The following is a 144,179-nucleotide window of genomic DNA, read 5'->3' on the forward strand; positions in this document are numbered from 1 at the left end:
AAAAGGAAAGTGCCAAAAGAAGAAAAAAAACAACAACCAACCAAACACCCAAACCTGAAAAGATGACTCCCAAAATTCTTTTATTAATCTAATCAATATTTGTTTTAGTATTGAATTATTGAAAAAAGGAATTGAATTACTTTTTCATTGCTATGGAAAGTGGGAGCCGTGTACCGCAGACTTCTGTAGCGCCAGGATCTAACCTTATTTCTGCAAACACTCGAGACATTGATTTGGCACCATTTTTCCCACTCAAAATGCAGAGGCTCTTGGAGCGCGGGCTGGCTGGGTGTGCTCAGCATATTGCAGAATTAGGCGAGCAGGAAGGCCACCCGCTCAAGGACACTCATCTCCGGTTTATCTCCTGAATTACGCTGCAGAAGCTTGAATTGTTTCCATCAGCAAGTGCCTCTCGCCTTTTGGAGAAGCTCTGCGATAAGTGAAGGACGCAAATGAAAGGCGTGGAATATTCTGAGCTTGATATCTTTAATAAAACTTAGTTATTATAGTTAATTTCAGGGGGTATGGGGATAGGGTTGGTAGTGAAGTGTTGCGTTGCTCTACACAAACGCGATATCCTGAAGTCTCAGTGCTGCTCCCACCTGAGCCGGGCAGCAGCCACTTCTCCTTGCCCCTGGGGGACATGTTTGCAGGGGGAAGCAGCGATCGGAGCAGCCTGTGAGTGCGGCATCGGGTCCTTAGTGTCCGCTCGCTTCCAGAGAAGGGAAAGAAAATGAGTGAGCTTACTAAAGGACATCTATAAAATAAAGCTTGTTCTTCAGATATGCCCCTTGCTTGTCAGCAAAGAATTACCATATCATCTTTCAAGATTCAGAGCGTGCCATAGCATCTTTTTATCAAACCAGCTACAGTTAATGTTACCTCCTTTTCCTGCCCTTCCAGTGCGTATGTTGGAAACTGAAAGCGATCCAATGATGCACATGTAGATGAAGGTCATAATTTGATTATTTTGTTACTGTTTTCTTAGCCGTCTTGTAAAATTGAGCTTTTTTGGGTTGGTTTGCTTTTTGTTTTTTTTTTTGTTTGTTTGTTTTTTTAAATAACTGCTTTGTTAGGAGAAAGAAAACCTTGACTCTGTCTTATCCTCTGAATTACCTGTACTGCCTGGAGTGCACAAGCAGGCTGGTCCGTGCACCCCCAAATGAACAAGCCAAGCTTCAGAAGCCAGCCTCTGTTTGGAACAGAGGCTCTCTCTCTTGAATCCAAGAGAGATTGGAGAGTTCGGTCTTTGCCTATCAAAAAGGAGCTGATGTCTGGGGTTTGTAGCTCTGTTGCAATACAAATAGTAAATCAGGTTAGAGAGGAGATGAAGCCCGCAGAAGTGAGTGACTTGCCTAGTGAGGTCTTAGGAAGGAAAGAGCTGAAGCTTTGTGCCCTGGTTCCTAGTTGCCCATGAAATATTGCCTGTCACTGAAAAGTTCCCGGTGGAAACACGTATCGCCGTGCAGCCGTTCACTGAGTTACATCTGCTAAAGTTTTTGCCCCTACGGAGTAAATTATGCTCAGAAAAATTAACTGTGCCTATGACAAGTTAGCAAGCTTCACGGCATCATCCCCTGGCAAGGGGAGAGCTCTGAGCCAGCGTGTGTTCCTGGCCGGAGTGAGCCACATAAATCATCTAAGGAAGCAGCAGTACATACAATACCTTTCAAGGGTGTTGGAGGAATGTCTTTAAATTTCACTTTACAGTCCTGTGCTTCTGGCTGGACCCGCCACCGGCGCTCAGCCAGAGCATCCCTGCATCCCTGCCCTTGCACCCTCGCCTTGTGCTGAGCACCACCAACAGAATGGATGCTGTGGCTGTGCTGCATGGCCTTGGACCTGCACTTTTGGGCAAGGGAAGCCACCTGCACCCCAGTTTGGGGAGAGGGGGGCTTCAGCCAGGTCTTGCCTGGCCACTGCACCTCCTGGCCACCCCATTCATAACATAATTTGTATTGCTTCCGTAATCGTAGGATGGTTAGAGTTGGAAGGGACCTTAAATTTTGTCCAGTTCCACCCCCCCTGCCATGGGCAGGGACACCTCCCACCGGCCCAGGTTGCTCCAAGCCCCATCCAACCTGGCCTTGAACACCTCCAGGGATGGGGCAGCCGCAGCTTCTCTGGGCAACCTGGGCCAGTGCCTCACGGCCCTCGCAGTCAAGAATTTATTCCTAATGTCTCATTTAAATCTCCCATCTTTCGGTTTAAAACTGTTCTCCCTCATCCTATGACTACATGCCCTTGTAAAAGGTCATTCCCCAGCTTTCCTGGAGCCCCTTTAGGCACTGGAAGGGGCTCTAAGTTCTCCCCAGAGTCTTCTCTTCCCCAGGCTGAACAATCCCAACTCTCTCAGCCTGTCCTCCCAGCAGAGGGACTTCAGCCCTCGGAGCATCTTCGCAGCCTCCTCTGGCCCCGCTCCCAGGTCCCATGTCCTCCTTCTTTGCTGATTATTAGTTAGGTGTGGAAAAAAAAAAAAACCAACCGAAAAAAGAGCCTTGCTGAGCTGTGAGTTCCTGGCGGGAGGGTGGCATGTGGCGGGAGGGTGTGAGTGGAGAGGCAGCAGTAAAAGAAAAATCATGTCTGTGGGGGGAAAAGACAGAGGCTTCTACATTGCCGTAGGTTGCAAGTAGGGGCTGCCGGCGGTGTTTTCTGTGAGTTTCTAATAACAAAACTGCTTATCAAGTGCCTGGTCTTCTAATTCCTGGTGAAATCACCTCGTTTTGGTTTTTACATGCGTACACTGAAACCCATTGAAGCATTAGGGGTAATTTGGAAATCTGGGTGAATGAGAGGCTGCTGCTGAAGCTGAACGAATCACTTTGTTTGACTGAGTTGAATTTTGGGATTAAAAGAAACAGCTGGAACCAGACAGGGTGAGGAAGTGTGCTCCATCTGTCAAAGTCCTCACCCATGCAGAGGATAGTCTGTAATCACTCAAAACCTAAAAAGCCTTCCCCGGCTTGGTTTTAGCCTTCAAAATTGAGGTACTGGTGAATCTGTTGTGTGGCATTTGTGAGCATGAGCACGTCTGTGGGTTACCACCTGGGTGAAAACCCTCTCACCATGTGCTCAGTGCAGCCTGCCTGGAGATTGCGTGTTTTTCTTGTATTCGCTTTTACAACACGCATTATTCTCTCCCCTCAGGAATATCCCGTGCTGTAATCTGACTTTGAATGATGCTGGTTTCTGTCTCTGAAGCGAGTGGTTACGTGTGCGGCAAGGGAGGCAGAGGGGTGAGGTGTCGGGGTACAGTGGGTTCAGCCGGCTCAGGGACCTCCCCTCTTCTGCAGATCCCAGAGCAGTCCAGTTGTGGGAAGAGGTTCGCATTGGGGATAGGACTTGGGAAAAATCACAGCGCTCTTTTTGGACCCTGTGGAAATTTCCTGGGACGTTTCACGCCTGTGAGATATACCCATCCTCTGCTGGGGTTGCAGCTAATGCTCCGTGTTCATTTTAAACCCCCCCTCCTTGCTTTTTTTTCATACTACAAATACAAAATAAAAAGGGCGGCTGCTTTTGCACGCTGTAGGTGAGGTAAGATGAATCAGCACAGCCCCCCAGGCTGTTTGGCCGGGGACAGCGAGCTCCGGGCCGTGTCCCAGGCACTTGGCAATCGGCCCCGTCGGCATACCTTGACTCCCCGGGCAGGCATCCAATTCATCATAGTCTAATCACACCGGGACAAGGGTCTCGCTGCTCAAATAACAGTGAGGCAATGCTGTGCCGGTGGTGTAAATTATGCAGTCCAATCTCAGGGAGGCTGCGGGAAAGACAGTCTATCAAAATGCCATTACGCGGCGTGCACGACTTGCTGCTGCTGGTGGCTGGGCAGGCAGGTAGCTGCAGACTCTGTTTAATGGCAAATTTAATGATAGACTCCTGAAGAATTACTGTTGATTACTCTTCTCATATTCGTTTCAACCTTTCTCCCCGCGGACACAGACGGGCACACAGCAACCCTGCTTTAAATCACCCGGCAGCCCTGGATGAAACAACTCTGAGCACCAGCTGGAAATGAAAAAAAAAAAAAAAAAAAAAGAAGAAGAAGAAGAGTAAAAGTATGTATATTAAAGAGCCAGACCGCATCTCACGAGAAGGGGATGCATGGGGGGAGTGATAGGAGGCTAGGGATGCCTGGTGGGTGCAGAGGCAACCATCCCTTTTGGGATGCTCTCCTGATGCTCTCCCGGGATGATGGCCTCAGCACAGGAGAGGGGCATCACGAAAGAGCCAAATAAGTGATTTAAGATCATTCTGCCAGAAAAAATCACCCCTCAACAAAAAGTTGGAGCTTGGACACAAAATGTATCTGCAAATTCATGTGTAGAGTTTCCTATCACTTTATGTCCCAAATTCGCTGCTTCCCAGGCAGTCCCTCAAATGATCTTTGCAAGAACAAAACTCTTGGTTGCCCCATCCCTGCCTAGGACTTCATCCAAGGCCGGGGAAGTGAAGGAGGGTGGGATCACTGGCTCAGGGAACTCTGGGCTGCTTCATGCGGTTTGGGAAATGCAGAACAGAAGAGCACATATACACACGTATGTACGATAATGATGTCCGTAGCATTGTGCCTGTGAGAGAAAGGGGACTTTGAGCCATTGCACTTTAAGTGACAACACAGCTATTAAAAATCAAAGCTTTGTTTAATCCCATAGAATGACAAACATTTTTTCCCTCCTGGGATAATTCTCCTTGCACATCCAAACAAAGTGACTCTCCCAGAATGACAGAATCGCCTAATGGTCAGGGTTGGAAGGGACCTCAGGAGAACATCCAGTCCCACCCCCTGCCCGAGCAGGGTCACCTACAGCAGTTGCAAAGGACGGCGTCCAGGTGGGTTTGGAATGTCTCCGGAGTGGGAGACTCCCCCACCTCTCTGGGCAGCCTGTGCCAGTGCTCTGCCACCCTCAACAGAAAGAAGTTCCTTCTCATGTTTAGATGGAGCTTCCTATGTTCAAGTTTGTGCCCGTCACCTCTTGTCCTATCACTGGGCACCACTGAAAAAAGACTGTTCCCACCCCCCTGGCACCCTCCCTTTAAGGATTTATAAGCACTGATAAGATTCCCCCTCAGTCTTCTTTTCTCCAGACTAAAAACCCCCAAGTCCCTCAGCTTTTCCTCATAAGAAAGATGCTCCAGTCCCCTCATCATCTCTTGTTTGCTTTGAGCTCTGTGCGAGGGACAGCTTTCAGTGGGACATGAACAACAATCCATCTTAAGCTGTAACCTCCCCTACTGCCCTCCAAAAAAGGATGAGAAATGTATATAATTTCATTAAGATGGTTTGATCCCAAGAGGACTCTGGTCTACAGAGCAGCCCACTTGAAATTACATCATGTCCCACCATAGACCCACCTTGAAACTTTATCAGTGCTGTTCAAAGTCTTGCTCTTTCAAAATAATGTCATCATCAGTGCCGCAAGTGTTTGGGTTCTTTGTTTGGTTGGGTTTTTTTTGAGGAACAGGCTTTTGCTGTAATGTTGTTTTATGGAGTTTTTTGCTCACTTTGCCTTTTTTCCTAAATGATTTACAAGCGTCTCTGTCATCATTTCATTCCTTCTGAAAAAGCTTTGTTTTTTTGAAGGAGCTGCAGCATGTCAGATTAAAGTGCAAATACCCACTTCAAGGCTCTAACAAGTTCTGTGCCACTAAGAGCCTTTGATTTCTGCATTTAATTATGTCTCATTGGATTATAATAATCCTATTCCTCCTTGTTTCTCGAACTCAGTTTTCCATACTTGTCTTGCACTTAATTAAAAGTGCCTCCTTCGCTGCTGGGCTGGTAGTGAAATGAAGGCTGACACACGGGGGAACTTTGCATCTGGAGGAATCTTATTTTTAACCTTTAGCACTCAGCACCTACGGGGCTCCTGGCGGGTGAACTTTTATTCTAATATTGTGAAATCTGACACAAAAACAGTCCCATCTGCATCGCCGAAAGGTTGGATGAGGTTCCCCGGAGACCTGTCCCAGATGGTGCCCACCTTCCAAAGTGACTGAAAATCCGCAGCGCCATACATCATTCGACCGGGTTTAGCTCGTTGGGCTCGTAATTGCAGATGCGCCTCATGGCTCAGAAAATAAGGGGGACTTGACACCGACCAGTGAGACCCAGAGGCTGGCAGGGTGCAGGGGTAGCAGAGCCTGGACCTGCTGGGGAAGCTGGTGGTGATATGGCAGTCTTCGCTGGTCATGGTCCCTGTTGCGGGGTGGGTGGCTGACCCCTGGCCAGACTGTGGGACCACAGCCACCTCCACAGGGCTCTGCGCTGGCTGAGGACTCAAGTTTTCCTCTGGCAGATCCTTTTAACATATAGTTTAGTTCCATTGTACTAATCTTAATCAAGTCTTGTTTCCTCATTTTCCTTCTGTAAATGTAAATCCTGTTTATTTCATATTGTGTAGTAAAATTATATCAGCCAGTAACGATATACAATAATACCGATGCAATCAAAACATCTTGAAAGTTGTCTACTCACAACGCATGTCACGAGGCACAGGTGATCTTCAGGGTTTTTTTGTTTGGGTTTCTTTTTTCCCCCCACTCCTCGGTCTGCTGCAGACATGACAATGGTTGAAATTCTCAGATTTGACTAGCAGGTTTTTAGGTACCTCAAGGGAACCCAGCTTTTCGGTAGTTTGGCGTGCCTGCAGCTGCTCACGCACAAGAAGGGCCATCTTGGGTTTTGGCTCCCCAGTTTTGTCTTCTGGGAGCAAAAATACATAGATTCATCCCAGTTTCCATTCTTCCCTTGTGTAAAGAAATATCCCAAGTCTCAAAAAAATGAAAGGCTATTCTGGAAAGCTGCTGTTGAACATTTGCAAGATATTTAGGGGTAAAAATAAAGAAAAAAAGTTGAACGCCTTGCTAAATGGCGAAATTCTATTTAATTTATTGGAAAAGCTTTCCCCACCTCCACTTTTTCTTTTAATACTGCCGTTTTATGATTAGTCGTGAGTTTGGTTTTGAGCTTTTTTTTTTTTTTTTCCACTGTGAGAGCAGCTTTGTTAGTAGCGGTGGAAGAAGCAGCAGCGCTCCCCGTTCTGAGAGCCGGGTGCCCGGGAGAGGGGGGCAGATCTGCTGGACTTTGAGTAAAGCGTAAAAATTGTTGAGGGGATAGGAAAAAAACAACTTCGGACAAGTGAAAGGACTGCTGTGCCCAAACCAGTGTTGTATTATGGAGAGGTCTCTGTGCCGGGGTGGGAGACATAGAAAGCGTTTGGTATTTCTGCTGAATGCGGGATGCTTCAGGGGATGAGAAAATGAGTTTCAGAAACACTGGGCCAAATTTTTGTATTGTGCTGCTTCATTGCAGTCAAATCGGAGTTACAGCAAGGAAAAATTTTTCCTGGTGCCTAAATTCAGTGCTTTATGGAAAATACTGATTGCGACCCGTGGTGCATAATGCCTGCACGCTGCTACGAAATCCATGGCATTAAATGCAGGGGGAGTTGGTAAAGTTATCGGATCTGTGCGTCTCCTAAATGTGTCGTTTACAGTCCAGCCAATATTCAATGTACGTGAGTGCATGGGAAAGACCCCGCAGATTTCAGAGAGAGATTTTATTTAGTTATTTCACAAACTCATACTGAAATGTTTAGAATGTTGTCTTTAGAAAAATAGCCGCTAATGCGGGGTAATAAGTAGTTCAGGTCAAGTACTTCCAAACAATTTTTGTCAGAGCTATATGCTAGATAGTGTTCTGGTACGTTAATTTAATTCTGTGATTAAAACGTGGTTCTTGCATTAACCACCAGCACGAAATGCTGCGAGGAGGCAAAGCAAAGAAAATGTCCTGTTGGCATTATATATAGTTACATTTTGAGTTGGCAGCTGCTTTGAGGCACAATATCTGCCTTTGAGGTCTGTGTTATTCGTATCTAACTTAGCTGGTCACTTTCAGCTGAGGCAGTGGAGAGAACTCTTTAAAATTTTCCAAGTACGTGCAGTTATTTTCAGTTCTAATCACCTTATTTCAGTTTTATTCCGTTCAGCTCTATTCAGCAGAGTGGATTTTCCTATGTGGTCTATGACTCAAGACCCTTGAGTCATCCTGGCTTCTTGGGATCAGCCAAAGGATTTTAGGGCGTTACACTTCTTACTCCTGAAGCGGTGATTTGGGATTTTTGAGATTAATGCGTCTTTTTCCTTTGATCCCTCTTTTCTCCTCCCTGTGGTGCTGGAAGTGCAGATCTGGCCATGGTCCTCCTCTGCCCCAGTTGTACCCACAGCCACAGGGCCAGGTTTTCAGGAGGCTCTTCCAGGTTTTCAGGAGGCTCCTCCAAAGCATTCCCAGCCTGGTCCGCCCACTGCACCGCAGGGATCCGATCGTTGTGCTGGCTGTCATCTTTGCTCTGGTGGGGAAAGCGTTTAAACTCTGCCACCGTAATAGGATTACGCTTTTATACCCTGAATGACTCCAGCTTCAGAGAAGCATTTTTGAAATCAGATTTGGATTCCCACGGGCTTTGATTATTTTGAGAAGCTGGTGAGTGATGGTGCGATTCAGCGAGCTAATTACAGCGAGGCATACATAGCGTGTTTCACACTGGAAGGAGTAGAGCTCGCTGGAGAAAATCAGCTTGGGCTTTACCAGGAAGTCTACAACCAAAAAAAGCTGTCAGATGGGTCAGGACCTCCAGGGTTGTCTCTTGTCCGTGGCTCCACAGGTGACGCACACGGTGGACGCCAGGAGCTCCCACAGCAATGGAAACCCCCGGTGAAAATCTGCCCCGCTGGTTTTGCTTCCAGCAGGCTGGCTCGTGTCGGAAACCAGCTCCCTCCTCCAACGCTGCTAAAGCATTTGATAATATGGAGTATTTAAATGTGGCAGTTGCTCCTCTGATCTAGTCCCCGTAGAAGCACCTCTTAAGGCAGGATAGCTAATTTGTCTGCCACTAAATTCCCTTCGTGCTGCCACCAATTTTCTCCTACTCTCACTTGCTAAAATAATGCGTTGCACTCGCCTCTTAAATTAGACACCAGCCTAACCCTCTAACAAAGTTCAGGAAGCCTGTTTGTGGTGAGCATAGCTTCGAATATGCTTTTTTATTTGGGAAATGCCACGTGTATCAGGTCTGTCAGCCGGCTTCAACGCAGCAATTGCGGGGCTTGCTTTTCCTGAGATGGTTTGCTAGAACTCCAGACTTTTTTCTTTACCGTAGACAAAATTGTCTCTCCAAGAAGCGCTTTCTGTTTCAGGATGTGCTAGTCATTTCCTATTCATTATGGTTTTCAAAAACTTCTTGCTGGCGTTATGGTCTTCTCTTTGTTAACACGTCTCCAACGATGGTGATGATTATTAGCAATGCAGCAAAGGACTAGTCGAAACTGCATCTCCCAGCTTTCCTCCGCAGGGGTGGGAAGATACTCTCCTGCAGTGCTCGGTCTCTGCAGGTAGGACAGCATCGTGGGACAGATTTCTGCAGTCCAGACACATGGAACTGTAGTGTTGTCCTTTGTCCTTTTATTACACAGAAGAAGGATGGGTGTCTGCCCCAGAATTCAACTTGTCTTTTATTGGAAAAACAACAAAGCTATGAAGGAATAAATTATTAAGATAATTAATCAACAGGTGGTAAATGAAAGAGGCAGCCAAAATGGAACGGAACTATCTGTGGACAAACAAGTCATTTTAAATTGGCTCTAAGCTTTGTAATTGAATGTGCAAGAGTGCAATACTTCTCATTGGAAGAAAACCAGAAGATGGATGTGCTTAAGGTTGGGCATTTATGAAGGTAGTTTTAGTGCACATTACCAAATTTTATAATGTCTTCATTGTCTCACTGTTAAGCATCCAGTATTCTTCTTGTTTAATGAGTGAAATAAAAATGTGCTTAATGTGCCAGTATTAAATAGGTCCAAGGGAAAGACAAGTCTGCACAGGATATTTCTACTTTAGTACTCAGTATTTTGTCAAATGATGTCTTATGGAAGACATGGCAATAGAGAGCAGAGAGTGGGCTGCTGGTAAATGCTTCACCTCATTCTCCTCAGAACTTAATTCTCCGGGGTGGTCTTTCTGAAGGAGGACTAAAATTAATTTCTCGTTGACAAAGGAACAGCATAAAATAGCACGGACAGGTCCATGTGCAGGCGTATCAGCGACTGACTGCAGAGGGAAGGGTGATAAATTTCACAGCAGGTAGTTTTCTGACAATTTCTGATCGCTGTAGTTTTCAGACAAGTCAGAGCTATAAAACCAGTGAGGTCTTTGTGTAAATTTTATAAACACAGGTGAAATTTCCAAGAGAACACACAATTACCTGCTTCAAGGATTTCCCTTTAAACTAAAGATATTTTTTTTCTGATTTACAAAATCGACTTCGGAGCATTTTTCTGATTTCTCCTTCTGTTCTAAGCTCGTTTATGGACTCAGCCAGTGATGCTGGAGAAGAGGACCGGCTACAGCTGCTCTGGGCTTGGGGGAATTCCCGAGGGACGAGGGCTGTCCTCTGTGCCAGCCCAGGGTGTGAACGTGTTCATTTTGGGGCTCGAAGAGCGTTCGTGGCTTGCTTTCTTTGCAGCAGGAGGGTGAGTTCAGCCCTGATCCTCTTTTTCCCATGGGATCGCTGGGTGATTTGCATGTGATTATTAGTGCGTGATCCTGTGATTTCTGGACGCTTTCTCTTGTACAATTCACCTCCCTGCCTAATTAGTAGTTGGCTCCGTTACATGGATGTGCTAAGACTTAAGTAAAAATATTTGGGGTTTATGAAATTATAGAGCTATTCTGAAAAAAAATCTGCAGCACTACAGAAACGGTGATTTAGGATCCGCACTAAAACCTTCAGCTGCCGAGCAGGCTCCGGTGGTCATAAAAATTCTCCCTTACACAGATGTTTTCCACGCCAGCGCAAAAGCACTGTTGCAAGATGTCGCTAATATAGAACAGGTCTGTCAAAATTTGGTGTCTCAGCTTGGCCCACGTGGAGGGCAGGGGGAAAATTTGCTTCTCGTGAAATGGCCTTTAGAAAGACCACGACAACATGGTGTGTTGTACAGCACTTGCACTATAGCTTCCTACCGTGATCCAGGCAAGCCTTGAAATAGTTCGTTTTCGGCCAGATCGCCTAACACGGAAGGAAAGAAACGAGGTGCCTTCTTGGCTGTGCATCTGACCTTTGGATAAATGAGGTTTTGTCCATTCTGGTTGTCCCGGCTGCTTTGGATTGCCTCTCTGTATCTTCTTAAGCTGGCGATGTTTTTATCTTGAGGTATTGGATCATATCTTTTAAGAAGATTGAAGGGAATTAAGTCTCCGGGCTCAACTCTCTCCTCTTCCAAGCGGCTGACAAATTTTAGTGTGTTCTGTGTGGCAGTTACTGGAAATAGCTGAAGTCTGCGGAGGATGAACCGGGATCCATAAAAATGTTCTTCCTACTTAAGCTGACAATTCATAATTTAACTGCAGCTCCCAACTTAATGATGGCAGATTTACGCATGGTGCCATCCAACTCTGCCTGGCTTTATAACCGAGTAGCTTCCCTGAATTGGTACTGGGTATCCGAACAACGGAAAAAGTGTGGAAATAATGCAGAAAAGCAAGCAACATCAAAGAAAACCCGAGCATGCTCCAAGTACACATTGCCGTAATTAACTAGGATATTTAGAAGTAATTAAAGCGGTCATGCTTTAGGAAATGAAAGATGATGCTTACTTGGGAGACTTGCGTTTTTTCCTCCGTGAAAACTAGGAGCACAAGAAACTAGTGCAGAAAGAAATACGGTTGGTATTGAAATTGACAGGTAAAATAATAGATCTTGATGGTGAGAAGTAGCCCCAAGGAGGGTGGGTAGATAGGAGGAAACAGAGGAGAAGCGGGCGAGGGTATAGCAAGGAAGGAGGGGTCTTAGGAGGAGAGAGAACAACTCCGACAGAAAACTTTCTCCTTAAATAAAAAATTCATGAGCCCTGTAGAGCTGTATAATGAACAAATATAAGTGAAGACTGTTTCAATATATATTTTTATTTTCCTGTGTGAAAAGCCCTTGCTTCAGTTCATACTGGGTTTTATTGCTAGGTGCAGCGTAGAAATCTTGTGCAGCGGTAGCTGCGATAACTCCCGAGCCTTGGTAGGCTTTCGGTCTCCTTCCCGGCCCTGCAGAGCAGATCGGAGGTCCCCTCGCAGAAGGGGATCCACCTGCAGGCCGTGGATTTAGACGTGGGTGTTAAGCAACCGCTCGGGTGACTTTTACATCTGGTTACTGTATAGGGGGCAGTCGCTCCATGAGGAAGACATAGACTGCTGAATATAGCCGGGGCAGTAAATGTAGGAGCTCTTAAACCCCGAGTTTGTGGTGCGCTGTTTGAGCGGGGCTGCTGGAAGGCGGGGGTGCCCTGCCTCGCCGCGAGCCTGAGCGGTAGCCAGTCTGGCTTTGGGTCTCCAGCTCAACGTCTCTCCAGCCGCGTCGTGCACGGGGCATTTCATCTCGATACAGTCGCTGGGTAACTTCAGTCCCTGGTCAGGATGGGGTAGCCAAAAGGGGACTTTTGCTTTATTTTTTTTTCTTTTCAGCCAGATTGCTTATGAAATTTTAAACGCGTCACGTTGCAGAACAATTTTTCTTTGCTTACTTGGTGTGATTACACAAAGCTCTGCAGGAAGATGCGCTGTAACTACAATGTCATTAAATAACATTTTCTGTCGGTGGGTTTATTCTCTCCTTCCTGAGAATATTTAATTGTCATTGATGCTAATGGGAATTGTGTCTTGTGGAGGGCATGCAGATTAATACTGAGATGATTCCCCAGCCTAGACAAACGCAATGAAACAAAAAACTATTAAAGAAAATTTCTGTAAATAAATAGCTGCCTTACAGTGAGTTCTGTAAAAACTCATCCTCTCGTATATATCCAGCTTTTTCTTGTAGTTCAGATCATACTACGAAGGGAATTAAAATTACCCAACGGGAATGCGTCTTACAGATAAGTTCTGCGAGACAGCAGAGCATACACCAGAGTTAGAAAAGTAGCAAGTACAAAGTCAATTGAATGGCATGCAATTATCTCCCATTTTTCAACCCCCATAGCATTTTATGGAATTGCAAGTTAGATTAAGGAATCCCACTCCACCCACTGCTGACCTTCCCCTGGCTGAAAAGAACCTCGGAAGAAAACCATTCTAACTACCAGCTCATAAAGCCAGTTGACCTTCTGTGATGCAAACAGATTTGTGCATTAACATGTCACATTCCTATTCCCAAAGAAATAGGAGTACTATAAAAGTAGCCCGTGTTTGGCTAGAGTTAGCTGTTTCAGGACAAATGGCTTTGTAAACCCAAAGTGGCAGATACGGGTTTATTTAGATGTTTTAAATGTTTTTTTCCCCATCCAACAGCTGCAGCTGACTGAAATGCAAATAGCAGTCTGGTTTCCCTAGGAAGTCTTTAATTCTTCATGAACGGAAATATGAGTATAAATGACATGTAGAATTCATTTCTGTAGTCTATAAATCAATTTTGAACTGGAATTTGGATCTTCACATGCATGAGAAAGCGGTCTTCCTCTCCTCTCGCAAATCGCACGCAGAAAAAGCCCTTTTCACAAACAGATGAGCTCAGAAGTTTATTTAGTGCTCCCGCGTTTCCAGTGGTCTGGGGGGAAACAGTCCGTTTCCAGAAGCTAGAAGGGAAAACGCAAACCTTCATGAATTGAATAGAAGTGGTAAATTTTCGGAAGAACTCTGCTATCCTTTTACTAAATCAGACTCGGGCAGAAAACTCCACCGAGCCTGGCAAGATTCCTGTTGTAGGTAAAAATCATTCAGGTTCATTCAGCCACGATTTCTCCATGGCTTCTTCTCCCACCCGGGGAATATGAGAAGTGGTCAGAAAAGGACAGAGATCTGTGAGTGGCAGGAAAAAAACTGGCTCCCCCCCCCCCCCCCAGTAATCTCTTCATTTAGATGTATAAAGGCGTTTGGGATCCAAAGCAGCAGACAGGCGAATGTCTGTGAGGGCTTTTCAAAGTGCCGAACTGTCTGACTCCATTGACAACAAATAATTATGACAGAAAGCCAATTGCTTTTTGGTTTCTAAGGGCCTACAAGTCTTTTTTTTTTTTTTTAAACAGACTTGAAATCCTACAATATTTTGAAAATTTTACCTACCCTGTCTCCCTTGTCTGAAAGCATCAAGCAGATCTGGAAAGAAGCCAAAACTGGTATTAAGATGTCCGTAATGTCACTTCTAATTTGCTTAACGATAAAAGCTCTAGCGAGGCGTAATTTGCTATTCTGTAAGGCTTGTACTAAGAATCCTTGACTCTGATATGATTTAACCTCATTCTGACATAGATCTGTAAAACAAATGAATATTTTATAATATAAAGTAGAAGCATTATGATATTTTTGGGGGGGTGTGGGGGGTATATCAGTATCTCATGATTCTGAGTGCACACTTTGAGCCACCTTCAAGGCAATTTGCATGAGGTGAAATCAGGTCCTTTTAAGATTCCTCAAACAGAGCAAAGGAAAAAAGCCTGGTGTGATAATTAGAGAAGGAACTTGCCCAGACAGGGCTGTCCGAATATCCGCACCTCTCACTGAGTGCAGGCGGGTGATACTTTTGAAGGGTTGTGTTGGTGACATAAACACGCGTTATGCGGCGTAACAAACATGTAGCTGTCAGACGTGCCTGAATTAGTGTTCCCTGCATGGGAGGAGGAGGAGGAGGTGGTGGAGGAGGGAAGCAGAGGATGAGGTCGATGGCACTCCCAGCACTGGTGGGGCTGGCGCTGTAAATCCCACAGCATGTCGAGGACGGGTGAAAGCCTCGAGGAGAAGCTGAGTCAGGGCGCCACTTGAAATATATGGCAGAGGTTATTAAAGAGCAGATTTTGGCTCAGAAAATGGGAGGGAGGATTTAAGGAAAAAAGAAGAGGGCTCTCTATAATACACCATCAGAAGTGTTTATTCTGCGGCAGTGAGAAGAACCAATAATAAGGTGTGTGCACATCAATTACTTAAAACAATTCCAGCAAATACAGACTTTGACCTCCCTCACCACCCTCCCCCAAAAAAATACTTTGAGTGATCAAAATTTATTTTGATTCCTTTTTCGTCAACACCAAACGTTTGTTCAACTGGATTTGCTGTCGTCATGTAGGAGGGGAAATAAAAATTAAAAAAAAAAGAGCTTGGGCAAGACAGTGAAGTTTTTCCTCAGCTCTGTCATGAGGTTGTCTTTTGTTTTGAAATACAACAGAAATGATAAGAAGTCATATAAAAGTTATCCAGTCACTGGAGCACCGAACACTTCAGAATCTGTGTCGCTTGCAAATCCTTGTTTATTTTTGGTAGCTTTTCTAGATGGGATAGTGATGGAGGAGTCAAATCCACAGACAGATCCGCACCTTTGCAGTCACGCTAAAAGGATGAACTGGAAGGAGAAGAAAGAAAATAAAGACAATGTAAGAAATGTGTTCTAACGGGGAAATTATATCCCAAGACCATACACTTAAATAAATAAAAAAAAAGTCTCCAAAGCAACAATTTCTGGCAGATTTATGCAGAGATGTATGAATTAATATAATGATGGACCTGATACCGATGAGGACAAATATAGTGAGGTGATCATATGAGATTTCAGCTCTTTGAGAAAGCGAGTGTCTACTGGTAAGAGAGAGATGGCACTGCAATCCGAGAACTAAAATGGCAAAGCTAAACTGCATGCGCAAAGAGAGCTTCTCCTGACACTGGCGGCCAACTTAATCTTACTTAACTACAGTAAAATTAGACACTTAGTCTCTGCTGATTTATATACCTGTGTTGTACCTGTTTTACACAGCTGTCACACGCTCATAAACCTATTATAAACATCAATTTTAAACCCATTATAAACATAATTTGCTACTGATGGAAACTAAATGACTAGTTTGGACTTGATGTCTGACTTTAAGGTGGCCCAGCGTAGGGGAAATGAGCACCCTGCACCCAATTTATTCTTGGCTGATCGTTCTGGAGATGAATAATGTTCCCCTGTCTCACGGGCTCTGCCCATCGTGTGCTTTTCAAACGCACTACGCTGCCTCAAACTTTAACAGGGATGGGAAGGAAAAGGGGGAGGGGGAAGGAAGAGGAGAAAACAGTCAGCTTCTCCTGCATGCAGGGCATATCCCCTCGGCCTTATTATCACATCAGAGAGTCTGGACCCATCAGCGCTTTCATTACGCAACATTTTCCTCCCCCAAGAATTTGTAATTCCACCATGTTAATTTCTTTTGGGGACACTCGGCAGTCTGATTCCTTATCAGAGAGAAAATTTGTGTTATTAGAAAACATCTAGGAGCAGTTAATCTGGCAACTTTATTTTAGACCTTGAGAGGTCAATGCATAATTTAGAAGGTTTTGGATTCCGTTCCGATTGCTTCTCGCTCAAAGACAACCTCGATTATACAAGCTTGCTTTTCCGAGGGGCAAAGTCCTGCTTTAATCATCATCTATGCTGCCATAGACCCTGACGCCTGTGTCTGGCCCATAGGGTTTTCTGTTTCTCGTAGCACAGAGGGACACGTGTGGTACGGGGGAGACCAGAAGCGGTGCAGCCCCATGGAGTGCTGGTGTTGGGGACAGCTTGCAGCTCCAACCATGGCAGAGCACCGACCGAGAGAGGTGGGGGGAAGACATTGCTCCTTGGTAATAGAAATCAAACTAGTGATGGATTTCCAGCAGCGACAGGGCTACGTGATGCTTGAACCACACAGACTGTGCCTTATGAAAGCGGCTCTTGGGGGCCAACCGGGGTCCGCTGGAGTTAATAGGAAGACTGCCACTGGTCTCCACGGGCAGTAGGTCAGGTCCTCAGTGTGGCAAGGCTCCTTCAAACCTCTGCAGGGATCCGTATTTCCCGCGGAATGGGAGCAAACTGCAGCCGCAGCCATCCAATATGTAAAACTCCCATTGATTTACAGCCTGCTCTGCATGGAGGTATTGTGGAGATGAATCCTGTGGCTTATGAATAGGAAAGAAGGGCCAGCATTATCTTTCCCAGCTACAGCCCCCTTGCCATGAATAAATGTTTCCTTTTTATTGCATTTGTTTTGCCGGTCTTTAAGAATCCTAACAATTACATGGTCAGCGATATGAAAGGCGTAAAAGAAATGGAGATCATTTACAGCTAGTGCACAAAGGCTCCTCTATGATGCAGTGGTCCAGAGAAATTCTGTGTTGATGGGTCCTATTACAAGTGGAAGGAATGGAACTTTGAAATACTGTTATTTCATCTTTATATGACACATAATGAAGTCAATTCAAATGTCGCTTTTCAATGGAACATGAGATCTCTTGGAAATGTGATGCCCATTCAAACTTAAAAAATAACAATGAGGTATAAAAATATCCAGTGTGTTTTAAGGACATGATGCTATTACAGTGCTGGGAGTTGGAAAGACTTAATTTTTTTTATTCTAAGTGAAAAGCTAAGAACAAGAAATAATTTTCCGTATTTTAACGTATTTGTCTCATTTGTCTCATCAGACTAGTCATCATTGGCATTATCAGTGCTAAAAGTTAAAGGAATGTGAATTTGCAACAAAGTGTGTAACTGACTTCCCCCCACCCCAGAAAAAGCCAACACCCCCCCCCATTAGGTTCCTTTTATTTGGCGTTTAGCTTGCCCTAGCTCATTTTGAGGAGTCCTCCTGGGCAAAATACAAGAACTAGAGAAATTGCTTCAGGAAAACAAAACAAAATCAAACCCTTCCCTCAGACCCTCCCAGCTCCCTCTCTTCTTTGACAACTACAGCTGTGAGATAAAATACCATCTCCTTTTCAGCTCACCTAATTTTAGACCTATACAGCTGAGCTCTTCCTCTGAACGAGATGTCTATTGTCCTTTTACGATCAATAGAGAGGAAGAGGCAAGATTAATCTCGCTCATTTAAGAAGTCTGCTTGTGATGACATGAATGGTGTCCTAGAAGCGCTATTTCCCTTCATCACCTATAAAATAAAGTGGATGTCTCACTTATGTGAGATGAATCCCATTTCAATATTTAAAAGAAAACACTGGGCAACGTCTGTCTTTTGGGCTTTCCTGTACATTTGTGCACGTGTTTGTGTGTGTAGGTAGTGCGCGTAGCACTGGTGGGGTTTGGCATGTTCGGGGGGGGGGGGGTACAGGAGGGTACCTGTCCTTGTCCTATTCCCACCCCTGCTGTGGGTCCTCCTGCAGGAGTGAGGGCTGAGGTGGAGAGCAGAAGCACAAGGCCCACGCAGGGTCTTGGTGCTGGTTGCACCTCAGCCTCTCCTCTGTGCGACCCCGTGGGCTGTGAGTGTGGGACCAAGGAGGGCAGTGCCGGCTCCTCACATGGATGAGGGACCTGGACAAGGGCAGTGCTGGGACTGAGACAAGGGCTGGAGTGGTGTGGAGGGAAGAAGCAACCAGGCATGCTCAGATGGAGAGTGGTGGAGGGAAGTGGTGGAGGCCAGGTGGTGCCAGAGGATGCTCACCAGCAAGTGCCGCTGCTGCCGAGCTGGGAACAGGATGGGTGGCACCGGGATAGCTCTGGGAAGCTCTGGACTTGTCAATCCAAAATAAGCTAGTGTCATGAGCTTGGTGGCCAGTCTCATGTTTTAGGAGTTTGGAAATGCTAAGATAGATGTCACCATGCATTAAGTGGTTTCAAGCCTAAATTAGGTTGTTTAAGTGCTGTCGAACAGCAGAGCCTACGATGTGCCCTGACGGGTGCTCCCTGAGGCTAGCTCGCACGAGGCTGAATTCATGCTGCAACCCCAACGTCCGGCTCTGTCTCCTGAGCTAGGAGGTAAGGGTCAAATTTACGGGGAGGGGAAAGCACAAAGCCTCTGCAGCACCTGGAATGGCTCGTGCCTAGGAAGTGAGACGGGGAAGTTTGAAAACTAAAACCTGCTCCATTTTGTGCTGCATAAAGAACAGGTAGCAAAGCTTTGTCTTCTTGAGAAAAAGTGTTACAAGGCTAAAATGCCTAAATGGTGTTTGTTCCCTCCGATTAAGTTTCCCAGCGAGTTTCTGCCCAGTCTTGTCAACTTTGCCCACACAAATCGATATTAGGTTACTGTCACTACATTGCTTGCAGGGCCTGCTTAGATTTTAAAAGGTTTTGATGGTGTTTTAATGAGTCTTATGGCGTTATGGCAAAATATTTGATACGATTTCACATCTGGGAGCTCTGTCACAGCTGCTGTAGGAACCCAACAGATGGAAAAAAACCTTCTCAGGGTGGCAGAGTAGCCACGTCCAAAAGACAGGCAATGAGATCTGGGAGGAGGGCCACCTCGCTGCCCTGCATCTCCACAACCCACACGACTCCAGTGAATCAGGATATATCTTGGCATGGAGGGAACAAAAAACCCAACCCACAACAGAAGAAAGAGCCCAGAGTGTCACTGGTTTTTACAGGAATCCCAGGGAAGTGGGGTAGGTGAGAATTTAGCCCACCTCTTTATGTGGAGAAAGCAATGATGGTGCATTAATACGACATCTGTCATAACCATCAGGGATCCCACCTGCAAAGGGCTGAATGATGGCATTGAAGTGACAAGAAAACTTGCAGGGTCCGTGGAAAAAGCAGCAAAAAGAAAGGTGGACAAACCCCAGGGGATGACCAACCTCACAGTCTAGCGAGAGATGTTCCCATCCTTTGCTCGTGTCCTGACAGACTGCAATTTGTCACGTACACCGAAGTCAATCCGTCCTACACACAGTTTCTGGTACTTCCTGGTGAAGAGAGGAACTACGCTATGCACGAATCCCGGTCTGGATAAAGAGTAATGCCACGTAGCTCCGTATTATTTCCTGGAAGCTGACAAAAGGGGTCGATGCTAATAACTGTCAGCGCGTGCATATAAACAGTTGTCGGGTTTGGGTTTTTTTTTTATTCTTTTGTGTGTTTTTTTGTTGCTTTTTTTTTTTTTCTTTTAATAGAAAGAGCGTTATTCATGAGGTCCTCTACTGACGATCACAAGTGAGTCGGAGAAGCAGGGGGGTTGACGGTGAAGGAAATTGTCCTTGGGTGGGTCCCCCGCCCTTGGGTGCTACCTGACCTTCTGCAGCTCCTGTCTCAGCCAGGAGGGCAGGGGCTGCCCCAGCCTGTGCAGCAGCTTGGACAACTCCACGTTGTGGTCTCTGTAGTAGCTCGACAGAAACGCTCGAGACTGAGAAGGGTGAAAAAAAAGAACAACGGTCAAAGAAGGAAACTCACCCAACGGCAGATTTTGGCAGGTGCTCCCGCCCCGGAGCTGCGCACTGCTCCCAGAGAGGGGCTCTTAAGAAGGGGCAATTAATCTCCTGTCATTCAAAGCTCATTAAAAGTTTCTGATTTTTAAAAATATCAAGGCAGTGATAATAATAATAATAATTAAAAAGAATAATCATTTTTGTCTATTTTAGGAGTCAAATGTAGGGACAATATTAAAAAATGTTAACATATCTCTAGAAAGCCCTTACCTCTTGGTCCATTGGTGGGTATTTTCGACCTTTGCTTTTTCCCAGGCACTTTGTTTTCCCTCCTTCCAATAACTGGCACCAAAAGCCTTTCTGAGGGTCAAACCTGGAAAGGATTATATTTTTTGAAACACGTCACTACAGAAGAATCTCCCAGCTACTAAGACATCAGCGTTAGCCAACAATTATTGCTGCACACATCTCTCTAAATCACTGAAATACCAAGGACAGAGTGGGAAAGGGCTTTCCTCTCTTGTGAAACCTGGAAATTTATTTTATCCACAAATTTGCCTTGGGAGTGCTTCTTGCTCAAGGCAAGAAGTTTTCCAGATTGTGTTTTACTTACAGTAGCTAATATTTATTCTACTTGTCCAGCATATAGGGTACAAGTTTTAAGCGTTGATCTATAGGATGCCAGTCAAGGTCCTGAGCCTCAGTCTCAAGGATCTTAACACGACCCCACTCCAGCCTGTGACTCATAGTTTATTGTCTGCTTTTGTCAGAGATTTTTATTCACGTCAAACTGCTCCGTGTATCCCTGCAGGATGCTAATGTTTTGATCAATTGACACTTGAACAAAGAACGTTTTGCTGAAAAAATTACTAATTGGCTCTTTTCCTGGAATTCGATGCGCTGTATTCTCAAGGACGTTATCAGCTGTGCTCAAGGAAAGCTCTCCATATGGCCGGTTGGAGCTGATGCGGTTGTAGGTCAGTGCTGTCAAGGTGAGAGGGATTAAAAAGGGCAAGCGGATCTGTTTGCTGACTCCAATTTATACAGAAAAGTGTGTGATAGTTGCATGACTACGAAACGATGAGAAATATAATACTGAAACGTTTTATGTTATGTTGATTTTTGAGCGAAATAAGCAGCGTTCAGGTCTACTGAAAGAACCGCTGGTTGGTTGTTGATAATTTAAGTGCACCTGAGAGGTTGGTTGCTCCATATCATTGGATCTAAATATCATTTTCATTCCAAAGATGGCATTGTAGCATAAACACTGTGTTAGCAGTCTTATCTGAAATACGCAATTTGATTTTGATGTCTAAAGTTCAAAGATACAGGAATTTTAGATTAAGGCTTTAAAACACGTACTCACTAAGGAATGAACAACAGGCAGCGTTAAGTTTTGAATTTATTGCTATGGGTCTTGCAGCACGCATAAAACATTGAAAAGGTTCGCAGTTCTGCTACTCAGCAGATGTTTGAAAAGGATGAAGTATAATTGGCTGGAACATAGAGTTAATTAGTTACAGACTACCTTTTTGCCCTGGGTCTATCCGTACGACACGGGTGCACCTGCAATTTGCCGCTGTACGTAAGTGAACTAATTTCTGGAGAAGGGTGAACCTTCTTCATGTTTTTTTTTTTTTTTTCTTGCCCAGCCTATTATTGCAGGCCTGACCCTTGTTTCCTAAATTGTCTCGGTAGCTGTATCAATTAAAAGTAAATAAATCATTGATTAAATGGATATATCGATGAGAGATTCATTTCTGCTTTGGCCTTTTCCATCTGCTCATTGCATGGGGAAGTACTTTAGCTGGCTTGCACTAATTTCCCAAGAGAGGCAGCAATATAGTGAGCTGGGTAAAAGGAAAACTGCAAAACTATGCCCCAAACAATATTTCTGCCTCAGAAGGAGCATATTGAACATTATTAAGAGAATCTGCAAATTTGGGTAGGGGAAAAGAGGGCAAGACACCTTGGGCTGAATTCAACCCATTGCGTTCAGGTATTACGAAACTCTTAGGCCTCCTGAAAACCTCATTGGGCACAATGGAAGTATTTATTTAAAAATGTCAATAGTCTTAAGGCTAAAGTTACAAGTGGGCTTTTTAAAGCAGTCAGCAGAAACCTTTCCTCCAGGCCAGGTGATATTCTCTTGCCTCGCAGAGAACGTCTGTGGGAGATGTGGGGTTGAACCTGGACACCCGCATGCCCACCCCACCTCTTGGGAAGTCGGTACCCGATGCCAGAGGCGGGAAGGGTGCCTGCGGGGGCAGGGCTATGCAACGCCACCATGAGGTTGTTTCTTTTAATCTCTGAACAAATGTAGCAGTATTCCAAGAGAAAACATTTAGTTAAGCACGCTCCCCTAATCCTGTCTTTTCTTCTCCCTCTTGTTCACATGAGGAAAAATGAGGGAACTCTCCCCGGTGAGGTTGGAGGTGGAGCTGTGTCTGCGGGCAGAGTGTGGCGTGATGAGCTGGGCTGGAAGAAGAGCATTTTGACTGCCCTTTGCCAAAGCCAGGCTCTGTCCTGCCTCCCACCTTTGCTGCCTGCTGAGAAAAACAGAGGAAGAAGGGAACCACTGGCCCACACCACCCCAGACGGTGAGTCATCTGAGAATGTCGGGCATGAAATAGATCTTCCTAGCAGTCAGTGGAGCTTTGGTAGGGCCATCCTGTGATGAAAAGGAAAGGTCTTTCATAACTTTAGTCCCATGTGTCCTACATTTCTGTACCTAAAAACGTACGCTCTCGGTCACTCCCTGTGAAAACAAGTGGGTAGGGAAGAGGTGGGAAACATCTCTTCAGTGCCGTAGCAGGAACTTCATGAAGACCACTGACTAGTTTCCCTCTCCTAGCACTTTGTGAGGGGATCCCAATGTCTTTCTAATGATGGTATTACATGTAAAAGCCTTGCAACGTTAGTTGATTTGCCCCCTTTGTTTTCGCTACTCTAATAAAAAGTGCAGGTCATAGAATCACGGAATGGTTTGGGTTGGAAGGGACCTTTAAAGGCCATCTAGTCCAACCCTCCTGCTATGGGCAGGGACATCTTCAACTAGATCAGGTTGCTCAGAGCCCCATCTAACCTGACCTTGAATATTTCCAGGGATGGGGCACGAACCACTTCTCTGGGCAACCTGGGCTAGTGTCTCACCACCATCAGTGTAAACATTTTTTTCCTCGTATCTAGGTCCTCTTTAGCGGTGTGTGTCGGAAGAGATGACCTAGTCGCACATCTCAGCTGTGGCTTCTACTAACCTGGCATGACAGGCACTTCTCTCTCAGGACCCAAGCCCTGCCTCTGTCTCCCCTCTGCTCTCTTTCCATGGCTCTGATTACTACCTTCCTTCTGCCCGGGTTGATTTTACTCTCCTATAAGACGTTCACGTAATTACTCAGGGTGATGGACTTGTTGCTGACTGGTGTTTGCAGGACTGGGTCCTTAGGCTGCTTTGTGACAACTTTAAAAATGCGTGGTATACAGTTATTAGGCAGTAATGACTAGGAACGATCCCATGCAATCTTTTATACTTTGACAGTCCTACCATAAAACCACTACATTGTTTAATGCATTTTTCTCTTCCATCCTAAATCCGTACAGAAGTGTGTGCTTCCACAGCACATTTGCATTCTTGATGCCTCCAAACAGTGATTGCATAATTTTATAGATCTGTTTACAATCCGTTTTTTCCTGCCCAAACAAATATGAGAGGCCAAATTTTTTCCTGGTGTGTGACTCCACTGACTTTAATTTAGTTACAGAAAAGAAGATATATGTACGTGGGTGTGTATTTTTAAAAACCTAGCAGAAGGCACTGCAGATGTGCGGCAGCAGTTGTTCAAACATCAGTAGTTCAGCTGTGTATTTGAACTCCCCCTGTATTTTATCTGCTTCAGAAACCAATGACTTAAAAAATTACATTCTGAAACCCCAAATTTTTCCTCTAGAAAAATATTTTGGCAGAGCGACATTCTTAAGACCCAAAGAACAACCAGCACTCAGCTCTCACTTTATACCTATTATATAAATAACCATAGCGGAGAAAACATTAAACAATAATCACAAGCAGAGAGGAGGCAGTGTGGGGTAGGTGGAAAGTCCGTGGTCTCATTTTCCGGTGTATTTCCAGCCTGCAGGGAAGGTGAGGTTCAGGCTTTTCTACTTCCCACCCCACATACAGGCTCGTGCTTGCACCCTGACTTGGAAGAACTTTCTTCTCAGCTCACGGATGTGCCAGGGCTCTCCCAGCCCAGCGCTTCTGGCTGTAATGAGATGATGCTCCTCATATGGAGAGGCTCAGTGCAAAAAAGCTTCTTACAATTTTCTGCCGGACTAAGAGGGGAGAGAGAAGTTCAGCCCACTCCCGCCCCTGCAAAGACTCTGCCGTCCTGCAGGGAGTTGAGAAATGGCTTTCACGGGGAAAGCCTCACCCTCCGGGGAGCGAGGATGAGAAATGTGCTCTGGGCTCATCACAGCTGCATTTGCCAGCTCCCAACCAAAGGCTGTGGGAAGTCAATCAAAGGGCTTTCCCTAAGTTCAGGGGACCTTGATTTGGGCTCCTGCAGAGTGCCAGCAGTTTTGGCACCGACACCTGAGGCCATTGACACTCGCGCTGCTCAGTCTGAGGGTTTTGTGCTTCATAGGCAAATACGAGCTTCTCCCCATGCTCCAGGTGCTGCGCTTCAGCCCGGCACTTCCAGGTTAGGGATCTACTATTAGTAGCTTACAATTTTACCAAACTTTAAGTGTACAGACTAAATTCTTCTGTGCCATATGCTTTCTGTGCTATTACCAGGTAAAAGGGTTGGTAGAATTGGCTCAACCATCTATGAAAATGGGAACAGGGAATGATGTATTTGGTCCATGTTAAAAGCAATCAATCAAAGAAACCATGTGACCAGATGAATCTTATCATACTGAGTGCCTCTAACCCGATCTCTGTCATTAGACTCCTATATGAATGTGATAAAAATGTTTGAGCCAAACTTTTCACAGCCAAGTGGTTTTCAGCTCCTGGAGACTGTCATAAGGCTCAACAGCCTGATGTGCAAATGTGTGCTGAGCTCTGATGTGCGCAACTCACATCAACCGAACATACATTTTTAACAGTGGAGGGATGAAAGCAAAACTGGGTACCCTGAAAAAACACGTCTGGGGCATCTCCGATCTAACACTCAAACTCAGCAGATGTTTTTTGTATAAGATGCAGGCCTTTGTTCTGCATCTTATACAAAACACTGAGCGGTCATTTGTTCTGTATCTTGTGCAAAGTAGAGTTTGCATGTGGAAATGTATGCAATCCTGTAATTAAATTCTGCAATGTATCACATGTATGCAAGTTAAGGGAAAACCGGATGGATGTTAAACATAACTTTAAGAAAACCCCAAGCTTTGCAAAATTATCATTGTTGTAATGTGGTTTTGCTTTGTTTGTAATTAATGATCAACTGATCTTGGTAGGAGGGGATGTACACCGTGATCCCATAGGGCAGATAATAAAGGAACAGACTTACGTTAGAGCTTCAGAGTAATTATAATGAGGAGAGACTCCAAGAAACTTCTGCACTTCATCCATCACAGTAGCCGGGTCACTTCTTAGCTGCTGTCCATCAATAATAAGCAACTGTAGGGGTAAATATGCTAACTTTTTAGAAACAGGACTAAGGTTAATGAACGAATGAGATTATTTCCCTTCTGTGACAACATGCATTTAAATTAGCATGTGACTTTGTACCGTTCTAATAACAATCATATGGATGAACTTCTTTTTATTATTTACATAATAAAGTACTTTTTACTTTATTATGTTGAATTTGTATCGGTGGGCACCTTGTAACTCTGTGTGTGCACATTGTTCAAATGCAAGAGTTAAATCTCTGAGTCTCAGAGAATTCTGAGAAAAAGAGATAAGAAATATAAAAATATTGTTGAGGTTTACAACATGTCTGTAGAAAATCTGGCATGGAGTAAGAAAAATAAGAAAAAGCTGAATATATCTTCGAATTAAGTGTTCGGAAACTATACAGTTACATGTTTAAAGGTGATATTGTGGCAATTTATTTGAAACTTACCACCAGCCTATCAACCATATAGACTTGCAAAATTGTTAGCAAAGGGTTTTTTTTTATTTATTTTGTTTTTAATGAAAGATTGATGTGATGTAAATGTACATTGATCTCCACAAGCAAATGTTAAGACAATGTATCAAAAATCTACTGGAGTATCAAGCAGTATTACTAATAACTATTCTGGGCAGATGTGTTTTATATTTATTGTGAAGGCTTATTATGAATTATTAAGTTTTTGTGTGCACAGGCCGAGTGAATGCACACTACTGAGTGCCCATTAGTAAGCACCGTGAGTGCACTCTCTGCGTGCATCTTATTAAGAATGAGTGCATTTTGTTGTGTATCTTGTAAAATTAATCACTATAACTATGAAACATGAGCGGTTACCGGTTTTACAAGAAATATGTCAATGTGCCCCTGAATGTTTAATAAGAGGGTTGCACTCGCTATTCACTATACCAGGAGAATCATAGAATCATCTGGGTTGGAAGGGACCTTGAAGGTCATTGAGTCCAACCATCAACCTAACACTGCCAAAACCACCGCTAAACCATGTCCCTCAGCACCACATCTACACGTCTTTGAAATACCTCCAGGGATGGTGACTCCACCACTTCTCTGAGCAGCCTGTTCCAATGTTTGACAACCCTTTTGGTGAAGAAATTTTCTCTAATATCCATTCTAAACCTCCCTGGTGCATGAGAGGGGGCCACAGCCCCAGTTGAGTACAGAGGAGGAGCACAGGTAACAGGGCACAGCATGTTGGGCACCCTTTACATGCCCTGAATTTGCTGGGACAGCCTCTTCACTTTCGGAGGAATAAGTTGGGACATGGTAGCTGATGAGGAGACATGCCCTGTTTGCTCCCGGGGCAGTACTGCCTGGGGGTGCCCTTGCTGCAAGCTCAGCTGCTTTAGGCGGTACTCCTTCCCCATTTATGAAAGAGCAGAAAGGCCAGAGATGAAAGGAGAAAGTAAATGACTAACTGAGACTTTCTCCTTTCTCCTGGAAATGGGATTGACCTGCTTCTCCTCTTTGAAGTACAGCTGAGACTGTATAAAAAGAAAAGTCAGGATTGCAAAAAGACAGAGCTTCTATTTCTTTTTGTTTTTCCAGGTCGCTGACTAAATAGGCAACACTCAGTTCTACCTCCTTTCAGCAAAATTCTGTCTCACATAGAGCAATCTCTGGAGATGCTTGTTCATTATGCTTGCTCATTAAATACCCTTTTACAACACTCTCTACAGTAGGTAGACATATGAACTGAGCTATGGACCACGTCGATGGGTAAAGAGCGCCCATGCGTATTTTTTGTAGTACTAAAATGTTTGCTTTAGGTTTATATGTGTAAACCACTTTTTTAGATATGGGAATATTCTTTAGGCCTATGTGTTTATGTAAATTTTTCATGGGAACGACTATAAAAGACAATTCAATAAAACATCTGAAGGAAGATGGGGCAAAAGAAAGAATTTCTGCTCTTAACACTGAGAAAGGCTAATTCCTTATGAGGATCAAACAAATTTTCTATGAAAGGGAGTGAGTGGGAAGTGGAATGACATTTCTTTTTAGAAAAAGCCCTGGCATTTTCTAAATGAATTTGTCAAACCTTCCCACAGTGTCTCATGCTGCAGCTGCTTGTTTCTTGGGATCCAGAAGCCTTGACAACCTTGGCTGATCCTGGAAGGAGCCCCCGAAGTCCCCCATCAAGCCCCCATGTGGCCACAGTTCATAGCATTTCCCTGTTGCATCTTTTCCACCACAAGACAGAAAAATCAATGCACTTCTGCCAAATATCCTGATCTCGTCAAATCTGCATTTCCTAACAGCTAAGAGTTCCAGTGGGAAATACCCCATCACCTCTAATGATGAGGCCAGACTCATTTTGGGACTTGCCGAGAACCGATGAGCTCGGTGAAACAACAGGTTGGAAATTACCTGTGAAGCAGGGTAGTGAGCTAACCATCTTTCGATATGGACAGCATACCAGCCGGGTGTCAGGCATCTCTTCTGGAGAGTCCTTATCTCTGAGGGCGCCCAATGGCTGGACGTAATGACTTCATAAAAATTGAATTTCAGGGCAGCGGGGTCCTCGTGGGATCGCTGATGCTAACGGGAGATATTTAGGCACATATCACAAGGATGCTGAAGATTAAGCCTCCCGAGAGCTGGAGCATGGCCAGCTCGGCTACAGCCACAGCAGCCCCTTGGCTCCCCACCGGTGCCAGGTAGGAGCCACGAGGGGCAAGGAAGCAGGATGGGACTACCATTGAGTCAAGGGCCCTCCTGGGACAGGGGGGAGGTCAGCTGAGAAGCCAAATCCTGCCAAAGTAGGCACAATTTCTCTTTTTTTACTGCTTTTTAAAATTATTATTACTTTGCATCTTGCATCGGCAGTTGTAAAGGTGCAAATGAGATATTAAAAAGGGTACAAACTGCAGCCCTAGGCCATGCTTTGTTCCTTGCAGAACTCATAACAACAGTATCAGAAATGGTGTACTTTATGCTTATTGCAACATTATTAATTTGTGGGTGTTTTAACACTGCTTTTAGTATTTCCTTTATCGGTATGGCTGCACCATATTTTACATGCATGCTTAAACGTCTCTTTAAAAATAGTGTTTTTAAATAGTGCAGACTGTTATGGAAAGGTGTGGGCTCAGTAAAAAGCAAGAAAGAGCATCCTAGAATTTCCTCAGAATAACAACAGGCTTTCTTTTGTTTCCAAGGAGAGAAAAAAAACCCCACAGCTCTCCCGACACAGCTCTTTTTAACTCCTTGGAAACTTCAGAAGACACTGCATACATTTGTGCACCACTGCCTATTGCTCAGCTTCCACGCTGGAGGATGGGATGAGGTACCAGATTCTCAGCATCAAGAGCTCTGATTTTCTAGCTAGGCCATGCTCATTTTCCCCTGTGTATCTCCCTGGGCGAGGAGCACTGCTTTTCCTCTACGCCGTGTCAGCTGTAATTGAGATTAAACTGTTTGTTTACAGCTGGTGGCAGCCCTGTGCTGAGAAGTTTCATCATTTATGACACTGGTGTCACAGGCGCCAACTGCAAAGGCTGGCATCCCGCATCCTTCCGCTTCTACACAGTGCAAATGCTTTTCGGTAAATCCCATTCTTGCTCAAGGACACAAATCCCCACTGATGTTGGCCACCATCCCCTGCCATTGATTTCACTAGCTGTTTCCTGAAGGTGAGGCCCATACCTGGTACCAGGAATACGCCCGATCGGACGGGTCGATGAGGATGGTGATGATCTTGGCCTTGGGGATGAGGGAAGCAGCTCGCTTAGGAGCTTCCTCAGAATGGAAGTAGTTGGCACTTTTCTCAAAGAGGAGGTCGGTGGTGATGTTGGAAGGAGTGGGGAAGAAATCCATGTACCTGGGAGGTGAAGAAACTTGTTAGAATTAGCGGGGTCGCAAAAGCGTGGTATCCCTGTGCTTCCCATTTCATGGCAGGTGAAAAGGTGAATTTTCAACATAATTGGCAAGAAGCAAAATTAAATTTCTCAGCTCACTCCAGAACTGGAATAGAGGGAACGCATCTTGGCTCTTAGATGGTGCTGGTAATAGCTAAAGCCTCCATGAAGTCAGGTAATGAGGTTTTACCTTTGATGGATGGGATTTGTGCTAATAAGTTCAATTTCAAAGGGATATCTTTCACCAGTTTGGAGTGAGTTCAGTTTTAGCTGCAGAAAAAATGGGAAAAGCTTCAAAATGTCAACCATTTAATTTTAACATTGTTGAAATATTTCATTTTGGAACTGACAAATCTTTTCTTTTAGACATTTTCAGAATGCAAGATTCGAATTTTGGCTTTGAACGTTTTTTTCCACTTAAAGTTGATCGGAAGTAAAAGTAAGTAAAACATAAGGTTCAACTGAAAGGGTGAAGAATTCAAATGAAGCAAAAGGTGAAATTGTTTTGGGGTGTTTTTCGGTGAAGAAAAACGCCAAGCCTTTCTTTCCCTTTATTTTTCGTGACACCTTGAACCGAGAAGCTGGTCTCGTAGTTGTGGGGGCAGCCAGCTTTTATCGGGCAGCCTCATTTGCTCCGCACGCTCTCCGTGCCGTATGCGGGCAAGGGAAACCACTCAAGATTAATCTGTTTCTCTGTAGTGTGATGTTTGGCTTATATTTCAGTTTTCACACAAGGATGAGAAGTGCAGTCCCCTGTGGAAATGAAAGCCTTACAAAAACGCTTTTCTTAAGCAAAAATAATAAAAGCAATATTTAAAATTGTGATAGGAATACCAGCTGAAATGCTTTACAGTGAGGTTTTTTTTTTCTCATGAAGAGACAAATCGAATGTTACTTCATGAAAAGCCACTTTGGAAGAAAAAGAATATAATTCAGTATAGATACAGTTATGAAAAGACAGAGGTGCTATTCAGCATGAAGACAGACATGATAAGTGAGCTGGCTATTGTATTCATTTGTGAAAAAAATAAGAAAATTGTTACTGTAATATCTAAACAAAATTAAGGACTTGATTAAATGTCCCATCATTACAAATTAGTTTCTCTTTCTGTCTGATAATGCCAAGCATAACAAATTCATCCAGTAATTATACCGATGACATACATGCTGCTGTAACTGTTCCATTGTGATTTACCATGTATTAATAATGAACACTTATTTTTCGTTATTCTTCCTACCAGTCAATTCCCTTGTGATAGTTGTTTCCGTTGAAGAACTGAACTTCTTCAAAAGTTTTTGGACTAGGGAGATTACTGATAATGGAAGGATGCATCAGAAGAAATAAATAAAGCGCTGTTGTTCCTACGACAACAAAAAGAGATGCCATTAGGAAACAGAAAAAAACCCACGTTCGACTTTATTCATTCAAGAAAGTACTTAAAATCAATGCAGGCTGAGATATACAGGAAAATTAGGTTAGCTTTTATAAGAAAGTTGCCTATTGATGAAGGGCCTGTGTAAGCACAAGGGGCTTTCAGAGGGAGGGGGGAGTACGTGCTGAGTACGTGCTCTGCTCAGCGCACTCTTCCCATTTCCAAACTCTGAATTCTGCCCTCTGACGCAGGCACGATATGGCTTGCTTGCTTGACGGTGTATGTAACCAGTGAGGGAGTTTGTTTTCAAACTATTTATGCTGCCCAAAACTTTTCCAAAGCACTAAGTGGGGGATTAAGCTTTTGTCGCTCCCGGAACCGCACTTCTGCCCCCGGTGTATTTTTCCTGGGGGGTCTGCTATTGAGGAGTAAATTGTAACAAACATTTTGAGGAGGAAATGCTAACAAACCTGTATGTAATAAGTGTGCTTTAAAATCCCAGTAACAGTACTATTTTTGTTATGTGTTTGACAAAAACAACTGGAAATGATATATGATGGTAAACTACATTTTGGAGAATGTCTCTTTAAACTTGCTCTTCAATGATTTCATGCTATGCAAGCGATCATTGGACTATGAATCAAGACCTGCCATCTCTTTTTCACTGTCGCAGAATTTCTATATGATCTTGGATTATTCATTTATTTCCCTGCTTCAGCATCCACTTCCTGTAACATGTCCACAACAGTAAGAGCTGTCTTGGGAGTGGGAGTATGGGGCTTAATTCAAATAATGCCCTGAGACCCTCAGAGGCCTGCAAGGTGGTCAATGCATTTATTGTCAATTAGGGTCTCAAATGATTTTGAAATAATTTGCCAGAGAACTGAAAAACAATCTTAACACAGGGCAGCCTGACAGCATGGGGTTTTTGTTTATGATGAATGAATGCAATTTTACTATATAAACAGTTGTCCCTTTCTGTTGGCAGTGAATTCCGCAGTGATGGGGAGTGCACCACGTCTATAGCAGGGAGTTGGACACAAATACCCAGGTACAAAACTGAGGGGGTAGCTTCGGTTACAAATTCATAACTTCTTACCTGTTTTCTGGGGTCCTATCACAAGAAATTTGGGTAGGTGGTCACAAGTTTTGTCTCTGGACCAAATATCCCTGTGTCGTTTATCATCACATGGATTCTGAAGAAGAAAAGGCAGTAGTGTACATCACGGTGGGGGGTTTCCTAAATGTTTGCACGCACACGCGTCTTTGCAGGATCTAAATGTTATGCACTACCACCAGAGCCTCACACTACGTAGTAAAATCCCACATTTCCTCATAATAGTTTACTCTTGACAGATATTGAGCACTCTGGTACGGATCCACGGAATCATTCAGGTACGCAGGGACCAAGCTCCTGGGTATCCTTCAGGACCGATCCTTGCAGGGGTCCCAGTGAAGTCAGTAACGCTACACAGTTCTACAAATCGTGGAAGGATTGGTTTCAAATCCACACCCTGTAAGACTACTGCATCTTCTTCTCTCTGTTTGTCAGGCTCATTTAATAAACTCAGAGTCCACAGGCACGTAGGTAGGCACCCATGTGGTCCCTCTGACTAAAATTTAATGCGTATATAATGGTTTTGCATGACTGAGGATTAAGTTGAGTCATTAGAAATAATGAAAAGCAAAAGAAGGAAAAAAAAGATTAAAACATTGATTTAATCAAGTTTTCATTTGAGGTTAAAATGGAAACCTCTGTTTGAATAGCTTCAAGGCATTACTTTCTTTGGTGACAAAATGGTTTCAGATGCATAGGACTCAGTGCCAATTTTAATTTACATAAGAACCCAAAAGGAAGGACAAAATAGAAATGTGGGATATTATTCGTCTCCTTATCTGTCTACTACCTATGAATGCAAAATAAAAACGTGTGAATAAAAGACCCCACAGAAAAGGTTAGGATTGACGGCTCTTTAAAGCAGTTATCATATAGATACTGCTTTTGCATAGTATTTGGCTGGTAATAGAAGATACAGTTTGCTAGTGAATAAAGTTAACAAAATATAATGGAGAAAATCATTAACTGATGTGAATCGCTGCAGCTCCACTAAACTCAGTGGAAATGTTATAGATTTATACTTCTTTTGCATCGGGGCCAAAAATAATACGGAAATTTTCTGCTCCTTTTTGCCAGTCTAAGCCCAAAATAACCGCAGTTTTCCGTGGTGTCACTCTGGATTTATGCCTGCATTGCTAAAAGCACAGCGTGGCACATCACATTCTGAATAAGAGAAGAGCCAGATATGTGTAACAATGATTAGGAAATTACAGTGTTGAGATTACAAGCAGCACTATTGTGCAGTTGAAACAGGGATAGAAAATAGTCAATCTGTGCAGAAACCCTTTTCCATTCTTAAAATAGCCGCCCATTCTGTGTTTGCTGCGCTGACCCCTCCTGCCCTCCCTTTTCCTCGCTGTTGCAGTGGTTCAACATTAGTGATCCCTCATTAAGGGGTGCAACAAATCTGCATTGTTTGCCCTGAGATATCAAGAAAAGGTAAATAATCTAAGGCAGCATGCGGGAAGAAATAACATATCTGAATGGGAAGTGGGATTATTTTATTTATTTTTTTTTTCTTTTACAGGAAAAGATTCCTATTTTAACAAGCGGATTGTAAGTGGAGGAGGAAGAGGATGTGACATTACCTGCCAAAGAGGGTCCGTCTGCTCCGGGAAGAGTTCAAAGTACTTCTGAGCCAGCTGAACTGGGGGCAGAGTCTGCAGTTTCAGGTTAGTGGAGCTCTTAACAAAGTTGGCCAGGTTTGCAAAGGTGTACAAGCCCAGGCGGTCGTTTCCATAATTAGACAAATGGGTCATGAAGATGCTGATCTGGGAGGCAAAAGAAACCTTTCAGTGTCAGGACAGCAGGACACGGCAGCATCTGGCTGGAAGGGCAGGCACGGGGGCTTTGCAAACCCCCCCCCTCCCCCCCAATCCAAAAGAAGATGATGAAAATGTTAAACTGGTTGCACTTCCCAGCCTCTCTTGTGAGGGTCAAATCTCCCAACTTGTCACATATGCGCTATTTCTTTAAAATCCCTTTTCTGAAGGGATGTATCACTCACAGGCTCCCCATGGACCGACATTCAGGAGATGCTGTCAAGAGATATTTTATTTTTTATTCTTCTGGTTTTGACTTCTTTTTACAAACAACATAAAAACTGTTTCTTGCGTGCCTCCTGGTTACTTCACTGTTCCTCACCCCGCGCAGGCATCGGGCAGGGGCTGGCGTATGCGAGCCCTGGGTTCGGAGTCCCCACCACCCCGGGACCTCCTGGAGAGCCACCTCTCCGCTCCTCCCATCCCACAGGTAGGCAATCCTATGTTTCAGGGCTGCTATTTATGGAGTTAACCTGAAAATCTGACTAATAACGCTGTCTCCTCTGAATGCGGGGTTGGCGAGTTTGTTTAAAATGGCATGGCTGTAAGTAGGTGAATAAATTCTAAAATGTAAAAATTTCAAGCCTTGGTGAATGATGATTTCTCAGCTAATCATCATTTTCTCCTTAAAGACAATATAACTTCTGCCTTTTCACCAATCTTACTGTGGTTCTCCTTTACATCGCCACTGCTTTGTAGATCTCAATTTCTTTCAGAAGCATAAGGAGAATTTGTAAGACTAATGTGAAGAATATATTTTTCGGTGTTTTCTTTAGATGAGGTGATCAAACTGAGTTTTGCGCTGCAAAGGCCTGGTTTATCTGTAGCTGGTCATTTAATTTTATGAAGATACTATCAAACTGAGTGTTGTTACTTGGCTGTTTTACTCAGTACATTGGCCTAAGATAGGATGCACAATGACAATGGAATTTAATTACACTGTTATCAAGAAATAACATCATAGTGGTAACCGAACAGTGTATATTTTTTCTTCTTTTTCAGCACCATCTCTGAAGCTCACAATGGATAATATGCAGCAGATCGCAAAAAGTGCAAATTAACTAACGTGACCACAGCAATTAAACAGAACTGCATGTCAGGCAGTGCACTTCTCAATAATGATATCACGCTTCGGGGAGTCCTGGACACGAAGGGAAAAATTAGAGGTATAGTGTTGGTTACAGCGAACTCCAGAATATGGTGGTGGGAAGTTTTGCCGTTTGCTGTCCTGCCATAATGCATGAAATTATGAGGGTGGTGAGACACTGTCCCAGGTTGCCCAGAGAAGCTGTGGCTGCCCCATCCCTGGAGGTGTTCAAGGCCAGGTTGGACGGGGCTTGGAGCAACCTGGGCTGGTGGGAGGTGTCCCTGCCCAGGGCAGGGGGGGTGGACCTGGATGAGCTTTAACGTCCCTTCTAACCTAAACCATTCTATGATTCTATGATTAAATTTCTGGAAAAGGAAAATAAAGCATCAGCTTTGTGAAGACCATGAGCAGCAATTCATTCACCTTCAGGTTGGACTGGTTCGGAAAAGCGGTATAGGCTCAGCACTCCAGCTCCAGGCCTTTCTGTGCCTGACTCTGGTTCGGTAGCTGGGCTGTGAAGCCCCGGGAGAGCTGGGTGCCCGCAAACTGGCATGAGCAGTAGCCAGCCTGCTCAGCCACCTGTGTTACCCGCCCTGCCCAGCTTGGGTCAGGTCTGCAGGCAGGGCTGGGGTATAAGCGATGTGTATTTTGGGGTCTGAAGCACCTGACTCTGAAGAGATTTGTCATCAGCAGCGAGGACACCTGATTCATAGGTAAATTGCTTGCTTGGCAAACAGATATCTACATCCAGGTGATCTCTTTTTGGATGATTAGGAATGGGGACTGACAGCACAGCTGGGGGCTGGGTGTGAACTTATAAAGTGATGTACAGGCAGCATAGCCATCTTCTTCCTTTGAGAGCTGCAGGAGGAGATCTGGGTCTGCAGCACTTGGGGTGCATGCTCAGGTCAGTGAGATTTTTTCCCCCCCTTTCTATGTCTTGAGGAAACCTGGATGGAGTTTAGGTGATGCCTTGCACAACCCAGACACAGGGGACAATGTTTAGGCCGTGGTACTTGAAAGCCTGAAGGGTATGTTAGGTACACTAGAGATGTCAAGGTGTAGGAGACTAAGGGGAGAACTTATGGCTCTCTACAACTACCTGAAAAGAGGTTGTAGTGAGGTGGGGGTTGGTCTTTTCTCCCAAGTAACAAGTGTTAGGACAAGAGGAAATGGCCTCAAGCTGTGCCAGGGGAAGCTTAGATTGGATATTAGGAAAAATTTCTTCATGGAAAGGGTTGTCAAAGATTGGAACAGGTGGCCCAGGGAAGTGGTGGAATCACCATCCCTGGAGGTATTTAAAAGATGTGATGCTGAGGGACATAGTGGTTTTGGCAGTGTTGGGTTAATGGTTGGACTCGATGATCTTAAAGGTCTTTTCCAAACTAAATGATTCTATGCTGTCCTTGCTGGGGGTAGGCTATGGCTGAGAAACCTGGTGGGCTGTCCTGGTCCCTGAGTAAGAGCCCTGTGAATGTGTCTCCTGGGTGGGTGGCAACCAGGCTCCTCAGCAGCTAAACTGGTGGGAAGTGACGAGTCTCAAAACTTGGAACCTTCACACCTAAAACAGCCGCAAAATATGCGTGTGAAGATGAAGTTTGCCCTTCAGTACATTGCCGCTTTGAGGTCCCAGGCTTGAGCTCTACTCTGTTGACAGAAATACTGTCTGTAGCACACCATGCTGTCCTGACTTTCAAATAACCACTGAAGAAAAAAGCCACAAGCTTTTCACTTTCACCATCCTTCTCTGCCAACGTGGTGCTTCTTTAAGCATTAGCCCACAATGTTTAAAAACACGTCCATTAGTTTGTTAAATTATGGATAAGGCTTTTAGTACTTCTATAAGGTGAAGATGGATGGAGCTTAGGAGAAAGTGTCCCTCATGGCCCATCTGCAGTGTGTTTGCACACTGCCCACTCTATTTCACAAAAGGTAATTTATTCTTCACTTTTATTCTGTTCTGAGCCTCTGTTGAGCAAAGATTGGCAACTATACAAGATCTTTTTTCTGTTGGCTTGACTTTGTGGATTCCAGTGCCTCTGCCTTTTATGACTGAAAGTGTTTGACATAACTGGAGACAACACTAAAATTGCCCTCATCTTTGGGCATGTCCATATGTAGTATCCCAAAAACTTGTAAGCAAGATAACGAATCATCTTCTTTGGGTTTCCAGTCTACTGACCTTCTCTCCCCCTCCAAAAACCTCAACACAAACTTATGCTTTCGAGTTTAGATCTCAACTCCTCAAAATGTGATAAGTGCTTCCTGCAAACTATTCTAAAATGCCGAAAGGGAAAACACTTATAGGAAACATTGATAGAGAATATCATCTTGTCTCTGAAGTGTTTCTTGATAAGTGCTAAAAGGTCTGTCAATGACATTTAATATTATGGCAGGAATTTAATATTATTGTAGCAAATAACATGTAAGTAAGTGTACTTACTCTTTTTTGCTTTTTTTTTACACTTGAATTTGTAATGTAAAAAGATACTCATAGGAGATGGACATTAGCTTATTTTAAGAGTTTCATTAGGCTGCAGTCCAATCCAAAAGATCTAACTGATCACTCTCTATGGAGTCAAAAGATCTTGGACATCTCTCTTGACTTCTTTTGCTCCATTGATCTTTTTTGAAGTGGAAAAAAATCGCAAGTATGATACATTATATGTGGGATAATACTGTATCTAATGCTTTGCTTTCTGCCTCCAAATCAGTTGAGGCAAAATCAGATTGGTATTAACTGTTCACGTTAACAGCATGGATGGACAGAAAAGTTTTTCACGCTGATGCATCAATCCATAGGAAATGCAATAATGTCAAAATGTGCTGAGCTAGCATGATACTTCTGGTGGCTCTGGGACACACACTGCTGTCGCACTGCTTTGCTGTGCTGTTTCGGTGGACCCTGAAAGCCTTCAGAACCAGCCTTGAGGGCAAGAATGAGGAAACCAGTGAAAACCAAGGACTGTCCTCCTGCAGTGTTCTGAGCAAAATTGGTGAATGAAAGGGAAAACGCCTTATTTTTGTACTTTCTATGGCAGAAAGTAAGCTACAGCACACAGCCTGAACTAACCAGCAGGCAGCACTTCATCAAGGTAGGGATAAGGCAGGATGCTGCTCCGCGCATTGGTGTGGCACAAAGGCAATAAATTGTTTCCAATTCCTGAGGCTGGGGAAAGGGCTGTGGCTGCATTGCATTACTCTTAAGGTTAAACTGGCATGAGCGATGTGTGTTACACAAATGTGCGGAGAGGCCCTGAGTCAAATCCCTTGCTGTCACTATACATTCTATAGCAACCCCTCTGTGGGGAATGGGGTGGGTTCTGTGTTACTTTGGGGCTGGTTGTGTTCCCCCCTTGGTGCCAGAACACAGTCACTGTGCAGGACAGCAGTGTTCAAATGATGCTGTAGTTTGTACTGATGCAGTATCTTATTAGCTTTGCCAATTTATCTCTCCCTCTGTCCCCGTTGCTGTGATCACTCATATTTTGAGAGGTGTGAAGGGGAAAGTATGCTGAAGGTGTAGGTAGGAAAACTTTCTTTGGTGTTTTTTTTTTTTTTTTCCTGCCATCCACCCTCTCATCCAGACCTCAGTTGCTGCCTCCCTCTAATACCCCGTAATACATTTTTCTCAAAATCACTTTCTCTTTTCTGCAGCCAGGGTCCTTTTGTTACAGAAACATTATTTTTAATTATTTTTTAACCCCTCATTTTATTGTAAGAAGCGCCTACAGATTTTTTGCTATGGCTTTCAAAGAGTTGCGCCAAGAAAGAGAAATCTGAGATTTACGTTTTGCTGGTGACAAAAGTGAGGCATAGAGAGGGATGGTGTGATTAGCAAAGAATTAATCTCCTCTCCCTAGGGTGACCCACGCAGCACCTCTAGGAGCATCTTATTTATAACTATATTAAATGGGAATGAGTGGAGAGCTGTGGCCCACAGACTGTGGAAATTCTGATTTTACTATTGTAATGGGCTTTTTTTTTCTCCTGGTTTCTGTTGCATGCTCTGCATTAACATTTCAGAGATGGCCACAATGATCTGCCATTTCTCTGTTCTAAAGAAAGAGGTGGGAGGAGAACAGCGGTCCTAAATTTCTCAGACCACCTGTGCAGTTAATATGCCATTCTGGTTGATAAATCATATTTCCATTAGGCTGGTGGTGGGCAGGGGGAAAGAAAGGCTATTTTACACTTCCTCCACCTGACAGAATCCAACAGAAGCTATGTCCTACGTCTGGCTATTTACCAGCTCCTCTGGTCCTAAACCATAATATTTGGTTAGTGCCTTATCAACAAACCTGAACTGGTCACACTGATGAGACTGTAAACTAATGACAGCACCACTACACCATTATACTGTCTGGTTCTTGTTTCCAGGGCTTTTTAAACTCAGTTATATTCAGAGACTGTGTATGCATGCTTGTGTTATATACATAAAATGAAATCTAGATTACCTAGTAGAGAAAAATAAAGAGCTTGTTTCGAAATTATTGGAATATAAACCGTGCTAGATCTGCCCGAAGTGCCCCGAAACTGCATTCTGTACTCCGAGCTAGTGCACTTTCTCCAGATGCACAGCCCTACGTACCTATTACTGCAGAATATATTTCCTCTTAAGTACAATCTTAACTAAAAGCACTTGGGTTTGGATGAAGGTTCGCTACCTGTCTCTGGAGGGCACTAGGATGCTAGTCTGCTCTAAGACTGGAAATCTTATTTGTCTTTTTTGGGAGGATCATCCCAAAGAACTGCAAACCACTGTAGATCCTGCAGCGTGGACATAGCTTTAAAGAGAAGTTTGCAAAAGAGTGTTGAACTTTGGTGGGATTCTCAGACTGGCTGGGTGACCCACATCCTGCTAGCAGTGGCCAGGTAGCCATGAAGATCCCATTAGCCACTTAGCTATGATTCCAGAGGCTTAAATTCCTTACTACGTGTGACAACCAGGAACACAAATATCCTGAAAGTCAAAGGGTAAAGTGATTGCCAAAACAGGACATATTTGCTTTTGCTTTTAAACCTCTCCCCTTTTTTGTGTGTGCATTTGTTTACTGCAGGCTTTGGTTTTTGCTAGACGTGCAGCTGGGAGTGCAGCGATGTTTGATGTTTCACTTCAAAGCTATGCCTTTGGATGACTGAGGGCAAGTCCTACCCTCAGCTGGTGCCAATCCCTCCAGCCTGAGTGAAATCTGCAGTTGTCTCGATTTGTACTGGAGCTGATATTAAACAAGGCCACTTCCTCTGTGTTCCCCAGGAGCCCACGCTCCATAGCCACCAAAGTCCTTGCTGTCTAGCCTAGTGAATTACAACAGTTATGAAATTAGCACAAAGCTTCTGGTTTCTCCTTGAGACTAACATATGCCTACATGTTAGAACAGAAATTCCTGGAAAAAAGAATTATTAATGCTCCAGCTTCCAGCTGAAGTGTAACCCAACCAATCTCAATGGTGTACCTGACCAGTCTCGAGGACGGCTATCCCATATTGGGAATCAAATATTGCCTGATACCTTTATATTGATATTAGAAACTCTGCCTACCTGTCAATCCAGCACTTGCAATGAAAAAATCAATTACAAAACTTATGCGTAAATGTGCTCCACCTCATCCTCTCAGCCATTCACTAATGAAGTAAGATCAATGTTCCCTTTTAGGTCCTTTCCTCCTGATAGTCCTTTGGCCCTGCCCCATTGCTGGAAAGCTCGGGAACAGAGATAGGTCTTGCGTGTGAATCCTGCTCTTCTAAGAGGAACTTGTTTGCTGTCTTTATGAACTTTTTTCCTTGCTTCTGCACCTCTTAAATAAACTTTGCAAGAAGGGAGGAATTAAGGCATGCAAAATAAACCAGGGGTATAGCTCAACCTCGTGCAAAACAAAGTCGAGTTGGGAAATATATGGTGCAGGCATCCTGGTCTTGTAGAAATGTGCTAGCGTATTTTCTGCTCTTCTCTGCTCTTCTCTTGCATGAATGTTTCCCAGAAAAATGAATTTTGCTATTCTGTCTTTTTCCATTGTGCTCCGAAAATGCTGTACAGTTGCTCCAAGAGCAAACTCTCATAATTGGATCTAGATGGCAGCATGCTGTATTTCTGAATGTGTAAATGGGATGTCATGGCTGAGAAATGCAAAACTGTCAAGTGTCCATTTACTAATACCAAGTAGCTCTATGCTAGGCTGACCACAGAAATACCTCTTTCAGTTTCGAGTGTTTAATATATTTCACATCCTGACAGCCTCCTATTATGGATTACAGACTTTTCTTGTACCTTATGAGCCAGAGCCCCATTCACTGATAATGAATCCCAGAACACTCTGGCCCTTAATGCAGCTGTTTGTGCAGCAGCACAAAAAGGGAGCTGGGAGGGAGATTTTTTGTGTTGACAAAGCACTAATTTTAATAATGACAAATTGTTTCTCCAGAATTCAGCACTATTCATATTCATGACCATTCTGCTACTGAAGCAAAATCATTTATATGCCTGAAAATCGCTTTTTTACTTTTACTCTATTTCCACTCTGCACATCTTTCTATATTTTAGCATTCTTGACAGGATAATCAAATATTTTCCAAACATTGTATCTCTAAAGAAAGCAACAAAGGCAGTGTTTGGAAAGAAACATTTTTGTCTTTGATTGAAGGGGAAACAAAAACGTTGAACGGCGTTTGATTTCCCATGCCCATAGTCATTACAGTGTCTGTATTCCACCCAAAGTGCTCGCGGCGATGGGAGGGGAAGCTGCTGTCCATCAGTGGTGGTACGTGGCCTTGGGACAGCTGTACAAATGCTGTAGTTGTATCTATGTTGTTTTAACATTCCCTATTCGAAGAGCAAAATTGTTTCTCATTTACCCAGGAACGCTTTCTACTTTTGCATTATTTAGTTGCTATGATTAAATGAATTCTTTATTATTGACAGAAAAAATCCTATGCATTTTTCCTTTCCCTATGAGAATAAAGTTGGTATGTTTGTTTTATATTTTTATTTTCCAATATCTATCCCAGTCTCGCTTCCAAAAAAAAAGGCTAAATCATGGCTGCATTCCAGCACAGCATCTGTTTCCTCTGTTATATACATCTTTGATACCCCTGATGTATGGGATCCTAGATGAAGAAAGCTAGTTAGGAGGTTCCACTCCATTAGTTTGTTGATTATTTTTTTTCTTTGAAGCCTGCAATTAAAAAAAAGTGGATTTTTTTCTTACTATTAGGGCATGCTTTCAGAGCCTGTGAAAAAATAACTGCTGCTGTTGATGACTTTATGCAATCAGTGCATAGCTGCATTAGGGTGGAAAAACTAAATGGATTTTTTAATATCTGTTCATTTGTCACACTTTTATAAGTGATCAGCAGTACATCTAATTGTGGCCAAAGTTTAATGAATTCTGCGCAAATGTGGTGCTACCAGTTACATCTGTGGGTCCTGTCAAGGCTTTACAGAAGTCTAGAGCAATTCAATCCTTCTGTTATAAGCAAATATTTTCTTTAAGTCACATTAATGCTATGGGAACTTGTTTTGTTGCCCTCTGTGTTTTTTCATTGAAAAGACTTCCTTAGACTATAAACTTCCTCTAAAAAAAATAATAAATATCTATTCAGTTCAGACTCAAGAATAAACCCAAATTACACAAATGAACCAGATGAAAACAGATTTGGGTACAATTGTTGTAAGTCGGGTTGGTACACCAACCATTTCTGACAGAATAATAAAAGCATCATCAAAGATACAGCTCTAAAGTCTGAGATGGTTTTGGTCTTCAGTTTTGAGAGATGATCACAGCAGTTTGTGTAAGGAGATAGCTATCAATAACCCTTTTCCTTGATGGTATATGTTGCGTGCTCCTTGTTAATTCTTTCAAGCAACTACAAAATACTGGTTGAGGCTGTCGACCTCTTTAGTCATAATCCTCTGTAGATAAAAATCAGTTCATCTTCAATTATTTTGTGCCAATGAATAATGTGAGTATTCTTGGCATCGGTTTGTGATACCAAATTACATCCCACTCTGGCTGCATCTGTAGAAAATGAGGAAGCTTCCTCTATTACTGCACTGAAATAATAATTCTCCCTTACTGTTTCTAATGTCACAACTATTGTCCTGAGAGTACTGCCATTGCAGCAGGAGGGCTGGCCTGAGCTGATGGGTGAATGACCACCACGGGCCAGTGCTAGTCCAAGGTCCTCTGCAGTGCCTTTGAGTGGTGTGCCATAGGCAGTGCTGTGTTATAAGCCTTGTGTTTATCACGGCACAGAAAAATGCAAAAATTATTCTAAGTACTACACTGTGCCTCCCCTGTATACGTGGGCAAAGTAAAACTTGCTTTTGGGTCTGTGGAAGTGAAATAATGACAGCACTGATCATTTGGGCTCCTCGCGACAAGAAAGACATGGAGGTGCTGGAGTGCATCCAGAGAAAGGCAACAAAGCTGGTGAGGGGTCTGGAGAACAAGTCTAATGAGGAGTGGCTGAGGGAACTGGGGCTGTTTAGCCTGGAGAAAAGGAGGCTGAGGGGAGTGAGGCTGAAGGGGAACCTTATTGCTCTCTATAGCTACCTGAGGCAAGGTTGTGGTGAGGGGGAGGTCGGTCTCTTCTCCCAAGTAACAAGGAATAGGACAAGACGAAATGTCTTCAAGTTGCACCAGGGGAGGTTTAGATTGGATATTAGGAAAAATTTCTTCACTGAAAGGGTTGTCAAGTGTTGGAAGAGACTGCCCAGAGAAGTGGTGGAGTTACCATCCCTGGAGGTACTTAAAAGACAGGTAGATGTGGTGCTGAGGGACATGGTTTAATGGTGGACTCGGCAGTGTCAGATTTATGATTGGACTTGATGGTCTTAAGGGTCTTTTCCAACCTAAACGATTCTATGGAATTATGTTACTCTAAAATATAATTGCTAAGCTACAAGAAGCAACAGATACACCAACTGGAAGAGGGTGACACTGGGCACTTACAAGAAATCTTATGGCTGTCTCCTTTTTAGGACCGGTATGTCCTGTGCAGCAGACTGCCTGATCCTTGGTGCTGCATCATTTTGCTGAATCTCAGGTCCAGGTGAATGCTGGATCTAAACCTCTCCATGGGTACTGCAGGGGAATGGTGCTAATTAGTGCTGCCCAGCACCTGTGAGGAGGGGGAAAGAGGGTCAGCCCTTTCTTTGCGCAGGAGAGCGGGCTGGGGCCGGAGGAAAGCCTCATGTTTGAGGGCTGCAATGTTGCAGCTGAAGGAAGCAATGGCCATCACCTAATATACCTTGATTTGCCTTCAGCAGCCCCGGCAGGAGTTGGGGCCAGCCCTACCTAAGCTGGTGGGCAGTCCCTTGCCCTGGGCTACTGCCCATTTGTCTACATGAAGTTGGCTCTGCACTGGGGTGTGTGTGTGGGGGTATCTGACTGCATCTGTGGAGCTCCTGCTTTTATTTCTTAGCTGGCGCTGCCAGGTGAGAGGGACTGTGCCACAAACTCTGCACCACGGAACAGGGCTATAAAGGAGAAGGGACATCCAGGTGAGGGTTGTGAGTAACACTAAAACCCAGCAGTTAAATCAAGTGCTGGAATCCATGTGGATGAGAATATTTTGCTTGGCGTTGCACAGCCCTGTGTATGGGGAGATGACAGATGATAGCTGAGCACTCAGGCTGGAGCCATGACCATCAAGCAGCCTGCAGGCTTTGCTGCTTCTACCCTCAGCAAGTTTTCCCACCGCTTGGCTTTATTTCTAGGGAGGGTCAGCTTTGCTTTCTTACTTGTGCATGCTTGTTTATAAATGCTTAATATCTAATTAAATAATGACATGTTTTAGTAGCATGTAGATATTACAGATAATCCAGGAGGGATCACTTTTTAGCATAGATTAAATATCTCTGCAGCAAAACTAATTACTTTTCCAGAATTTCCAAAATATCTTATGGGGCCTCTTACTTGTGTGAGTGGAAAATAGTCAGAAAATGTCTTCCTGTTTGACTTTTATTTTAATGGAAATAAACAGCGCTCTCGTTACTTTGAAGAAATCTAAATACGATGCTTATGTTTCAAGCAACATTAAACCTTCGTTATGTGGACCGCAGAGGATATGATGAGATATAATTAAGAAAGAGTTTGCTCTGCGCACGTAGTACCTGCCTGGCTGTGATTCCTGGGAAGAGGAGGAGATTCTGCCACTCAGGAATCTGTGTAAGCAGCTAGACAGCATTCAGCCAGGGGAGCCAGCAGTGGCCGGGCTGCCAAACAGCTAATCACAGTGGTAATAAATATTTATGAACGCTGCATTTGAGCCAAGCTGTGTGCTTGACTCGAGTCTCACTGCGGGTCACCAGGGAATGCTCTGTCAAATTTCTCTCCCCTGCAATGACCTGGGGTTAAATTTTGTCATCTCACAGCTTGGAGATGTCCCCTGGCTGCTCTGGCAGGTCCTAGGGAAGGCAACCTTTCTAGGCGGGATGAAACTAGTCCCGAAGTCAATGTGGACTTTAAGGTTGGTGAACCGACCACCTTAAGAAACGAAGCATTTGCTTTAGCACTGTAGGTGCGTGACGCATTGCTGGGGGGCTCGTCGGAGTTAATACCCCGTAGAGGAAGCCCGGTATTTCACAGATGACAGTTCAATGCACCGGGCTAAGGTGCAAGCTGCTCTGGTCCCGTCAACAGGACTTCAGTAAGTTCAACAGTAGCCTGACCTAGTGACAGGTTTTTTTTTTAACTGGATCTTCAATCATTTTCCTCTGTTTACTCTTCTAATCAATGAGTTAAGCCATAATCCTCTGAGCCAACTGACCTTTGGGAGAAATGTGCTCACGTATCTGCTAATGGCAAATAATGGGCAAAATGATTATTAGTTTGCATAAACGTTCAAAAATGACTGTTTCTCTGACATTTCTCTTTATAGATGTGCTTAAATGAGATCTGGTTGTAACTGTGTTTTGAATGATGGAATGAATTATGTCTATTATCATTAACATGGCACTTCATAGCCTCTGGGTAGAGGAAGGTAAAGTCTCTCAGAGCAATACTGACATTCCCCATGGAAACTACTGTCCGGGACCCTGCACAGAACACAGTGTAGAACAACTGTAAATCATCCTGTTTAAGTTGAGCCCTCCTATAAACAATGAATAAGAGTTTTCACAGGGATACTTTCTTTCACACTGCAAAGAAAGAAATGCCAGGCAAGTTGATATAGATTGGAGATGCAGGCAATTTATCATTTGTTTTTATAACCGTTCTACTGTCATGTTGCTATTCTAGCAGTTTTATGAAGAGCTGACTGCTCTATGTTATAGAGTATTCATAAATGATGATTAATTAATCCATTTTGGTGGCCTACTCTGAGCAAACAAACCTCAGAGTTAATTTAATTCTCCACTCTTGGTTTCAGAGGAAAAAAAAACACAGCATTTTCAGTTCACTAGAGGATATAATATTCTCAAATCAGCCACTTTCCAATTAATTTTGAATGGCGAACACAGCAAGGAAATTTTGTTCTTGTCCATTTACTTCTATTAAGGATTCATTTTCAATAATCAGAGAATTCTGAGTCAGCTCATTTTTACCTTAAAGGCCTGCTCCTGACACTTTAATAAATTATTGTATGGTGTGTGCTTGAAGGTAACAGATTCTTTTTCTCTTTACCCAATAACCCTCGTGTTGACACACAGTCATTTATTACGATTTCTGCCATTGCCTAACTTGCTGGGAAGTAATTCTGATGAAGTACCAAAACACATGGTGTTGGAGTATCAGTTTTTATAAAGAAGGAAAATGTCATGACAGAAAGAACGGAGATGTGTTATCATTTAAATATTTTCTTCATGCTTTGAGCTTCAAGCTAATTAGTTTCTAAATATGCTGCTGAAGGCTTGAGTTTCCATGGGATAATATTTTCCCATACCAGCTCTTTGCAGCTGGGGTAGCCATGTGGGATGAAGGAGAAAAGAATGATGTACAAAGGGGGGAAAAAAAGATTCAAAAGCCTGAGCAAGGCTGGAGTGGATTTAATCATACACGTGGAGTTGGAAGATAAAAGTGGCTTCAACTTTTATGTTTGTATTATAATATTTCTATCATGTTATCAGTGCTTACGGGACTTCTGGTTGCAAAAGGAAATATCTTTAGGGGAAGGGGCGATTGTGCTGTCAATACAGGCCCTTTTGTATCGTGCTATCTTTCAAAACAAATGTATATTGGTTGTATTGAACCTTAGTACGTGCTGTGGCAGGAAGAAAACGGAAGTGTTTCTGATGCCCAACGTGTGTGGGGTGTAAGTATATTTCTGAATAAAGAAGAGATACTACCCTCTTCCTCAGGCGAAGGCTAATGACTACGTCCTGCAGTGATACTGTCTTACCGGGCAGCTCTGGCTGGGATGCCCCTGGGATGGCAACCCCGTGCGCCTCTCTACAGGGACGAGTATCTGGCCACTCTGTAATGTTCACTTACACGTGGCAAAATGGTTCTTTACATTCTCCTGGCAGGTTAATGGACCCCTGTACAAAGAAGAGTAAGGCCCAACTCTCTGGTTTTTTTCATTTGATTTGGTACGTTTGTGGCCCTTAAAACAAATTCTGACATAGCTGGTTAATAACAAAGCCCCCTTTTAAGCTGGTAGAATGAACATACCCCTCTTCTCACGTTGGAGAAGTCTGATTTCACTATAGGCAGCAGCCTGCTAATTATGGCTCAACAAGTATTGACATTTTTGTAGCGGGGAGGTTGCTTGCTTTCTTTTTCCTGTTCCTGAAATATGCTGAGATGCTCTATTCACAGGGCCCTTAGTAGAACTGCATTATGAATTACTTTTGGATTGCAGCGTATTTCCTATGATGCCCAAGGTTATTTTTTATTCTTTCTACAGCTATGCTCAGAGAAACAAAGCAAATAAAAAGAAAAATATTATTAATGCTCAAGATGTTTCATAATAACACTCCCAAATCTCTTGTGGAAGGTATAAATTAACCCCTCTCTGCATTTACTTTTCATATTCTGAAGCAATAACGTGGGATTCTCATCTGTTTCTGTGATGAGTGAGAGCAGGAAACAAGAACAAAATGTTCGAAGTATGGCACATGTGGGACATACAGAATCTAGATCTAACAGACTGGAAATGAACAATAACCCTTTAGTCACGGTGAGAGTTTAAAAATGTAAATGCATTTAAGTGGCCTTCAAAATTAAGAGAGTCCCATGACACTTAGGGAGAATTGGCCTCTTTCTACAATGTGTGAGAGCACTTTGTTCGAAGTTAGAATAATAATGTACCTTATTATGGACTATCTGTAGCTTCTCCTGAGTTGAGTTCAAAGTTACCTTTCAATCAGAAGTCTAATTTCACTCTAGACGACCAAATTCCCACAAAAGAAGCTAATCTTCCTGAAATTCATATGCCACATTTCATCTCAGGCTAAAGCTTCTTAGGGATGTTTGATTGAAGTAGGAAGAGGAGTTTAAAGACCTGTTTACCTTTTCCCTTTTTCCGCTACTTTTTTTTTTTTTAAGTTTAAAAATGGCTTGATGTGTCAGTTGCAAATATGTCTTATTTTGTTGGCTTTGAGGACAAAAACTGTTTTGTGCAGGGTATGCATGCGTCTCTAGATACTATGTGGTGATGCAGGTATAAATCTAGAGTGAAGAGTTTTTTTAGGAAGATATAAATAAAATACAGGAATGGCCTGTGCAAGTTCTTTATGGTGGAACTATGACAAGGAGACAGTGGGAGACGAAATTAAAACACCCTGTGAGAAGAAGGGGAAAGGAAGAGTTAGCCCAGCCAAGTTCATGTGTGTAACAAGGAGAAGGAAGGAAGGATAGGTAAAGAGAAACATCTCATGAATTAAGACGCTGGATATAAGTAACAATCTGATCCTTGGTAGAGATCTTCGATTTAACCACCTCTCTAGGGATATCTGACTTTCTTGGTTGAGGCTATGGACAATCTTAATTCACTGTGTTCAGCCGTGACCAGAACAGAGGTGGGAATATCTTGAGGTGGTGGGGGTCTCATATTAGCTTTCATTTTCTGCTGTTTGATTGTGGCCAAAGATTGTGTCATACTTCACAAGAAACTTTGCCCTTGTGTACACAGCAAGGTCTACAACTACTCTGGTTTCAGTATTAACTTGACACGGTCTCTCAGAAGGGGTTGGTGGCTGCAGACCCGAAATGTGGCTAGAGGGGAGCAGGAAAGGGGGTGGAGGTATTAAGGGTTACCCATTAGCTTTTCAAGGTGAGCAGATAATGAGAAAAACATACACCAGACTGGCAAGTAAATCCAATTAATTGACTACTCAACTAAGTAAGTGGGTCTGGCTGGTTCTTCTCCAAGCCTGATACGCTTATTTTTGTTTTAGTGTTTGGCTGAGGTGCCTTTTGTGCTGTCGCTTGCTGGCTTAATAAAAAGCTGTCTGGTTTAAGGAGATTTTTTATTTTAGGAGAAAGTACTCTCTCACTCTTGTTTGTAGGGCTGATAATATTTAGGGCTGTATTTATTAGCTTATCTTGACTGTTAAACGTTTATGACTGTTCTTTATTGTCTGTGAAGCAGGGGAGTAAAGGAGACGAGCTAGAAAACAGATACTGGAAGACCTTGTGGATGCCGAAGATGTGATATATAGAACAATTTGTAAAAGCATGCTTTAAATATGTCTGAGCGTTTCTCAGGAGACTGAATGAAGGGCAACGGTCAGAGAACAGGGACTGAACCCACTTAGTTTTGAGCCTGACATTTGGATGTGGAAAATCCTCCTTAAAATTAAACTCCAATAGAGTTCCCTAACTTTTCTTACGGAAAAACCTGCTTTTTGCTGCTGAAAGTGTTTCAGTTTGGGAACCGTATTTTATGAATGTGTTCATTTTTTTCAATTATAAATTTTCATGGTTTACATTTTGAAGCAAAGCAAGGAATTTACTCTGTTCATCCCATTTGCTCCCTCCGCCTCATGCCCCATGTTTGTTCATGATAGCGGATGATGCGAGTGTGCCATAGAAAACACGTTGCTCTGATTGGCACATCACAGCTTTCATACCAAAGTTCTCTTTCTAAAGAAAGACGGTACCTATTAAGGTTGCTTTTAATGCCAGTTAACTTGTCTTTTTCTACTGAGTATGTTAAAGACAGAAGTGAGTGTAAAGTTGGTCAATGTTTGATGGGAGGGTATTTCAAAAACAACAAAAGAAAGGGGCAAAGAAAAGGAATACGGCACAGTAGCGGTGAAGCAAACAAAGAGGAAGGGGGGTTTTTACTGATACATTCTCGGAATGGATAAAGTTATTCTAAAGGGCAATTAAGCTAAGTCAATAATGAGAAGTAGAATAAAAATGTTGAAAATGACCTAAACATTTAACTCCTTGAAATGCCATAAATATTTTTATAGTTATGTAACCCAGTGAAGCAAACATTAAAAGAAATAATCTTTGAAAGCACCTCAAAGCACTGTATAAAGGTTATAAAGAATTGGCAAGGTCTAGGAAGAGAGGAAAAGGAAATGATGCTGTTCTAAATTGTTTAAAAAGTAAATAAATTTTAAAAAGTCTTAAGTTGACTGTTTTTTCTGTGGAAGCAGTGGAATGCTGTACACCTGCAGAAAACCTAAATATTTTTTCACAAGGGATGGGGTTGCTAGAATGTTGGTCAGAGCCAGAAAATGTTCTATCCCATTTACATAGCTGGGCAGTGTTATATTCAGGTTAAGAACGTAATATTCTTCTGGGCTGATGCTTTTTGGTATTAAATTCCTGGCTTTGAAGATATGTCTTGAGTAGCAACATACTTTCTTGAGTAGTAATGTAATCTCTTGTTTTAAGATCTAACTACAATTAATAGAGAAATATGTGCTGTCACAGCACCGTGGCAAGATTCTTACTCTTGAAAAAAGTTTTATTTTACCATCAAAATTGGATTAGGCACAAAAGCAGTTTCGTAAAGCTCTTTTACATTTTTGATTGAAGTTTTAGATGTCTGTCTGTTTTTGGTTTTTTCCTCTTCCCTTGCTTATTTCTACTGATTGTGGTGGTTTTGTTGCTTTTTCCACCACTGACATGGAAGTTCTGATGCTACAACTTTTAAGAGTTCTGTCCTAATTAGGATTTAGTGAATAACTCATTTTTGATATTGTTTGTCAAACCACAAAGTAAATAACATCCCTGATAATAACACAGCACTGATTGAACAGCTAGCTTTGGTCTAGCAAGGGAGAAAAAAATATTTCAGTTGAATGTTTCATTGCTTTTCTTGTATCAAATAGTAAAGGAAAACTCCAACAGCCACAGTAATGTCTCATTTTCTGTCCCAAACTGTATGTGTATTTCTTATTTGTAAATACATCTGAAGCTCCTTGTTATTGTTCTAAGCCTCCAAATGAATGAAACCCTTCAGAGAGGAGTTGGATCGGTACCTTTTGAAAGAGTTGCACTTATTTAGGTTTATTTCAAACCTATGCTGTTCACTGAGACTTTTTGCACTAACTTTAATGAGCTTTGCTTTGAAGTGTTTATGCAAAGAATAACCCCAAACCCTAGGCTTGAGCAGCCTTCTGCATTAGCTGGATCCTGGCAAGGTCTGGCTGGGATTCTTGTAACCCTCATTAAAACTCAAAGGAAAGTTGGTTTGATTCCTGTCTGTCTTGGTGGAATTTATCCCTTCTCTGCATACTACTAAATCATCTCTGCCAGACATGACTCATCTTTAGGACTCATAAATTAGAAAGTGAAAATATCTCCGAGCCACAAAATTTTCAGTAGAAGCCATTAAAAAAAAAAAAAATCCATTGGAAGATCCCCTCGACAATCTCTCTGCAAACTCTTTATCCTAATGCGATGTCACTCGGGCATTTGCTAATTTAACCATCTATGTGGTATTGCTTCATAGAAATGCAAACACTTTTGGTGTATGAGCTTAATATTTATTTGTAATACATTTGCTGAAGTTGCTAACTCCAACCTGGGTAATGGATAGGGTTTCTGTAAACCGCTTGCTTGTCAAGGCTCAGGAGGGGATAAAAGAGAATTTGCCGGTAGCCTTCACTGGTGGCACGTTCTGAAGTTAGGAAAGCCTAGCAGATACTCAGTTCTTGTCTTTTTCAAGATGTAGTTGCAGGTTCCTTACCTAATTCAAATACTTCATTATCTCCCACCTGCTGCCCGCCAAGGCCCCTTTGGGAATTTCTCACCTGAAGTATGTGGAATATATACTCAGAGAAGAAATTGCGTTGCAGTCAATGTACTGCAATGCCAATGATACTGCTCGCCATTAAGAGAGTTGCAGTCCGACCCTAAATTAGTTGTAAATAAGTTCTTCCTATCTGATACATTATTCCTATTTAGTAAATTTGCTTCCCCACATTTAATTATTCTTGAAATGTGCTTCAGTAATCAAACTAATGGGGAAAAAAATGTTTAATCCAAACTTGATTATTTAAATTGTGTTCCTACTTGCACTTGTTTGGGGAGATGGGATAAAAGATTATAAGTTGATGTTTTAACAGTGTGAGGAAACAGGAGCTGCTCCGTGCTATCTTTTTCAACCCATCTTCACTGCCGAAATCCTTTTAAACACACAACTATAAATCAAGTCACTGCTTTGTGCCTGGAAACCCTGGTCTACATCATCCAGGCCAGGCATTTTCTAAAATTTGAAACAGTCTGAAAAAGACTGTCTTGAAGTCTGCGTGTGGGGGAAACCTGTAATAATTCTATTTACTGGAGCGTAAAGGATGGCTTTTCATTTCTGGAAGCCTTGCCTCAAAGTGACTGTGGACATGAACCGAACTGTTCTCAGCTGTACTCGTTGTCCTCTCTAACTAGTGAATATGTATGGTACTGGCTGGTGTAAAGGGGCAACTGTTGGACTAATAAGATCAGGCAAGGAAGCTGGTGCCGGATGGTGAAAGGGAAAGAGGAGCCAAACTGGGCGGCACTTCTTTGCGCTTGTTTAGCTGATGTTGTTAGTCTACTTCGTAACAAGCAATAGATTCACCTACAGGTCTCTTCAACAAGGCAAACTCAAAGTGAGAGAAGTTTTTTGGGTTTAGTGCTCCAACGGCTTCAGTCATTTCCACGTGGCGGTAGGAGATGCCTTACAGCAGCGATGCTGTGTGGGTGGGGGTATGAGATGTGGAGTATGCTGCTCCTCTGTATCCACTATTGGAGTAAGCAAGTGTTGTTGCCCAGCTATTGTTAAGATCATCTACAGAAACATACCAATGTTAAAAAATGGCAAAAGGACTAAAAAAATCCACAGAAATGAGACCACAAACCCAGAAGTCCTCTTCTAACTTCTAGCCTACTTGATGATCAAGAAGGTACCTCATAAAATAACAAAAAGATCGTCTGCTGTAGTTGTAGAATGGGCTCTGTGAAACCAGTTATTCCTTTTTTGTTTGCTTTTTGTTCTTGCTCCTGTGCTTTTTTGAACCGGGCAGGGGTAGTAAATAACCCCGCGCACCACAAGGCAGATAACTAGCTGTATAAGGAGATTTCTAACTCAATCTTGGACTCTGGAATATGGTCTTTTATGGTAATAAAACACATAATTTATATGTAACTTCAGTTGTCATGGTAGCCTGGCAGCACTGTGAGAGTGCGCATGTGTACTTTCTCTTTCTGCAAGCAGAAATAGTTTTATAGCATCTTCGCCCTCCAGAAGAGGTTCCCCTTTCCTCTTGCTGTATGCACATAATTTACACTAATGCTGGTGCCAAGTGTGCGTACCCACTTGAGACCCCAGCCTGGTGAGCAAAAGACTTGTGCAACCACGTGGAAGTAGAATTAATAGGAACTACTTTGTTTCTGCCAATGTCCTGCGCGCCAGGAAAGGGTCTGACAAGTGTTTTTAAAGAGTAAATGAAAAATATTTTTTTAAAATGTCAATAATGCAAAAATAAACAATGGTACAGGCAATCCCTTTCCTGCAAAACTTGAAGTAGGGTAACTGCAACAATGTGTAAAGCAGCCTACATGCTAGCGGGGATGGTGCATTCTGGTTAGGATTTATTTAGTGGATATGTTTTCTATCCATGGACTACGTTAGGCATCTCATTCGGTATGACTCAACAACAGCAACAAAATTTTAACTTAGGGTTTTGGAAAAGCCTTCACATTCCAGACAGTTGTTCTTGTCCATAATCCAGAGTGCATGTGTTGGTTTACACTGTATTGCTTGTGGTAAAGCCCTGAACTGCATATGTTGATATCCAAATACTAAGGAAGCTTATCAATGAGCAGAGGTGTGCAGAGAGCTTCTAGGATGCAAGATGGGAAGTCTCTCATTGCTATTCGAGTAAGCACTGCTGCCAGATTGGAGAACACATCACATTCAAGGCATATTTTTTTTATTCAACTGAATTTGCAATTGGCCAGTGGAGTAGGCACTCTATTGATCCTTTTCAGAAGATACCATAGATTTTAGATAGTAATCTGTAAAACTGTTCAAATTCACCACCAAAAATTTCTCTTATGCTGAATAAAAGAAAGGTCTTCCCATTTGTTCATTTCTGTGCTGTCCAAGCTTGGTATTTAAAAAAATAAAAATGGTGTATGAATATAGGTGATTTTGTTTCCTACTCACATCAGTTTCCTTCTGAGATAAGGCTAGATTTTTGCTTTTACTGTTGTCAGTCAGTGCATATTTCATAGGGTAGTGTACCAACCTGACTTGAATGATGGCGGGGTTTTGCAGAATATCTTACTTCAGCTCACACATGATTAAATTATATTTCTTCCTGTCTGAATAAGCACTTATATTGGAACAGATTCATACTTAACTCAGAGTTGGGAAAGTGCATGTCAGTATTTCACTTGTGTCGCTTAAGTCAGTAAAATATCAGTTTTGATGAGGTAAAGATAGAAAATCTTAAAAGTGGGAGGGGGGGAATCAAACATTAACAGTATAGAAATGCTGTTCTTTTTAAATACCACCCAATAATATATATTGCACTCTCAAGTTATTGGAACATAGCTTGGACAAAGCAATTAACTTCATGTACTGAAGAAAATCAAAGAAAATCTTTTTTCCCTCTCCCTTTTCTTTGGAAGACCATCTTCTAGCTCTGTCATGAACATCACAGATGCACGATTAGGCCAGGTTGGACGGGGCTTTGAGCAACCTGATCTAGTGGAAGGTGTCCCTGTCAATGACAAGGGGGTTGGAACTGGATGATCTTTAAGGTCCCTTCCAACCTAAACCATTCTATGATTTAATCTAGAGTGTTTTGCATGCCCTTACATATTGCCTTGCTAGGAAAGGTCCTGTCTCTGCTGCATTGCTCCTGAAACATAAAAGGCAGATGGTTGAACTGCTTCTTTCAACATTTTTTCGTGTCACACTCGGCGGGGCACCAAGAGCACCCATCTGTGCTGCAGGACCTATCTAGGGAGTGATTTGTCCCTTTCTGGGGGAAGTGGTTTAACCTGGCTGGGGAAAACCTCCTGCAGGGCTGGCATGAGCAGCTGGGGGTGCTAGGGCTCTCAGAAGGAAAATGCTCCAGCATCTCCGATGTTGGTCCTGCTTGGGAGCTTTCTGGAGAGCCCAGGCTAATGAATTCCGGAGAGTGTAATAAATGGTGGCATAGGCTTACCTGATTTCATTTGGAGTTCAAGAATAGCCTTTAAAATAATTCTTAGATTAACTGAAGAGCTATCCTTCCCCATACCCTCACCCTGTCTTTGGAAAGAACATTTGGACACATTTGTTTAAAAGATCCAAAGGCTGAAATTTCTAATATGCAACTGTGAGCTTGTGCCTTCTTGCTCATTTATTGTCAGTTACAAAGAAAAAACTGAAATTAGAGAAAAGGTGAGTTGCAGGGGAGGAAGTCAGGGTGGCCTGAGCATGCTCACAAGCTTGGTCATGGTGATTGACTGAGCAACGGTCAAGCTCTCTAATTCTAAGCAGCTCTCATGGAGTAAGAACATACTTTGCTACAGACTGCTGCATTACCTAAATCTGAGGAAATCTTCAGATAAGTGAGAGGTGCACAGGTATTGATCAAAGTATGGTAAAGCTAAGGATAAATTCCAGCAGTATCCCAAGCCAGTGATGAGCCAAGTTACACTTAAGGAAACTGTGGGAAGAAAAGCCAGCCTGAGAGAACTGCAGGTAAGGGAGAGATGGGATAAAGAACAGAGATATTTCTTATTCTCAAATTAGGTGTCACGGGTATGGTACAGAAAAATTCTTAGTGGAAATGTCCCATTTCTTTAAGCCCACTGAATCTTTGACTCAGATGCCAACTTAGCTCCCCAGCCAAAATTTTCACCTAATTTATATAAAACAAAATCTATATTTAGGTGTCTAAAGTGACCTGCATTTGAGAGTTAGCTCCACCTGAAGTTTCTGTAACTCTGCAGGGAAGCCAATGAGTACTGTAAACCACTGAAAATTAGGCCACCTGGCAAGACACAAGACATTTATCTTACAAGTAGTATAGCCTGCTTGGGTGGAACAGGAAGCAGGGAGGACAATGGCACAAAAAATAATTGACATATGATTTTGTTTTTGTTCTTGTCCTTCCTCCTTCCACCTCTAGGCTGCTGTCTTAAATGGCATCAGACTTGTTCTGTGACTTCAAAATACAGCATTTGCAGTCAGGTAGCTTTGCTCCTTCATCCTTGTTAACCCAGATCTCGCCTATGTACTCACCTACATTGTGTTGTCATAGGGGTGTGTGTGTATATTAGCGCAGCGCAGCTCAGACCGCTTTATTAGATAAGAGGCAAAATTGTGTGGTAGCTCTAAAAATCATCCTTAAAGTCTGTGGCACTTCTGATTAAACCATATATATGTGTGTGTTTATACATATATAGGTTGTTTATATGTGCGCACACACATATATAGTTTATGGTTCGTGTATTGTTGACAGAAAAGGAAATGCAGCACTGAGCAAAGCAGAAATGTTCATTAGAAGGCTGTGTACTGCTTGGGGTATTTTTTAGCTGCACAAAACCTAGTTTTAAGAGCCAGTGGTGGGGGAATGATATCAGGCCTGAGCCCTGGGGTTTCGACCGAGCGATATCAGGAGTGCCCGAGGAGCCAAGCTTATGGAAAAAAGGAAATCAGGATAAGATCAGTTTTCTCTACCCTCACTGGTTTCTTTCAGTCTCAGTTAGACCAGTCAGCGCACTACTGTCTCACAGGGACCCTGCGTCAGGTTGGGAAACGGTATGAAGCTGAAATTAATGCGTTTTCCAGTAACTTGTTGCACAGAGTTGTAGTTAGAAATTAGCAGAAAACATTTTGCTCCTTTCCTCTAAAATCGCTTCTTATCTCTGAGCAAGTGGTCTTGAATTTTATTTCCCAAACAAGAGAACTGATCTCCATCCCTTCCTCCCTTCCTCCTCCCCATTAATCAGCGTGTCCAAAAAATAGCAAAAGGAGGTACCTACGGGATTCAGGAGAATAGTGAGGAAGAGTTCACCTCCTCGGATACTTTTGTCCAGCTCCTGAGGACCCCCAGGGTATTCCTTGTAAAAAATAGTATGAGTGAAAAGGCCACAGGTCTGTCGAGGGAGCACCTGAGAACAAAACAACAGTGCTGTTGTGACATTAACTTCTTTCTGGAAACTTACCCTGGCACAGCCACCCAAATCCCTCCAGCAACTCAAAGAAACAAACCAGCAACCCTTTCTGCCTCTCTGCTCTGGCATGTTTGTTTATGGGCTCCTTTCTGCCTTTTGTACTCTGGTGGTAAGAAAGGGCGGTCCAGCAGATGTGGGAGACTTCCAGATGCCAGCTCTGAAAAGCTGACACACACACGGGCTGAGCTTTCCTGCAGACTGCTTTATTCAGCTCAGACACTCATAATAAGTGTTTGTTTCCTGCCGTTTGGAAGAAAACAAAAAGCCAAACCTCTCCTCCCTTAGCAAGGTTAGTTTATTAGCAGATATATGCTGCTTCCTGGCCATCTTTATCTCAGGCAATTAATCCTGCTGTTCTTGAAACACTGAATTTGTATTCAAGGCTGAGGACCACAAAAGACCTCTTGTTTTATACTTTCCCCAGTCCTGAAAAACCACGTTGAGCCCCTCATTCCTGTTTGCGAAATGTGTCCAGGACAAGTGGGATGCTCGCGTGAGACCAGCCTGAGGTCAGCTCCCTGTCCCTTTGCAAATCAAGAGGCTGTGTGTCCAAAACCAGCCAGCTCGCAGGAGTGGGAAAACAAGCTCATCTTGGAGAACTAGATATTTCAGTTACGTTTTTAGCTAGGTAGTCTGGTAGAGACAACTCTCAGAGCATATGGGTATTGCCTAATCCACGCAGAGACATAATCCACCTGAGGAAGGCCTTTTATTTCCCTCCAGTCAGTGATTTTGCTTTTCTACTTGGTTAGAACAACAAATAAAACCTACCTGCAGCAGAGCATTTTAATACATGTGTAAATGCGCTGCTGAAATTGAGTCTATTCCAACAGTAATTTGACTCTCTGCAGTAACTTCTTGGTTTTGATTAAGATGTTGTTTGTTTAGGGAGTTTTGACTTTACATGTGTAGGCAATATTCAAGTCAGCTGGGACTTTAAAGCATCCCAGGACCTGCCCTTGAAATATGTCTGAACTCCACTTACGCATATTCAGTTCTTGTGTTTCACCTATCTATAGGGTTGCAGCTGGCTGGTAAGATGGGCCAAATAATTTTATACGTTTTCCTGCCCTTCATGCAGTTGAAGTGTGTATGTGAGGAACCTTCTCTCTCCTCACACAAATGCCTGGTCCGGAGGAGTCGGGCATGTGTTGGGTCCCTGGCTCTGGGAGTTTCAGAAGCAAAGCTTGGAAGGAAACCTCAGCCTCAGAGCAGTGTCATACTTGCTGGAGGAAATTACTTCCACCTGCTCAGCTTCCCAGGTGGTGGATTTCTAATCCTTTCATGCATAAAGATGAACCAGACCTTGAAACATAGGTCTTAGGCAATTTAATGAATTTTGAAGTATGCATTTATAACTCTGATAGTTGATGGGACTACAAGTACATTTAGTTTCTGAGGATTACAATTGCAGTTGCCTGAGTTCATGTGACTTTTTAAAAAAAAAACCAAAATCTGGCTGCATAACAAATGCACTGTTTTGGCATCCTTGCAAATCCTCGATCACAGAGAATTTTAATGCTTGCTGTAAAACTTGAAGTATTTGGTAAAAATAGCATACTTTTGAATAGCTTAAAACTATTGCTATGAAGCATGGAAATGCAGTGTACCATGATGCCATTGTGGATGAAGCCCCGTCTGTACCGTGCAGGCTTCAGGTGTGGGTATTCTTCTGTGCTGGTCACTCGGATGTGCCAGACCTTCTTCCAGGCCTCGTACAGCTGGATGTGAACTGGGTAGACCCCAGAGTGGTGCGGAGCCACCGCGTACCCCATATCAGTTGGTATGCTGTGCTCCTGCGACACAACAGAGGGAGGAATACATTTAGGAACAGAAAAAGAACATGGAATTATTCAAAGCTTATTTCTCCTGCAGACAGTGGCATCAGGGAAGCTGCTGTCCTTGGACAGACTTGTATCTGTTTGTATTTAGCACAAGCTAAAAATGGAGGGGAGATGAGGGGAACTAGAATTAGAGTTTGATAACTGCAGAGTGATAAATGATCCTCTTGGATTACGTTGCGTATACTGTTACATGGAATAGATTTGCCTGCCTGTTCATTACACATTGTGTGTATCTTAAGATGCATCCTACCTGTTTGGTTCTTTTTAAAGGTAATCTGGTAAGCTGATGCTGCTTATTTACTAAGCTATCAAACAGCATTAGAGCAGTAAACAGATAAAGGAAAAAAAGTTGCAGTGACATATGTGTGATTTTTTTGTTTCCTATTTCTGAAATAAGAGCAAGATTCCTTCCTGATTAAAAAAAAAAAAAAAAATCCTCTATAGGTTCTGAATCAGCTTATATTTTTTTTTCCATGGTACAAGGTGGTAGCACAAAAAGCTGGACTTAGACATATTTTTCATATCGTAAATATTTATTCAGCTCGGTTTCTATGAGGAAACTTGCATTTTCATGAATATAATCTATAGGTTATCTTGAAAAATCTTCCAATGGCACAATGAGATAGTTAACGTGCAGGCGGAAGGAATTAAGGAAGAAGCTTAACTGCGAGCGTGCTGGGCATGTTCCCTTCTCTCCTGACGCTCTCCTGCCTTTGTTCTGCTCCTCATCCCTCCCGTTCCCGACTTAGCGTGGGCTGTCTGAAAACCCCATCTGATGACGAGGCCTGATAACCACATCTATAGCTGGGGATATATTTAAAAGAGAGCAAATTATTTGAAGCGTAAGCTATACATGTGAAAATGAAGCAATTAGTTTCATTGGTCTGAGTGACTGACTATTCAGAAATGCATCCGGCGTTTATCAGCTCCCGGCAGAAAAAAAGGCTGTGCTCTGCCTCTTCTGTCCAGGCTCAGTTCCAGCAGGTCCCAGTAAAAGCCCTTTTAAACTCTCCCACAGCATCTCCAGGTTGCAGGGCATCCTGCTGCTGTGGCTCTCCCTGCATTCCTTCCTGCGCTTCAAGTGTTTACTGAATTAATTTTACTCCCAGTACTACAGGATACATCAGCTGTTTTCTGTTCAAATAAAATTGATGTTCAGAGGGCAGTGGCTAAAACATGAGATGATGGCTTTTTTTTTTTTTTTTTTTTTTTTTGTCCTTCCTCTTGCCCACATTACCCAAGAATTGTTGATTCCTTTAATTCCAGGAACAGCAGGATCTGCTGGGCATCTTCAAGTACTTTGCAAGGAAAGGCTTTTTTGGTTCATTGACAAAAATTAAGTTAAATCTGTAGGGAACACTTGTTCATACATCACATAATGCAACCACTTAAAATTATTCATTCCTTATTAGTAAACATCTTAGGTTACTGGCTGATCTTGGGGAAAAAAAAGGAAACCCAAACTCACTATTTTGTAACTTACTGAGAGCAAAATGTAATTTCTGCTTATTAATGTTACATACCTGAAAGGCATGAGTCAGTTTAAGGGTGAAATGAGGAACAGATCTATAAGAAGTGTTGAATCACTCTTTCTCTTTTTTTTTTTTTTTTTTTTTTTTGCCATGAACATATATAAAGGAAAAAGCTATATCTAAAGGTTTCTGAAAAAAAAAAATGGCCATTTATTACTCTGAGTAGTTTATGATGCTCACGCTGTCAAATACACTGTATTAACTTAAATATACTGGATTAACTTGAATCTAAAACCTTCACCAAACCTGTGTTAGGGAGTATACAGACAAATGTGTCCTGAGCTAGATAATGAACACTGCTCTGAATGTCCAAAAGTAGGTATCTGGATGAATACATGTAAAATCCTGTTTACCTACTTACTATTTGCTGCTGGTATTGCCATAGCAACAGAATGGTAAAATGGTAATCTGCCATTCACAAATAAAATAAGGCAGCTTTTCATAAATTCTCAATATAAAAAGCTAATTAGCCTCTGAATAAAACCTGCACACTACGTAGTTCATCACACAAATACATGACAGTCACTCAGGTACCCAATATGATTTTAAGAAGAAACAACTAACAAATCAGATTTTCTTTGGTCAGTTTACTTGAGTAAATTAAATATGTCTTCTTTTAGTGATTTCTGTTGCTCTCTTTCCTTTTTCCCCTCTCAATTTGTTATTAAATTTAGTTTGGGATTGAGAACTAATGTGTTAAAAGGAAGAGCATACATTTGAATCTAAGCTGTTGGGCAAAATGGGAGATGCCTTTAGTGAGTATATTTTCTCATATATTCTAAGAAACAATTTCCTACAAGATTTTATTAGGTTATTTATACATTCAGGATTTCCACTGATTATTTTTTTCCCCCCCTTTGAAAATTTGTTCAAAAACTTTCTGTGTGTGTTTGTCTAGTTTGGAAAACTTCTGGCCCTTTCCGGCACTAAGAACGGCAGCATTATATTTCTTTGCATGGTTAAGCTGGGACCCAAGAGCCACTAATTTTGGACAGGTTAAATTTGTTTCTATTTCACTTGTGCGCTAAGAGACTTTCAATTCTAATTTAAATGACAGTGTAAGCTGAGGCAGCAGCAGTGGATGAGTTCAATACTAAGAGAGAATTTGTGTTATAACCTGTGAGATATGGGGAAGACTATTAAAACAGTTGTTCCATTTTTGGCAGAAAATTCCCTGAGCATGCATTGGTTCGCATCACGGAGTGGTCGGGGAGTGGTGGGACTGCTTAAGGGCTAGACCAGACTAGAGGATGCTCTCCAGGAGCACGCCTTGTGTCCTCCAGGCACCAGTGAGCACGGGGTATGCGGCTCAGACTGCTACCACCTCAAAACAACCCTCCCTCCGATGCCTGCATGTGGCCAGTACATCTGGCCAGCGGCAGCCAGATGTCTCAAACCAGGACACCTTCCAAAGTTTACCTTGCCCACAGCCCACGGGACAAGTACTTCTACAGGTGAGCTGAAAAGCTGAAGCAATCTGCCAAGGCTGCTTATCTCTCTCAATTATCAGCTTCGTTCAAGCAAGGGAAGATGTGCTTGCAACTCCTAACCTCTTTTAACCTTCCTATTTGTGCAGAAATGAGCTGTGTTTGCCATGAGTCAGCATTGCGCTCTCTGTTATTAAAAAAAAAAAAAAAAAAAAAAACCACAAAGAAAAAAAACAAACAAACAACAACAAAACCCAAACCAAACCTCCTTGGCTAAAGAAAAGGCAGGTAATGCGGAATGAACACTGCTCTCCAGAAGGAGGTATATTCTCAACAAGTACAGCTGCATTCCTATAACAGTTTTCACACGAACAGATGTTAGAAATTCAAATTAAAAAAACATTGTATGGAAGATGGACTGTTTACATTAGCAGGATCTTGTCCGACAGTAAACCCCAGTTTTTGATTGCACCAAATATTACAAGTTCTTGTTAAAATACAGTAAGAAATAAAATGAAACAAACCCTGAAACTCTTATAACACAACTGTCATTCTGCTGATTAAAGATTGCTGGTGATGTGTTTTACAGAAACACCTAGTATTGGCCAGTCAGAGAAAGAATAAAAAAGCAACCTTTTAATTTGTGAAATCTTATGTCTACTGTAGATCTTTTCACACGGTCCGTTGAACTGCAGCATTCCCTTTGGTGTAAAGGCTTTTATTAGATCATGTAACAATACAACCTCAAAAAAGTTTGCTAAGCCTTTTGACTTTGACCAACAGTAGGTGATAAATGTAGTACTTTAAGATGTTACTTTCCAGTGTTAAAAGATTCACATCAGCTTTGCATATTTTTAGTACTGAGATATATTTTGAATATTGCTGCACATGGGTGAGATTTCCTATAAGAGATTATATGTTACTATGTCAGTTTAAAATACTTAGTAAGGTTCCTCTTATTTGGCAAATGAATTTGCTACTTCCTTGCTTGTCAGCACTCACAAAAATGTTGTGTTTTTTTTTAATCCTTTATGGACACATGATTTCTGTTCTCAAGGCTTATGTTACTGGATAACTTTATTGAATAAATATTTCAGCTTTCAATTACTTTCAGTTCAATTCTAAATTTTAAAAACCTGCTTCAAAGCTCTCTAGCTAGACAAGACAGTTCAGCAAACAAGAGGTGACAGTTATTGAAATACAGGGGCTCTGTGTGGTGGTATTTGCTTTCACCTTTGTTTTTTCATCTCCGTGGTGTGCTTCCTTGCCACGTGGCTGTACAGTGCACCAAGCAGAGAGTACAAGGGGTCTTAACGAAGAGGATTTTCTGGTGTCTGTGTCAGATCCAGGATTGACAGGGACACACTTTTGAAAAGCCAGCTTTTCTCCAGTCTTACATAGGAGTCTCCCAAATATCTCCACGACTCCTGTTCTAGGCATCATTTGCACCATAGCAGGTTATCAAGAGGCAAAGAAGATGTGGGATTTAAGATCTTAGGTTTCCAAGGATGTGAAATGAAGAAAGGCAGTCCAGCACTGAGGAAGCTACACATGACTAGGAAACACGTAAACTCTGCCTGTGTGTGGTACCAAATGCAGTTGAGAAAGTAGAGGCAGCCTTGGAGATGTGCTGCAAAAGCACACTCCTGGTATGGACAAAAGCACTAAGGAAGATGGGCTATTTTGGAAAGACATTAAGATTAGGCAGAATAAATCCCATCCTGTCTGCACAGGACAATGTTATCCTCTATATGCAGATCATTTACAGAACATTTTTAGAGGCAATCTCTAGAGGGCATCTCTCCTTCCCAACATTAACTACAGATATTAATAATGGGAAAAATTAGACTCTCTTTTCATCACGTGTACATACTTTACGTTTGATATGTGGTCACTGGTCTTCATATTCTTGGTATTTAATTGGTATATTAAAAGCTCATGGTGTCCTTGTGGTTTGGGCAGCTCAAAAGTTTTAGGCAGAGGAAGTGCTGATGTGCATCTGTAGTTGGTTTATAAACCGGAGACTGAAGCCAAGGAGTGTTACTAGACAGGCTCTGAATTGATTTCTTTGTTTTGTATACGTGTATCTCTGAATTGATTTGTTTCGTATATGTCTCTCTCTCACTTCTTCATATCAGATCACAACTACCTTTTTACAGTTGATGATAGTTTTTGCCCTATCTCTACTGTGCTTTGGGTATGTGTGCTCACAGATGAGCACAGAAGAGCAGGAGATAATCACTGAGCAAACAAATCGAGGGACAAAATAAAGAGCTACAGGCTTTGGATTAGATACTTTGTACTTGGTTTTGTCAGATAAGGATATACAAAAGGGGGGAGGAAGGATACTTTGAGATTAAAGGATGGCAGTGAAAACCTGGTTCGTTTTGTTTTTGGAATATGTACTATCGGAGACATCTGCTTGCAAAATTTGTTCACCTCTTTGTATATCAATAGCATTGCCTATACACAACGAGAATAACACTTGAGATAATATCAGTTTGCAAGATTTAATCCAAGGCGTAATCCATTGGTGTCTTTAAAGGATTTTGGGATCCTCTGATAGAGAAGAACCCCACAAAACATGATCGAGTCAAACCAAACTGATAATCAAAAGAAATGTTATTTGTAATTTCCTTTGCCAGGCTCTGAAGCCTACCATCTGTATTTATGTAAATAAGGCGACATTGGGATAGCAAAGTTCTGGGTAGCCTGCAACTTAGTTTGCCACAGTTAAAATCGCTGGCTCTTGTTCCTCTGAGGCTATTGTGAGCGCTTGAGAAGAGGTTTGGCAGCAAGGGCTGTGGGAGTGGGGCTATGGATGGGGGTGGCTGTGGGGCCCATCGTTCAGGCACGCGTGGACAAGGATTTTGCCAGGCAAAACTTCCCACGCTGCCTGCCGGATCCAGAGCAGCAGGGCAATAACACTTAAAGACATGAGAAAGTCTCTTCCTGTCATCAACTAGGCACGAAATGGTAGAAATTATAAATATTTCAGTGACGCATAAAATACAATAATTTGGAGGGCTCTTGTTAAAGGCAGTCTTCTGGTTCACAAGCAATTCACGTGTAAGGGAATCCTTTAAAGACTGTTGATTTTACTAAGCCCCAGATACACAGAGGTATCTGCACTGAAATCAAGGCAATTAGATCCCTAATTAGCAATTAGCTGTATGTATACAAAACTGTTTAGGTATCTGATTTCTAAATGTATTTTGTGGTACAGCTGTTTGAGGCAGGATGTGATTGTAAGCCCCCATTTTATAGAGCATCATTGAGGTATGGATATATCTGTGTAAAACAGAAGAAGATCTTTTATCTAGTTGCCAGCTGTAACACCTGTATTTCTTGCTCATGTTCAGCAGACTGTACGTGTACTTGAGCTTCTGCAAACCAGAGATTATGCATACAGGGTAAACACAGATAATGCTTATGTACGTTTATAGCTCTGTGTGGCAATATCCATGAAATACTGTCTCAGGTGCACTGGCTTGTGTTCATTAAGCTCAATTTTAATCCAGAATACCCAAGAGAAGGACATTTCTTTCATGAAACCTTTTCTCCCAGTGAACGAGAATCCTAAGCCTGATGCTCTCTTGCATGGAGAAACTGCTGACTCTGATGGGATTTGGGTGCAGGTTTCCAGACTGTGATCTGTTTTGGCTGTCTTCTAAAATGATAAAGCTGAGAAGACCCAACAGGTCTTAATGAACAGAATTTTTGTTGTGGTATTTGGGATCTTAAAGCAACCTTGACTGTTCTTCTTGGGTATAATCATGAGCTTTCCTATCCTGAAGACCCATGTTACCTTCTTACCCGTGTTTAAAAAAAAAAAAAAAAAAAAAAAAAAAAAACAAAACAATGAAGAAATACCACATTAGGTGAAGAATGAGTGTAACTATACTTCCAAATAATTATTGTGTCTTTCCTTGCAGAAACTGACACAAAGTGTCATCTTTACCCATAGCTAAAACAAGAGGTGGGGAGATGAGGTCAATAAATGGGAAATGCAGAAGAAAATGGCATCAGCATTAAGCTGTGTTTCCCTAAGTATAATACTAAATAAAGATATTAGAGTACAAATAAAACATGTCATCAAGCAGATTTTCTATGTATTGTTCTAGATCTCCAATTTAAATTTGGATCCACACTGTGAAGTCAAAGAATAATGAAAAAGGGTTTCCTTTAACTTTGGAGGACTGACAGAAGTGCAGCTGTAGAACAGGGAGTTCTGTTCCCAAGTAAGATATGATTCTGAGGATGAGAAAGCAGGGGAGGATACAAAACTACTCTGAAGTCATGGCTGGGACCTCTCCGATAGCTATCGGGAAGGTTGTCATACCGGGAAGATAAATTTCACCCACAGAGGAGATTTCACAGGAAGCCTTTTGAACAGAAATGTTCTCATAAGTAAATTGTACAGCCCATATAGATTCAAGGTTAAGAGGTTGGTACAACCCCTGTCCAAATGTTAGCAGGAAATAAAACCGTAATAACAGCAGCCTTTCACTGACATCATCTTATTTAGAGACTCCTTAGGGTGCCTATACCCTTCAGTGATGATAGGGACATAGTCTTTATCTTTATGTAGTTGAAGTTGCAAACATTCTATTACAAGCCCTGTTTTGGGGTTATGCTATAGATTTTACTACTAAAGGTGGTTTGACCCAGATTACTTAATGTTTCCTGAGAAAAACAGGAGAATTTCTCTGTATGTTTAAAGATGAACACACCATGTATTTTTGAGATATGGATTATTTTAAAAAATTACTCTTGCATTTAAATCTCAATTATATTTGGGTGTCTGGGCCAGGCCACACAAAAGGCATGAACCGGCCATGCCAGGAACAAAGGCTGATAGTAAAGCAGAACACCAGAAAGGAAAAGAAGTCATCCAAAATGCCTCTGTCTTAAAACCCTGCCAAGCAGGAGACAGGAAGGGGGGAAGTCTGGCAACAAGAGTAAACTGTTAAGCCATTTTTAATGAATTTTCTTTAAAGGTTGTTAGGAAAATATTTTTGTAAACAAGGGAATAATTTGCTTTCAACTGCTTGTTCGGGCATCTGCCTCTGCTAGTTTCCTGATGCTCCTTGGCTCATGTATGGGATGGGAGGAAGGGGCAGCTGCTGGCTGGCCTTTCTGAGCTGTGGAAGGCTGAGACTTTGGTTCCCTGGGCAGCAGAGAAAGCCCCACCATGTCACTCTGCTCTTTTGAGTAGCTTGGCATTTCTATGCCTTGCCAAAGACCACACAGTGTCTTTTCCAAATCGAGCACTTTATGGATTTCAGGTTTTCTTTTTCATGCTGGATAAGTAAGTAGCATTACCCTGAAGGACTCTAAATGGCTTCCACCTGACCTTGGAGTACAAGTACTCAGGGCAATGCTAGGAGGACAGCTCTTGTAAGTTAACAACACAAATCAGCAAAACTGAAACATCATTATCTACAAATATTAGCAACAGGTTAGCTGTGTAAAAAGAGTATTTTTCAAGCAGGTTATCTAAAAAAAGCACAGTGAAATCCAGCAGCTTCACTTATTCGCTTCATTGGCTTCAAGATTTCTCGCAAATCACATACAACACTTAAGGTTCACTCCAACTTTCTCCCTTCCCTATTGAAGATGTTTGTACCAGGCTTCCAGAAGCTGATAAACCCTGTGTATAAACACCTTCCTAAAGTTTAAAAGGCCAGCTGATACCTGCTCAGATTTTACTGCTGCTCATCCCTGTGGTCTCACAAAGTTGCCTGGGTGAAGGGCTGCTGCCTCCCCAGGAAGCCTGTGTTGGTGAAAAACGCTAAGATAAAATTCAGCCCAACTTTGAGGCACAGAAAGGCTTTTTCTGGGGGGGCTGAGTTTCCAATCTTGCTGCCTTGTTTTACATATCTATGTAAATATATATATGTATAATATCGATAAACATAAAAAACAGCTTGAAAAGCATAGCTATAATACGCAAAGGTATTCTAGTTGAACCTTTTGGTAGCTTTTACTCACTATTGCAAATTCTTTGTTGAGGATCATCTGCTCCACCAGTGATGACTCATTGTGGAAAAGGTGAGGCTGCATGTGACTCCACATATGGGGAAACCACCAAAACTCATCCACAGATCTCAAGAGCAGGTCATCGCCTTCATCTTCCTCTTCAGTCCCTGCAAAAGAAAGAAAGAAAAAAAGAAGGTTATAGAAAAGCAACAACAGGAGATGCCCATAATTGTTTTTTAAACACAGAAGAGGCTGCCATAAAACCTAATGTCCCTGGCCTGGATGTCTCCCTGTGCTGCAGACAGGCTCTACCACACCACAAAAGGAATGAGGTGGATTACTGTGGACGGTAGCTCTCCCTTTCTATTCCTGGCATGGTGTTAACTGACAGTGATTCTAATATGAACTCATTTTCAAGGGCTGATTGTCGCGCTATGTAATGTACTTAGCATTTAGAAGTTCAGGTTTCCCATGAAGGTGGAGACGGGGTGGACTCGTACCCACCTGCTTAGGTCCTGCGCAGTTGTAGCTGGCCAAGATGGCATCACAGCTGTATGCCAGAGTCTGTGTGCCAACCCCCCTGACTTGTAGCTACCTCATTATTAGCCTCGGTAAATTGAAATCTGGTAATATCTGATAAAGTATGAAACAAGTTTGCAATAGTTTCAAAATATAATTAGGTGGAAAACATGAAGCTTTGAAGGCAAGGGTGTTCTGAATGTTGTTTCCTATGGTTTGCTATTCAGTTTTTGCCAAGATTAATCTTGAAGTAAAAACAATAGAACTTCTGTGTTTGTGAAGAGTATCTGCTTCAGGCAGAAGCAAGCATGTGTGGCTGTAACAATGAAAACCTTCCATTTGAGAAGTGATACGATGCTGCTTCCACCCTCTGTAGACATATCTGCAGTGCCTTTTCTAATTGGAAAGGCAAAGTTACGTTTCAGTAACTTCACCCTCAAATTACTCAATGCTACTCAGTTTATTAGTAGCCTTCCTTCTTGTTCCTTTATCATTCAAATGCTTTTATTTAGCTTCAGTAAAAGAATTAATTGTCAAAATCGGTGTAGTGATGCAAACATAGATATCTTTTCTTCTTACAACCCTTTCAATGCTTTGCAAAATTCATTGGAAGGAAGTGCTCTGTGGATGTCACTGTTTACTTTTGTGGCATGAGGCAGGAACATACAGAGATGGCTGTTGGGTGCATGCACTTCAGCTCTTTGTTTTTATTTTTCACTCCTGCAGTGTTTTTTGAAGAATGCCACTACACAAGGAGAGCATTACTTTGAAACTTTCTCCCGGTGTCACTGAATCACTTTCCTCCCCTCTTTGCAGCACTCTGCAAGCTCTGAGAAAGTTGCTCCCGCTGATGGGAGTGCTGCTGGAAAAAGAAAACAACCTTGTTTTCTAGGTAATTCCTTATTGAAAAGAAAGGGCCGATGGCTGCTCATTCTATGAATGTCTGCTCCTTCGTGCAAAACTTCTGTACGTGGAATCTGTTGAATGACTGCTGTCTTGGTTTTTGGGGTATGTGGTTCTCTTGCAGTCACCCAGGCACGCTTGAGGGAAATGTGATTGGGGGAAGAAACTTAACAAAGGCTTTCGAAATAGGACAGGAGAGAAAGGAGTAGGAGTTTGTGATGCCATTGAAGATGTCTTTGGTAACCCAAAGGTAGAAAACTGAAGGTAGGGATGCAGAGGAAAAAAGTGGATATTTGAAATATTTAAAGAACAACAATCACTTGACATAATTTTTAGGTCAAATTATAATCTAGTGTCATATTAATATTTGAAGTACAGTATTGTTCTTGAAATAAGTTCATTATTAAACCCAGTATTTTAAAATCAATTTTTCCTACTAATTTCTTTGTAAATTTGGATACAACTAATCAAACTGTGCACTTTACCATAACAAAAATCAAACAAGACAAAGCGTGACACTTTCCAGTTTAAAAAAACCCAACAACCCATCCTGTAATGGCAGACCTGAAACAGAAACATTGGAAGTTTAACAGTTGTTGGTGGTGTTGCTTTTGAGGATAATTTTCTTTACAAGCCTTTAAAAAAAGTGTTGTTTGATTTTATAAGTTTTTAAGTAGCATTATTTCCAAAAAATCTCATGCAAAGAGATGCAAAAAATGGAGCATTTGATAAATGCTTGTGTTGTTGAAATATCTTCGCCTAATCCCTTATTTCAGAGTATTGGAGATTTTGAGGTTTTAATTTCTTTGTACAATCAATATTCTTTATGTAACTTTCTATCTTCATTTTAATGCGGAATCTGAAAAATGCCATAGACCTACAACCAAGCAGGTGAACATATACCTGCTTTGAGATGCAGAATGTGCTTTACACAGGTAGGTAGTAATTCAAAGTTTGTTGTTTTCCATAATAAATAATCCCATATTTTAAAAATTTAACCATAACTTAGAGGTCTCTTTTGAGCTCAAAACTGAAACTAAATTTGAAATTGCTGTCGATAACCTTATAAATCTAAATGCAAAACCAGAGAACATCTTAATTTCTGTCGCCACAGTATGAACAAGTAGAAAGCGTTTGCTACATCTGCATAACTAATAGGGTCTACTCAGTTTTTTGCTAATAGAGTTAAGTCTACAGTGTATAGTTTACCAGTGCCACAGAAGGGAGTGGTGGTAGTGAGATGATGAGCAGTGAGGCTGATGTGTCAGCTATTGTACTTGCATGCAGGCATACCAACTAAAATTGGTATTTGGAGTACAGATGTCAGCAACATCTTTTGATGCAAATGTGTAACTGTTCAATCTACCAACACATTCCCACGCTCATCTCCCTCCTGTAGTTTTAAAATGATCCAAGTTTTGGAAAGGAGAGCAAAATCACAAATTAAGGAAGTCAATAAGGCACAGCAGTTGCACTGTGCTAATAAAAAGATGTTGAATATCTGATACTAAAAGCCTCTATGGGTAAGCAAGCCACATTCACAGTAATTAAAGAACACCTTTCTATAAAAGTATATATTGCACGGAGAATACTTTGAAACCTTCCCACTAAGCTGATATGACAAAATGCTACCAACAACCTGTAAGTGAAGTGTTAGCTTAAAAAATCAGATGCATCAGTGAGTACAGGCATGTTGTGGTTTAAGTCCCTTAATGGAGGCAATGACATGCTTCAACTCATTCAGTAGTTCTGTGCGACTTGTGTAAGCCTTGAGAGCCTTAGAAGGACAGGCACGCATGCATATTCTCCTATTTTCTCCCTCTACAGCAGGAGCGAACCTGAAATTGATCAGCATTATATCAGCTGGGCAAGAAAACCTATGACAACAATGTGGAGGCTGTTGGGATGAATGAAGAAAAAAATGTACTGGCAGGTCAGGGGGTTGATTTTGTAGAAAGGCTGCATGTTTTGTGCCAGACCTGTTCAGCGTGTCACAATATTTATAATAAATTATCTTTCTCCACCTCCTCCCCTCCTTGAATTACCTTTCTCTACAGTGGACACTGCAATGACTGACACCAGCTTTACTCTGTAGATGGCCACAACCGAGCAGAATCCTACTTTAGAGCATCTCAGAGCCTTGGGCTACTTTTGTTTATTTTGCTGTATTATGTGTGTGTCCAATTAATCTCCAGAAGGAATAACCGCACAGGCAGGTCAAGATGAAGTGAGGAGAATACTGAAGTTCTGTCTCCAAAGTTGCTCTCTAATCACAGGTCTGCCACTGGCTTGTTATATGACTCCAGGCAAGTAATTCCATCTCTCTACCTCTCATTTTTCTCAAGCTCTCCAGCCTGTATCTTTAGTCTGTAAGGTTTCCTGGGCAGCAGTTGCCTAGCGTTATGTGCTTACACAAGAGGAAAACAGCCTGGACTTTGAAAGTGACAGTGATACAAATACGTAATTTTGGTTTCCTTTTCTCATCCCTCAAATGCTTTCTCCTCTCCCTTTCTCCCAGGAACCTCTGTACTCTCCTAAGGGGTGGTGAAATGGAGACACAAGAGATGGGTAAGCTCATCTGTTTGGTGTTCACATACTGGTGATGAAAAGGGGAGTACTGCTACACCTACACTGAAAGGGGTGAGCTGCCTTATTCCACAGCTACCTTGTGGCCCATGATGGCTGGGACTGCATCGTTCCCAGCGTTTAAACTTACCCTCCCATCCTTTTGCTGCTGTAATGCCTCTGCTCCAGATAAGCTTCTTGGCTTCCCAAGCATAGAATCATAGAAGGGTTTAGGTTGGAAAGGACCTTGAAGATCGAGTTCCAACCCCCCTGCCATCGGCAGGGACACCTCCCATTAGACCAGGTTGCCCAAGAGCATCACTCAGTGTCACTAAATGTGGCTGAACAGGTTGACAGCTGAGCATTTTGGAGATGCTCTTCAAAGGTGGGAAGGGTATGGGGTTTGGTAAAAAAGAAGGACAGGAGGTGACTCCTTTGAAGTGAGTTGCTCAATGTCTTTTTTTTGCTGTAGCAGCACTAGGGAGCAGCATGACTCAGAGGCAGAAGAGGGAAGCCTGAGTGGAGGTGCAGTGAACTGTTAAGGAGAAGGCAGAGGAGAAGGGGGGGAAAAAAAAAGGGAGGGGCATTGTGCTGTGGAGAAATGGAGCAAAAGAAAGGAAGGAGTTGTGAGGAGGAGGAGATGTAAAAGACCTTCCACAGAAACACGGTGCAAGTGTGCAACTTATTACTACATAGTGTGAAAGAAGCAGGGTTTCAATACACATTTCTTTTCATCTAGTTTTCCTTTTATCATCCCTCCTGATTTGCAGACCGCTGAGATAGATTACCTTTACAGTCGTAACAAAATCTTGTGCATCCCATTCAAATACTTCTGCCTCTTCAGAGGTTTTGAGATATGAGTTTTCCAGTCTTTTCTGTTTCATCATACCTATCATACTGGAAAAACCTTAGTATGTCTTCTGTGCTGTCCTCTCTTTTGTGGAATTAAAAAGGTCTTAGCAGCTACTTTGCCTTCTTTATAACCCTGAGATTTACTACCACACATCTTTCCAAAAAGCACCAACAGCATCTACGGGTTCCTGAGAAGCTCATCTGTAGTGTACCTTTGCCCCTTTGGACAGTGAATTAGACACTGGATGCTGAAATGGTGGAGCATGTATTTCCCACTGCTCCACTGAGTCAATGTGTTATTTAAAAAGGGCATGTTTGAAGCTAGGTTTAAAATCCTGTCACCTATTTAACTGCAGCTACCTGAGAGCATGAAGTTCCTTCTTACCTGTGTGGTAAAATTTTCCTGAAAATCCAAGGTTGAAGGTAAAATTTGCAACCTGAGTGCGCAGTAAATTTTGAGTCTCTAGTAAAGCCTGAAATAAATAAGAAATTAACATGCATTTAGAAAAGTGAATATTAATTTTTGGAATGCCCCATTTTAAAAGTTGTGTCCAACTGAGGAGATACAAAAAAGAAGATCCTGTTAAATGTTTCACATTTTATTTTGGGCTCATTCTTTTTTTTTTTAAATAAGACTATTACAGTGAGCTTAATTTGTTCCTGCAGAGCCTGATGGTCTAGCAATGCTAGTTAATAGTACGTAAGGACCAAAGTAGTGATGGTTCTGTAACTTGGACCGAGATACTATATACATTGTTTGCAGTGATCTATGGCAGGACTTGAACTCAGCCATTCAGAGGCAGCAATATACTAAATCACTGAGTCACCCATGCTTTGGGTTTTTAATGAAGCTTGATAAAAATGTGCTTAAAACCCAAAGTAAAATTGGGAAGACTAGTTGCCGTCCAGACATGGAGGCGTTGGGATTTACTTACCTGTGGAAACATTTTTTGATTGTGTGTGAATACCAAATTCAGGCTTCAGTGTGAATGACCAAAACTCCAGTTTTGACCTACGATAGATATAGTGTCCGTGTCAGAAATTAAATCCCTGTTTATTTTTATTCTCTCCTCCAAGCAAAAGATAAGACCAATTTAAATGAAATGGAGGAAAAGGGTATTGCTTATAGAAGAAATGGGTGTAGTCTTGGTCACCTATCCTTTTTTTTCTTGGCGGTATTTCCAACCACTAGAGAAAGAGAAAAGATGGTTCAGCCTGTGTGAGCTACCTACACTTACTGTTAGTTGTCAACTCTGCATTGCTGCTAAAGATAGTCTTTGCTGCACAGATATCTCTCTGCTTTCAATCACCAGCCCACATAATTTGGATGCGCTTCATATGCGAGATGGATAGTGCATGTATCTCCCTACTGGTCTTGCCAATGTTGAATGGGTTATAAGCTCTATTTTCATCAATTTTCCACGTCTCCATTATGTGGCTCTTGAGAACTTTTCCCGTTATCTATTAATAACATTTTTATTGATCGAATGTTCATGCTCTTGCACAGTTCAAAGACAAAATGAATACAGTGGTTTACACACAATTTACCCACAGTCCAAGTCCAGCTAATGTTTCCTTTCATTTGAAAAAAAAAAAATGGTTTTTGTATGGTCATTAGTAATTTCACTTAACGCTACAGGAAAATAGTTTTACCTTTTTGCTCAACCCACCAGTCTAATTTAAAAAACAACAACAAACTCTAATTGTGACCATAAGTATTGCCAGTCCAGCGCAAATGATGAAACCAGGGTTTAAGCAGCTGAGATGCAGCCTGATAGTCTAGTCCAGAGCAGAACTAAGCAAGTCAGGTTTCTGTGCTCTCATGATTTATCATATTACCTTTGCACTGCAATGGGTTGGGAGGTGCTGTCAGCTAATGTCAGCATTTGCTGTAGGACATTAACTTCTTAAAATTGCTGACTCCCTCCTAATTATGCAGATATTTGGGCACTGTTTGTGTTGGAGCACAAGCCTCTTCCGAAGCATCATTTGCTACCAGCTGCCTTCCAAAGAAGCATCATTCGGGTGCCAGGCAGCTTGGGAGTATAACATCAAAGATTGTCAGACAGTGTGCATCTGCCTTCATTTTTTAAATAGAAACACTTATTGGGTGTTAAGGAAGATGTAGAACAAAGATTGTGGTTATTGGCTACAACAGTCATCAAGCAAATTCCTTCCCTTGCTAAAGGAAATAATGTAATCTAATGACAGTAAATCTTGTGCTTTAGCATTAAATATTAAGATAGCAGTATGGTTTCCAGCCTATCTTGCCAGACATTAAATAATTTGTTTATTTCAATTCTGTGACAATTTCACAGGTGGGACTATATTTACATAATATATAACAACTAAACAGTCACTAAAATGTAAAACCTTAGAGTTCAACAGCACTGTTAGCTAAGACATTGAGGAAATTCCCAGCTGGTGAAAACACACACCTAAATCGACACCATTAAAGCCAACAAGTGTAGAATCTGAATCATTATATTTTAGAACATAATTTTCCAAGGTATCTAGAGCATTTTATATATGTTGAGAAAGAGTAAGGGGCTGCACAGAATCAATTCAATTTTCCTTTGAGGAAAGAACATCCTGAGAAATTACCATCACTTAAGATACAGTATAAGAAGGTACACGAAACAAACATCATTATATCACTTTGTTTTTTCTCTCTGACTTCCCTCACACTCACATCTCAAAAAAATGACAGAACTGTGGGATAGGCAGAAATGTTCCAGCCCAGTGAGGTCTCATTAAAACACAGAGAGAGGATTAAGATGTAAATCCTGTAACTTGCAGCGTGTCAAGCATTTTTCTCTGTCGAAAGGGCAAATCTGTCATTCAAACTGGATTTGGTAGGTCCCAAAGACTTTTTTTTTTTATTGCCACTTCCATATATGCATATTAATTTATATACTATGCAGCTAAATTGCATTTTCATGACCTCACTGATTTTTAATACTAAAGATATCGTTGGCTAAGTCAGTCCAAACTTATTTTGTCACTACTTCTCTGTTTGTAGAGGGGCCGATTAATGTCTTCCACATCCTTAATATAATGGAAAAAAACTCTGTTTAGGTGATTAAGGTCTGCCTTCCCTATTGTCAATAAATAGACATTCAAACAAAATTGCTAATGATGCATACTGCCTTCACTGGTAACCCTGCAAAGTAAATGAGAACTTTTGTCTCCTGTAGGTGCAGACCTTAACAATGTGCAGCACAGAAAAGTGCCATGGCAGGAGAAGAGCACATGACTTTCTTCTGTCACCCTTCTCACCCTCTCCCAGATGGGTGAACCCCTGTTTCTTTGCTTGTTTGTGAGGATAGCTGTGAACACCGCTGCTCAGGCAGTCATAGAATCATAGAAAGGTAAGAGTTGGAAGGGACCTTAAAGACCGTCTAGTCCCACCCCCCTGCCCTGGTTAGGGACACCTTTCACTAGACCAGGTTACTCAAAGCCCCATCCAACATGGCGTTGAACACCTCCAGGTATGAGGCATCTACAGCTTCCCTGGGCAACCTGGGCCAGTGCCTCACCACTCTGAGTGAAACATTTCTTGCTGATATTTAATCTAAATTGCCCCTCTTCCAGTTTGAAGCCATCTTCCCTCATCCTATCACTACATGCCCTTGTAAAAAGTTCCCCCCCACACACATTTCCTGTAGCCCCTTTAGGGACTGAAAGGGCTCTAAGGTCTCCCTGGAGCCTTCTCTTCTCCAGGCTGAACAATCCCAATTCTCTCAGCCTGTCCTCACAGCAGAGGTGCTCCAGCCCTCGGAGCATCTTTGTGGCCTCCTCTGGACCTGCTCCAACAGGTCTATGTCTTTCTTGTGCTGAGGACTCCAGGTCTGGACACAGTACTGCAGGTGGGGTCTCACCAGAGCAGAGGGGTAGAATCACCTCCCTCAACCAGGGCTCCTGCTCCTGGATGGTCCAGGGAGGAGCTGTGCATCCCTGGCATCTGCTGCCAGAAACCTTTTCAGGGCTTACGCAGCCTCCATGTGAGGCGGAAGGTATTTATTTTATTTTGAAGAGTTTTGCAGGATGGAGAAGGGCTATTGAATTTTAACAGCTGGAAATCCTACCCAACACCAGATGCGATCGCAGTGATTCACACTCTGCCTGGTCCTCCTGTGCTGTCCCCAGCAGTCCTCCTTCCCTGGGGATTCACCTGTCCCTGTCCCATCCCTGTTGCACGCTGACCTCAGGACTTGGCTGCTTTCACTGAGAGAGAAATGGTAGGTGCTGCCTACAACTTCGGCAGAAGGGAAATGCGTATAGAGGAATGTGGATTATTAAAAAACAAAACAAAACAAAAAAACAAAAACACAACCAAAAACAACCAACCAAACAAAAAAACGTATGACAAATCTTATTTTGTAGAGAAGATTTTTCTCCTGGTTATTTCACCTGACTACAGTATTTAAGTTCTATCTGCCAGTGTGTGGCTTTTCCTCAGACTCAGTGGGATTTTTCTTTTTTTCTTCTCTGAGTACTGGGGCTTAAAAGAGCTGTGTAGTGGAGGAAAGTTACTTGCATGTGAAAATACAATTAGCATTCCCCACTGAACTCATAGGGGTGTGTTGAAGCAACAGCTGGAACACTGTTTTATTTTTGACAGTTAAACAGATCATGTTAGATAATTATCATTCTCCAAGGCAAGAACCAGGGAGCACACCTGTACACGGACAAACAGGCGTGTCTCAATGCCAGGCTAAGCAAAGTGCATTGGTGATGTTTTTGTTTTTTTTTTTTAAGGAAATCCAAGCTTTTCTTTCAAATACAAAATCTTAATTGCCTGGAATCTCTCAAAACTCACACATTTTATCTTATTGATTGTTTGCTTTTTAAATGAGGCTTCTGTGACATCCACAAGATACGGTTTCTTCTGTATATCGCGTTTACATTCAGCAGTCTTTTACATTAATCCATATAATTACCTTTTGTAGATTTGAAGTTGCTGTGTCTTTATTCTTCATAATTGGTGCATCTATTAAGAAGTGATATTTTCCTGCTATGTCCTTGTTAATTATAACTCTATCCTTCATTTACATAATAAACTTTTTGGGGCAATTTCTGCAGTAACATTTCATGCCTAATAGGAAGCAATTTGCTTTCCTTTATTAAGTACATTAAAACTTCATGCCCCAGACATCATTGACTGTAAACATTTGATTCTGCTCAAATTTAATGCACCAAGGCATTTTGCTCTGCCATATTAGGTTTATTTATGTGCTATGTTCTGGATTGTTAGCTGCTAATGAGACTTCGGCTCTTATTGCTCTAAGGCCTGAACACTAACCTCATTTTAATGAGTTCATTATTTGCTGCCTTCTGAATGGAAGACAACAAATTTTCCTTTTAATTAAAGGTCAAAACACCTCTGGCTAAGGAAAGTGTAGAGGTTATCAAATCCTTAGAGAAGGTAAAAGAATGACTTTTTCTGATTTTGATGCCAAGCATGGGCAGGCCACGCTGAGGTAGGAGGTGTTTCTCTGGGGACCAAAACTCCAAATCTCAGCTAAGTGATAACAATGCTAAAATGTGGTACTAGTCTTCCCAAGATGTTGTTTAAAAAAATAAATAAATCAAAAAACCAAAAATCCCCCCCAACTGAAAGTCAGCCAAAGTAATTAAAGAGGCTTTACTCCTAACCCAAAGGTGTGTGTGGATCAATGCCACTGCTAAAGCGTGATCCCTTCTTTGCATGTGCAATGATTTATAGGGTACAGAGGACAGATGCCAGATTAATTGAGCCAACAAAAACTAATCTCGCATTTCTTATCAGGGAAAGTGAGGCAAATGTGTTCAATATTGGAGGCAGTTTGTAGTGAGACAGAGGTATATGTAGTTGTGTGTTTCTGCGTGTACAAATGCATGTAAAAGGGATTGGTGGTCATTTTCTTTGAAAATAGAGTGGAAACTTTAGTCAAACCAAAAAAAGATTAATTACAGGAATTAATTGTCTTTTGTCTAGTATTTTATATCTGGTTGCCATCTTAAAGGCAAGCTAACATACATCAGTGCACGTGCCTCTCATTCGAGAAGCTGCTCACATTGCAGGTAAGAGTGTTAGAGACAGGAAAGGTATTTGGGAAAGAAGGGACCAGTGCCTGTGAGAACAGCTGGTGAAAACCTGAACTCTGGTTTTGGAGGAAAATCCTAACAGTTTGTAAAACATAGATATTGTTCAGCGTGAAAACTGAAATTGTCAAAATGTCCTTCCAACAGCTTTAAACATTATTTCTGCAAAACTGAACCAAACTCCTGATGCCTGCAGGTGTTCTGGGGACCTTCCCAGAAGTTGCTGAACATGTCCGAGAGCATCAGGAGAAGCCTAGGAGGGACCCAAGATTTGCAGGACTCAACATTACCCCAACGTGGAGCAGAAAGCCCAAATGTTTTATTCAGGCTCCTGGTAATACATGTGGCCTTCCAGAGGCGATATTGTGAATGTGAATTTTGGGAACCAGCAAAAAACTCAAGATCTTGCAGGTTTCCATCTCTGTGGCAGGGATGTCTGCGGTCAGGGTGCCCAGGGTCTCCCCAGCCTATGGGGCACTCAGCTAGGTACAGCTGCCCAAGAAAACGTGATCCCAAGTTAGTACATAGCCTGTCTGTGAGGGCTACGCAATGTGGAGGGCAAGATGAGCAAGGATCTAGTTCTTCATGCAGTTTGGATGGATATCAAGGGAAGGAAGGGAAGCTAGGTATTTTTGCTTTTCAGTTTATCTATAATTTGCTGTCATCATGAATTATTTTATTTCCATAGACTCATTCTAGGAAGTCCTTCTGGCGCGGGAGGATGTGCCAGGGCTACATGGCCAAAGTTATGTTGCCCCATCACCGTCCAAGGGATATGACGGAGAATCCTGTCAAAAATGGGCTAACTTGCCATTACTCAAAGTCATCATTCATTTGGGAATGGATCCTAGTGCTGGGTCATGATTCCACTGCTGCAGGTTTTTTCTTTCATGTATGTGCATAAAATATATGTATGCTCACTATATACACACTACTATTTATTTATATGCTTCATAAATAGAAAATATGTGCAAATACATAAATGTCTAGAGGAGAGCCACGAGCATGATCTGGGGGCTGGAGCACCTCTCCTATGAGGAGAGGATGAAAGAGTTGGGGCTGTTCAGCCTGGAGAAGAGAAGCCTCCGGGGAGATCTTATTGTGGCCTTCCAGTACCTAAAGGGGGCCTACAGGAGAGCTGGGGAAGGACTTCTTACTCGGGCACGTAGCGATAGGACGAGGGGGAATGGCTTTAAGCTGGAAGAGGGCAGGTTCAGATTAAACATTAGGAAGAAGTTTTTCACTGTGAGGGTGGTAAGGCACTGGCACAGGTTGCCCAGAGAGGTTGTTGAGGCCCCATCCCTGGAGGTGTTCAAGGCCAGGCTGGACGTGGCCTTGGGCAACCTGGTCTAGTGGGAAGTGTCCCTGCCTATGGCAGGGGGGTTGGAACTCGATGATCTTCAAGGTCCTTTCCAACCTAAACCATTCTATGTTTCTATGATATTCTTTACAGTAAATCTTTTTGTAGGTGATGTTTATATACGCTGCTTAGTAAACAAGATTTTTGCTCTGGGACAAGTTGTCCAGAAAGGCTGGGGAATCTCTGTCCTTTGAGATATGATCTGATCTAACTTTGAAGTTACCTCTGCTTTGAGCCAGGGGCTTAGGCTAGATCACCTCCAGAAATCCCTTCCAACCAAAATTATTTTAAGATTTGATGAAAACTTTCCCTGTATTTTTCACTTCAAGACAGTTTTCTCATGCTTTGATGGTACATACTTGTTATTAATACCAAGAAGTCTTTTAACGCATTTATTCATTTTTGTTCCTAACGTGTCCTTAATGCTTTTGCAGTTATATAGCCCCGAGGTTCATTCCCAAGCAGTTCCATGCAGCAATTTGCTGGTGGTCTGTGGAAAGTTGGAGGACTACAAAGTAGTAGTTTTGCTCTTGATTTCCAGCTGAAAATTTGTAGAGGAAAAAAAGCAAAGAATACTTTCAGCAATGTTTCTTTCCACTGCAAGCAGCTGCTGTTGGGATGTGATTTCTGATTGCCTCTTCCTGCTCCTATTCCCTCCCTGAAATCTATGCTAGGAAAAAAAAAAATTGACAATGCCTGATGTGGTCTTGGCAATCTTCAAAGCCAATGCAATCTTCATATGACTACCATGAAATAGTAATAATCACAGTAACTATCATAAGGATGGTTAGAAATAGCTAGCTACTGTTTTTGTGATAGGAAAACTGAATTAAAAAAAAAAAAATTATGTCTAGCTTGACATCACTGACAGGGACACTGCAAGACCAGGACTCCAGGTTCCTTGGTTTCACCTTTTGATTTGGAGCACAAACTTCCACTGTAAGGGGGACAATCAAATCAGCTGTATCTGCACTTCTTAAAACACAACTCGGTGCCGAATTTATAAACTCAGCAAAGCTGAATCATCGATTTCTGTGTGGTGAGGATTTCAGCCCACTTCACATGCTTATAACAGAATTTCAGTAGAAAATTCTTTAATATTATAGTGTAGGAATTATAAAGAATTCACAGTATTGACTTACTGGCTAGATTTTCGAAGGAGTTTAGGGGTTAAAGTCAGATCCTTAATGGGATTTTGAAATCTCTTGTACTATTTACCCTACTCCAAAACTGATTTGAATAGCTGTTAATCAGGCACCAGATCAATGGGCAACTGTCAACCCTCACAGATTTACGTTCCCTCTTAAGACACTTTTTTCCCAGTGCATTATACAGACGGTGTAATTCCCGGTGCTGGCTGCAGAGCCCTCGCCACTCCCAGTGAGGCAAGCACGGCTTCGGCTGTTGTCCTGCCTTCCCGAGATACGGGACCTCACTTCTTTTGGTATTTATTTCTGTGAAGTACTATACTGATCTACAATGCCACATAAATAATTAATAGAAAGGTCTCTGATGGTGTTCAACACAGCCAGCGCTGTCTGTAGATCTATTTTTTTTTATTACAGAGCTATTACTTGAGTCTGTTCAGTGTTTCCCTTGTGTAACTGTCTTAGTGGGAGGTCTGAGAGGATACGTGGGTTTATTTGAAGCAAGAAAAAAGGTCATGTTTTGCGTTCATATGTAATATGTTTATCACAAGCAGAAGAATTTATTTTTCTTTTATGAGTGGAATGCCCAATTTATCCAATCTACTTCTACTGCTATTTTGTAACTCAGTCCTAAAGTCAGAAAATTGTCAGGATTCTAACTGCATTTAATTCAACACAGAGGAATGCATCTGGTTCCAGTTAAAGGTTCAGCTAGTTTCAGCTGAATGGGATGAAGGGGGAGATACTGCACCAAATTTACTAGCTACTCATGACTAACTGGCTAATCACATCACTTGAGAACTCAGAAGGTGGCTCTTTTAATCTGTTCAGCTGCGATGGTTTGGTTGCCTCTAAGCAGAGTCAGTAAAGGCAGCCCTTCGTTAAGAGATGCTTATCTGAAAAACAGATCGAGTCTGCAACTTTCTCTGCTGGTTCATGCTCCCCTTGCACATAAGGGTCTATTTGTCTCGTGTCTGGATCTACTCCTGAGCTGGGGTCCCATACGCTACCACCTCAGGCTTTGAGTTCACGGCAGATCTCTGCGGCGGGATGCTGCCCTATTGCCAAGCTGGTTTCTTCTGCCCATAGCCTACACCCAACATAGGCTTGGAATGACAGCTTGGAGAAGGAGAGGGTCCATGCATCCCCCAGCATGGAGGCAGCCAGCCCTGCCGCGTGGTGTGCCATGAGAGCTTTTCCCCTGCCAAGAGGAATGTCCCAACCCTCCATGGAGATGAAGGCTGTTTCTCTTTGCAGTTGTTTCCCAGTTGTGTGGTCTCTACAGAGCAAAAAGCCCCAGCTCCCATGCTCCCTACAGCTGCAGTTCTGCTTGGCCAGTACAAAAGCTGCACAGAGGAAAGAAGAGATGCTGCTTCTTGCATCTTGCCCCATATCCACGTCTGCATGAGGCAGGCAGGGTTTGTCTATCTAATTCTGTTGGAGTGCTAGCATGAGAGGCCAGAAAGGCAGAGGCATCATCTAGTTCTGATCAATCACCAGCACTCCCCCCCCCAAATAAGTATTGAGCAAGAAAACCATCTTGAGGCTTTAAAGGGACAACATCAAGATTTAAAATAGTATGTTAATAAAAAATTCATGTTCAGCGATTGTGATCCTGTTGCAGCAAACCGCATTGGTGTCAGTCATTGTGCTGCATGTCCCTAACAGTGAAACACAGGGATTGATATTTACAATTACTCTCAAGTAATGTTTGGGCCGTGACAAAAAAAGATCAGAGTCTCCCCATCTTTAGTACAATACAAATACATAGTAAAGGATGAGTAACATTAACAACTACATTTTCTTTTAGTTGTATACGTTATCTTTCTTTCTTTTGTCTCTTGGTTGTTCAGAATTGCTTCTTTAAGCAAAAAAAACCAAACAACCCAACAACAAAAAAAACCCCAACCTGTTATAGGTGGGCACTCAGTTGTTATAAATTATTTAAGGGCTGGACTAATGGAGGCTACCTTATTTATATCCTTTAATTTATGGATTTGGATGTACTAAGGTTTAATCAGAGTAGGTTTTCTGTTCCTTTACTGCCCTTGGAAATAATTTACTTTGGTAACTTGCCATAAAAATAAAAATTCCTTATAATTCTCATCATGGACATTTATCTCAAAATTCTGAACTCCTATCAGCAATCTCAAATTTCTACTTTAAATTTACTGCTTAAAAACTAACTGATGTACATGCTTTGTGGTAGTATTAAGTATTTTAAAAAAAAAAAAAAACAACCAACCAAACAAACACACATTCAATCATAAAAGAGAGATTGGAACAGAGGTGATATATTAAAAATTCAGGTCTGTCCTTCAGTTTTCAGAATAGGCGTGTTTGTGTGATGATGGATATAACTAGTGGCTTTAAGAGAGTACCTCCATATGTTTAAATGAAGGCCTTCTACAACTTTCAGAGGGGGAGGGGGAACAAGGAAACCACAGCAGTTGCTATTTCTCTGTTCCAGCCATAAGTGCTAAAAAATGGGAATGTCCAAAATATCCAAATGCAGGAGGACAGAGCAGAAACATGTCTCTCCTCAGCACTTTTTTATTTGTGAACTGTTATTTTTAAACTCATATGCTCAGTGTACAAACTTTTCCAATTTTGTCGTTATTGTTAATTGCTATTTTTCCTTATAACCCCTTCTAAATATGTAATGGGAATCTCAAATCATTCACTCAAATTGTTTCCATGTACCTTTCACATCACTTCTAGCATCTGTACACCAGCTGTATCTGTGGTCTGTTATTTTTCCCCCCTTTGCAAGTCTGTCCATTGCCCACCTTCTCCCTAAAAATCAGAAACCAGGGAGTCTAAGTTAATGGGATACCGAGGAGTACCATAGAATCCTAGAATTATTTAGGTTGGAAAAGACCCTTAAGACCAGAGAGTCCAACCATTAACCCAACACTGCCAAGTCCACCACTAAACCACGTCCCTCAGCACCATGTCTACCCGTCTTTTAAATACCTCCCAGGGGTGGTGACTCCACCACTTCCCTGGGCAGTGCAGAGCGGCTGCCGGGCAGGCACAGCACTTCTGCCTTCTGCCAGCAGCTACAAAAACCCAAGTCCCTGCAGACTCCATAAACACCGATGGTTGTGCTGAGGTGTTCCCAGGAGCTTTGGAGACAGGTGGGAGCAAGACAGGCATATGTCCATTCCCAGCCTAGCCTTGCCCATCTATTTCACTGTGCTGTACATGGGGGAGAGGAAGGTAGATCCCGAACAGGTAGAAAAAGTCACACTTAGTTGCACTGCAAGTGAGAGCAGACCTTGAAGCAAAGTCATAAAACCATTTTCTGCTCTTCTTTTGGGGCAAAGTAAAATATTCCTTAAGAGTGGGAAAGGGCCGTCTTTTAAATTCTTGAGGAATATTTCTCGACTGTGCTGCAAGTAACGTACCTGTATCACAGTCTCCTTCTTTGCATTTATTTCCAATGATCTAGGAATGCTTCTGCTTTACAGAAAGCCCAAATTGTATTTCATCAACCTGTTAGTTTTATAGGTCCCTTTTATCCTCAGTGGGTTGAAATTAGACATCTGGCTGCTGCCTGTAAAAAGTGTAACTGGAGCCCCTAAAATTGAGTAGGCTCACAGAAATCTGTGCCAGTGCAACGTTTTTCTTTCTTCTCGAACAAAAGGATGGCTCGCTAGGAAGCTCATCACTCAGTTTTCCCTGGCGGTGCTGTGGAGACTTCCATCTTTTTGTCAGTTATTCTGAAAACTGGAGTTTGCAAAATCTTGACAGGCGAGGATGCACTTTAATAATCACTAGGATTAACTCTGCTTTTTAATATTTTTGAGATGTTTGATATTTGTCTAGCAGAGCTTAACTTTTTTGACCCTTCTTTCTTCGTGACGTTGTCTTGCGTTATCTAGGGAGCTCACTTCAGTGTTTTGATTGTGCTTGTTAACTGGCACTGGAATTTTCTGTAAAATGAAAAGGGAATTGCAAGGCAAATATTCTTGCTTTATGCCGTGCTCATTTCTTTTACCAGAGGTCAGACTGCTTCTGCCACCCCCACATCCTTCAAGTTTACAGTAGAGGGAGATAAAGCCTGTTTTGTCCTCGAGGACGGGTTCAAAATCCCTCGGTCCCAGAAAATCCTCCTGTTTACCACTGCTTTATTATCCTTGCCAGGTTGAAGACAGCATAGTAAGTTTTCCAGAGAAGGAAGCTGGAAGATCCAAAGCAAAATCGCAAAACCCATGGTAAGTTTCTACTCACCAAACGAGACTGACAAAATTGAAATTAGCCATTTCAGAGGATCCAGTTTTTTTCATAAAGCTAAGTAATTTAAAGTAAAATTGAGAACAAATCTGTGTAAGAGCCAGAAGAAATGTTCAGGTCGTAGATATATGGTTAAAAAGTATACCACGCCTTTCCAAAAAGTGGGAAAATTATACTCAGAGCAAAACTGAAGTATTGTCCTTTTTCAGATCACTCTGGATTAAAGACTTGAAAAAAACACAAACTGCACCCTTGAGAAATTCAAGTGGTACGATGGGATTGTTGAAAAGTATGAAGAAGTCTTTCAGCTCTTCCAGTGACTTCCTAGGAAGGACACATAACAGGGAGCCCTTCTACTTGGCACCACAACCCAAGGCAGATCCGGAGGCAGCAGATAAGTCCAGGCTTCTGCTGGTTGTGGCAGATGAAGCTGGATGCCCAGATCACTGGATGAGTTTCTATGCTCTGTGTTATTTAGGATGTCACACCAAATTATCCCAATGGTCCCCTCTGGCTTTCCCAGCATAACTTTGTGTAGGTGCTCATGGCAAGCCAGCATGTCCCAAGCCCCCCCTGAGTGGGGAAGAGGACTGGCTGGCTTGCTGGGCTCTGGAGAAGACCCTGAGCAAGGACAGTAGCTGCTCCCTCGCCCCATCAGTGGGAGGTCTGGCAGGGAATTTCAGCCACCAGAGAGAAAAAGAGGTTTTGGGTGAATTTCCTGCCGTTTGATGGAGCTCATCCCTTTCTAGATACTGCTAAATCATTCTTGACAGGGATGACTTATCCCCAGGGCTTCTAAAACTGCTTCTGACATACAACCTTTTTTGGTATTGGAATGCATTGAATTTCCCCAAGCATCATGCGTCTGTGAAGTATTTCCTGTTAGAAAGGTATGTTTGCGCTGTCTTCAAGCTCTTCGTCCTTGATTTTCTAAATTACACATGATGAATGCTGTGCTATGCCTTAAGTACACAAAGTGATTTATTTGGAAGGAAGACTAAACATTTCTAGCAAGCATTTTTAATCAGAGAGTGTTTACCGATGTCTTTTATGACATATTTTCTTGGCTGCTTGGAAGAGAATGGGAATGTAATTTTGGAATTTCTTATTCTCTTCCCCAACTTAACATTTGTATGAGAACACATTCCCATGGTATATAGAGCCTTCCACAGAGAATAGTTTTTGGTGAAAGATTCAGCCTGCACCCTAGAAGAAGAGTATGTCTTCCAAGTGTAATAATGTCTGATGGCAATAATAATACAGAGAAAATCATGTTTCTAATGTTTGTGATCCTTTGATAAGTCTCACAATAGTTGAAATGTTTGTTTTTTCCCTGTTCTCACATACATGAGAACACCAGCTGTCAATCTTTATGGAGAATAAGTTTCTAGCACTTAGAAACAATGAAGAAAGCTAAGCTCACCAGCACATGAAATGCTTGCACAGTATTATCTCAGAAAACAAAAGATGCACAGAAAGGTCGGGGAAGACCTTTGTTTTGGTTTTTGTTTCAAAAATATTCCTATTTCAAAGCCATTCACGTGCATTTTGGTGGCAGGCAGGAAGTGGCATTACTGAGCCAGTTAACTTTTAAATCTAGTTGCTTTTGATCTTAGTCATTAATAGGCAGTACTTTGCTCTCTAAATATTCCCATTGAAAACGGGGTAGCGACTTGCAGTTTAAAGTATGACTCCGTGTAACTTAGGATCATTAAACTGAGAAAAATGTTCAGCAAAGTATCAACCTTTTAATTATAGGTGTTACACTAAATTTCCACTCATTTTTGAAGTGAGAGGTTCTATTACTCTCCTAGCTGTGGGGGAGTGCCGTAATGTTATTTTATATGGGAATAGCTGTTTAAAATCATAAATACTGTTCTGATAGGTTTTATTTGGCTAATGCTCTGCTGCCCAAATGGGATTATTTGACAAGGTGTACATTCAAATCCTGATAAGAATTTGCAACTGCAAGGTGAGAATTAGCTAAAAGATAGGTGATATTTTTCCATTGTGGAAAATCTTCATCATTCCTCAAGCTCTTCTACGGGCTCTAAATTCCCCCTTCTTTGCCCCTTCTGTCCTCTGCTGGGTGTAGCACACCTCAAACCTTTGCCTCCGAAGGCTATAGCACCAGCAACCAGCCACTGAAATTGCTAAACCCAGAATATTTATATATGATGAACAGCAGCTGGGTTTGAATATTAGAAGACTGGTTTTAACGGTCCTACAGTGAGCTCTTCCCAGCCTTTTGCGTACGTGTAGACCTACTGGCACATAACTGTGTCTCTCTCTCTCTCTATATATATATATATTGCAATGAACTGTGGCTTTTCACATTTACAAGCTCATCCTCTTATTCTGGCATAGCACAGAATATTGTCCAATATAGCAACAGAGGAAAGAGAGGACAAGTACTTATGAAAGTACACGATTCAGCCGAACATTTTCTGCCAACACACTTAGTCAGTTTAAATGGTTTCAAGCAATTTTATTCTAGCCTGGCAAACACTCAAAGGGTGTTCAACCAGCACCGTGCTGCCCTGTTGTACCCTCCTGTCCATGGATGGACTTTGTATTGCCTTCGGAGAAAGCGCAGTGCAATACACAGGGGCTTGCTGGCCATGCCCCCAACGTAAACTGTAACAATAATGGTAAAAGAGTAATAAACTCCCTTTTCTAAAGACACTTTCTTTTCCCCTATGGCTTAGTCCACTGTAGTATCAGCTATCAACAGATGAGGGAAGAAAAGGGAATTTCCTCTCACCCTCCAGGAGAGACAGAGAGTAAGTTGAATGTAGGTACTTTTACATTCAACTCTCACACAGGATCCTGATCTCTGGAAATTTCTAAGCCTCCCTTCGGCATCATCCTAAACTCCTGAAATTCATGTGTGTATCATCAACTCAAAATGTTTCCCTTACATTAAGCAAACAAATGCCAAGGTGTCACTAGTCTGAGGCTTTGCCTCTTGCTGCTGAGCTTTGAAACGTACCTGCTGCCCGAAGGGTGAGAGTAAAATCCCTCTGGTCTTTACCATCGAGCTGCTCTGTAACACCCACCTTGCGATATTTACAGCAGTGATGGGTAGCTTTTATTTCCTGATAATGTACTGCCAGCATGTTCCCAGTTACAAGAGAAATAATAGTGAAAGCATATGGGAAACCTTATTCCCTTTCCTAATAACAAATACAGTGGAATTACACTTTATAATACCACAGACATATTTGTTTATGATGCACATAAATCTTGGGATATGTTACTAGGAAGACACATGCAGAGCTTTTTTATTAAAGAATTCATATTCTGCAGCTGAAGCTATTTTTTTTTAAAGAAATGCGTTATTATTAACCACACAGAGCGTAGCCTCACAGTTCATACTTATGCCTGGAGCTCCATTAAAGATTCCCTAAATTAATAAGATTAGAGAGTATTTAGTCTCTATTAATTATAGATACATATAGATTAATGCTTATTTATCCATGTATATTCAATTAATTTCCAAACATTTGAGCTAATTTATTGAAAAACCTGCAGTAAATATTATTACAAAGGAGGTCTTCAGTTTGTATGGCCCTTAGGGATTAAATATTACTGGAAAATGGAGAGAGCACAGCCCCGATCCAGGGTCCGCTTTGATCCTCATCCCTTAGACCTCTCTCCCGTGTTGTTCTGTTCTTCACCACGCTGCTTTTCCCCCTGTACAACCTGCTGCACATGGCATCTCACGGCCCTTTTCCCATCTAGGATTCCTGCCTTTCTTTTTCTCCTCGCATGTTCCCAGCAATAAACCAGGCAAAGCTAACAGGTCTGGCCTGTCTTCTTTGCTTATACCTGTTTTATCTGTGCCTATGGCTATGGGGTGGGGGGCAGCACACAGGCACCCCAGAGGTGGCCTCCCCCCTCTTGAAAGCCCTGAGATCACAGTTGGAGCTGCTCCTGCAGAGGATATTTTTGACGCCAAACCCCCTCAATATTGCAATCAATATCAAAACTACTATTAACTAAAACGATCCTGATGTTGGCATTGTACCTACACTATTAATGAGCAGGCTAATGTACAGACCGAGAGACTTCTGAGGAGTTTAAAAACCCAGGGAATGGAAAATTATACCGAGATTTACCCTGTTAAAACAATTGGATCTCAACCAAAAAAGCACTTGTGCTTTCAAGAATCACTGACAGTTTTAAGAGCCAATATTTCATGAGTTTCGGGGAAGGCAAGCAAATGCGGTATGTTGTCAAAAATGTGAATTCAAACATTCTTTATACAGCCTTCACTTGAAGGTCTGATGTTTTGGGGTGAAAAACAGGTCCTTGAAGCCCATGACTTTGATTCGTTCTGATTCAGTCAAGGCAGTTCAAGTATAATATTCAGACAACTTTTAGAAATTGTTTAAACGTTGATATTTTAGATTTAACATGTAATGTAAAAGTTACATTAATAATTCCAACTTCTACATAAAATGAAGAAGCGGTAAAAACCTGAAATATCCATTTCCTGGGATATTCTCATATTAAAAAAGTCTCTCAGCAGAGTGTGAATTATTTGCATTTTTTCACCAATTCCAAAGCTACATTTAATTATGATCTTTTGGAAATTTTTTTTTTAATATTCTTCAAACTGTCCACTTTTCCTTGAGCCTGCCAGAGCAGATGAGCTGGCAGAATTTAATTTTGTTTAAATCACATTCCGGTGGAACATTCTGCATTTAATAAATCAACATTTTGCCATGGGAAACTGTTTTACTGGAGCAGCCCAAGTTGATCTTGTAATAAGAATGTAAACTTCATTTTCCCCTGCCTTGCCACTTTGCCATTTTGGAAGGATTTTTTATCCATTTAGTCCAAGGATACATGGCTAAACAAGCTGGAAGGAAGGAAGGAAGGAAGGAAGGAAAACTAAAATCCTAATCTCTAATTCTTTAATTTCACCATACCTTGCTCAGAAAGTATTGGGAAGTAGGTGCTAGTTTTAATATATCAAATTTGTGATTTTTTTTTAAAACAATAGATGCAAAAATGCCAATTAAATAACTAAATCAATTAAAAAATTTAAACTCTCTCAGATAACTCATTCAGCCTTCTCCAATCAGAAGTGTTAAAAATAGCATGGATGTCATGTGCTAGAGAAGCTGAGTGTGTATCCTGCCATAGATCCCACTTCTGTTTGGGTGCTGTCTGGATGAAAACATGAACAACAGATTAAGAGAGTGATGGCAATGTGAAAAAAAAAAAAGAACAACAATGTAGAAAAAAGTAAGGTCTACAGATAGCTGGAGAAACTGTCATGGCTTGGTAAATGGTATTTATAATTTGTGCTCCTGAAGGGAGGGGACAAATAATAATCTGTGGCTTTATTTCCTCAAGAAAGCATCAAAGACTATCACTGAGGTTATGTTTTGCTAAAAGAGTATGTTTGGGGCTGGGAGGCTTTAGTTTCTTTCAGGTGAACGTTACAACAGCCGGGCACTGCTTCTGCTTTTCTAAAATGAGCCAGAGGTGGGATAATGGCTTTACCGCTCAAATTTAATGGCCTCAGAAAGGAACAGGCTATTCTAACCTTTTCTAGCTTGTCATAAATCTTACTGATTATTAAACAAAAAAATGAGATTTTTTTTTTAAAGGAATCCAGGATTTAGGAGACCCTGTCTCACAAAAACCAAATTAGGAAAAAAATGAGAGTTCCACTCAACTTCAAGAACTTTAACTTGCTGAAACTACTTTTCCTCCCAAACTGCATCCACGTATACTTTTAACGTATCCACAGAACAAGGCTTGTGAGCTCCGTGGCCTTGGACAACAGACCTGGGTAAGACAAACTCTGGACTCTAAACAGGCAAAGACCCTCTTACAGAAACTCTCAGATCTGAAGGACACCACGTTGCCTTAGTAGTCTTTCTGTGCCAACCTTAACTGGAAATACAAGAGCTTTTTATCGTATGCTATACTAATCAATGATAAATGCTGGAGTTTTAAATCAAAAATCTTTAATATATGCAATGCATTGCAATAAATCAAATCCTAATGAACAAAAACACTGTTCAGAAAGCTCCAGTGTTTTTACTAATATACTGATTTGCAGGAAATTATGAATAACTTATACTTCCATTTTCTTGTTAATTTTGAAAATGAAATTCTATTAATGTTAAAGTTTTATTTTGTTTTCATCCTAACATTTCTTGAGAGAAATTCTTAACTTTTATATAATATTCTGTATAAAATATTCTAGCTATTGAAATTAGACTAGATGATCTCTGAAGGTCCCTTCCAACCCCTGCCATTCTGTGATTCTCATTTATCATATTTAATATTTCCATAACAAATTTAGAAATTTTGTCCTCATGAAATGACATGTTTAAATCACCAAGTGGTCTTATAGTAATATAATTGCCCATGAGACCGAAAAATTATTTTGTGCTTTTTTTTGAGAAACGTATTAATAGCAGTAAAAAATCATTTTTATGTAACTATTGTAGAACTAGTGAGGTTTTTTTTTTACAATGTCATATTCAATAGTAAAATCAAGAATGTGAAAGACATATAACTTTAATAAGTGAAAAGACACATATACTGTGAAGTCCTATGCAGATGAATCTCATAAAGGGTTAGAAACCTTGATTTTAGGACCACTGCGTATTCTGGCACAGATAGAAGACTAATTGTAAGGAGAAGTATTATGTTATGAGGACAATGTTTCTAGAATAAAAATGAACCGTGTGGCTTCCTCTCTGTGGGTGGTGATGCTGTATGGGCAGTAGTCCTCAAATTACTTTTGCTTCCTATCCCTAAGAAAATCTCTGTAGAAACATTACCTTGTGCATTTGGCCCATAAGGAACAAAGTTTTATTTCTCTCACCTCCTGTATTGATATAGTAATTGTGTTTGCTGCCTGCAGAAAATGATTACAGTTGGATACAAAGCTGTGCTACATCTGTATACATCACTTGGAAAGGGTACCACTGTGCATTCAGAACGGGCGCCGTAAAAGGGATGCGTAGATAGCAGTGCTAATAAGTGTATGGATAAGACATTGAAGGCCACAAAATGAAAATGAAGGGTAAGCTAAAACTGATGTCGGCATCCTGCTACCAGGCTGAGAATAGACTGGTAATGAAGAAGTGGTGGGATTTACTGGAGAACCTTGTTGCTGCTAGCATGTGTGTGGCAATAAATAAGCAGGAACTCTCCTGACCAGGTGAATGAGTGATCTGTACTGGCAGCAAAAACCATGAAAGAAGGGAGAGTCTTGCTGTGAGGGGGTTCAAAGGAACGGGGCAGCAAACAGCGATCTCTGCCAACGGAGGTGGGGTGCCCTGTATAGCAAAGCAAGGGGTTGCATTTGGGAAATGCGCCCTCAGCGGGTGCTTCCAGGCATGCATGCAGCACACAGCAAAAAACATAAAGTGGTCTCATAAAATTACTAAGCAAGGGGGCTCTGGGAGTCTAGGGAAGAGGAAGATTTTTCAGGAACTTCCCGGCAATATGGTGTCTACATTTTCACATTTTGTAAGTTCAGATGAGCATGGATGATGTTTCAGGGGTGCTGCAAACTGCTAACCCCAACTAACATCAGCACTGTTGTGTGTCTTGGTACAATATTCCCAGACGATCCTAATACAGAGATGTGGGAAACCTCGGCTGGTCCGAGGGATCAGAATGCAAGTTTAACATTGACCTTGAGCAGATATCCATGTACGCTTGAAGAGACTGGGGAGTCCTGAGAAGAGCTAAGTAAAAAGATAAGGGCTGGCAAACATCCTGGCTTTGACCAGAGCATGAACAGTGAGTGATGTGAGAGCGTATCGGGCAAAAGTAGAATGCTAGAATATATGCATAGATAAGCACCTGGGTAAAAGAATATAAAAAAGCACTGCTTGTTAAATAGAGAAGGTGGATTGCTGCAACTTGATGTCCAGTGTCGTGTCCGTCCCAACAACGACATAGAGACAACTGAGGCAATTGAAAAAGAGCTTTATACTGATGGCTGCGAGCACTGCCCTGCTCTCTGAGCACAGAGAACGGGCTGCCTCTCCTCCAGGGACACTGGCAGTGCCATGCACCTGTCATGGTAATGGAGAACAAGGCGATCTCCCACGTGTGTCTGGTTCAGCCTGCTATATAGCTTGGCAATGACAAAAAAAACCCTCTACAATCAGCTGAAGCTGTAACGTGTACTAGAACTTGACAATATAGATGAATTCAGCATTCAGTACTGCTGGTGCAGTGCTAAGCTGGCATGTGCAGATGTTAGCCTTATTCTGGAGACTGGCATCTGGAGAGTCAACCATCTGCAGTTTCTTACCATCATGCTTTGAAAGTTCTAGCAATACTGCATTGCCACAGGGTCTGGTATAAAGTGAGAGACTGATAGACACTATTTGGTGCCCAAGACTCCCAGATATGTACCTGTTCACAGGAGCTGGCATTACGGCTATGACAGGTGTACCTACCAGACCTTCCCCAGAGATCCATTAAACACTAGCAAATAATGAAGGGTTTACCCATCACTTGCCATTGGTGCTCTTGGTTTTAAGCTGGAGAGCCTTGATTTGTGTCTCCACAAGGGGCTGGAGAGTTGCCATGCCAATGGTCCTAGGTCAAAAACTGACCATCAGGTCTAACTAGTCGGCATCTGATGGAAAACCACAATGCATCATATAGTGTTCTATTACAGCCTGTGCTTTCACAGCAAACCCTGAATGCTTTGCACGATTTTATCTTCTTTTGCTTGGCCTGTCACCAGAATATTATCTGGTGACATAAACATAAAACGCAGGATGATTTTCTCATCAAATTTGATTCTTTGTGTGTGTGCTTATGATCATTGCAAAAAACCTCAATAAACTCTCTGATGCACAGACATCCCCTTCAGTGGTGAAATAACTATATCAAACTGTCACAATTTCAAATGTTCAATGAAATCATTCTGTTTGTTTATTTATTAAAGTAGCTACACACAGACCATATGAAATTTCCTAAATAAAATAGTTTCTTGCGAAGAGAATTTCTCCAGATGAATCAATGTGTTTGTATGCAAAGCACTATTCTCCAACAAACTCTGCTGAATGCAATATATGACTCATTCTAACTATTCCAAGCTACACATGACTCATGTTGAACGATGGAGTCAGAAGGTCATTTGTTCTTATGTCTTTGTAAAAGTATTTGGACTCCGTATATATATACGTCCAGAGGAAAAGGAAACCCCGATGAAAATTGTCCAGCCCTTTGGGAAAAGCATAAATCTTCCTGTAGATGAATGCACAGCTCACTAGAAGCAATGGTCACATCCTAGATTTTGACCGAAGGCGGCGTAATCTGCTCATGATTCACTGGTTTTGAAGTTCCACATGCTGGCATGTGATGTTTACCTTCAGGAATGATAATTAATAGACAGTGTCCATCTACTAGAAAGAAATTCTGCACTTTAGAGGGACACCAAGTCCAGTGTTTGAGGTGCAGCTCTTACTAGACTCTGCCCTCTGTGTAAACTGGAATTTAGTAACTTTTACCTAAAAGACCTTACATTACTCTGCCTGTATGGAAAGAAGACAGGTGGAGATGTATAACATTAGAATTAAGAGTATTAATTGAAAGGGTCTATGGCCATATTCATACAAGAGACAAAGAAGATAAGATTTAATTTGTGTGAGTGTATGCATATATATGTATATATAGAGAGATACATAGATATCTGTAATCTGTCTAAGAATTTGAAACCAGGCACAGACAAAGAGTTGTTTTCATACTACATTATGATAGAGGTGGTCAGAAAAGGCCTTGATAATGATTGCTTAATATTTTAAATTTCAAATTTCTTTTTTTTTTGAGATTTTCTCTATTATCTCATCTGTCCATCCTTCCATCTATTCACCCTTTTCCTGAGCATTGCCATTTTCAAATCATTTGAATAATGCTAATGATACTAAATTGAGCTTTTGCTCTAAGTGTTGATTCTTCTGCTCACACTTGGATGACAAAGGCATATTTAAAGTTACTTAAGTAAAACCGCTACAAAAGTAACTGCATTATATATGACAGTGGTGGTAATGTGTTTATTGCTGCATCAAATGCTTTTAAGGCAATAATTATGACTGCTTTTTACGTCTGCATTGGCTAGTCTTTCTAGAAAGGTATTTGATCATTTCATAGAGTGTGATTTTGCTATACAGGAAGCAACTGTTATTGCTCCTTTTTCACTAATATGCATTGTTTTAAAACTCAGGTTAATGTAGGCCTCTGGAGAGGCTGATATAAAGCAGCCATGGTTTTTGGCTTCTACAGATTCCCTAAATGTTGTGAAAATGATTTAAATTAAATTAAGTGAAGCTAAATTAAATAGAGTAACACATACATCCTGGAAATATACTCCAGTATGCTACAACTTATGACTTCAGAATTATTTTGGAGAAAGGATTTGAGAAATCAGTACAAATCCAGGAAATTAGTGGAGGCAGAAACAAAGGGATGTGTCACGAGCCAGTGATGCTGAGCACAGGTTGTGAGTACTAGATATTTCTGAATTAGACCAATAAATAAAAAACCCTGCCCTTCTATAATTTAAAAGGTATTGTGCTGTTTTTTTAAATTTCAAAACTGTTAATCTTTTTCAACATTAAGTTCTATTGAGTTCTTACAGCTAGTTAAAAAGCTGAAAGAACGAAAGATGATTTTTCTTTTTTTTTTTTTTTTTTTTTTTTTTTAATTCATTTGCTTGGTTTGTGAAAGCTCAAACATTTTTCCTTGGGAAAAAACCCGTCCAGATTTGTGATAATTCTGTGTTGCTTGTACAAACAATATCAAATTGCACTGCTTGGAGTCTTGTAAACCTGCACACAAAAAAACAGTGTGCCCTCTGGGACAGAAGAACACTGAGTGAGTTTTCAAACATTCAGGAGAATCTTGCTTAGACCATGCGATAGAGTTATTCTTCTAATTTGTGGGACACATGGAAGGAACATAATTGTCTAAATTAATGAAAAGAAAGAGCTAGAAAATTAGAGCTGCCAGAAATTTTTGCTGGCAAGATTGTATAAAACACTGTCAAGACCCACCATATCTTCAGTGGGAAACCTGGCAGATGAGAGAACCCCAAATCTATTATAATTCATGCAGGGTACTTGGATAGACAGTCAATCCGCCAAGCTGCCAAGAAGAAAAATAAATTTTTTGCTGATGGCAAAGGAATTGTGGTTTTTAACTACATCAGTACTGAAATTCTAAATGAAATATCAGGCTTTATTGAAACAAAAAAAAGTATGGAACATTTTGTGTGATGTAGCTTGACAAGGCACTTGAGTGGTATTCAACACTCAAATTATTGCAGAAAGAATTGGGTGATTCAGGAGACCTGAACAAGGAAAATATTGAATGAACTGTCATCTCTGTTGAAGCAGAATGGAGTAGACACTCCCATTTTTAAAAAGCTTGTCTGATTATTAAATTTTTCCTATAATGCCTTCTCAGCTGCTTTTTAAATTCATTCTTAAAGTCTTTAAGATCATTCAAAAGTGGGAACTCCAGAATTTTGTTTCATTGTGTTCTTCACTGCCACTCTCAAGTGCTTTCAAAGGTGACATAAGGGCAACACAGCCTATAATGACGAATACTTGGCTGTCTCCTCTAGCTTCCTAGGCTCATACATCTTCTGGTTTTAGTTTCTCCCTGCATTGTCCATTGGTGTGGTTACTTTACTGGCAGGAGTTTATTATTTTAAAAAGGCTGTAGGGATGACTATTGTATCTCACATTATCAGCAAGGAAGCGACTGCTGTTTGCAGCTCCTGCTGAAGAAAAAAGCCGCAGATGAAGGAACAATAAAAAAAGATTTGTTTCTAGTGCCTATTTATAGCGCCAGGAGTTTCAAATTTTGCTCAAGCACTGGGGATTTTGGGGGTTGATACTGAGTACATTTGGAAGTAACTGGGTGCAGATTGAGGCATTGGGCTGCTGTAACTTCCATTGTAATCTTCCCTACAGCTGGGTGTGAGCATAGGATCGAGAAACTCTTCAGAAACCCGAGTTAGAAATCCAGGTATCCATGATAATCCTGCCTGACTTTTAATTCTAGTCTTGACCACTCCTGGATAATTTCTACAGAAAGCTGAGAATATTCTGTGACACTAGATACCAAATGCTGCAAAGAGATGCAGAAATGCGTTCTTGCCTGTTGTTAAATAGAGCTTCCTCAGGCACAATCCTGGCTTGGGTCCGTACTGCTAACTCCAAAGAGCACGAGAGGTAAGGCATCCCAGCAGAACTGAAGTAGGAACAAGCACTGGTCTACAATGGTTTATTAAATTCCTTCTTTCAAAGGGCATTTAGACTTTGCATGAACAGGGAGGAGGGTTTGCACACGGCAGCACAGAGAGCTTTACCCACCCGCAGTTTTGTACTGACGCATGCCCGGTGATGTGGCCCAGACATGTCTAATTATTCTACCTGAAAGCAATTGTCCTTGCAGAAAGATCAGAAAAAGCATAGGCTGGAGAGATTCAGTTATTGAGCTCAGCCTCCTGCTGAGCCAGTATTCTTTAATTTGGAATTATCAGAAAAGATGCGACTCCAACATGAATTCTTGTCTTTAAAATACTAAAATGAGCAAGGAATCACAGCCTTTAAGTGTTCAAGGCATTTTAATGATGGTGAAGGTCAAAGACAAAGTGCAGATTTGTGGAAGGGAGGAGGTGTCAGAGACTAACCTATTTTCACTGAAGTAAGCGGACTGAAGCTTAGAGCGGAAGAAGGGGGGAGAATGCAGATGGGCTACTTGCTGCTGCAAGGAGAAGGAGGGACTGCAGTCAACAGTAACACAAAGGACATTCCCAAGCACTGCTTCACCATTTTATGGTATCTCAGAAAGCACAAGGATGCTCCTGCCCTTATAGCAGTAATTAGAGAGAATACAGAAAAGGGTGGTGTAGCTTTTACGGAAAACAGCTCTGTGATATAATGGTGCTGGGACCACCAGTTTCTCTTTGATTATCAGCTCCAGCTGGGGGAGTGGGGGAAGAGAGGGAAGCAGGTGGCTCCTGAGAGAGTCCACCTGGAAGAAGGCTCTAGAAGGGAAGATATGCTGCAGTGCAAGAGTTAAGAGGAGGGTAGAAAATGAAAGGCAGATGCTTTTTGTTTTGCTTTATTTTTTTATCTATTAAAGAGTAAGAGCCTTAGCTTGTATTGTGATCTTGCAGGGGTTTCTGAGTTAATGATAGAAAGTGTATTTGTGAAAGGTGTTGAAAAAGCCCTGGTCGCTGCATCAAGCTCTTCCTGGGTGAGTAAATATTGCACTACCTCATGCTATAGACCACTAAAGACCACTTTAGCATGTTCTTACTACCTGTTTGGGTAATGTGCCTCAGTTAAAAGGAAACTTTCAAGGTAAAATTTTTTGTATTCTTTCTGTATGGCATACCAGACACAGCATAACCAGACTTTTCTAGTCTTTTTTACTAAATCACTAATGCCAGCGATCTTGGACGTGTTGTGTGGCTGAGGACCAATATATTTTGCAAGTACACGACTTCAGTAATTCTGTAAATTAACTGATGAAATTTTGAGTCTTTTTTGCCTTCTAAAATCAAGCAGTGAAATAACATATTGGCAGGAGGGAAAGGGTGAAATTCATTTGCAGAGGCTTGCTAGGCTCAAGATAGATCTCTGCAAAGCTTGGGAAAATAGCTTTCTGTGGCTCTGCTGAGTTCCTGTTTAATTACTTAGGCAGATATGACCTTGCAAAACTTCTAGAATACAAGGGACTAGGAGATCTTTTGCGGTAAACAGAGCCCATAATAACTCTGTTCTCTAATCTCTGTTCCTCTAGCTGATGCCACACTTTATATAAACTATATATACCCCTGAAGCGCCTAATTGAGAAATGGCTTTGTGAGGGGATAAAAACATTTGAGTTGCAGGAAGTAATTACACAGGAACAGCGTTCCTTGTCTTTTTATTGTCACATACAAATATTGTTACCACAAGACTCATTTCTAGTCATGTGTCCTTTGGGTTGGCGATTATTATACGTTTGGTCACTGGAAGGAAATGCCTAAGAGCTATAACTGAGTGATGTTATTTAGGTGTATTTTTCATACAGTTTAGGAGGTGTGTAACTGTTCATTTGCATTTTTCTTGCGCGCACTGGGGAATCTGGCATGTATGAAAGCATTCCCAAGGGACACGGGTGTGTGTGGCACCTTAGGAGAGCCTAACAGAGAGTCTGTATAACTCTGCAAAGTGAATTCACGGTTTGCAGTGACAAATGCTAAGAACTGAAGGAATCGGAGAAGTAGTGACGTGGTGCAATGCAGTGGATTGTAATGTGTTGAGAAACTGTTTCGTTACAAGTGCTGCTCTATATGATTCTCTTGTTTTTGGAAGCACTGTATAAATAACAAGTATTTTCTTTTATATTGGTGATGCTGATGTTTTAAACTTGTGTTGCAGGGGACAGGATGAAGTGAGTTTTGAGGTGCATGGCACTATAAATGTGGACTGGGGTTTTCTTGGTCTTTTTTTCGGTGGGGTTTGGTTTGTTTTATTGGTTTTTTTTTTGTGGTGCTAAATATACCTGTAATATGCAGTTCAGGAAGGAAAGGAGGTGGTCCAAATTCTGTCAGGTGCTTGTTGAATAACATGCAGAGCCTGTGCTAATCCCTCTACCTGTCGGAGCCATCCACACTTCCACATTATCATACCAGTACAGGACAAGCACAACCTGCCCCTAAATCTCCTTTCTGTGTCAGAAATGGCCTCTCACCTGCCGTGAAAACACAACCCTCTCAGAGCAGCTGGCCGCTTCAAAAAGCATGGCAACACTTTGACATCGCTTAAATATCAGCCTCTTAAATATTGTCTCCCCTTGCTTTTTTTTTTTTTTTTTTTTTTGCCTTTCAAGCAAAGAAGCTGATCTGCCTTACAGCAGGCCCACTGGTTTCTTAATTGCCTCCTTCCCCAAGTGACATGGGAGATTGTTCTCTAACTGGCTGTAATTATCCTTTACTGTAAACTAACCAAAGTACGCTCTGATTTCGGTGTTGTGTTCATTTGCAAGCATCCTGTTTTAAATGTTAATGTATTCTGGGAATGTCCATTCTTACAGAATGGACTGATTTGTGTACCAAGTGTTTGTGAAATACCCTGAGGAATAAATCTGTACCAGGTAACTGATTTGAAATGAAAACCATGATGTTAAGGACAGAATATCAATGGATGGTCAAGTTGCAGAGTTGATTTACATGGAACGTTGTCTAAAAGGGAGGTAAACTTTTTATTGTCTCCAAAAGAGCTCTCAATGGGAAGCTTGGTTCTGAGCCTGCGCCTGCAAAAGATTTCTCCCTGTGTTCGTGGTATGATTTCTTGCCTGAGGTGAAGAGGGGATTTATCCCCAGAGTGGCACTATCGGTGGTTTTGCGATGGAAGTGGGCTGCTAATTTAGCACTGGAGAAACATGGGAAGAATGAAAGCTTCCCTTCATACCTTGACTCAAACATAATCCACAAAAAGAAGACTCACCACACATTCCTTTAAAAAAATAGTTAAAAAAAAAAAAAAAGTCTGAACCCTAACAGATGCTTTCTTTTGTAATTTTCAAGGTATTCAGCAGTGTGGACTGCTGGGTTTTCAGAGGGGTAAATGTGTGCAGCATATAGAAGTGATGCTGAATGCTTTTAACACCTATGCTTCTGCCATCCAGCTCCTACTCAAGCCCCTGGATCTGGAGTTTTCTGCCGTGTCTCCTAGAATAAGCAATGAAGCACGGCTGCTCTGCCAACTACAGGTGGAAAGGTTTGCCTAGTAATGTTGTCAATGGCTAGATAATAAAGGAGGGGACTTGTTGGTTTTTTTTTTTTTTCTGCCAAGTGAGATTATTCCAGTCAAAAGTATGATTTGAATTTCCAAGTGACTCTGTACGGATGCTCTTCTTATAGTAATAGGGGTTCTTTAACCAATGTAGAATAATAGACTTCCTTAGTGGAGCAAACCACATCAGAAAAAGATGCTCTCAAAAATGTGCAGGCGGAAAGCTATTGCTGCAAAACTTGTTCCACAATTGCCTTTTCAGTTAATTTCCTCTTGTATACAAGCCTTTTCTCAGAGCATTTTACCATATATTTCCGGAGAGAGAGCACTTGATCTGAGCTTGTGCGCAGTGCTCAGATCTCAAGACACCAGGCACTTGGAGTGCCTGGTGCTAGAAATCAGCCCTGATGCGCATTCATGCGCCTGGTTTGGCTAATAGAATTACCCGAACTGTTCTGATCTGCAAAATTGTTTTAATTGTATATGACACTGCTGCTTTTGCTGGGTGTTTTGATACCTCTCCTAGTCATCTGGATGAGGAGGCAGATGAATATAGAAGTTGCAGAAATGGAAATAAGAATTAACAAACAAAACAGAAATTTGTGTTCAAAAACAAAAGGCTTGCTTATTGATCATGAAAGCATTGCAGTATTTACAGGAAAAAAACTCTCTAGAATAAAGGCTTGAGAATGTGATGTTGCATGCTTAGGAACTTGCACTAATCTCTGAATATGATGATTCCCACGTGTGGAAAATTGCAAGGAAATAACTGTCATGCTATTGAGTTCTGTCTATTCTTTCCAAGTTGCACATCTCTTTGAAAATTAATCTGAGCAAATCTAATGTTGCCCCTGGATACTACAGACTATGAAAATAAGATCCCCCGAAGAATAGTCTGTGGGCTTTTCATCATATCAGATGGTTACATCGTTTGCTAAAGTGTAGGCTATGCTTCTATCCTGTCACTGGTAACGTTAAAAGCTTACCTGCTAGTGTGCTAATGAAAATTATCCTGCTAACTCTTGTAAGTCAAAATGTGACTAACTTTTCCAGGCTTTTTTTCCCCTTTTGCTTTTTTTGTTCTTTTAAAGTATAGCAATAGTTATGTGAGATTTAAAAAGGCAATCATTGTCTACTGTTCTACTTTTCAGAAACAGTGAAAGAAATTATATAGAAAATGCCTCTAAATGGTATTTTTTATATATGCCACATACATACATGTGTACATCTGTCTGTGCATAGGGAAAAACAAATTAATGCAGTGTGAGACAGGTTGTTATCTCAAAACTCAGACATCTCAGCAGCAAACTTGCTCAAGAAACAGAGAACTTTTTATCCAGTTTAAAGAAAGATCTCTGTTATGTGAGGTGTAAAAAGTCTCCTTTGGTACCCAGGTGCTCTGGGTGAAGCCCTTGAGCACAACAAGAAGAAGAGGCAGCTAGTACATTCACTATATGCATTACTGTATGGGGCCATCTCTATGGATCAACGTATTACACGTACATAAATGTATCTCTGTATGTATGTGGGTAAACAGACTTTTAAAGTAACACCAGGTTATGGTTTCTGTATCTGCTAGCTACTTTTGTGCACTTTCAGCCTTTACTAGGAAATGGAGCTTGCCAGTTTTCTCAAACTTTGTCTCTCTTTTTTTAAATACCCATTCACATTATATATATATATATATATATATATATATATATATATATATATATATATATATATAATGCGCGGGATGGTAACCCCCAACTCTTGCCTTACCTTCACATCGTTGATGTTCATCCTCGTTCCCTCCTTCCCAACAAAGATGTCATCTATGTCAACCAGAATGTATCTATCCAAGGACAGCATGAGCTTCTTCCCCGAGAGGAAAGAGATGGCATCAATAAAGATCAGTTTGTGCAACCAGAAAGTCAGGTTGTTTCCAAAAAGGACTCTTTGAATCCCATCATGAAGCCCCAAGTCTTGGATGACGGTTGCATATAGAGCAGCCTTTGGCAATGCCGCAGGGGGCGGTCTGGAGGTCTGCAGTTCAGTTAAAAGCACAGGTTGGTAGGTGGAATGGTTAAACTGGAAAACTGACCAGTCTTCACCAGGCAGTGGACCTTTCTCAACCCTTGGTGCTTTGGTAATGCGCAGCAAGGGAGACTGAGGGTTCACCACACAGTCTTTAAGGGCTACGTTATTGTAAAGATGTAATGGTAATCCTTTCAGTTTTGTACTTGGGATGCTGTTCTCGTTGGCTTTATGAAAACCAATTATGCTAACACTGTATTCCACACAGTATTTTTCCAGAAGCTCTCTATTCCATGAGTCCATGGATACATACTTTAAAATATTCTCATATATAACAATCGTGTATTTTCCTCTTCCATTGTCTGTGAGAGGGGGAATATCCCCCTTAGCTGGCGCGATGACCATGTGGTACTGAAATCTGCTGGACTCGAGGATGGCTATGATGTCTTGCCCCAGCTGGGAGTACTGGCTTTCCACAAACAGGAGGACAGTGGGATCAGTTTTAGACGGATCAATTGGCTTAGCTGTTTTCAGCTCCACAGACCTGTATGGCAGAAGCTTAAGGTCTTCACACTCTGCTTCTCCAGTGGTTTCCACCAGGGCCATTTCCTGCTTGTAGCCAGTGTAGAGGTAATAGGCAGAAATGCCGATACTTGCCAAGCAGAAGGTTGCCAGGAGAATGACCAGTGTTCTGAAACTTCTGCGGAGCTTCACGATTAGATTCATCTTTCGCAGGACTTCCAACTTCTGTTGGACTTGCCACTTTTTTGGTTCTCTCTTCCTAAAGTGCCATAGGAATGAGGAGATGCGGAGGTGCCAGTTCCCCTCCCAAGACATTCATGTGACCATTGCAGTGCATTTATGAAGCTGTCGGGGAGGTTATAGAGCTGTTGGAGTGGGAAGTCAAAGGATCCGGAAAGCTAAATTGAAAGAGGTTTTCTCAGAATGCGGCCGCTGCCAATAATCAATGAACAGGACTCTTAACATTATCTGCAACAAGAAGTAAAAGACGAGTAAATAAAATTAAATCCATAAAGCAATTAAAAACACACGTTACTAAAGACAGTGATTGATACTGGTAATCTGAGTTAAGAAGGAAGTTTACGAACAGTTCAAGGAGCACTCAGTGTCACTTGCTTTCTTGATGTATTAAGATAAGCTGCATGAAATAGCTCTCCCATATTCTTAGGGTATAAAAATAAAGTCTAAACATAACTTTTTGAGGACATGTATCTCTTCACGTATCTGCATTTCTTATATAAAATGGTCCATTGCTATTGTAATTGTAGGAGGTTGTAGGACAAAGTAAATGTATGTTAAATGTTGGGCTATGTTCTACGTCTAACTCAAACTACGTAAGTATTTTGAAAGGGGTAACAAATTCTGTGTTGGCCTGTGAAAATAATGAAACCAATGTGAAAGACATGAGAGGACTTTGAGAAAAGATTTGTAGGACTTTTCTCTCCAGTTTCCATTCTGTATCTGGAGTGATCAATACTTTAAGGGCTGTCTGGCATGATAAAGATTGTGCATGGATTTTCCAAGTGAATGAGTAGGCTACTAAAACTGCAGGTGTGTGCCTCTGCCTCCATCAGGGTGAAAGGGAGGTGGTATGTAGCATGAAAAGTACTGCAACGGAGTTGTTCCGTGTATGCCCTGGGCATGTCACCTCCAGCTAAAGGACCGGGGCTTTGGTCTGTTCCTGCTGGGCTGAAGTACGAGCCTGGCCAGCTCTGAAGCTCTTGTGCAATTCCTGGTGGTTCTACCTAAATTCATGAAAAAATTACAATTGGTAACAATAAAACACATGGCTCAGAGGCAATTAAAACGAATTAAATAAATAGCCCATTCCACTCTATAGATTTAAATAGGAATTAACATCTTTCTGAATTATTTATATTGTATACCTATTGGAGCAATGTAAGACTGTAAACAATGGATGATTTTTGAACTGCAAGGAAGAAACACTCTTTCCAGGAGGATACTTTTTGGTTGATGCATCCTCCTCCACTAACTCAGACTACACTTTTGAGATTCATTCTGAAAACTATTCATTCATCTTAAGCTTTATACCTAAAATGGGAAAATGCTTGTAAGAAAGGTATCGAAGAAATTTGCCTAGCAGTGTATTTTATGACTCTGGTATGCAGTTCTAAGGAACCTCTTGATTGTGTCAGTTCAGGATCTTAAAAATGTAAGTGAAAAGTTTTTAATTTTGCTTTAACTGCCTTGTGTACAACTGTCCTAGTCTTAAGAGTGCTCTACTGCTTTTGGAAGCTTATCGAGCAATGAACAGAGTGCTGAAATAATTGTGAATTAATAGGTCTACTTGCCCATGAGAGGGTTTGTTGCTGCTCCCAGTTTAGAGGGAGTTGTTGCTGAGGCCATTTGTGACTTTGCCAGGTCCAGGTTTTTATCTGCTTTACCTTTCACACAGCAACTGGCCAAAAGGTGAGCAAGGTGGGTAGTTTTTCTCGTTTCTGTTCACTTCTGTCCGTGGATAAATGTTTTGTATTTAGTAATGTCTTATATACGAGAGAAGAAATAAAAAAGAAATCATAGCTATCACTAGGAAATTAAAATCATCTTGATCATTGTAGGAGTATTTGACCCCTTTTGGTGCTTTCCCTGTTCTGCAGTTCTCTCTGCTTGCTGGGATCTCACTTCTTATTAAACCTCCAATTAAGATTTTATCAAAAGATAAAAGTGAAGCATCCTCTGTGAGGCTGTGTTCCAGTTTTGGTGACATTGATGAGTCACTCAGCCCAACTCTGACGGTTTATGGGATCAGGAGAATTGCTCTCCGTGGGAAGGGAAGCCTCACTGGGTGGGTAATCTGCTCACGAAACAGCTAATTGCAACAAGCCTTAGTTTTGTTAGCATGCGATAGGCAGGTATGTTGGAAAGAATGATTAAAAACCCTTCTTGGACTCTCCATTCTCTGCTTGCTTTCAGCACTAGAGGGCAATATTTTCTTGCTTTTTAGCAGACAGCACCTGCTCTCACCTCGACTCACAGAGCAGAGTCTTGGAAATCCTCCGGGCAGGTAAAACACCTTAATTAAGACAGGTGCTTTTAATAAAAAACAGGACTTCTGATCTAAGAAATCTGCCCTAAATCACGCTGAATGCTTGCCAAACTTCTTAGCCTACACCTGTAGCACAAGGGAATAGCATGCAAGGAAACCTAAAACTGAACATTTTTTTCCTCGCTGTTGTGTCCTACTGGACCTCCCAGGTACTGGGATTGCAAGCTGTCAAAATAATACGCTTCACATGCCAGATCTTTGCTGCTGCTATTGCTTGTATTACTAAAATATGAGAAGCCCCTGACTTTATACTAGCCAAAATAAAAATATGGTCTTCATCCCAAATTATCTGATCCAAGTAACATTTGTAAAATCTCTTCCAGTTAAAATATTAGTAATCAGATTTAATGTAAACTAGTACATCTGTTGGTGTATGCACATGTTATAACAAGTGCAATTATTCATTTATCTAGATGTCTAAATATTAGAATTGATAAGGAATTCACTTGCACATGGAAACCTGGCGTTGTAGCAGATCTTTTTAGTTTGTGCATTGTGTTTGAACTGCTCTGTTGAACTGATTATACGGTTGAGTAAAAAAAAAAAGTGTGAAGTAATTAAAGTTTATGAAAATAAATCAGCTATATTAGCCATTAGTGGGACATTTTCCAAGGCATAATTGGAAGTTAAGTGCCGTTTGTGCCTTTGAAACTCTCACCCTTAAAGTTCAGCAGCTTTATATTCACTCAGAAATTCAAATATCTTTGGAGTATTTCTGTGCTATATTAATTTGAAAAACATGAAAATAGGCCATATTTCTTAATTAGCATTACAAATGTAGTTTCAATTTGGAAGCCAGTATTTGAGGTCCTGTGTTCCTATGGTCACTGGTCAGGATTGATTGACTCTTCAGGGGTAAAGCCCAAAGCTGGGTACATCTGATCAGGGAATCAAGGTTACATTCATCCAGAGTTGGTCCTTCAGTAGATCTTCAATCTTGCATTCAGCTGACTTCCTAGCCATGGGGCCTTCCCCAGAAAGGGCAGAACTCTGCAATATAACTCCACTGGGATGCCATAGCTGTCTGCAGGAACTATAATTTTTCTTTAATTCAGGCAGCCAAAGAAAAAGGTTTAAAAATTGCTGCCTCCTTGCTAAATAATACTTCCTGCTTCCCCAGAAAAATGTATTTGATTGATGATTAAAGCATACTGATTTTGAAGATGATTGATTGGGAGATTAGGACTCAACTATTTAAAACCAATATCACAATAGTGAAGAGAAACAGCCTCTTATTAATACCATGTGTTGACATTGCATCAGGAATTAAAGCTGATTCTCTCATGGTCCAGTTCCTATACACAGACCATCTCACAGGGCTTAGTGATTTAACAAGCATCTTGACCAAATTAAGTGCAACTGACCAGTGGGGAAGAATACAGAAATTGCAGAAGGCAGTTACGTATTGCAAAGGTAGCACTTAATTGCTAATGAAGGATAGCTGAAATAATTAAGTTATTGCCTGGGTAAATAGGGGAAACTCCCTTAAGAAGGAGAGTTGCTGCCTTCCATCATCCATCAGGAGAAATGGGTGACATGAGCAGTTTGGCTCTGGCAGGAGGACAGCTGCTGCGAGCTCTTTTCCTGCCCTTACCTCTCCTTGAAGCTAGGCAAAGGATCTCCGATCTAGCTCAGCATCTGGAAAGCTGGGATCTTGATGTTAAGTGAACAGTTGTGTTTAGCCACCTTATGGATTTAGCCAACAGACTTCCATCTGCAGCAGGTTAGGAGCCTGTAGCTGATTGCAAGGCTGAGTAGAGGAGCAGCATGCTTGTTGATCCCCTGCAATATGGTCACCTCTGGTCACCTGTCTGTAGCAGCGTGGAACGCTCTATGGGCAATTCCTCTGGAGGCAGGCCAGAGGTTTCCTCTCATCTGATTCCAGCATAAATCAGAAGTCAGAATGTCTTTATTTTCTATATATAAAACTTCCCTTTAGGCTAAAAAAAGTAATGTAAACTCTTTTCCTTCCTTTCTAAGCCTGTGTGACTCCTGCCATTTATTAGCAGCCTGATGATCCATGATACCTACTTGCTACTCCTTACATATGACTGCTCATTCGATACAAAACCAAGCAAACTGATTTGAGTGAAAAATGACTCCTGTTGACCATTAGCAAAAGTTCAGGGTTTCTATTCACTGCAGAGGAAAAAAAAGCTTTTGTTTTCTCAGAAATGTTTCCAAGAGACTTCTTTACTGAGCTCACGAAACTTGGGGGCTTCTGGAAAGTAACTTCTTTTCTTTTTCAAGCTTAACAGGGGTGCAATGTTGTGGGTTTTTTTTGTTTATAAATGTGGCTTTGCTCATGAGGGGTGTTGATGCCAGCTGCTCATGGCTTACCACGAGGTTTTAGAAAACCCTTTTACCTAGGATAAGGTAACAGCTGGTAAAAGCTGTTGCAAGTTTTCGAACTTTGTTCTCTCTCTTAATTTCTGAGTGGAGAGGCTGCTCAGTTCTTTTGCCTCTTTTGTTTGTTTTCAGTATATAATCATCTGTGAGTTAAAACACCGGTTTTTCAGTGTTTTTAGCAACTTGATCAGTCTAAAATGCACATATAATCTTGCGTGATTCCAACCTCTGGCATCATTTAGCTTTCTGAAGTCGATAATCAATGAATATAAAGCGAAGTGTTTGAAATGCCTCAACTTTTGCACTCAATGAAAGCTGGCATGATCTTATGCACGAAGCAATACTTGGAAGCTAGCTAGTCAACCCTTCTGACTTCTATCTTTCTTTGGCTTTAAACTTTTCCAGATGGTTTCAGAACCTGGTGCCTTGAAGGAAAAAGGCTCCCAGGTGGAAAGGCAGTTAAAGGCGTATCTGGAGACAGATTTTACAAATATGTGTATTCTCACGCATGTACACATATGCAACCCTCTGCACACAGCTCTTGCTATGTATATAAAATAGTTGGGACACATGGTGGAAAGGTACTTAAGAAGTCTGTAAACTCTTCACTTTTGATAAACTGATAACATCTGATTGCTTCAGAAAGATTCATGCGAAGCTACTGGTTTGTCTCACTCCAGGACCATCAAAGTTGACCTGTTTTTATCATGGTTAGCATTGTCAAGTGTGATTTGAAGCATACTAATAGAGTGTTTTTTTTTTATTTTCAGTCTTTTACTCATCTTTTGACTGAGTAGGGGAATTGTGCTTAAAGAATGCCTTGTAATAATTATTTTTATTCCTTTAATACTTCTGAAGGTGTGCAGATAGCCACCACTGACTTGCCACAAGTCCCACTTTCTTGAACACACGTGATAGATGTACTGTCATAACAGCATGTAAGCAGACATATTTTGTTCTCATTAATACATCGGTGGTGTGAAGTTGCTGACTCACCAAGTGTTTATTTTTTCTTATTGATGCTTTTAGATAGGTAACTAGAATCTCTGCTGATGAAACCCCCCACAAAGATATTCTATGTGAATCGGTGGGACGCTTTTAAAAATGTGAACTAATGACACTATAAGGAAGGTACTGTTCTTTCTGCAAATCCTCCCTCACAGAATTGTTGCTGCCTTTGATTTCCCAGCCCATATGTAACACTTCACATTGCTTGACTCCCAGTAGAAGTTTATTCTAAGACTTAACCAGACCACATTTCTGGTGAATGTTGCCTGATGTTCAACCTCAACAATTCTTTCTCCTGACCCATTAACTTCTAACAGTCCCTTGGTCATTTGGACCACCCAGAAATACACATAAATATCCCATCTGTGATGTTTCAGTTACCTTTCCTCCAATTTATCCGTCTCTAACACTTCAGTGTTTTTCAACATTAAGTGGTTGTAATATTTCCTCAGAAATCGCTGATGGCTGATTTTTCTTAAATGTCAGGTGTGGAAGCTCCTAGAAATCAGTAATAATTTCAGTATAGTCTTAGGACGACCATGAACGAAGAGAGAACCTATATATATATATTTCTCATTTCTTGACAGAGTGGCTCTACTCACCATCGCAACAGATACGTGATAATGACCACATTCATCCTTTGTGCGGCTCCATATGTGGCAAAAATGTTGCACTGTGATAACAAAATGTATCACGTTATCAAAATACACCAAAATATATGTAATATCCTGATGTCATCAGGCAAGATGCCTTAGCTTTGTGGCCTGATTTAAAATAAAAAAAATAATAAAAAAGGTGTCATCTCAACAACATTTCCAATAAATGTGTCCATCTTGCCTCAGTGATGGTAATAAGCTCTATCGCTTTTCACCAGCAACTCACCAAAAATTCAAAAAAGCTAAATAGCCTTATTCTTGGGTACAGGCCTGATTTTTCCAAGGTCATTTGGCAGACTAGTCATGGCTGAGCTGGAAGCAATAGCCCTCTGCTCTTGTATGATGTCCTTCAACAGATAGGTGCATTTACAGCCCTCGTGACATCTGAAGAAACATAACTGAAGCACCAAGGATGAAAAGAAGGTTTTGAGACGTGATCTGAATGTCAGGAGCTTACTGCTTAAGCCACGATGACAGAGCCAAAATGTCATAGCAGAAAGTTGTGGCTGAAAACACAGCAGAGATTCCCATGGTACAAAGTTATGCATGACCTACAGGATCGAGTCCTTGGAGTTGATGTTTTGCTTTCCCAGTAGGACTAATGGAGAGTGCAGGTGTAATGAACATCCTATGATTGCCCCAGTCCCTCTGAAGGAAGCTGGTGAATAAAAACAGGCCTCACGTGTTTTCCTGAGGCAGCCTGCAAAACATTCCTCCTGACTTGATGCAACAAATCTTCTGATCTCACTTGGTTAATGGCTTTTCATCACTTTTCAATTCATAGTTTAATGCTTCAATGGAAGCCAATTTGAATTCATTTAACTTTTCAAATAAAACTTTTGTGAGATGCTGTATCAGATGTTTTATTACAGTCCATCTATTCTGTTACTGTTTTCTACTTTTATAAGGCTGTCAATTAGGTATCCAGTTTCAATAGAATGATTTGTGTTGTGAATTCAGTTGAGAGACAACATTTGTGCAATATAATGGCTGCCTAACTAGAGCTCCTTAAAGTCAATCAATGCAATAGTCAACCTCTGTACATCTTGTTTGATCATATAAAAAAGCTAAGGCATAAAAAAAAAAAATTAAAAAGTCTTTTTATAGTTCTATTAGCATCTAAATAACTGCAGATTTTCTGTATCTATTTTGAAAATTTACCAAGGATTACAGATTTGCTGAATAGCTATTGAAACTTTACTTTTTGGAGGTTTCTTACATAAAAAAAAGTTTAAAAGCCCCCTCTTTAATTAAAAGGCCCTTTGCCTACAAGACATATTTATGGTGTGTGTTTCCTGTCACAGAGACTAGTTGTGAGAAAGTCTGATGTGGTCACATCTGTGCTAGGAATTAAAAGGAGGCCACTAACTTATTTTGGAGAGACTGCTGCTGTCACATAGTAATGATCTATTACTACGGCAAAGGAAGTCTATTTAAACCCAGATAACAAAGACTTTGTACCTAAATCCTTACAGCAGCACGTTTACTGCATGAAATTTAAACAGAGGTTTATTCTGAGTTTACTCAAGCCAGGTTCCAGCCATCAAGAGAGCATTTTCAAGCTCTGGGTACATTAACTCTCATTATAACAGCTTCCCTATGTTTATTCCTTAAGTAAATTCTACTGGAGTCTCCTCTTCCCATCTTTGTCCTCGTTGGGTAAAGAGTTTTGTTATCATTGAGAGGATTTAGTGGAAAAATGGGTAGAATACATAGTGAGTTTGGTCCCGACAACCTCTGATCGGAGCAGGTGTGTGGGTTAGAGGATCATCTAAGCCACCAGCGCTGGTGACAACCTGGCAGGTTTTAGCCAGCAAACAGTCGTAATGGCAAATAAGGTCTTTCAAGGAAAGTAAGACGAGCAGAATGAATGAAGAGAGAGTGACCCTCCACATGCCTTTTTTGTTTGTTTGTTTTTTGTTTGTTTGGGGTTTTTTTGTGTGTGTGTGTTCTTCTTGAACTTCCAAACAGCATTGTTCTAAAGAGGAAAATTCAAACAGTCACTTTCACCTTGTTCATAAAATACTTGCATTTATCACTGCTTTATTACATGACGGTTTGGGAGCAAGAAGTTAAGTTTATAATATCTCTCCTGTCTTTTCCATATATACTTAAATTGCTTAAGTTAGAGCCTTCGTCCTAGACCAGGTTCCAGGCAGTCCTTCAGAAAATCCTAGGTCTTATTACCAGTTCTTTAAAACTGGAAAGATTAGCTTTTTGTGGGAACCATTTATGGCTGCATGTGTTACCATTGTCAGTAAAACTAAACTAGACAAAGAAACTTCATCATGTACTAAAAATACTACAGTACCAAACAGACTGTATCTCACTTTAATGTATTTAAGTATTTCAGACACTGCCGAGCAGACAAGAGAGTCCAAGGAAGTTTTATGGAAGATATTAATACAAATTCAACTTCTTTTTATCTTGAAATGATTGAATGGTATTGTTTGCCTATCAAGAGAATAAATGCGAAGTGGTGAGAGGATAAGGCAGGGAGCTGAAACTTTGAGTTCTGTTTCTTTTTGCCACCAACATCATGTATTGCCCTCTGGATGTTTTGGGTTTTTTTCTCAGTACTTCAGTTTTCCTGTCTGCATTGTGGGAACAATACCATTTTCCACCTTTACATGGGCATTAGCTGTAAAATGTTCTAAGCTGATTCATGTCTGGTTCAAATATATATAGCATGGATATTGAAAACAGTGCATTTAAGAAAGCCAGTGCAAAATTCACACTTTGATGTGCAGTCAAATGTATTTGCAGTGCTTGCTTCCTTTTCCTTCTTGTTCTTCATAACCTGGTTATAGTTCTCTGTGTTTATTTCTGCCACTGTTTTATGGGGTTTCTCTGAGAGAAGGCACTTTGTCAGTCAAGTGAAAGATCTCTTTTGAGATTTCTGGTGTGTTGTCTGTGACCTATAGATACTGTTTTTCTTTTGGTTCAAAATACAAACAAATATTTCCTTTCAAAAGAATTATTCTTTGTTTTGTCTAGATAAAGTTCAATTTAGAAATGCCACTAGTGGGATAAGGGACCTACTTGGGAATTCAAGGGATTTTTTTGTTGAGTCACGCTAAGCTCAGAGACTGGAACTAGAACTAATACCATTAGAGCTATGTGATAGAACAGTGAGGCTTTGATTAACCTGTTGGTTTCGTGGAAAAATCTCTGCTTATTGAACTACTGAGGCATTAACTTATTTTTGGAAGGGTGTGTGTGTGGAATAAAGAAAAAAACAAACATCCAACCAGTTGTCAAAATCTTTCAGAACTTACTGCCCCTGCACCAGCCTGGAATTAGTTATGTTTCTTTCCATTCCTGTTCTCTCCTGTGGACTGGGTGCACACCTATACAGGGTTTTCCAATATGCATTTACAGGATGCATCTTGGAAGAAGAAATCCAGCCTGGCTTTCTGGTTTATGGAAGGGGCTTACAAGCCAACAAAATGATGTCTCATTAGTGGACACAATGATACATTGTAATCCATAAAGTTCTGTTTTAGACAATATATAAATGGATATTAAATTTTCTGCCTGACCGTAAATATTTTCCATGGAGGACAAAGCCTTTTTTGGACTTACTTTAGTTTAAAATCTGAATACACAGAATGACTGCTGCCGATTCCTGCTGGCACGCGGATCTTGCTACCACCAAAGCTGATGAAGAGTTAGTCTTATGGGAGTCCGAGACTGTCAAGTGTTTTGAGGCATGCACTGCTTGCTTTGCTTGTCATGGGGACAGTACATACCACAGAGGGCTCCTGATCTTTAACTGTGATTTTTCAGGTACAAATTATAGTGACATGCACCCCTGCAGGTAGTTTAGAAATAGCAAGGTATAGGGAAACAAGACTCAGTTGATGTTGTGTTAGAACATGAAGTTCCAGAATCGCCGATTTTCAGTTACTGATTTGATAGACCTTGAGAAGGAGGAATGGTCACTCTATCAATTCAAAACCAACCTGGACCCTCCGTTGCTAGCAGTGTTTAATGGCTTGTACAGTGCCCTGCGTGGGAAGGGATTGCACACTGGGTGGGCATGCATGGTTGGACCCTTAACAGCGCAAATCCTATTGGGGTAGAATAGTGAAACCACAAAATGGCACAACAAATAGTGTTTACTGACTAGTAATGAATAAAAATGCCCTAGTCCATTATACCAGCTATTTAGATAGGTAGAATGCAGGTAGTCTGGCAAAAGTATCAAAGCAGATAGCCCTGCTTTTGTTTAAATTTAAAACAAACAAACAAAAGCCATGAGAGCTTTAACATCAAAAGTGACCAGTAAGTGTAATTTCTGTATCTTTCCCAGAAGCCTAGACACTACTGCATTTTCCTCTTATTTTTAAAAATTTCTCTGAATCACTGACCACCTGCCCTCCCCTCTGGTGGTTTAGGGGGTGATAAATATGCCGGTGAGAGAGAACAAATTCAAAGAATACCCCGAGGCTCTGGAAGTTGAGCTCTGGCCTTCTCCTTGCAAAATACAGTCCCATGCAAAAGGAAAGGATGTTGGATAAAACATCCCCTGAAACTAGAACGGAGAGGTGGGTGCATATTTCATGACAGACTGTTTTAACTTTCCAAACAGTCGCCTCTTTTATGGCCAGCAGCGACTATTAATTATTTATCAGAACACTTATTTATACACTAAAAGCTAAATGCAATCCTTTCAGTGGAAGCCTGGCAGAGTGTGGGTTGAAATAAGTAGCTGTGGAGAGTCCTTCAGGAGGATTCGTTTCATGCACAGCTCTGCTCAGGGAAGAGCCCGTTCACATTACTCTGCTGTGTGTCTGATAATGATATGTACGTAGGGGAGATTAAAGCCCAGCCATTAGTAAAACTCCATAGCTGCAGATGCACCAGCCCTGAGCATTAGCTCTGCGTGCGTTTTGCGGGGTTCTTGCGGGCTGTGGCAGGATGGCAGATGCTCCTGTCATCCTGTAGCTGCTTAAGGACCAACTCCAGAGTGGCAAGATTGTCCTAGCTGAAATTCTGCATCAGCAGCCTTGGGTGCAAAAGCATGTACTCTGTAAGTTTAGCTGGACCGTGGCCTGGGACAAATGCATCAGCTGCTGTATGTGTATATATTTTAAACTGCTATCTGTGTTATACTGTCTGTTTTAGGGCTGTGCTACGGAATACCTTGTCTTAGCATGCTTTGGGGGAGGAAAGAAATGGGTATGGTAGCTTCCATGTGACATGAAGAAGCAGGGAAAACAAAAACTTCTCTAGGTCGTGAAAAGCAAACCAGAGATTCAGCAGGTTTTCCCTTGGCCAGGCTAAGCAAGCCAAGAACAGTTCCTATTTCATCAGCTTCCAAGGAAGAAGAGGGAACTCCTTTCTCTTGCTTCTTTTCTCATGTAAAAAGCCCACCCTGACCCTGCCCTGGCTTCTACTTCTGTGTTTGCTCTGGCTCTGCAAAACCCATCCTTACAGCAGAGGAGGATTAATTTGCTCCACTTGCCTGCACTTGGGGAAAGCAGTTGTGACCCTTCCTGTAGCCAGAGGGAAGGAAATTGGTTTAAATACTTCTCTGCTCCTTTCAGAATTGAGTTTAAATGCATTACTTCTGGTGCCAATGTATTTTCTTCATCAAATACTGACATGGTTTCTACACCGCTGTGCTGCTGCCATGTGATTGTGGTGGCATTACTGTTTAAATAAAATATTATTAGTTTTCTATAGCAACTGTTAATTTCAGAAGAATCTGTGACTTCATTGTAATTATTACTGACAGTAGTTGTAATAAATGTTTTGGATTGATGTGCCTGGTTTTCATTTTCTTCCAGCACCTGATTTTTTTTTTTTTTTTTTATAGCTCAAACAATTTTTTTTCTAATTGAAATGTTGACATAGATGGAAAATAAATTCTGTATTTCTATCTAGCACTCTTCTGGGTGGCTTACGCTTTGTGAGGGGCACTGCTTTAACATCTCAATAGGAGAAGTAGACTTGTTGCTGTGATATGAGCATCCTTCAGCCTTTCTCAGTATGTGAGACAGGGCACTTTAAGTTAATGTTCCAAGCAATCTCCATTGCAAAGACCCTCCTTCTCCCATAGTCCAGCCCCTCGACCTGTTCTAATGGTCCTCAGCTGCATCCCAGGCCTGAAAATAAGGGGTCTGCTAAACTGCCACCTTACACTGTACCCCTTGATCCTTGCAAATGGTTTCAAACTCAGACTCCCCTCACCTTGAAGTGTGGAGAGCCCTTAGCTCATCTTATGCTCAGTGCCCTGTTCCTGAAATGACTTCACAGGCAGGGGAAACTGCAGCTTTCTGCACAATTCTGAGTTATCCTTTCCTTCAAGCCACCCAGGCCCTGGCTTGAAATGCTTTTCTGCTCCTAGTCCAGGATTTGCTTTGTTCAGAAAAACCCATTTTGCAGGTATGGAAAGCAGTTTCTTGGAGGCACCTAAGAAGCTGAAGAATTATGAAAGCTTTGCAAAGCAAACACTTGATGGATTCAAACATCAGTGTATACATGCAGTAGAAGCTCTGCCAGCCCTATGGTCTTAAGAGACAGTCAAATCAAAACTATTTGGCTAAATCAGAAAGATTTGGAACAGAAATTACTTTTTTTTTTTTTGGTAAAAGATCACGATATTCTTTCCCTTATTGCTTGTAGAAAAACAAATGAGAAACAAATCTTTTTCTGGTGGCACGCGGTTAAATTAATTTTTTTTTTGTTTATCTAACTGAAAAATCAGTCACAACTACTAGTAACTCATCAGCATTTTCCTTGATCAGTATTGCCTTGGGTTTTCAGTATGTGGCCATGTTTTCCTTAAAGTATCTCATTATACCTCTGAGATAATTCCTGTACTGTAAGCCTTCAAAAAAAAAAAAATCTTTACTATTACCATATTTTTCTTTCACTGAGACTGAACGACAGTTGAACTCCAGAAAAGCTCATGATTCCCGGAATGCTGCCGCATCAGCTAAGTTTGATCTGTGCCATTACAAAGAGCAATACAGCAGATATCAAAACCTCTAAACATCCATAAAGTTTTAATAGGACTTCCAGAACTTTATAGTGTGAGTTAACAGGGTGTTTAGACTGAAATGAAGTATACGTGGGGGCATATATATATGGGGGGGTGTGTGTGTGTGTATGCAAGCGGTCAGTCACTTGAGCATCCTGGTCTATGCTTCAATCTAACCCTTTGGATTTGATTTACTCCAATAAAATGAAAGTTAAAGGAGCATTTCTCCAGCCTCACAGAAAACAGTGGTGTCAACAAGACATTAAGATACTCCTGCTTTCATTTCTGAGGTTTTCAGGCATCAGGCATTTATGGCCATGTTCTGTGGAAATGGTAGAAAAACTAATACACAATCTTAACTTCTGCACAGAGCAATGCCATTACGAACATCTAATCTAATTGAGCAGAGCATATTATTTGAATTGGTAAGATACAGAAGAAAAAATGGAAGCCAAGAATTTCCTTAGTTAAATGAGACTTGGCATTTCCCCTTCCCCCCCCCCTTTCTTTAGAGCAGCATTTCAGAAAGCAAATCAAGCAGCGCAGCCTGGCTGATGGTAAAACGTGCATGATGAAAGTGTACAGACATAATGGGGCAAGATAGGGAAGCACCTGGCAACATTGCCAACTCTTTAAACTTTATGAGCAAGGAGATTCTGCTGTTCTTCCGCAAGCTGAGCATCTTCTAGCAGGAGGATCACAATTAAAAACTACCGAAGAAATGGGGTGAAAATGACTTATTTCTCTTTTTATCTTCCGCTCTGGTAACAGTCAGAGGTAGGAAAGGCAGAAAAACGTGCTACATGTGGTAGGCCAAATTCTGCAACATTTATTCGCAGGGAGGGAGGGTCCAATCAACGCGATTAAGAGCTGCAGAAGTTGGTAAGAAATGATATGGTAAATTCCCCCGGGGGGAAAGAGAACTTAATGAGTGGGGGGTTTGTATGTGTGTGTGGTTACATTAGTGTAGTGCTTGTAGGAAGGGACTCAGTTGCTTCTGAACATTTCTCCTTTGAGTGTTTATTCCCAGCAGCAGTGGCTTGGAGCCAGTGTGTCAGCTGTAAGATAAGAACACTGCGCTCTGACTCTATAGTCATTGGAAAAGCAAGCACTGATTTCTTCAGTTTACCTCTTACTACCTGGAACAATCCTTGCTTCCACATTGTGAATGATCATGCTGTTTAAAAAAAAAAAACGTTGCTGACAGATGTTGTTTGGATATCAAACCGCTGGAAGAGAGCAGATCTGCAGGGCTTGGCTTCCTCACAGTACAATTACTCTTAGTTTAAATAGTGCGTTTTTACTATATATCCACAGTAATCTTTCATGTTGTCACTTTAATGCACTAGTTTTGCTTAACTTTGCTAGATGGTGGCAAATAAAAGCAAAGTATATGGAGCAGACTAAAGAATAATTGCAACCTTATCCTCTTTTTTTCCCTCCCCCCCCTCACATAACTTCCCATGCTCTAACTTCTGTGGTCTTTCAGTTATTTAGTCAGACAACTGTTTCCCCGTGGAGGGCGCGCATCCATTTATATCGAGGGCTTTTACATGCAAACATGGCAAAGACTATCTCAAACTTTCAAATAATCCTTTGAATGTCAGGCTTCAGGCAGCTTTCTGAAGTACTTACTATACGTAATTAGGCTCTAAGCATACAATTTCACACACTGTGTGGATATTTATACCTGCTCAGGAACTGTTTTCTTGTCTCCGAGTACAGATGCTGTCTATATAGCGGTATGAATATATACCCAGAAGTATAGGCTAATGTAGCAATATGTGCAGAAGCTAAACAATAGCTTACCTAGAGAAGAATTTCTCTTCCTAGCGTGCAGGAAAGTGACATCTGCTATTCAAATCTCTTCACGTGGCTCCAGGTAAACTAGGGAGAGTTTTCAATTGATAGCAGCTGTCTGAATGGCATCCCGGGAAGGTTCCTCTTGCTCCAGCCCCAGCAACTGAACTCTACCGGCACAGTCACATCTCATTTATACACAGACTGTCCTTTTCAAAACAAGCAGCCAGCTGGAATGATTCAAACCTCTGTTCAGCACACCGTTAAAAATGCAGCTTCCTTTCCTTCTTGGACATGGGGATTACACCAGGGAGCAGCCAGGCTACAGCAAAAAGGCTGCGAGAACTATTTAATCACCCGAATACCAGCTGCTCCTGTTACTACTGCTGGTGCTGCCGTCGTGCCTCCTGTTTGCTGTAGTCAGCCTCCCTCTCCCTCGTCTCTACAAGAGTATCAAGGCGGCTTTGCAGGGTGGTGATTGGCAGAAGCGGCCAATTCCTCCAGCTAATCAACCCCCAGACTTTCAAGGACTCGGAGCTGCTCTGATGTCATTCCGACCGAGGAGGGATGCTTCACGCGAGGAAGACGCGGCAACGGCGGAGGCTAATTCGGAGGATGAGCTGCATTCCTCTCCCACTGCCGTGATTGATTAGATGCTCCGGGAGGATTTGCATAATCTGTCATTGTGCGGTTGGACCACCTCCCCTCCTGCTCGCCCGCCCGCCCAAAATGCAGGAGGAAAAGGCCACTTTCAGCTTCTGGTTTTACACCTGGAGTCTGCAGCTGAAAGCCTGGGAAAAAAAGAAAAGTTGCAAGGGTCATTTTCTGGCAAGAGAATGCTTGAGCCTCCAGCCCCCCCCACAACCCCCAGATGCTAAAGGAGGCTCAAGAAAATCACAATACTAGAAGACTTTTTGGTTCCTACTCTTGTTAGGTCACCGATAAGATCACATGTAGAGCAAAAGGGGGTTTTTAATGCATGACCAAAATCAAGCAGAGGTCGTCCAGCAAGTCGCTTACAAATTATCTCCCTGATACCACCTCTGGGTGCATACCAGTAAGCACGCCGTGCTCAGAGGTGCAAAGTATTTTCCTACTGTATGCGACACAAATTCCACCTATTTGTTGCATAATTTCTTATTAAAATCCTTTATCACATCCAGCTAGAGATGAAACCTACTTCCATAGCCAAGAAACGTGATTGTTATGCGACTTAAAATTATATTACAGAGGAAAAACCGAACACTTTCTATATTAAAAAAATTAGATTTTATACCAATCTAATTTTCAATTTTTGCCAGCTTGACACCTTTCACTCCAAAACCGTTCTTTGTACGATACACTTTGGAATTGAAATTCAGCCAATTCTGTGCAGCAAATGTGAGGAGAAAATAGTTTTGTTCAAGGAGACTGGAACAAACCCATTCTGAGATGATGAATGACGCTGTAAACTCAGATTTGAATCATAGGAGGGTCAGCTCAACCTTTTGTGTTTCCAAAATAGGGTAAATAAATGGTGTTCCATGCAGTTTACCATTTACATCCTTCAGCTGGGACCTTCTACATGAAGAGCTATTTGCTCTCTGTGAATATCCAAGTTTCAAAGATGGTAGATATTCCTAACTGGGGACTAATTTATTCCTTCTGGCTAAATTAGAAACTGAAGGAAAATTAAAATTCAAAGTATGTCTGAGTCATTTCCTGCAATTTCTAATTACAAAGCACTCACTGGGGGTCTTTTAAAAATGCCTTACACCTATGGCTGGCTTTGGATTTGGGCTTTGTTTCCCAAAGACTGTTGCGAAGGTTGGGTGTGGGGTTCCCCCCGCAACTGGGTGGCGAGCGGGTACCTCCTTGCATCCTGCGTGAACATCTGAACTTAAGTCAAGCTGTAAACTAAAACCTCCAAATGAAGTGAGAGTGTCTTTTCCCAACATAAGGAAGACTTCTGGTGCTATTGGTCAAAAAACACAAAAATATGCGAGAGTTTCCTATTACTAAGCTGATGGTGTGAAAAGAAAGAGTCCAGTTGCCTTATTCCTCTTTCTACTCGTATACTTGACTCTTAGCTGTACTTCAAGCACTGGAGACATGCCTGTGAGCGGAAGGGTTCAGCCCTGGGGTGCGAGTGTGCTGCAGGATGGCCCTCGGCTGCTGCCAGATGTGCTGGGAGCAGTGGTCTGCCCCTTTGAAGCTGCTGCCGCACATGTTCCCAGGCCAGGACAGCGGCCAAGTGGTTACGCGTACCGTTGAGAGTATGTTTTAATTTGGATGCTAAAGTCACTCTTTGAACTCAAATCCTTGGCTTAAGAGCGTGCCATGCTAGATGAATTCAACGTGAAGAAGCATGGCTTTTGATTCAGGCTGCCTTGATATCTAGTAGTGATTCATTTTCAGCAAAGGATCAGGCAACTTAGTATGCCAGGGTCTGCCCTTATTAGAAATGTGTGGAAATCAGTTGGCAGAATTGCTCCAGATTTCTGTATTTAACAAAAAGAGCACACCAACCCTTGGGGAAAAAGACAGTCCGATTTGAATTTTCACTTCTCTCTCCTTTGGGTAGTTGCGAGAATTGAACTCTTCTTGCTTGGACACAAATGCACTCAAGTTACCTAGCATGTCCCTCCATCCTGATAATATTCTCATGGTCTGCTTTAGGGAAAAACATACAAGAAGGAAAATAGGACAGCAAGAAACAGAAATGAAGTACGAATGGAGAGAAACTGTAAAATAAGACAAATTTTAGTAATAAAATGCCATATTAATAAGGTACCATGTTTATGCTGAAATCCTTGCCACAGGATGTATGTTTTCCTGGATCTTACCTGCAGCACAGGTTTTACATTAGCTAGTAGAGATTCTGTATTACTTAATACCTGAGTGATTTATTTTCCCCCCTGTACAGGTAAGTGATCACAACTGCCTAGCCCTCCTATCTCAGTAGTTCAAAAGTTATATACGAAACCTACCAGTACTTTGCCCCAAACTAGCATTACTTTTCCAAAACACGACTTTTTTGGTTTTATAACTGTGAGTTTCTTGAGTTGTTTCTTCGTTGTTTTGGTTTTATTGATTGTTTGGGTTTTTTTTTGTTTTTTACTTCAAAGTCCCTAGTGGAAGTAACTGTTGCTTTGTTCTGTCCAAATTTTCTTGGAGCTTACACGCATTGCAAGACATACAAATGCTTTACTTGTCTAAACCTAGTGCTTTTCCATAGGCTCTCTGGTTAGCACTGTGTAAGTTAACAAGACTTTGAATCAGATTTTTTTTTTAAAGGGGCATTCTTCTCCTATTTAGATGCTTTAGTCCAGACTCTGGTGTTCATAGTTATCTACTCTAAGTATTATACTATCGCTACAATGTCTGCACACCTATCTTTGATGTATTTATCTTTACAGCACATTATGAGGTGGAAAAACAGAATTCCTGCGGTTCTGTGCTTAGAAATATGATACAGAGCAAGCAAACATTTTTCAGAAATTAATACATACAATACATGGTATCTCCCTGGTTCACTCCTCTAGATTATTTGAAAACTTTCACTGAAATATTTGGATTGCTGTTCTGTTGTTGTTATGTTGAATCTTTGTTTTCTTTGACTGTGTGAAGGTTTCTCACCTGTTATTACAGTGCTCTGATGACACTCTCCTCTCAAAAATTACCTTGCAGCACGAAGGCCACACTTCAAAATCAAATTGACTGCATACATGTAACTGTCTCTTTCAGCTAAAGACACCTTTACGATCTTTATTGAAAGATGTCTTGTGACACTGAAGTTCATAATGAGTTTAAAAGAACAAAAAATGACTATTGCTGAAAGGACCAGCTTTTCCTTAAGCTGTGGAGACTTCTTATGAACTTCCCTATAATTAAACAAGTGTGTCTTTTATTAAACGCACAGAGCAGTTCTTCAGCTGGTGTAAATTGTCGAAACATCCATTGATTTCAGAGGAACTATGACAACTTATAAGAGTTATAGATTAGCCTCTAATTCTCTAGCAGCTCCTCAAGTTACGCAGAATTTAATTACACTCACATCAAAAGTGCAAGAAACATAAAGGCACAGCAGAATGTTCTTTTTTCAGAGTATTCAAACATATATTTCATTAAGAAAAGTCTTTTTGGTTTTTTTGATGTCTCAATAAATTGTTAGGTTTTTTAATCTGAATATTTTGGCTCTGACTCAAAATGTGTTAGAGGTTTTATATGCTCAGAAATGTAGAAATGAAATATAGATACACTCGGAGCCGAGTTTCATGCATCACAACTCAGTTAAGGCATTCATGTCTTCTACTGAAAGTGCCCGCCTTGTCACAGGTTATTCTTATTTCCCAGATGACAGTGGAAAATATGCTGCTAGTAGTCCACTTAAGCACGAAGCACTGATTTGAAACAACATCAACAGCAAAAATGATGCAAAGTCCTACAAGCAAAATTAAAAAAAATAAATGCAAAAAATACCAACTAGATTCCCTGACTGCTGACTTTTTCCTGCTATAGTTTCTATTCAGCTTCTATTATCCTCTCCTGTTTATGGTTGCACACACTTCTGCAAATAATAAAGGAAAATCAGTGCATACCAGTTCTTTAACGACCTTAAACTTTTATTCCTTTATAAAATAACTTTGATATACTAGTGTGTTTCTTCCTCCTGTAAGGCTTCAGATGTATTAGTTTCAGAGAGTGTGTTGATATAAACTAATGTTGAAATATCTGTTAAACATTCAATAACATCTAGCATTAAAGCTGTTCTGCATCTCTCTAATTACATTACTATTTTAGGCCTTAAGTGCTTACTCAACTATAAAAATATAAACTCTGGTCTTTTAAGTACCGTTATAAAGATACTATAAATGCAAAAAAAGTTTGTTCTGCTTAATCCACAGTCTGCTCTGTGTCACCACTTCCTGAGTTATCGGCTCGCTGTGACACTGAGACAAGGGTTCATGTTGTGTGAGAGAAGCATGTCTTTGCGTGTCCATGAAATTTTTCTGTAATTTTCTTTACAGTATCCTTTCTGGGTTCAGCATTGGCCTGAAGTGAGCAGAAAGCTCCTGGGAAGTAAATGGGGGTAAGACTGGAGCTTAGGAAGAAACGAGCTTTTTTCTACGCCATGCTTTCATGCAGCAGGAGAGGCTGAAGCACCAGAGAGGGTTTATATTCAGCTCAGCCCCCTTACAAATTGTGTTTGCACCTGTAACACCTTGGCAATGTGCGGGACCTGTTTCTCATTTGGTCTGTTTTCATGAACACTGTTCTTGTGACCTCCCTGCTGATAGGCAAGTCAATCTATATTTGTAAATCCTCACAAAAACTAGACTAAAAGCAGGTCCAATTCATCCAATGACTGCATTGCTCAGAAAAGCTCGCTGCTACCTCCACTGCATTGCAAACCTTCGCAAATACAGACATTGGTTGATCTAAAAACTCCGGCAGCACCCCCATTTCCGCTTTCTGTGGAAGTATGAAGACTCATTTACTGTGTTTCTTTCTCCTTTGTGACCTACAATGGTGGTACTTCATCAGAGATCATCATAGAATTTCTCTCATCCCCAGTCCTGCAAACAGCAGAAGTGTTGTCATCCCATTGTGCATCAGCTGTGGCACTGCTCTCCAGTGCCCGCTCACAACCTGAATTCAGGCTGAGGATGCGACTTATTTTGATGGGTAAGACATTTTGTACAGCATTGATTTGCAGCAGCTTGAGGAACTCCTTACAAGAAGACTGTGTAGTACTCTTCTCCAAATGAACTTTAGCAAGACCTGTTTACCAGCTCCTGATGATCTCTGGACAACCCACCATTATTTTCACTAATTTATGATTTTCATAAAATGGAAGGAATCCCCCTTGACTTGCAGAGTGTGTGCTGAAATGAGAAACAGTCAAAAAATGCCCAATTGTCTCTGCCTCCAGCGAGGGAAGAAGGCAACCCAAGAGACAAGGCAATGCTGCTGGTGTGGAGGGACTGGTCCCTGCTGTAACATTCTTCTGCTGAGGTCCTTTAATCCCTTCTGCTTTCTCCCAGTCCAAACTTAGTGGGGAAAGTTTGTGGTTTTTTTTTGAAACAATAGAACTAAGGGAGGAAACCAGAATGTTCTTGAAGGAAAGGTCCGTAAGTTGGCCGTTGGGGAATAATATAGATCCTTCTCTCCTCTCCCTTTGCATTTTAAGGAGCAATTATCTAACAAATTAAAGTATTATTTTGGGAAAGAAAGAGGTAACTCGTTCTTGCTCCTCTATCACATCACTTGGGATCATGAGGACAATTATCTACGTATAATATCAACATTCAGTTGTCATGTGCCAGCTGCGTATCTGAGCCTTGGTGGCTTTTGAAGTAAAGAGAGAGTAATGGGGTTCTATCACTGCAGTATGTTGTTTTCCTGATGGATAAAAAGCAAGTCAGTACTTCAGATAAATTCTTTGAGGATCCAATGGTTAACAGCTCATGCAAGAGAACAGTATAAACAGTGAAGCTGTAGTAAGGCTGGTAAGATGCCTAGAGGAAGGTGGCTTCAAATAAAGAGGAATCCAAACCAACTGTTGGCAAAGCCATTATCTCAAAGAACATCATCCATAAAACTAAGCAATAGCATACAAATCATAAAACTAAACATTTCTTCCTTCACTGATAAAAATTAAGAAGCTTGAACTCTTTAATGTATTAAGTGATATTTTTTTTTTCAGTTATTCAAATTGTGGAACGATCCATAAAGTAGCTTAATTAGACCATAGCTCCAATGGGAGTCCCCTTTAACATGTCTGTAGAGGCTCTTTAAATACTCTAATCCACTTCTGAATGAAAGGTGAAACCAGGAATGGTATTTTCAAAGGAGAAACTACAAAGAGCATTTATCTTTCTCTTTTTACTTTTCTGTCCTTGCGATCTAGATATCAAGTTTCCATTACATTCTAAGGATGACTTTTTTTCTAGGTTAGCTCTTACAAGCATAGCTTTTTATAGACCTTAATTTAAAACTTAAAAACCCCCTCAAAGTGAAAAATCCATTACTAAAACACTTTCAAACTGGTATTCTGGCATTACTGTAATAAATGGATCCTGTTGTACCGAGTGTTTTGTTTCACCTCTTAGCAAATTTCCTTTATTTTAGATAATCCCATTATAATTTGTCTTCTGCTTCATCTAGTCCTACAAGAGGAGGCCTCATGCTTATGAGCTACTTCTGCTAATGCTCCTGCTAGCGTGGGAAATCTTGATGTCAAATGAAGCTTTTGTAGATCAGCTTCTGTTCTCTTCTGTGCCCTTCTCCTTTGCAAACTGCCACTGCTCTGAGGCAGGTCTGTGGTACTTGGACGGACTTGGTCTTCCCTCTTTTAAGAAAATTTATTTTCTCCTGGTGATTTTTGGATACATGAATGTTCTGTACTTGAAAGGTTTCTGGAATGCATTGTACAGCCTTTGTTTTAAGGAATTGTTTTTGTCTTTAGGTGTGTGAACGTTTGTCTCCCTAAGATGAGTACTCTTGTTAGCTTCAGTGGGATTAGTTGTGTAAGTAAACTGTACTCTGGGTCCAATAAGCGCTAGCTGTTCATTACAGGAACACTTTCAGTATAAGAACTTTCAAAACTATGCCGGAATTTTGGCGTCCTCTCCAGTCTGGCAGAAGCTCTATCTTATGCTGGTACACCAGGAGTGGTCTCTTCATGTGTCTTGTGGGGTGCAACACACTACGCTGAACTGCACCACTTCTCAAAAGCCACCCTAAACCATGAAACAAGACACACGACACTAAAATGGAAAAGAGAGGTATTGCCTCGGAGGTCTATTTTTAGACTAATGTAAGTGTGCTCTGTCTCAACATTAAAAAAAAAAACAACACACAAACCTGGGTCAGCAAAAGGCAGGCTAACATACTTCAAGAAATTGTAGTCTGACAAAGGAAATCAAGATCATGATTTTATATTTACATCACACTGACTTTAGAAACATGAAATCTCTCTGCAATCTCTGTAATAAGAACAGAGTTAATAAGCTAAAGAAATGCTTTGAATGTCTAACTGCTATTGTTTCATTTTTCTGGAGGTAGGAATTACTTACAGACTTTCTGCACTTCTCTCCTAGAAAATCAGGAGGGCAGAAGAAGGAACGTGTTGGGTTTGTTTTTTTTCGGGGGGGGAAAACTCATGCTAATTCCTTCTCATGCCACTCATACTCAACTGGTTACATTTGAATATATCTGTTTCTATTTATAATGATGTTTTGGAGTTGCCTCTTTGCTCTCTGAAGACTTCTGGGCACTTTAGAAATAATATTCAAAATGTTCTTTCCTTATTTATACCACTGATGTGACTACTGGGTTGTGCGCGCTTTGGTTTAAGTGTTTGGTTTCTTTAAAAACATGGCAGAAAGGCAAACACACTGAGCAGTGACTCTGTGAACTAAAATTATCATATAAAAGCTAAATGCCAGTAATAGATATATTTGTTACAATATGAAATGTAGGCTCGAAAGAAATAGATTAAATGATGAGAGGGTGATAGGTTGATTTTCCTGCTGGCATAAAGCTTTTATGCTAAAAAGAAAAGCATTTTAAGAAAGTAGATATTATGCTAAATAAAATTAATAAGACATAAGAACAGCAGCGTGCTTATTTCAAATCTGTTACATCTCGTGCTCCCATAGAGGGCAATATTGTATAAAAGATAGGTTTAAGCCATGTATTAGGGGTCTGCCAATTCATCTGTGCTAATATACTTTAAGGAAAATTGCTGTTACAATAAATTTGATGCTGCATTTCCCTTCAGTCAGGCTATGACTAATACACACAATAATGCACACCAAACCACATAACAGAACCTCATTAAAGGTGAAGGAAATTAATTTTGTAGATTCCCTTAATTGTAGGTTGTAATGGAAAAACCGTCACATTTTGGCTTACAATTTTCTGTTCAGTAACTGACTTGCTGTTAAGTGCTCTCTTTTATTAAAGTTGATTGAACAAACCCATAAGAAGGACACAGGTTTGTGTTGTCGGTCCTGGGAACAGGACTTGTAGAGAGATGTGTCTTGGGTACACTGAAATAATCTGCATTTCTATATTGTATCTGGTATTTTTTTTCCTGTGGAATGCATGGGTGAACTTATAATGTTTTAATTTATTTTTGTGCTTCTCTGATTTTGATGAGTTGTCAGCACAAGGCCCTGGACTTCAGTCTTTCTCAGCCTCCTGGGTAGCTGAAGCATGGAAGGCTCCATACCCCTTTAAAATAACCTCATATACTAAATTTATCTCCTATCCTTGTTTGCCTGCTTCACAAGCACTACTGTAGAGTTGTGTCACAGTAAGTTGTTCACATTGTCTATGCTGGAGCGTATGGAGGTCAAGTTCAGGTATAGTGATTGGAGAGAGGCAAGTTCCCATTTCAGGGGAGTGGGAGCCTCATAGTTATTATGTACACAACTGAAAAGTATCAAGTGTCCCCAATGTTTCAGGTAATACTGTTTCAGGCAATGACAGTAAAATTCATATAAAGAAAAATCCTTCACAAATGTCCTTAAATGATTCAGTGGGATTGGAGATGACTCTGACTAAGTCTCAAGAAGTGATAAGTTCCCGGATTTCAACTGAAATCAGATTGGCTGATGCATTGATGAAGACCTCCTGAATTAAACAGTAATAATTATTGCTCTGAATAGCGTACCGTTTACCTTCAAACCTCGATTAAAAATTAAGGTTTTTTTAATGAGAAACATTTGCTTAAGACTGTGCTTGAGTGACTTTTGGCAGAAAATGAGTTGTCTTCTTTGAAATGTGTGTAGGTCACTTAGGGCCAGGATTCTGTATTTTCATTAATGTTAACAAGTAGATCCTTCAAAGAGTGAAACCACTGGCTGAGTCTAACACCTGATGTGAGTATACCTCACCTTAAGGTCCTTTGATCATCCATATAGAAAAGCCTGTTACGGTTTGCTGGGTTGCTTCCCAGTCTCTGTCCATGAGTTGGCTTGCAGTTGAGCTGATAGTGCGTGTAGGTGTATGGTGGGGGGAGGAGGTGGTCCCTTGGGTTTCGACTTGGCATGATGCAATTGAGCTGCAAGATGGGAAAGACACCCAGTGGTCCTAGCGCGGGTGTGCCCACAAAGAGTCCTTCCAGGAAACAGACGCTTCTCAGATGCAAACACAGGTATCGGAATTTGGGACTACTGCAAATTGTGTTAGCTAAATGTGAAAAAATATGTGAATTCTCCACTGCACTATCTCAGCTAAAGTATATAAGTACAGCGATGGTTGCATTCTTTTTTTTTAATTTGTATTCCAGTAGCGGTACTAATGACAAGCCCTGCCGTAAATGCTGTGCTCAACCCTGGAGTTCAGTCAGTGAGGCTTCAGTCAGTGGCACTACTTGTTTCACTGTTTACCAATGTAAGTGGTCCGGGGAAGCTTACAGTAGTTTCTTATTGCTGTCTTCTCAGAAATCTTTGTAAAGTAGGAGAGAAAAGCAACCAACAGGAACAGATACAGAAATAGTTCTTCTGCTCATTGCATATGTTTCACTGCCCCTATAGGGATGTGAAGCATCTTTCCACCTGCCGAAGGACCACAGGAAAACAAAGGAGAACAGAAAGTGTATTTTAGGCATCTATGGTATGATCTTACTGGATGCCATAGCTCATTGAGGATGAAGATACAGGGAGAGCAGCGAGTCTGATGCAACTTGCACCAGAAAAGGGACAAAATCTCATAACTAGTTCAAGGAAAAGTTATAAGGGGGACTCCAGTCAATAAAAACTAATGGTGTTTAGTGCCATTACTGCTAACATGCTGAATGAAACTGATTGTAAGATGTGTACTGTAGAAATCTACTAATGATAAAGAAAGAGTACTTCTCTTTTTTTTTTTCCCTTAGTCTTATTTCTTTTTTTATCTTCTTTCTTCATTTTCGTAAAACAGCTCTAAAGTCCAAGAAGACCTCTTCTTCTATAATGAGAAATGCCAAGATTAATCCTGTTCCAATAATGTGTTTGGAGACACCCTAGAGATACAAACAAGAGTGGGGGAAAAAAAAAATCTTTGTCCAGAAATGGAATCTGGGCTATCAAATATTTTGGTGTATAAATGACTGTAGTTTTGTTTTGTTTTGTTTTGTTTTTTAATTGGAATTAAATTTTCCATCCAGATCTTGTATCTGAAGCCTGGTCTGCCCTTGGGGGTCCAGATGCCGCTGTAGGGGCTCACCCCTTGCTGCTGTGTAACCAGCACCTCCTCTCTGGAGCCATATGCCTCATTTTCTGCCCTCCACTACTTCGGGAATCTAGAAAGAGTGGGAAAGAGCAGCTGGTAGCTGTCTGTACCCCAAAAATAGGTAGATTCAATGAAAGAGAAGAACTATAGGAAACTTGCAATTAATAGAAGGGTCTATGCTCTGTAAATGACAATATTCAGCTCTTAACTAATTCAATATTTTGTAGATTGTGTTTTTCTGCACTTCTGTGGAGTTCTTGTCTCATAATTTGCATTTTCAATGATTATTTAAAAGTGAGTTAATAACACTTTGTTGCATTTGTATCCATCAGTCTATATTATCCTTATTTAATATAGTACAGCAGTGGAATATTTCTGTACAATCACATCATGGAATTGAATATTTGTATGTTCTCGATAGACATACTGTTTAACTCTGGTCAAGTAACTTCAACACTTTCAACTTTTATAAATACAATAGGGAAAATAAGTATTTCTAAACACCCCTCTATATTGGAAATACAAGAATACATACATTAGATCAAAAATAACAATTAAAAAATGATCTCAGATAAATTTATTTGATGCTTTCTAGAATGACACATTTTTATGGTCACATAGGATACTGAAAGGGAGGATGAGAAAGAAGGAAGCTTAATATTTGCTTTGCAAGTACAACTTGTGTTCTCTTTAGGGCTAAATTCAGGCCTGACATTTCAAATGTAGTATCACTAATGGAATTGTATCCGACCGCACTGAATTTCAACATGGTGTTGACAGAAATACACATCACCGCTGAGCAACAGGTAGTTCTAGCATTTAGTCATAGGAGAGAAAAAGGATAAAGAGCTTCCTGATGTACAAAATCTCTCAATTTCCTTTTTCTTTCTTTCTTTACTCCTGATCTGATGAGACGAACCAAAAAGGGTCTACTGTTTTTTTTTCTGTCTCAGATTCTGCTTTAATGGACTCTAGTCAACCCTTCCCTTCCTACTTTAAGCTGGGCTGTAGTCACTTTCTGACCCTCTTTCCTTTCTCCCTCTTCCAAGAGTTGTCTGGAAAATGGAATAATCTATGAGAAAATCCCAAAGACTATATAAATATATGAAATTAATAATTTTTTTTCTAACAAGAATGCAGATTTCAGTAAATTCCAGCTAATCCAGCTAGTCATTTTTTTCAAGATAGAATTAATTTGATAAATAAATAAATAAAACAGTAGGAAACCCCAGGTTTAACTATAGAACAACTACTGTCTCTAATGCACCTGTGAAAAAACATAAACACTTCACTTTTTTAACGGCATATTATTCAATAATCAGTAATTCTACAAAAATGCTGTTCTTTTTATTGTTATTTTACTGCTAATAAGTCATCAGTAATGACATTGCAAGGCAAAATGTATATGGAAAATGAAGATATGTCAATAGCATGTATTGAAAAATTATGTAATTCATAAATAAGAGCGCTAATTATGGCAGTGGATCTATCTTCCATTAGATCTGAATGAGGTGTGGAGTAAGGATATTAGTATTTCCTTCAGAGCTCTGTTCTGCATAACTGTAGCCAATTTGCATAACCTTTGGGCTGTAACACGGACATAAGAATTTTAGGTCCATTGTAAAGCTCTGTAATTTTAACAGCCTTGCACAGCTTGGTGTGAAGTATTATAGCATTACTTCTACAACAACTGAAATGCTGCCAACAGAATTATAGTTGGAAATGGAAAACTACATAGTAAAGTGCATCCTAGAAGTTTCGTCATGCAAAAGATTCACTGAAGTTATAAGTTTTGGGTTGGTGGTTGTTTTTTTAAGTCATAGCAGATTTCCACTTTGCAATGGGGGGTAAAAATATCTTTAAGAACTTCTTGTTTTGACTTGCTTTTCATAGAAAATCAGGGCTGGAAAAATTGGAGAGAAAGTGTAAGATTTGTATTTATGCTATAAGAATAGGGAATTACTATCATTCTGCATAAGTGTGGAGGCGAAAATTCATTTGGGGGCATTGCAGAAGCTGTCCGTCCTGCCTCATTGCCCTGCCAGAAGAAGAAACCCATCTGTCCCCCCACCCTTGTGTTGTAGCTTTGGCCCCACTGGCACAGGGGATATTGGGGTGTGATCGTCCTGGGGGGGTCCAGAGCACCCTTTGCCCCAGCTGGGACCCTGCAGGTGGTAGAGAAATTGCACGGGGTCAAGTACAGCAAGCTGTCAGCTCTTCACCCTCTCATCCTAAATGCTGGTGTTTGGAAGCCCTCCAGGTTATAGACAAGTGAAGCCATCATGTTAACAACCAGGAGGTCTATTCAGTCATTTCCTGCCTTTTTACCCTAATCTTTGTATTTCATAGGCACCGCAGTATGTCTGACAGGGATCCAGCTTCCAGGAACACATCCCTTCTACCTTACGCATTCCCACAATAGCAAGGAGCACAGAGGCAGCTGAAAAATCACATAATTTGAACACAGATACACCAGAATACTTCAAATGTACTGGAAACAACCCAACACAATTGCAAAATCTGCAATGGCATGTTTGGAACTATTTTTTTTTCTAGTATAGGTTTAGAGGCCTTCTAGTGTATGTCTGGGAAGCTGACAGCTCAGAAGGGGAGAATGAATGAAAATACAGATAAACCTGACCAAAAGATCACTTGTCATTAACTGCAGCATGGGGATAGCATGATTCCAGTTTGGTAGAAATCGTTTCATTTCAGGATAAATCACAATTTGAAGGGTGTACCTGGTGTTACATACTTTCTACGATTCAAAGATCTTTTGTGTCTGTTGCAGTTAGTGTATCAGCAGGAAAAAATACCCTAATTAAAAGAAAATAATAGAGAATGCAAAAGGATTCAAGATTAACTAAACAAAGATTCAAAACAGAAACAGTTTAAAAGTCTTCACTGATTATTCTCCACTGCTTTTCTTCTTATGTGGCTACACAGGTGTGCAGGGGAGATGGTACTAGCAGGAGATGCTATTTCATTCAGCATTTCACATCCAGTTTTCCAGAGATCAAGAACTTGCAAAACAAAGATGCAAATCTGAGGTGAGCCTTAAATGCAGTTCTGGTAAACAGGAAGTCAATGACATGCCAAAACATCAAACTCTCAGTTCCTCAGTTGTCCAGACAGAGTTCACATTATTGTGCAGACAGGGCACTTAGCCTCAAAACAGATTTAAAAAATCACAGTTGTTATTGCTTGGATTTATTTGACATTATCACTAATATTTTCCTGAGTCAGCAACCAAAAGTAGGTTCATTCTCATGCCCTTTTTGGGAAAAAAATCTGTTTCATACCAAAACCCACTTCAATTTCAAGGAAATGCTAATTTAATTTAAAACATAAATTAATTCCTCACCATTTGAAATTCTGCTCACCACGTGTTGATGACCAGAGAATATTCAGGGAAAACAGGATTACTTAATTGTAATTCAGGACAGCCGCACAGCTTTCTGTACCGAAAGAATGAAGGAAACAAAGTCAGCTGAAATAGAAACAGGTGTTTCAAACCCAGCAAGAAGATATGAACATGAAAGCTCTGCTATTAGAAAGCAAAAAGCTCATTTGTTCAGTGTTTAAACTTACTTTTTTGTGGTTGCTATGCTACCATCTCTGCACCTACTTTATGATACTTTGAACCATAGCAAAAAAAGCCTTTTTTGGGAAAAAAAAAAAAAAAAAGGCCTGAACTAAACTGAAAACCAATGTGAGACCATCCTATAAAGATTTTATAGTGGGTAAAACTTGATATTCACCAATATTTAAATCAGTCAGTCTGAGGAATCAACCAGCCATTTCCTCTGAGCCCACTGGAACATTTTTGTTTTTCCAACACCTTTTCCATATAGTATCTTTTACTAAGCTTATACTACCAGCATTGACATTATTTGTTTCAGGATATAAGCAAGTTGCAGCTACTAATAACAGTAATAGCTGTTATACCCTTTAATATACGTGAAAACAGATCAAGCTCTCAGTAAAAAAAAAAAAATTTGCATAATAGGAAAAAGTACCCTGCATTTAGATGATATATCATGAGAGAGCAAGGCAAGTACTCTGGTATTCAGAAAGCAGAAAGTCAATATTAGGCAAATAGTCTAAAGGTATTCAAAAGCTTTAATAAGCATATTGGTGAGATAAGAAATATGGGAAAGAAAGAGCACCCTTTGGAAATCCAGGAAACACAATCAGCTATGAGCATAAAATTCTCATGATATATTCCTTTCAAGGACACATTTCCAGTAACCCTTTTAGGGGAAATAAAGGTAATGTTAAAACAGAAGGAAGGAGAGTCATGTATGAAATTATGAATTCCACATAAGGGGAAACGGTGGTAGACTTGAGCTGAAGAAGGCTTAGAGGGCAAGGGGATGAAGCTCGTAACGAACAGTTGCACACCTCTGGTTCAGCCAAGTGAGGAAGCACAGCATACTTTCGGTCATGGTGGCACTCTGCTGGCTCACCTTGACCTGCTCTCCTAAAGCCCTGGGGCTTCACCACAGGCTCGGGCTCTAAGGCAGACAAGCAAGGAAATCCTATTGTTTAAGACTTGGACAGCTAAATGCAGAAAACACAAAGCATTGCCTAATGGCAATCCTAACTTATGCAGTGCCTAATGGCAAAGAGGTGGATAGGATCACCTCCTATGCCTTATTCTGTCTCCAGGTTGATTGCTTTTGAAAGTCTTCCCCCATGTGACTCCTCAGTTTATCAAGTAGATTTGCTATTTATCATATGGCTGTCACTTCCATGCCTCCGTGTCGAAGCAATAAGGAAGGGGTGTACTTGTCTATAAATATCTAACTATAGTGACAATATAGATGGTGAGGAATTATTGAGTACTTAAAAGATGTAATGGACTGAAACTAGAAAAAAGAAAATTCACTTTATGCATTAGGAGGAAAAGGCATTCTTAAGGGAAGGTCAGTCTTACACTGGAGTAACTTACCTAGAGAAAGTTCGCCACTGCTGCAGAGGTGGTGATGTGAATATTAGATAGGGTACGTGAGAAAATAGAAAGGTATAGAAAAATAAAGCTGTAGTAAATATTTTGTAGAAAACGTTAATGCACTGATAAGCAGCCGGAGGGGAGAGCCCAGTATTTCTTTTCCATACTTTTGCTATTTAAGATTCTGCTCTTGTGCCACCAGCGGTGGTTAATAGCAATGGGAAGGGAGGCATAACAAGATGATCTAGGAGGTCCCTTTCAGCTTTAACATCTATAGGATTCATTCAGCTACCTCTTGGCACAGAAGTGAACTCACCCTACGCTGAGTTATACATCCAAAGTTTTTATTTTAATACTCTTGCATGGAGGGGAAAAATATTACAGCCTGTCAGGAACTTTAAAAAGTTACTTGCCATGTGAAGAAGTGCATTCTTGCAGTTGTCACCAGGTATTGCTTATTTTCTGCCCACTGGCCACAAGTGCATTAAGCACTCGGGAACACCAGTAAGAAATAATTATCATAAGCTGCAATATATGCTGTGCAAAGACTTTTAGCCATCATAAAGATTACTTTCTGTACTGTCAGATTTCTGTACTGTGGAATTACAAGGATTTATTGTATGGAAAAGAAAAAGCTCTCTGCTGATAAGATCACATATCAAAAATATGCAGAAAGGTTCCCTTTACATTTGGCTAAGGCAGAGAGAGTGTTCTTCTTCTGCATCCTAATTTGGAGACCCAAAAAGTTGAGCTGTGCTAATACAGAGAGCGCCTCACCAACCTGCTTTTCTTGTGCACAACCACACAGGACCATCGTCTACTTATTCCATTCATAAAGTCCAAGGAAAAGGGGAGTAATTTTTATATAGGACCAGAGAGTGCTTTGAACAAATATCGGTGTGCAGTCTTGGGTATTTGCTCATCTCTGGAAAACTGAAAAACTCAGGCAGGAATAAAACCCGTCCTCTCTCTTTTACTCCTAATATGCACAGTGAGCCAAATGAAGAAGCGAGTGGGAGACGGAAAAAAGCCAGTGTGCCCCTCTGCCTTTTCTTGAAAAGCTTTGTGGAGCGCACACTCACGCACTTCCCAAGGGTGAATCCCCTCACCAAAGTATTAACAGACACCATTTTCCTGAGGAATAAGTATCTGTTCTAACTCAGATTTCAGCCGTATAAACGGAATAAATAGACATAAACAGACATTCCTCCCGCTCTTCTAATTTTAAGATTGCCCTATCTGGGAAAAGTAGAGGTTTGGTTACTAGGGGAGGCATATCATCAGGTGTTCTAAGTGATCATAACCTCACTGACTATACGAAAAGGGAGGCTCTGCACTAGGGGTTTTGATCTCCCCGTACTTTCCAGGCTTTCCCCCAAGACAGTAAACAGCAATTACTTGCCCAGTGCAGGGAGACGCACCCGAGATGTTCACTTTCCAGCGACTGCAAGAAGGCAGCGGGTGTGGATAGACGTTCTTATTTCCCGTGTCTTTCTTGATTTCAATCTTTATTTTTCACAGAAGAACTTTTTGTTTGTGCTTCGTTTTCCTCCGCAATAGCCCAAATTTTGTGAGCGTTATCCGCGCAAAACAGACAGGACTCTGTGCCGCTTTGTAACATCAATATTAATTCTTTCCCCTCTTGAAACTCGGATAGTCAAGAATGCACACAGTCCAGAATTTTCCAGGCTTTTCCTCAGCTTTCCAGAGGCGGGAAAAGGGCGGAAGACCGCAGGCAGCTCGCGCCAGAGCTCCTGAGGAGACGAGGGCGGGGCCAGTACTAACGGCGCGAGATTTGACGGGGCGTAACCGCCACTAACGGTCACTCGCTGAGGAGAGCTCCCGCTGCAGGTACGTCCGCAAGCGAGCGGGGGTTCACGCCAAAAAAAAAAAAGGTCTTTTCCTGAGTTTTCCGGAGCCGGGGAAAGGCCGGGAGTGCGTAAGCAGCCCGCGGGAGCTGGCTGCTGAGGGGAGGGCTGCTGAGGGGCAGTAACGTGTGTCGTCCCCCCCGCTTACCCCCCTCGGCCGCCATTAGAGGCAGTCTGAGGGAGCGCGGCAAAGGGAGCGCGGTGTGACTGGAGTGCTGCAATGGATGGCTGTAGGCTCTTCAGGAAGGATGTGGTGCTGAGGGACATGGTTTAGTGGTGGTTTTGGCAGTGTTAGGTTGGTGGTTGGACTTGGTGATCTTGAAAGGTCCCTTCCAACGTGGACAATTCCATGATTTTCAGATTTCCTCGCAAGCATCCCATAGGAAAGCCCAGACAAAGACACCTCAGTCTTAATTTCTTCCATCACCGACTAAACATTCATACTTGGGACTCATTTTTTGTGTTTGGTTGGGTTGTTTTGTTTGGGTTTTTGTGTTTTTTTTTGTTTTTTTTTTTTGGTTTTTTTGGTTTGTTTTTGCTTTTTCCCCTCGTTTTTGACCCCAGGTTGTAAGGCTGCTGTCTTTCAGGTGACCCGATTGCTTTGCTTTCCTCATGTTCCAACCTCCTTTCCCCTCTTCCAAAGCCCTTAATATTGATGAATTCAGACAGGTGATCTCATGACACCTTCTGTATATAATTATACCTTGAGGTTTCTCTGGAAACAAAACTACTACTTGTTTGGTGCTTTTGATGAAAGCGCCTTCCAGCCTACAGCAACGTATAGGTAATTAATTAGCAGCAATATGCTGCCACAGGGAGGGATGCTGCTGCGCTTGCCTGAGGAGGAAGTAAGCTCCTTCTCCCTGGAAGCCAGGCTCCTCTCATTTGGAGACCCTGGTGTTTAAGATTTAAGACATTTAAGACCTGGTCAGGAGCAATGGTGAAATAATGGAATACAAATGAGGGATGAATAAAGCAGATGCGGGGTCTGCACTGCAAGACGATGACAGCAGAGACATTGTCAAACCTTTTCAGTGAGAGATACATTTGAAGGCATAGCCGATTCAGTAAATTGGTTTTGTAATCTGTAATTTTACAAGGTTTTAAAAGTCTCATTTTCTGAACTAGTAAAATTCCAAATGGAATATCAATACTCCCATTTCACTGCTTTCCCTATGAATTTGTTTTGAGACCATAAGCTTTTCTCTCCCCTTTGACTATTGTTAGGTACTTCACTATGCACTATCTCTGTGACAAAACAACCACCCCACCGGCTAAAACATTGCTACAGCCAGCTGCATTCTGTGTGATGCTACCACACTACATTAAGTGGCAGCTGCTGCTCCAAGGCCAGTGCTGAGCAGAGCCAGAGGACTGGTGCGCTCCCTTCGTAGCGCAAGCAGAGCTGCATAGACAGCAGCTCTCCCCTCTGCACCACTGTCATGCTCAATAGCTGATTGAGACTTCAGTATTTGTGTCAGAGAAGGGTCAGAACATGAACTGGATCCAAGTTTTGTGCTACTTATCATAGCAGCAGCCCAGGATACGGTTGGCTGCCTGGGGTGCAAGCACGCATTGCCAGCTCATGTTGAGCTTCTCAACGTGAGAAGCTCGTTTCCTCTCTTAAATCCTAGATTGGAGAGAACAAAAAAACAAAGGGAGATAGGAACACAAAGATAAGCTCTTGCCAGTTGTTCCCACCATCTTTTTTCCAGAAGTGAGGAGTGTCCTGGGAAAACTGTTGCTCGCTCTTTTGCAGGAATACTGAGTGCCCCTGAGACCCTGCTGCTCTTCCCCTCATTCTCTGCTGAGTGGTTGCTCTTCCTGGGGCTGAAGAACCTGGCTCAGATGACAGCACATAGGACAGCCAAAGGCAGCCTGCTCGTTCAAACTAGGTATGGGTGAGAAAACTTGTCAAAATGTCCACATGAGCACTGTGAGGGAGTTGAAGGGAGCAGATATGACAGCTTATATGTACGTGTTCCTTAACTATAGTCACTGTAAGTAGGTGTAAATTGCCTACATTTTAAGAACACTTTCTTGTTTTCATTGACATGCCAGTGAATTTCTGGTAGTTTTCTCAAACACGATAATTTGGGGAAAAAAAAAAGGGCCCTTCAAGGGAACTCGCACATCAAATGCAGCTTAATGTAGTGTTTAAAAATCCATTTGGCCTTTATCATTCTTTTTGTTCCGTGCCACAGTGTGTGTCCTGAGAGCAACGGCCAAATTAATTGAACAGCATTCCTAGTAAATGTAACTAATGCCTCATTTAATCGTGTTACACATTGGCACCCCCTTTAATTTTATACCACGTTTGTCTAGGCTGAAGCCCGGCATCTTGTTCGTTAGTTCAGATTTGGTTCTGAAATTAGCTTACATTTCTCAAGATTTTCCTTTCACCACTCCTCAAAACTCTCTCTGTCAGCGTGCCTTCAACAGTAGTGTGTATGACAAGGTTTTGATTTTTTGTTCCTAGGCCCTACTTTATTTTATTCCAGATTGCATGAAAAGATCCCAGGCCAGGCCCAGAGAGTTATGAAGATCCTTCTGAATTTCATGGTTTTGTTCCTATTTTTCTTTGTGATATCTTTCAGTCAATTAGAGTGAAATTATCAAATGAAGTCAAAATCTTGTCTTCATTACAATTATTTTGGCAAGCAACAGCAAACAAAAGAATGAAAAATCTTTGGGACAGTGAGGGCATCCTGTGCAAGTCCAAGCATCTACACTTTTCCAAATACAGAGAGAATGTGAACTGCTAATGATATATTGGATGCAGAAAACAGGCACCAGCAGGGGATTTTTTTTACCTGCATTATTCTGACAGAGCTTTTGAAAATAATTATGCCCTTTTTATATTATTTCAATAGATCCTCACACCTACTGTATTACAACTGTGCGATACCAAATACGAAATCACTAATTAAAGTGTATTCACAGCAAGGTTATTTATTGAAATTAAATAGTTGGGGTGGACATAGAACACCTTAAGACTAAATTAGCCTTTCACCTATCAATAAAGCACAATGGAGAGAGAGGAAAAAAAAGAAAAGATCCTGATTCCAAATTATTCTACTTGCGTGTTTGAAGAGTTATGGATGAGGGAATTGTAGTTTACTGCTATACAGCAAAGCTATTTAATGATATTTTACCTTTCCACCAGCTACCTGAAGTCATATATTCATACTGTAAGTCTCAAAATGGAGGGGAAGGTAGAAAGGAAAAAGGTCCAAACAGTGTTGAAAAAGGTTATGCTAAGAAGCTGCTGCTGACCCAGATGTGAAAAGGAGCGATGGCATTGAGAGCTGCCAGGGGACACACCAGTTGGGTATGTTCCTTGTGTGAGCAAAGACTTCAAATTGAGTTCCTTGGTATCTCCTGCAAAGAGCCTGGAAATACTACAGAGCTATGCTGCGTCTTCTCAGCTGTGTAACTTACCACTGTAGCTGGTACAGCTTACATATGGACTAAATCAAGGTTGGTTGTTTTGCTAATTTCTATGTTCCACATGCTCTCCACATAGCATAACAAAATTTACTGCTAATATATCTGCAAAAAAAAAAAGTACTTGTAAAGATTGGAAAAACATTATCTTTGATATTCACCGTTAGAAACTAAATAAAATGTAGCTACCTCAAGTTTTAAGAAACTTGTGGTTTTGGCTCCTGAACTTAAAGTATTTTCAAAGTAGCTGGTTTTCAGGAAATAGACGCTCAGTGCTTTTGAAAGGCCTCTACAACGTCTCACAAATTGGGCTTCAAAACTTCTGGGACTCCAAATCATCACTTGCTGCAGACATCCTCAGTTCTTATAAATTGAACATGAACATATCAGTGCGGTGTGGGAAACGCCAAATGTCAGTAAGGAGGGTTGTGTTTTCATTACAAGGGTCTCTTCTGTTTGGTTTGGCATTCCTTGGGAAACCTATTACTGGTCTGTTTAGCTAAAATAGTACGCAGTAGGGTATATTACTCTGCTCAACCTATAGATGTCATTGCCCTAAAGGGAATTTACTCATCAATTTTTCTAGGAGAAAACGGGCCTAAAGTAAAACTGTTACTGTGTAAGAGGACCTCTAGCTTTAATTCCAGCTGAGGACACAGCTCCAGCTCAACTGAATTCGTTATTTAAACTGCACCAGTATTTTAAAGCAACCATAGACACAGAGAACAAGGTGAAAGGGTTTGCTGATAGCTCGCAGCTCGAGCATTTACGTAAACTTCTAATCCACACCTTCAATGCTTTTTCAGGGCAAATTTTAACACCTTTTGCAGCATGCTGTCCTTTGCAGGTGTGTTTTCTGGTGGCAGTGCCTTCCATGATTACTCTCTTATACATAGGTCCCTAAAAATGGATAAAAATTACCCTGGTCAAATTCATAATCTCTTGTACAAAATCCACTAAGTATTGACCTTCCATTTAGTCTTGTTATAGCTAATGAATGTGTGATGGTCACTATGAAATTGTTTTGCAGACTTCAAAAGCATTTCAAATAACAATAATATTTTTACAGTGCCTGTTACTCGGCTTTGTTGCATATTAACAGGGAGCCACTGTTTCTACAATATATATGATTCTTTGCTCTTAGGTATTTTCCCAAACACTTATATTTTAACAAAATGCTCATTTCCACCACTAAATCTCATGTGAAGCAAAGACTGAGCCTAAATCCCCTGGATTACACGGGTGTCTAAAATATGGTATGTTGTGTTTTCAAACAGACTAAGTCTTGAAATCAAATAGGATCAAATGGGGTTGACTTTTATTTCCTGAGAAGTGTATAGCATGTCTCTTCATCATGTTTTTATATTTCCATTAACCAGATATTAATAACCACATGATACAGCAGTCTCATCCCATGTTAGCAAATCACCATACCTGAATACAAATATCTGTCCATGAATAAAACTTCAGAGCAAATGTTCTTCAAGATAATTGAAAGACTAATTTTTTTTTTTTCCGTCAGAATTGCTTAACAATAGCTGTGTTGTTTAAAATTATTAAGATGTATTGACTATCTACAGTAATTTTTTTTATATTGGACATTCTGGTTCTTGATCTTACAACAGGAAAAATGCAGTCGATCTGCTGCATCTGTTCAGCCTCCTCAATGCAACTGCGCTTCTGCCCTCCCACGCTGGACTGTTATTGGGCATCACCTAAAATGACACCTGAAACGCTGCTACTGGAGGATTTGTAGCTCTGCTTAGGACTGCGCACATCCATTTCACAGGTAAACAGGCATTTCCAGGGATAATTTAATACCCTATTATTCCGCAAAAACAGATACTACAGCACTTTTATGGGTGAAGCTCAGAGGGGTTGCTTAATTTTTTTCCTAGATGCTTAGATAAAATTTTCTAAACTCCCAAGACATATATATAATGTTCAGTCACATGACACTAATAGTGGTGCAGTGCAGACAGAAAAGGCTATAGGTATACATTTGAGAATGTAATTTTCAGTTTACCTTTATTTACTGGCACCTAGCAAGCTATCTTTTTTTCTCTCCCTTTCCTTTCCTTCCTCCTGTTTTTGTTTCTTTTTTATGGGTATTCATTTGCTCTGTGGTGCTTGAACACTTTCTCTCTGTCCACCCATCCACTGTTCTTGCTGTGAATATGATCTTAATTAGCGTTCTAAAATGTGGGTTTATAATTATGACATAGTAGGCGGAGAGCACTGAGGAAAAACAGTACTAAAAGTGCATAATTATATTCAAAGGAAACAAAAGAAAAAATGAAACTTCAAATGTTCTTGCTTTCCATTAGGTTTTAGCATTGATTTCTGCATTAGCTTTTTCACAGTGATTCTGAGTTTAAAGTTAAATTATGTTGTCCGTTATAAGGAGGGAGCTTTAGACCTCAGTTCAGCAAAACTAGTCTACTTAAATGTTTAAAGTTAAGCATGTGCTTAATTTTGCCTTTCAGCTAGAATTTTAATAGGGTTGTAGAGTTTCGTAAGAATAGAATTTACACCTCAGTTTCAATCCTGTCATGGCTTTGGCCTGAATCAGAGTCTTGACAGTGTCATGTCTTACAAAAAACTAAAAAAAAATAAAATCAGCAAACATACCATACACAGCAAGGTTTTCCTTTTGGGGTTGATTTGAGTGTCTTTATATAATTGTTATATATATAATATATATAGAATATAGATATTGTTTATATAATTGGTTAATGATTGTGGCTTTATCAGATAAATGGGAGAACTTTGCTCAAGTTGAATAATAAATGGCACCTGCAATGAAATAGAAATCTTGAATACAGTAGAATAAAAATCAGTAATGGCCTATTGTGAAATGAAACCTGACTGCTGCGTTGGTGTATATGGTATATATTTGCTACCTAAAGCCCAAAGAGCAGGGTCTGAGT

At 41.2% G+C, this 144,179-nt stretch overlaps 1 protein-coding gene and 3 long non-coding RNA genes across 4 annotated transcripts; 3 read left to right on the forward strand and 1 right to left on the reverse strand.

The window, feature by feature from the left end:
• Positions 1 to 19,820: 19,820 nt before the first annotated feature.
• On the reverse strand, positions 19,821 to 104,609 carry LOC309670961 (bifunctional heparan sulfate N-deacetylase/N-sulfotransferase 4; the record flags this gene model as incomplete). Its single annotated transcript, XM_082482104.1, has 13 exons — positions 19,821 to 20,136; positions 20,429 to 20,531; positions 25,672 to 25,781; positions 28,165 to 28,335; positions 29,443 to 29,617; positions 30,893 to 31,016; positions 32,127 to 32,223; positions 33,734 to 33,916; positions 57,421 to 57,549; positions 59,223 to 59,408; positions 68,410 to 68,564; positions 73,622 to 73,709; positions 103,629 to 104,609. The coding sequence occupies 13 exons, from the start codon at positions 104,607 to 104,609 to the stop codon at positions 20,017 to 20,019; spliced, it is 2,622 nt and encodes an 873-aa protein (XP_082338230.1). The 3' UTR covers positions 19,821 to 20,016.
• LOC309670963 lies at positions 22,745 to 29,046 on the forward strand. Its single transcript, XR_014269079.1, has 3 exons — positions 22,745 to 22,758; positions 28,306 to 28,454; positions 28,956 to 29,046. It is a non-coding gene; the product is annotated as an uncharacterized lncRNA (long non-coding RNA).
• Positions 29,341 to 30,982, forward strand: LOC309670964. Its single transcript, XR_014269080.1, has 3 exons — positions 29,341 to 29,429; positions 30,021 to 30,093; positions 30,896 to 30,982. It is a non-coding gene; the product is annotated as an uncharacterized lncRNA (long non-coding RNA).
• Positions 31,118 to 32,459, forward strand: LOC309670962. Its single transcript, XR_014269078.1, has 3 exons — positions 31,118 to 31,129; positions 32,016 to 32,078; positions 32,384 to 32,459. It is a non-coding gene; the product is annotated as an uncharacterized lncRNA (long non-coding RNA).
• Positions 104,610 to 144,179: the final 39,570 nt, after the last annotated feature.

The sequence above is a fragment of the Vanellus vanellus genome (genome assembly GCF_965231255.1).
Source record: "Vanellus vanellus genome assembly, chromosome: 4".
In the NCBI taxonomy this organism is placed as follows: Eukaryota; Metazoa; Chordata; class Aves; order Charadriiformes; family Charadriidae; genus Vanellus; species Vanellus vanellus.